Here is a 144,179-nt window from a genome sequence, read left to right as displayed (position 1 = left end):
GTACCTACCTCTTAGATTTGATCTGAGATGTATATGGAGTTTGTAAACAGTGCCTGGCTCATGAGTGTTCAACAGCAGCTGTTGCTATAATTAATGATGATTATGATGGTATAAATGCTCCAGCCTTCACTCTTCCTGATGATAATCTGACTTGATGCTTCGAGTACATTTTGGAGAGCAAGTAAGTGGCTTTCGACCCTGGAGATAAAAGTGGAAGACCGAAAAGAATAGAAAAATTTATTGACAAGCTTGTGTGGATATGCATGGAAAAATGAGCTCTTGTATTTGCATTTGATTTAGTTTCTCCAGTGAAAAAAAATGCTAATGAATATGATTAAATGGCTGTGCTTAATCCTGCAATTTAAGAGGGAAAAGAAGTCATTAGCAAGTTGATTCTTATTACTAATACTCAAGGTAATCAGCCTCAATTGCAGAGACTGATTAAAAGTAAATGTCCAAATGAAAACACGGGGCTTAAATTAATGAAAGTTGGAACCCCAAATATTTAAGATAGTAATCTGTGGTTCCACAGTAAGATTAAAGCGATTAAATCATTGGCCATATTTGAACAGGAACATGTGTATATTTTGTCTTTGTCTCTCTAAATAAGGATGGGAGTGGAGATTTCCAAGCCTCATACTTCAATAAAAACTTTTCATTTTTCTCACTCAGATATTAGCTGTTTCATTCAACTTTTATTCTCTCTCTGATAGTCACATGACTTAAAAATTCTGATAAGACTTGATAGAAATGCCTCAGTGAAGACTCCTCTGAATCAGGTCACCATCAGTCATTACTTACTGGTCTGCACTTTTACATGAGATAAAATACTCAGAACTAACTCACACATTAAATAGCAGATCCTAGCAGGACAGCAAGATTCTTGACAGAAGAATATTTCTGAATTTTTGGCCATGCTTCTCTTCTGTCACCAGCTAAGATATCAAACTGTTCAGTGCTGGAATACTTTAGTTTTAGAAATATGTGTTTTGTAGAAAATGAAATGATTGCAAGTTAAATTCTATTTTAAGTGTTGTAAGGTAGCTTTCCCCTTAAATTATCTGGTAGATCTTTTAGGAAGAGCTGCCAAGTGTCCTCTGTTTCTTACCTTCAATTGTTCCCTTTCTACTGCCCTCTTTTTTAATTCCTGGGAAGGTGCTCTGGTGACTCCAGCATCCATTCCTCAGTCCCTGACCACTACCATTCAACTCTCTGTTTCTGTGAATTCAGTTTTTCTTGGATTCCATGTGTAAGTGAGGTCAGATAGTATTTGTCTTTCTCTGTATGACTTACTTCACTTAGCACAATACCTTCAATGTCCATTCATGCTGTTACAAATGGCAGGATTTCCTTATTCTTTATGGCTGAATAATATTCTTATGTGTGTGTGTGTATATATATATATGTGTGTGTGTGTGTGTGTGTGTGTGTATATGTATATATATGTGTGTGTGTGTATATATATGTATATATATACATATATAGATATTACAGTTTCTTTATCCATTCATTTATTGATGGACACTTAGATTGTTTCCATGTCTTAGTTATTATAAAGCTGCTATTAACAAGGGAATGTAGCTATCTTTTTGAATTAGTGTTTTTGTTTCTCGTATCTTTTTAAAAATAGCCATTTTAGGGGTGTCTTGGTGGCTCAGTCAGCTAAGCAGCCAACTCTGATTTCAGCTCAGGTCATGATCTCACAATTCGTGAGTTCAAGCCCTGATATGGGCTGTGTGCTGACAGCACAGAGCCTGCTTGGAATTCTCTCTCTCCCTCTCTCTCTGCCACCCCCTCAAAATAAATAAATAAACTTAAAAAAAAAAACAAACAAAAGAACTTGTCTATCCCCTTCATTTAAAAAAAATAAATAAAAATAGCCTTTTTATCAGGTGTGAGGTGATAACTCCCAGCTTTAATTTTCATTTCCTAATGATTAGTGACATTGAGCACCCTTTTATGTACATGTTGACCATTTGTATGTCTTCTTTGGAAAAATGTCTATTCAGTTCCTTGCCCAGTTTTAAATCAAATTGTTATTATTTGTTATGAGTTATATGAGTTCCTTATATATTATGAATATTAACCCCTTCTGAGAGACATCATTTGCAATTTTTTCCTCTCATCCAGTAGATTGCCTTTTCATTTTGTGGATTGTTTCTCTTGCCTTACAGAAGCTTTCAGTTTGGTGTGGTCCCATTTATTTATTTTTTGCTTTTGTTTCTTGTGTTTTTGGTGTCATATCCAAAAAATCATTGCTGAGAATGAATTAAGGAGCTTTTTAATTTTTTTTCCAGTAGTTTTACAGTTTCAGGCTTTATATTTAAGTCTTTAATTTATTTTTGTAAGTGGTATAAGATAGGGCTCCAGCTCATCGCCCTTTTCAGTGTTTCCTGGCTACCCTTTACTCAACTTTTCCCATTTCTTCCAACTTTGTAGACAAGTCATGTGAACTCTCTCAGTCTCATTTCAAATGTAAAATAGGCATTGTATTGATGATCTTCTGGGTAATTGTGAGGATTAAACATATTAATCCTACACAAATATATGTGTAACAAGCCTAGCACAGCACTAAACATATAGTACACACTCCATAATTGTTGTTTATTTCCTTTCCATTTTTCCCCCATTAAAAATTGCTTTCACAATAAGGCATTAAAGACCAGTAAGAATGTTTAATGAGTTACTATTCTTTGTGGTATTTGCATGTTATTCTATGTAATTAGTTCAATCAATCATACCTTCATTCCATATCAGTGGATATTTTTTGTGGGCCCCTGTATTCCAGAAACTGTATTAACTTTAGCACTTAAAAATTGAGCAACAAAATATTAGGGGTCCAGTGTTCCTGAAATTTTACCTAGTGGGTTTGAACCTAAACACACAGAGCTGGTAAGATACTTGAATTATCTTGGTAGTATGTTACAACTCACATTATCAGGCTATCTTTCCTGTCTGAAAATTGCACTATTTGGTGGAATGCCTAAAAACGGTCACCAGAGTTGAGAACTTTACCATCTCTGAAGGCAACGATGGAAAGAAACAGACTCAGGAAAGGCAGCTCACCAAGCAGAGCAGTCTCCCCAAATGTTGCTGTTTTGTCTTAATAGGTCTGTGTTTTTGTAGCAAACCTGTCTGACAGAGGTGTGTTCGACATCATTCTCTAAGGATCCTGAACTTCATGATAAAACGATTCAGAATATCTTCTGATGAGAAGCACAAGGAGGAGTCAGAGATTTCCTTGGGGCTACTTAGCCATAACAGAGATAGGACCATATGCAGAACTAAGAGAATTCAGGAGATAACATACTGAAGGACTGGGTTTGCAGGAAGGGTATGGATGATTAGAGCAGGGGCACAATCCTGGATTTCTTAGCACTTTTTAATCCAAAGAGCTAAAGAGCCTCTCAGCCTGCTTATGAAGAGAACTGGCATAATTGCTACCCACTTTATAGGCGAGGAATTGGGAAGCACAGATTCAAGGCCTCTCTTACCTGGCTCCAGCTTACCTGTTCCTCTTTATCTTCAATATTTTAGTATTACCTGGGCAGCAACCATACCCCCCTTTATTTTATCATTCCGCAATTATACTAGGATCCCTTCCCAGCTCTGTGTGGAGGAGGGAGGTAGACTAATCCCAATACACAGATGAGAAAACCATGGCTCAGGACTCCAATGATTTGCTGAAGCTCACCTGCTTAGTCATGGCATGGCTGGGACAAATTTAGGCTTCGAGACTGCCAGTCCATTTCCTGATGTCCCTAACCTCCAAACCTTAGGGAAATGTGAATTCTAGGAAGCCCCCTCAGTGCATGCTGAATCTCTACATCCAGACCGGCAGATGGAGCAGGTGGAAGAGGAAAGGGAGCACTACCTATCCATCAGGCTCCATTTACTCCTTACCCAAAGATTCTTCTTGTAGCAACTTAACCACTTTCCAGAGTCAGCATTTAGTGATGGTTGTAAAAACACAAACAATTTAGCACAGGACACTCTGAACTATAAACTCTGGTAAATAGGATTGGGGGAAGATTTAAGTGGAAGGGACAGCTGCTATAAACACTTAGCAGGAATTCATTAGGCTCCACAGATAAAGCAGATAAAAGATCCATAACCACATACAGGAAGTGAAAGGAAAATCCTAAATCATTAAGATGCAATGAGGTCCTGCCACACTCATTAATCAGATCATCCTCAGGGGTCATGGCTCAAGTATTCAAAGGGACCGACAGAAGGAAGGCTCCTACACCCACCATCTTCCGTGAGAGCAGGGTCTTATTGGCATGTGTGGGTGTGTCAGAAATTTGATGTTATCTACCAATTTCATCTATCATTTTTCCTCTGATTATTTCTGTTTCCATGTACTAATACTTGCTTTCTTGCTTTCACCCTTTGTTCCTTCCCTTTCTCCTCTCTCCTGTCCCCCTTCCCTCCCTTTCAAAAACTCCATTCTTTTTCTTTCTTCACTCACCTCTGTCTTTACCAGCTCTTTCCCACCTTCTCTCCCTCTCTTCTGATTTCTGCCCTCCTCAGACTCTGGGAGGACTTGCCTTCCTCCTCTTTCTCGTGCTTATCTCCCACTGCCCTACATGCTCTCCCTGTGGGATTCACTGCTTTCTAATTTCCCTGGTGGGCTGTGTGCCGGCTGGGGGTGGGGGCAGATGCACACGGGACTGGCTCTCTCGTTCTCTTTTACATTTCTTTCAACACTTTTTTTTGAGAGGTGTGGAGGTAGAGCATAACCTGACCAGTTAATTTGGTCCAAAATTGTTTGCTTTTATCATTAAATCAGATGTCTTCAGATTTCGATGTTAAAACCAAACATAAGATAGCTGAGAAATATCTCACTGTTTCTTTGGAAATTGCAAGGGACACAAGTGAAATGAATATTAACTGTTACAACATGTAAGGTGCCTATTTCTCACCTCATGCTGTTTAGCACAGATTTTTCTGAAGAGAATGCCAGTATGGTTTTCTACTCCCCTATTCTCTGACCTTCCCTCAGAAGAGATGTAACAGATTCTCAAGAATTGAGAATATTTGATCGCAATTTTTATACAGTTTTTGAAGTAATTGCTTGTAAGTGGAAACAAAGAACTAAAGAACTTTGGAGCAAAGATGTGTCACTTTCAATAAATCAAAAAAGAGGGAGAGTGAGTGTTATTAAGAGACAGAGGGAAAACTGCTTGGAGGACAAATTCCGCGTGTGCGCGCGTGTGTGTGGGCATGCGCGTGCGTGCACAGTGTGTGTATGTGTGTGTATTTGTGGTGTTTGTGGTGTGTGTGTGTGTGTGTGTGTACGTGTATAGTATTTCTGCAAAATTTTGAAGATCCATTCCAGTTTTCTAAAATTGCTGGTGAGATTGTGTGGTATGAATATCTGTACTTCCTTTTCATAGGAACGCTCTGGATGCACCCTTCCCACGTTCAGCCACAGCAAAAAGTAATTTTCCATACACCAGGGGGCTGCAATTTGAACACTGTAATGATTAGTGATTTCATCCAGTTGTGGTTGACCCCCTGCTCATTTTATATATTAAATGTTAAAAGTGTTGAGAGTGCTGGTTGATTGACATTCCAAGGGAAACTTTTGTGTAGATAAAACATACCGAGAAAAGCCAGGGTGCTGGGAAATTCAGGGTGAAAAAGAGAGAGAAATAAAGAAAGAAAAAGAAAATAATCATAACAGAAAGGTCCCTCAGAGTCTTTCTGAATGTGAAAAACGTTTACATACTTAGGCTGTTTGATGCGTTAGTTCCTATTTAATGGGTTTTCACCTCCTCCCCAGTGCCATTCTGGTGCTATAGCCCTCCTCTCTTCTCCCCTGTCATCCCTCTCCTGCTTCTCTTTCTCCTCTCCTTTCCTTTCTTTCTTTCCTATTCCTCCAGAAAGGAGCTATAAAATGCTTTCCAAAGAGGCAGGCTCTCTAATGGTGGCTGGTTGCCATGGAAACACACAGTTTCCAAGACCTCAGAGTGATCTGGGGTCAAAGCCTGCTTGGGTCAGAGGCCAAGGCTGCCCCTGAGACTTCTGGGTAAGGGGAACCAGGAGATATAAGGTCATTTGAGGGGTAGGTCAGTGTCCACAGAGAAAGGCTAGAAAAATGGCATCTAAATAGTTATTTCTTCTGTCTCACACTATCCACAATTACATTTGCTTGCTGTTAGTAATATAGACGAATGCAGCTGTGAGTGTAAGGGGTTGAAAAATAAGAATAATTACTGTGTTTTTCTGCTGTTTTCTTACTCTTCTCTATTTATAAAATGATATGGTTCATGTCTCTGAGGAAGGGTCACAGTTAGAAGAAATTTTTTTTTGCCAGCTATCAACAAAGAATGGCTATTTTGGTAGAATAAAAAAGTTCAGTTTTATAGATGCCAAAGTTGCCTTTGTTTTCCCAAATCAATAGCATCACATTTTACAAAACACATCAAATTTTGCTGAGATTATTTTATTATGGCCCAGTATTTCAACCTAGGTAACAGAGGTGTCATCTGTGTCCCAGAACAGGTTTCCAGAAAGCTCAGTTTTCCTCTCTTGAATCTGAACACAAGGATGCGGGCTTTCTCTCCACTTCCCCATACAGCATTGAGGGCCACACCTGTCTTGGAGGTTATGTACCATCGTGGATGGGGGCAGAGGTAATGGGCTAATTAGATGAGGAGGGAGCAAAATTCACTAACTCCTCACCTTTATTTAGTTTGGGGAAAATCACCTCTCTTTTGATTTTTTCTCAGAGATACTCCTCTCTCCTTTTCTTGTTATACCTCCTTGACCCCAAAACCAGTTATCCTGCTGTTCATTCACAATAGACCCCAGAAGCCCAAAGCCCAAATCATTCGAAACTGGTATTTTTTTCCTGGTAGCAAGAGAGTTTGCCCTTCAAACCATCCTAGAAGATGAGGGAAGTTTGTACTCCACCCTTTAGAAAAACAGCAAAAAAAAAAATGCAGTCAGGTTTGCAGTTAAAACAGATCACCAGTATTTTGACCATACAGTCTGTAGAAGAATACACCCCTTAACACTGTGTCTTTGTAGCTCCTTCTATCAAGAGGTAGGGTCTGTTTCCCTACCATTTGAATCTGGGCTGGCCATATGATTTATTTTGACCAACAGTCATGCTGGCAGTGATGCTGTGGGATTTATAGGCCTAGACTTCAAGAAGCTTTGCACCTTTGCTCTCACCCTCTTAAAAAACTGCCCTGAAGTTCTCAGGCAAACTAGCAGGATCTAACCTCCTGGAGGGTGATAGGCCACCTGAAGCACAGATGAGGTGTCCCAGTGGAGGTCCCTAGGCCTTTTGGCAGCAGGCAGCCAGCACCAGTCCTCAAACAGGAGTGTGAGGCAATCCTGGATATTCTATGCTAGTTGAGTTCCCAGATAACAGCAGTTATATGAGTGAAGAACTGCTTATTTGTGCCAGGTCCAAATTGTTAATCTACAGACTCATAATCAAATAAAATCCTAAGTGTTGGGGTTGTTTGCTACACAGGAGAGGATGTCTGATATAATCATCCATCACTCATACCTATTTCATCTCCCTGTATGTTTCCAATATAATTTTACCATAGTTTGATACCATTCATATTCATTATTTTCATAATTGATAACTATGTGACATTGTTCAGTTTTTCAGCCAAGCATTATGTTATGAATGCCTTTCCTTTCTTGTTCAACCTTTGGCTTTCCTATAGTTTTTTTTTTTTTAATTTTCCTTAGCTTTCTGGTATCTTTTGCTAAGTCTTCTCATATCCTTCAATAGCTCTGTAAAGTGACTCTCAACCCAGTTTTTCACACCATAAACCTGACAGAAGATCTAGAAGTTTTATTTTCTTTTGGAAACCTCCCTCTCAGAGCCTTTTATGCTTCTGCTTTAACTGGACTTGTTGCCATCTAAAATGGCTGCTCAACTCCTGTCTTGGGACTTACTCTCCTATCATATTGTGGATTCTATCTACCTCTCTTGCCCTGAGTCCCCAGTCTATGGCTTCCACATATTCTCCTTTTTTTTATAGTAACTTTTCTGTTTTTCAGGAACTTACCCTCTAGTGGTTTTTTGAGAGGTGTGCTTAGGAGGTCTATTTTTTGAGACCTTGAATGTAAGGAAACATTTCTACCTTTACTCTTGATCAAAGTTTGGCTGTCCAATTATAAATTGGACATTATTTTCTTTGATTATTTTGAAGACTTACCTCACTATCTTCTTGTTGATAGTATTGCTGTTGAGAAGTCTGATGCCATTCTTATTCTCAATTATTCACACGTCATTTGTTCTTTCTTCCTGGGATCTTTTCTTTATCCTCTGGATTCTGAAGTTTCACAGTAATGTCCTTGGTGTGAATATTTTTTGTCATTATATTGGGCCTTTATACTTTTTAATGTGGAGACTCCTTTCCTTCTATAATACATATTATAAATTCTTGTATTTTTTTCTTTGATAATTTCCCTCCCAGTATTTTCTCTATTGCTTTATTCACAATTCCTAGTTTGGGATGCTGGACGTCTTAAATCTCTTAGTTTTTATTGATTTGTCTTTTTGTTTATTTTTTTAAAAAAAATTTTTTTTCAACGTTTTTTATTTATTTTTGGGACAGAGAGAGACAGAGCATGAACGGGGGAGGGGCAGAGAGAGAGGGAGACACAGAATCGGAAACAGGCTCCAGGCTCTGAGCCATCAGCCCAGAGCCTGACGCAGGGCTCGAACTCACGGACCGCGAGATCGTGACCTAGCTGAAGTCGGACGCTTAACCGACTGCGCCACCCAGGCGCCCCTTTTTGTTTATGTTTTATGAGCTATGGTATGGCCTGAATATTTATGTCTCTCCCAAATCATAGGTTGAAATCCTAATCCCTAACATGATGACATTTGGAGGTGGGGCCTTTAGGAGCTAACTAGGGTTAGATTAGTTCGAAGAGTAGTCCCTCATAATGGGCCTAATGCCCTTATAAAAAGAGGAAGATACAAGAGAGAGCTCTCTTTCTCCACATGCACATACCAAGGAAAAGCCATGTGAGGACATAAAAAAGAATATGGCTGTCCACAAACCAATAAGCAGGCTTCTGTCAGACACTGAATCTGAAGGCACTTCGGTCTTGGAGATCCAGAACTGTGAGAAATAAGTATTTGTTGTTTAAACCACCCGCCAGAACTAAGACAAGATATTCTTAACTTTCCTTTGTAGCTCCTTTCTTTTTTTTCAGTGTTCACTAACTTTATTTATCAATGTCATGTACCTCAAGAAGATTCTCAGATTAATCACTAAGTCAATTTCTAAGCATATAATAAACTATTAGTTAAAATTTTCATTCAGGAAGGAGATTAATCAGTCACATATATGGATTTAATCCACCAATGAGTCATGAGTAAATAAGACTCATTTCAAAAATTCATTTTGCCAATCATTTGACATGTTTTGCACCAAGGCACAATGTAACCATTATAAATGATAATATTTTCCCACTTTTTTGAAATAAAAGGAAACATTTAATAAAGGAAACACAGTATACATTTCCAGACCTCAGATTTAGTCAGAGGCACAAAGCGTTTTGTTGAAAGGCTATGTATTTATGTCTCTTTATGGAAATGTCAATATCGTCCAGCCTAGACCACTAGGAACACCCCTGTAGTTGAATAAGTTGCAGTAAAGGTGAACACATACCTTGGGGAAACCACTGACTGCCCCTGTAAGGGAGCGTTAGAATGTATCTTTTATAAGATATGCACTTCAGCTGGGTAATTTGAGGGAGGGTCTAAGGAAGTGGAGTTTGCTCTAGATAGGATACTATCAGAAAGGGATGGTAATTGTATGATAGACCATTTCTTTCTTTTTAATTTTTTTAACAGTTAAGAAGTACTTTTTAAATATCAAAGATGTGCCAGCAATAGTTTGCCAGTATGGAAGGCACAAAGTAGCCTACAGCATGATCTTTGTAAAAAAAAAAACAAAACCCAGAAAACTTGCAGTAATGTATGTATGAAGTGTTAAGACAATCTTTTAAAAATTTTTTTTAAATGTTTATTTATTATTGAGAGACAGAGAGACACAGAGTGTGAGCAGGGGAGGGGTAGAGAGAGGGGGAGACATAGAATCTGAAGTAGGCTCCAGGCTCTGAGCTGTCAGCACAGAGCCCGATGCAGGGCTCGAACTCACAAACTGTGAGATCATGACCTGAGCCGAAGTCGGTCACCCAACAAACTGAGCCACCCAGGCGCCCCAAGACAATCTTTATCCACTTATTTAATTGCATTACATAGATCAGCACTGTCCAATAGAAATATAATTGTGAACCACACATGTAATTCAAAATTTTCTATTAGCCACATTAAAAAATGTGAAATTATTTTAATAATATGTTCTAACCAAGTATATCCAAAATACTGTCATTACCACCTATAAAAATTATTAATGAGATATTATACATACGTTGTTTTGTACTAAGTCTTTGAAGTCTATGGTATATTTTACACTTATATCACATTACAGGTGCTTGATAGACATATACCTAGTGGCTACTGTATTAGTCAGTGTAGCTATACACAATTCTGGAATTAAGCATGACAAGTTTGCTAGTAATTTTACTTAAGAAATTACATGTTCCTGGAATGAGTAAAATTGTGAGATTATATTTAAAGTTTTATGACAAATTGAAGTATTCATTTTATTTATTTATTATTTATTGATTGATTGACTGATTCATTTCTTTTTTAATTTTACATCCAAGTTAGTTAGCATGTAATGCAATAATGATTTCAGGTGTAGAATCCAGTGATTCATCCCCTATGAATAACACCCAGTGCTCATCCCAACGAGTGTCTTTCTTAATGCCCCCTGCCCATTTAGCCCATGTCCCTATCCACAACTCCTACAGCACCCTCAGTTTGTTTTTTATATTTAAGTATCTAATGTTTTGTCCCCCTCCCTGTTTTATATTATTCTTGCTTCCCTTCCCTTATGGTTCATCTGTTTTGTATCTTAAATTTCATATATGAGTGAAGTCATATGATATTTGTCTTTCTCTGACTGACTAATTTTGCTTAGCATAATACCCTCTAGTTCCATCCATGTTGTTGCAAATGACAAGATTTCATTCTTTTTGATTGGCGAGTAATACTCCATTGTATATATATACCACATCTTTGTCCATTCATCTGTCAATGGACATTTGGGCTCTTTCCATACTTTGGCTATTGTGGATAGTGCTTCTATAAACATTGGGGTGCATGTGCCACTTTGAAACAGCACACCTGTATCCCTTGGATAAATACCTAGTAGTGCAATTGCTGGGCCATAGGGTAGTTCTATTTTTAATTTTTTGAGGAGCCTTCGCACTGTTTTCCAGAGTGGCTGCACCAGTTTGCATTCCCACCAGCAGTGCAAAAGGGTTCCTCTTTCTCCACATCCTCACCAACATCTGTTGTTACCTGAGTTGTTAATGTTAGCCATTCTGCCTGGTGTGAGGTGGTATCTTATTGTGGTTTTGATTTGTATTTCCCTGATGATGAGGGATGTCGAGCATTTTTTTCATGTGTCTGTTAGCCACCTGGATGTCTTTGGAGAAGTGTTTAGTCATGTCTTTTGCCCATTTCTTCATTGGATTATTTGTTTTTTGGGTGTTCAGTTTGAGAAGTTCTGTATAGATTTTGGATACTAAACTTTTATCTGATATGTCATTTGCAAATGTCTTCTCCCATTCCGTTTGTTGCTGTTTAGTTTTTCTGATTGTTTCCTTCTCTGTGCAGAACTTTTTATCTTGATGAGGTCACAATAGTTCATTTTTGCTTTTGTTTTTCTTGCTTCCAGAGACATGTTCAGTAAGAAGTTGCTGCGGCCGAGGTCAAGGAGGTTTTTACCTGCTCCTCTAGGATTTTGATGGCTTCCTGTCTTACATTTAGGTCTTTCATCCATTTTGAGTTTATTTTTGTGTATGGTGTAAAAAAGTGGTCCAGGTTCATTTTTCTGCATGTCACTGGCCAGTTTTCCTAGCACTATTTGCTGAAGAGACTGTCTTTATTCCATTGGATATTCTTTCCTGCTTTGTCAAAGATTAGTTGGCCATACGTTTGTGGGTCAATTTCTGAGTTCTCTATTTTGTTCCATTGAGTGTCTGTTTTTGTGCCCGTACCATACTGTCTTGATGATTACAACTTTTAATACATCTTGAAGTCCTGGATTGTGATGCCTCCAGCTTCGGTTTTCTTTTTCAAGATTGCTTTGGCTATTCGGGGTCTTTTCTGGTTCCATACAAATTTTAGGATTGTTTGTTCCAGCTCTGTGAAGAATGTGGAGTTATTCTGATAGGGAGTGCATTGCATATGTAGAGTGCTTTGGGTAGTATTGACATATTAACAATATTTGTTCTTCCAATCCAGGAGCATAGAATGTTTTTCAATTTTTTTTTTGTCTTCTCCAATTTCTTTCATAAACTTTCTATAGTGTTCAGTGTATAGATTTTTCACCTCTTTGGTTGGGTTTATTCCTAGGTATTTTATGGTTTTTGGTCCAATTATAAATGGGATCGATTCCTTGATTCTCTTTCTGTTGCTTCATAATTGGTGTATAGAAATGAAACTGATTTTTGTGCATTGATTTTATATCTTGTGACTTTGCTGAATTCATGGATCAGTTCTAGCAGATTTTTGGTGGAATATTTTGGGGTTTCCGTATAGAGTATCATGTCATCTGTGAAGAGTGAAAGTTTGATTTCCTCCTTGCCAATTAAAGTTCCTTATATGGCTTTGTGTTGTCTGATTGCTGAGGCTAGGTCTTCCAATACTGTGTTGAATAACAGTGGTGAGAGTGGACATCCCTGTTGTGTTTCTGACCTTAGGGCAAAAGTTCTCAGTTTTTCCCCATTGAGAATGATATTAGCAGTGGGTCTTTCTATATGGTTTTTTGGTCTCGAGGTATGATCCTTCTATCCCTACTTTCTTGAGGGTTTTTAATAAGAAAAGATGCTATATTTTGTCAAATGCTTTCTCTGCATCTGTTGAGAGGATCCTGTGGTTCTTGTGCTTTTTTTTTTTTATTAATTTGATATATCACATTGATTTGTGGATATTGAACCAGCCCTGCATCCCATGTATAAATCCCACTTGGTTGTAGTGAATAATTCTTTTAATGTAGTATTGGATCCGGTTGGCTAGTATCTTGTTGAGAATTTTTGCATCCATATTCATTAGGGAAATTGGTCTGTAGTTCTCTTTTTTAGTGGGGTCTTTGTCTGGTTTTGGAATCAAGGTATGCTGGCCTCATAGAATGAGTTTGGAAGTTTTCCTTCCTTTCCTTCCATTTCTATATTTTGGAACAGCTTCAACATAATAGGTGTTGACTCTTCTTTAAATGTTTGGTGTGATACACCTGAGTGGCTCAGTTGGTTAAGCGTCTGACTTTTCATTTTGGCTCAGGTCATGATCTCATGGTTCATGAATTCGAGCTCCACATCAAGCTCTGCACTGACAGTGTGAAGCCTGCTTGGGATTCTTGCTGTCCCTTTTTACCTCCCCCACTCCCACTCTCTCTCCCTCTCTCTCTCAAAAAATAAACTAAAAAAAAAAAAAGTTTTCCCCTGGAAATCTATCTGGCCCTGGACTCTTGTTTTTTGGGAGATTTTTGATTACTAATTCAATTTCTTTGCTGGTTATGAGTCTGTTCAAATTTTCTATTTCTTCCGGTTTCAGTTTTGGTAGTTTATATGTTTCTAAGAATTGTCCCATTTCTTCCAGATTGCCCAATTATTTGGCATATAATTGTTCATAACATTCTCTTATTATTGTTTGTATTTCTGTAGTGTTGGTTGTGATCTCTCCTCTTTCATTCTTGATTTTATTTATTTGGGTCCTTTTCCTTTCCTTTTTCTTTTTGATCAAACTGGCTAGGGTTTATAAGTTTTGTTAATTCTTTCAAAGAATCAGCTCCTGGTTTCATTGATCTGTTCTACTGTTGTTTTTTTTTATTTCAATAGCATTGATTTCTGCTCTGATCTTTATTATTTCCCATCTTCTGCTAGTTTTGGGCTTTATTTGCTGTTCTTTTTCCAGCTCTTTAAGATGTATTGTTCGGTTGTTTATCTGAGACCTTTCTTCCTTCTTTAGGAAGGCCTGGATTGCTATACACTTCCCTATACACACCACACCTTTGGTGTGTCCTAGAGTTTTTGGGCTGTGGTGTTATAATTTTCATTGGTTTCCATATACTCTTTAATTTCCTCCTTGACTTCTTGGTTAACACATTCATTCTGTAGTGAGATGTTCTTTAGTCTCCAAGTATTTGTTGTCTTTCCAAATTTTTTCTTGTGGTTGATTTCAAGTTTCATACCGTTGTGATCTGTAAATATGCACAGTGTGATCTCGATCTTCTTGTACTTGTTAAGAGCTGATTTGTGTCCCAGTATGTGATCTATTCTGGAGAATGTTTCATACTCACTGGGGAAGAATGTGTATTCTGCTGCTTTAGGATGAAATGTTCTAATATATCTGTTAAGTCCATTCAGTCCAGTGTATCATTCAAAGCCATTATTTCCTTGTTAATTCTCTATTTAGATGATCTGTCCATTGCTGTGAGTGGGATGTTGATGTCCTCTACTATTATGGTACTATTGTCAGTGAGTTTCTTTCTGTTTGTGGTTAATTGATTTATACATTTTGCGCTTTCACATTGGGGGCATAAATGTTTACATTTGTTAGGACTTCTTCGTGGATAGATGCCTTAATTATGATATAATGCCCTTCTTCATCTCTTGTTACAGTCTTTATTTTAAAATGTAGATTATCTGATACAAGTATGGCTACTTCAGCTTTCTTTTGGTGACCATTAGCATGATAGATGGTCTCCATCCCCTTACTTTCTTTAAAAATTTTTTTTAATGTTTATCTATTTTTGAGAAAGAGACAGAACATAAGCAGGGAAAGATCAGAGAGAGAGGGAGACACAGAATCTAATGAAGACTCCAGGCTCTGAGGTGTCAGCACAGAGCCTGATGTGGGGCTTGACCCCACAAACCATGAGATCATGACCTGAGCTGAACTCAGACACTTAACTGGCCCAGGAGCCCCAACAATCACCTTATTTTCAATCTGAAGGTGTCTTTAGGTCTAAAATGGGTCTCTTGTAAACAGCATATAGACGGATCTTGTTTTCTTATTCATTCTGTTACCCATGTCTTTTGATTGGAGTGTTTAGTCCATTGACATTTAGAGTGAGTATTGAAAGATATGAATTTATTGCCCTTGTGTTGTATTGCCCTTGTGTTGTAGAGGTGGTTTCTGGTAGTGTTCTCTGGTCCTTTCTAGTCTTTTTTGCTTTTGGTCCTTTTTGCTTTATTTTATCTTTTCTCCCCTCAGAGAGTCCCCCTTAAAATTTCTTACAGGGCTGGTTTAGTGGTCATTAACTCCTTTAGTTTTTCTTTGTCTGGGAAACTCTGTATCTCTCCTTCTATTCTGAGTGAGAACCTTGATGGGTAAAGAATTCTTGACTGCATATTTTTCTGATTCAGCACATTGAATATATCCTGCCACTCCTTTCTGGCCTGCCAAGTTTCTGTGGATAGGTCTGCCACAAACCTGATCTGTCTTCCCTTGTAGGTTAAGGACTCTTTTTCCGTTGCTGCTTTATTATTCTTTCCTTATCTGTGTATTTTGTGAATTTGACTGTGATATCCTTTGTTGGTGGTCAGTTTTTTGTTGAATCTAATGGGAGTTCTCTGTGCTTCCTAGATTTTGATGTCTGTGTCTTTCCCTAGGCTAGGAAAGTTTTCCACTATGATTTTCTCACATAAACCTTCTACCCCTTTTTTCTCTCTCCATCTTCTGGGACTCCTATGATTTAGATGTTATTCCTTTTTTTTTTAATTTTTATTTTTAATGTTTATTTATTAGAGAGAGAGAGAAAGAGAGAGAGAGAGAGAGAGAGAGCATGTGAGGGGGAAGGAGCAGAAAGAGCTGGAGACACAGAATCCAAAGCAGACTCCAGGCTCTTAAGCTGTCAGCAAAGAGCCGTATGTGGGGCTTGAACCCACAAACTGTGAGATCATGACCTGAGCTGAAGTCATATGCTTAACTGACTGAGCTCCCCAGGTGCCCCTTGAATGTTATACTTTTTAACGAGTCGTTGAGTTCTCCAATTCTTATATCATGCTCGTTTGCCTTAGTTTCCCTCTTTTTCTTTTGCTTCAGTATTCTCTTCAAGTTTGTCTTCTATATCACTGATTTGCTGCTCTGCCTCATCCATCCTTGCCACCATGTTAACCATTTGAGATTGCATCTCAGTTATAGCATTTTTAATTTCGTCCTAACTAGATTTTACTTCTTTTATCTCGTAGAAATGGATTCTATGCTTATTTTCAACCCCAGCTAGTATTTTTATTATTGTGATTCTAAATTCTGATTCAGACATCTTGCTTATATCTGTGTTGATAATTCTCTGGCTATCATTTCTTCCTGTTCTTTCTTTGGGGGTGAGTTCCTTCATTTCATCATTTTGGAAGAAGAAAATGAATTAATAAAATAAAAAATAAAAATTAAAAATTAAAATGACACAAAAAAATCAAATAAAGGAAGCTATATCCTATGTGTGTTTTGGTCTGGTTGTTGAAGGAAGCTTGATAGAATAGAGAAGAAAGGAAAGAAATAAAAGACAAAAAAAAAAAAGGGAAAAAGGTAGGAAAATGTTTAAGAATTTAAAAATGAATATAATAGAATAAAATTAAATGAAGAAAGTAAAATAGAATAAAAATAATGAAAATAAAAAATATAGTAGAAAAAAATAATCAAAAATATTTTTTACAAAAACAAAATAAAAAAATTTTTTTCTCTTTCTGTATTCAAAGAATAAGAAAAGAAAAAGAAAAAAAATTGAATAGGTGGACCAACGAACAGAATGAAATATGAATGAAATTACATCCAGTTTCCCCTAGAAGTTAAATTATGAAGCACTTTATTGTCCAAAAACTAAGCAGGTGGAGAGCCTTGTGGTAGTCCTCTAGAGCTTGGTGGGTGCAGTTGGATGGGGCTTGGTGTAATGGCTCCGTTCTCCACTAGATGGTGCTGCTTAGCTTACTGGAGTGGATCATTGTGGCATGTGTAGGTGTGTATGCTCATGCATGGGTGAGGTGAAAATGGTGTCATTCACCTTCCCAGTCTCTAGCATCAGAACTCTGTGCTCTCACCTACTGGCAATCAAGCACCCCTCCTTTGTCTCCCGCTTCCCTCCACTCCCTGTCTGCGTCCAAGCTGTTAGCCTGCCAGGTGTCATTTTCCTCCTGAATTTTATCTCAGGTGGGGCTGTGTTTCCAAACTCCTCACCTCTGAGGGTCCTGCGACTTGGATCCGCTCTGAACCTCTGGGAGAGGTTCTCACTGAACAATGGCTAGGTGCTGGCCTGCCCCAGAAAAAGTTCACGTGATCATGTAGCAGTGGTGTTTCGGGGATTATGGTAAATCACAACACACGTCTGGCGCCAGTCTTCACTGTCACCTAACGTCCTTGTTTCAACATCAGCAAATGTGGCTGTTCTCCAGGGTCTGCTGGGACCTTTGCCTGTGGAGAGGCCGAATGGCCTATACCAAATGTCCTCTCAGCAGGTGAACTGCCTCTCCCCGTGTGGCCCAAGGATCCCTTGGACCTCACTGCTCTGGGGATTCACCCTCCCACCACAGCTCCACTAGGTATCAAACTGTGGAGTTTCAGACTCTGCACTCCCCCATTTATAGAGTCCTAATGGTATTTAAACCCTCTCCTTTCTCCTTTCTCTCTTTCTTGTTTGGTCCCTTATGGGTGTTTCCACTCTTTCTGTTTCATTCCAGCTTCTTTTCGGGGAGTGCTTTTCCTGTACTCTTCCCGCTGTCTCCATTGTGTCTCCAGAAGCAAAAACAACTCTCTACCCTCTGTAACTTCTGTTTCCCCCAGTTCACTTCTCTGCGCAGTGTACCTGCCAAGTTCTGTGACTCAAGTTATTCAGATTATTGTGTTAATCAGATTAATTTTCTAGGTGTGCAAAATGGTTTGGTGCTGATCTAGCTGCATTTCAGGGAGAAGAGAAGCAGAAAACTTCTGTGCTGCTCTGCCATCTTGGCCTCCCCTGAAGTATTCTGGTAGAGTATTTCAATAAATCTCATTTATCGGGATGACTGATTAGAGAGATAATGAGTCTGTCGTTGATAAAAAAGTAATAGTCACTCATTTTAGCCAAGATGGGAGGGAAGTGCAGTATTCTAGTTCCTTTCTTGAAGTCTAGACCACATATTCAGCTGCCTGCTTGACATCTGCATATGGTTGTTTTTTATATCTATTCTCAAATTCAACCATTTCAGGACTGAATTTATCTTCAGTAAAACTTATTATTGTTTTTCTCTGTCTTAGGGATTGGTACTACCATCTTGCAAGGAAACCCAGCTATCAATGACACCCTTCCTGATTATTTAGCAACCTAAGGCCTATTTATTCTACTTCCTTAATGATTCTTAAATCTATCCACTATTACTTATTCCCACTACTTCTTCCCTAGTTCTGGTCATTGCTTTCTTTCTTGCATTGTGCTCCACGTGTAGCTCTGATTTCTGGGTGATCACAATCTAATTGATTCTTCATTCTGCAACTAACACTTGAGATTAAACTCAGATGTGGCTCCCTCTACCTTCCATTCCCCAGACTTCTGTCCTACATATTTCTTATCTCTATTAAACAATTTTTCACCCTGAGTATATAGTTGCCTATTCTCTTGCTTGGCTTCCACCCTAGACCTTGAATGTCTTAAAGGCAGGGTAGTGGTTGTTACACAAAAAGTTCACCACAAATATTTATTGCAAAAATCTCTGCCTCCTGAGGTAGAATATTTAGTCTTTGGTTAACTCATTCTGTTAAATTTTTTTCCTTCGTACTGAGCTGGAATTTATCATCCTAGAATTTATACTCATTCATTGTAATTATATTCTGCAACTATAAGCCTGAGATTTTCTAGAACATAATATCTGATTTCAAACATGTATTGCTTTTATAAAACATCACAAAGTCTTGGAAGTTTTCAATTTCTAGTATTCAAACCACGTGCCCTAGAATGTCTCTCATATTTGGAAGTGGCACGGGTATTCTTCATCTTGTCATATGTCCTGATTTTTGGTTTGGAAAGTTTGGGAACTGCACAGCATGAAACCAATCTAATGCCTCTGCTTGGAATAGCCCTTCAGTTATTTGAAGTCAACCATTATGTCTCTCTTTTCCCTAGGCTGATACTTTTCAGGTTAACTCTCATGGATTGTTCTTGTACTCACCTTTGGATCTCCATACCCCTATTTAAAGTATGTGGTGACACTAGGTAGTGCTACCTGTGCAGAATGGATCAGACCATCCCATACCTGCTCTAGGCACTGACTTGCTGTTACTACAGCCTAAGTTTGTTTTGCTTTCTTTAGAGGTAGCCACATTATATTTGTGACTCCTAATTTATGCTGTTAGTTATCAAGCCATATCCTTTACATCTTACGCTTGAAAGTTGGGTTTATTTATGTTGAAATATATATGGTTATGTTGAGGCCATCCTACAATCTTATGATCTTATCATACAATCTTATATTTTACTTTGAATTCCAATTCTGCCACCCAGTGTATTCTCTGGCCATCTCTGACTTGTTACATCAGAACAATGTTAGTTTGAGTTGTTGGCCTATACTCAATGTAACAGGAACTTTGAAGGACATTTGTTGCATTAAAATTCTCCTTGTGAGTTGTTTTTCCTGTAATGTCATTTGCCTTGTGAATACCTGGTTTTGTGTTTGAATTTCACCCAGTATTGTATTTCACAGCAGGAACTTGGGGTCAGAAAAGTATATTCTGAGCTAACACGTAATTAAGGAATATACTTACTCTAAGAAATAATTTTCCTCCATAATAGAATGGCCAGATATAGTCCTATTCAAATACCTATTCAAATATTTGCTCATTGTTTTTCTATCACATAAGCATTTGGAGGTGCATTTTAGTAATAAGAAAACTAGTTAAAAATCCTTTTTCTCTATATCAATCTGAATATTATTATATTAGTATTATTTCTTAATTAATTAATTAATTATAATTATATTTAATTATATATATTTAATTATATATATAATATATAAATATATTATATATTTAATTATATATATTAATTATATATAATTATAATTATAATTAATTAATTAATTAATATATATATTAGTATTATTTCTTGAGCTGGATTAGGAAATTCCTGTGGGTGGTGACCATATCTTCTTTCCTATATGATTCCCTACTATTTTTTAAAGAATGCTAGGAGCATAATATAAACTTAGTTGAATTGGAATTTTGGGAAACTCAAGGAATATGTCTAGGAAATTAGGGTTGGGGGAATCATTACTTTTCTTTAAAAACAAACCAGAAAGACTATGCTTTCAAAATCATTGAAACAGCATTCCTCAGTGCTGCTGAATTTCTCACAAGAGTCTAATTTGGGTATCTGTCATGGCAAGAACTTTCACATACTTCTGTGGGATCATCATACAGGGAAAGAACTGGGGAGATGAGGCTGTGATGGGTGGCTCAGGCACAGGACAGAGCTATAAACCAGTAGTTTCCAAGACCTAGCAGCACACATCTGGAATCTCTCTTTATTGCCATCGCAAGGGGCACATAATTTGATTTTTCATATTTACTACTTTTTTTGCCAGAGAAAAAGGAGAAAATCCTTGAATATTTTAGGAGACATTTATCAGTTTTTAGTTAAGACCATTTGGTTTCAAGGTAACAACACGTGTTTCTTTCCTTTACTACCCTCATCCTTCCCAACTAATCTGGGAGGTCAGTGCTGAAGCTCTCTTTTTGAAAAGCCAAATATATAGTTAATCAAAGCAGGTCACTTTCCTCTCCTGGAATCCTTCTTAAGCACTGGAGCCATATACTTTTTCAATGGATGTTTGACATTTATCACAATCCTAAACTGTGTTATGCAGTTGTGCTTTGCATCTACTCTTGGTGACTTGTACCTTTTTAATGCGTTTCAGACCCATTTTGGGGGAAAAGGTAATTTTGCAGTGAAGAATTAAATTTACCCAAAGAGAGATATGGCCTTTGTCCTTACTCCTGCGAGGTGACCTCTAAATCCTTGGAATTTACAGAATGATAGGGGAGTCTGCTATTCATGTTGGGCCCCTAATAGTTTGTGCTAACGATGACTCAGGATAGGGGCTTTTGGCCACACCGGAAAGACCAAACATGTGATTAGGGTTGGGGTTTTGAGGTAGGTAATGTCAGCCTGACCTCCAGGGAGGGGAGTGAGGCTAGAAATTGAGTTCAGTCAAGAGGATAATGATTTAATCAATCATGCCTACATAATGAAAGCTTAAAAACAACAACCCCCCCAAACAAACAAACAAACAAACAAACAAACACCTCTGGATGCCAAAGCTTGGGTGAACTTCCCTGGTTAGCAATACTCTATGTGAAGTGCCACATATTAGTGCCAGCTCTGAGGATAACAGGAACTTTCCCAGAGCTTATTCCCTGCTTTCCTTCCTTTAGTGGGTTCTAATTTGTATCTTTTTGCTGTAATAAAACTGCAGTCATAGGTACAGCACTTTCCTGAATTCTATGAGTCATTCTAGCAAATTATCAAACCTGAGAGTGGTTGTGGGAATCCCTTGAATCTGTAGTCAGCTGGTGTGAAGTGAAGGTGGCCTTGGGGACCTCCAAACTGGTGACTAGAGTCTGAAGTAAGAGTAGTCTTGTGAGGACTATATCCTCAGAGTGTGTAGTTTGTTTCACTCATTACAGTAGTCTATCAAGAAACAGAAAATAATAGGGTAACAGGAAGGAGAAAAGAAAACAAAAATATTTGTGTCAAACTATGAAACCCTGGTGACTGAAAAGAAGGTTTTTTTGCACCCTGTTTCTTCTAAAACAAAGTTGGGGGAAGAGAGGAAGGTATTTTTCTTGTGGTTTCTCTGTTGTTTCTTAACTAGAATTTTTGAAAGAGTGTCCTTATTTTTCTAGTGGAGAGAAGTAGCCCACACCCTGTAGGTATTTAGGGTCGGAGACATGGGAGTCCTTCAGTGGGTGAAAGTGGGGTGATGGTGAAATAACTCCACATTTCTTCTCACAGTGGTGCTAATTGGTCTCCTCTTTTTTGCAAGTGGAGATGCCGTGGGCATCATAGGATCGACCTCTTTAAGGGAACTGTGAATACCCAAGGAGAGAGTGCAAACTGATCATTAAAAGAGAAGTGGAGGTGGCGAGGGATGAGTAGCGCAAACCTCTTTCTTGGGGTTGCCTGCTTTGTCTCTGTCCTGTCAGCTTTTGGAGGAATTCTTCCCTCCTTCTATTCTTCTTGTCCTTGCCCTCCTTGAGACAGGCTTCTTAGCTCTTTGTTCTTCCTTCCTGTCTCACCATCCGAGCACTCGTGATTCTTCATTTGTTGATGCTTTGTCATGGTAGAACTGTTGACAGGGATATTTGCATTTTCACAGGGACAAGTCTTAAACCTAGAGATCAATCAAGCTGGAGGGTGGAATTTCATTCCTTAGTTGAGGTCAAGTTATATATTCAAGGGTCTTCCTCCATAAGAAGTCTACCCAAGGTGACATCTGGTCCAGTCATTCTGATGCTGTGTTTCAGTGATAACCTCAGGCTGAGGGAGGAGCTGAACTTTCAAAGGAAAGCTACATTTGCTATTTGTATAAGAGGATGAGAACTCAGGAGCCTTAAATTTAGGAAGTTAGTAAGTGGTTGACAAATCACCTTGGTTCTCAGTAGCAGAATTTTGTGGTGGTCCTAGAGAGTATGACCTTGAGTAGGTTCTTCAGAAAAGGTGTCTGGGGGCCACAGCTAACTAAATTAAGACTGAGTGAAATCAGAATAGGACAGATAGAAACCAGGTTTTGAGGCAGCAGCTCCTTTTGTGTGAATACACTGAAAAGTCTGTGTTTTGCTGCATACAACTGTGGAATCTTAAGAAAATTACTCCTTTTCTCTAGACCAGACTTTATGGATAAAAAGAGGATAGTGAGTTAGATGTTCTTTAAAGACCCTTTACACTGTAACCATATTATAAATTTTAGCCTAGGGATGAGGTTAAGAATAGGAGAGATGGCCACCAAAGAATGAAAAATTTGCATGGGCTCAGGTTACTTCAGAAGCCCAAATATGCTATCATGTCCTGGGTATTTTATTTGGAGACTGTCTGCTTTGGGGACAGAAGGAGAGGGGCAATTCAGGAATCTCAGATCTGGTGCCCTTTGATGATGAGGCCCATGGAGGAAGCATAATGTAATTGTTGAGGCAAAAATACACCTTGAGCCAGTCCTCCATTTCCCTCCTCATTCTATTGCCACTACGTAGATAACCTCACCTGTTAAGAGGTGAGAAGACTAGCTGGAATATTTGTCCTTTATTCTTAATTTTTAAATTTTATTTATTTATTTTGAGAGAGAGCTCGTGTGCACGTGAGCGTAAGTGGGGGTGGGGGAGACAGAGAAAGGGAGCATTGTTGGCATGGAGCCCCATGCAGGCTTAATCTCACAAACTGTGACATCATTACCTGAGCCAAAATCAAGAGTTGGATGTTTAGCTGACTGAGACAGCCAGGCACACCTGTCCTTTACTATTTTTAAGAGTGCTCGTTATGACAGCACTTCCTAACCAGTAAGTCCATGTCCAGGTGGGTCCTCTGAAAATCTGGGAAAAAGATGATCTTTGTCTATATTCGGAGTTCTCTTATCTCCTCTTGTGGCCTCTCTCATCATGGATGACCAGTGCTCCCCTGGAAGTAAATAATACCTTCCAATTAATAGCAAACACACAAACTCCAGCTCTTCTGAGGTTGGCCCTGAGTAGAGGAGAGTCTTCTGGGGGAGGGAGGAACAAAGGGGCAGGAAGGGTTGGCTTGTTCTTAGATTCATTTTCGTTTGAGATTCCTTGAATGAGACCAACATTACTGGCCTCAGGAATACTGCTTCCACTTAGCACTCTGACTCAAATGAGATACAAATGTCCATTCCCTGACATTTCAGTAGTATAGGCAAGACAAGACTAGACATTCAGGTAGATCTTATCGTGAACAGAACTGAATACACCTAGCCCTACAGGCACAATAGTAGCACAGCACTCCTTCAAACTGATACCCTTTTCAAGTGTGTGTTTGGGAAGCAGAAAGACTTCTGATAGTAAAGCTTAGCCTTTCTTTGATGATCCCTGAGTAATTTAACCACGAACCCACATTTTCATTCAACAGATCAAAAGTTTGATAATTAACTGGTTTCACCATCCTTGGAAGATCTGACCCTCAGCAATCTCTCCCTATCCTTCCTACCCAAGCAATTTATCAATCAATATGCTTTCTTTTTGAGAGGAACTTCAGAAAATACAGTCTCTTCTTTGCTGCATTTCCAATGGTGTTTTAGCTCCTTCTAGAGGGGCACTCTAGGCAGTTGCTCAACTGACTTGATCTCTACCACACACCAAGGGTCCAAGAACTACCACTTGAGTGTGAAACTAGATAATGTACCTCTCTTGAGCTCAGGCTGTTCCTATCCCATTCCCCCATCTTGGGGACCCTTGGGAAAAGACCCTGCCTGGCATCTTTCATTCCCAGCTCTTGGTGTCCCTTCACAGGGAGGAAACTATCATTATAAGTATTACCCAGTGATGCCCATCCAGGCATCAAGACCCTGATGTCTAACCTTTTTAGCTCTTATTTTTTCTTCTTTGAAGATTAACCCGTACCTCTAGTACTGGACACCAACAATGACCCTTTATGAGACCATGTCCAGTTCCGGGGTGGCCTTCATCCTTGCTGGTCTTCACAGAATAACCATAAGAGAACATATTGTTAGAACCCCAGTAGTCATATCACATTTGTAGTAGAAAGAAGCTTTTTTTTTCCTCATTCATCTTTATCCTTTGCCTGCCTTGAGTTTTACATTCAAGATGCCTGCACTGCTGCTGTTAAAAATCTCTTGCTTCCTCTTCTCCACTCATATATGAACCAAAAACATTTTTTTCAATAAGCTGCCTATTAGAAAAGCACTGATAAGCTAAATTGTCAGAAGGTGTTCCTGGCTAAAAACAGCTCAGTGGGTGATTCAACTTTGGAGTAACAGTGCTTTCAACCCAAATGAGCTGAGCTCTCGAGGTGGACTTCAGTCATTGTTACAGAGCCCTGAGAAGATATTTTGGGTCAAGGAAGACCTCCCTGTTTGACTTTAATCACATACAGAAGTAGCAGCTTATTTCAGTTATGCCATCATGATACCTGTCTCATGGCTGGTTGCTTGGGCTGTTCTGTAATAGAGTGAGAGGAGAGTTAGAAGAATCAGGTTCCTACTTTGAAGCCTCATGTTTCTCCATTATTGAGCTTCTTATAGTGTATGGTGAGGCAGGAGGTATTCAGAATCCTGGGAGGGTAAGCATGACAGTTCTTCTTGGGGCATAAATATGTTCTTGAATATTTGGGGGAAAATAATGGTAGTGGAGTTATTTATTGAGATAGTAATTTGTATTTTGTTTTTGAGGCAGTTGAAGCATCAGAAGGAATGAGAAGTCTTTGTATATTTTTCTGAATTCAGAGATGGCCATTGTGTTCCCCTATTACAGTAGCAGCTTGAAGATAATCTATTTTCCAGGCTTTAAAAAAATCCCTAAACTCTGGAATTATTCTAAGAGTATATGTGTGTATATGTGGGAGTGGAGGGCTATGGAGAAGAGAGTGGAAGTGGCAAGAGAAGCGAGATTCCCAGAAGCCTGGGAAGGGATGGAGGTCTGGGAGGGACCTGTTTGGGAGCTGACAGGACTGCAGAAGGCAGACTGGATTTTGGGTGCTGGGTGTTGGGCTCTAGCCTCAGCAAAAATCCCACAAGCCAAGCTGAGGCTTGGCGGTAAAGGTATGGATATTTCTCACCCCCTTACTCCAAGGGCCATGCACAGTTGGGCAGTGAGCCCCTTGGGGCTGACTGGTGCAAACTGTGAACCAGAGCCCCTTCCCCAAATATTCTGTCTTGAGTACCCTGTGACTTTGACAACACCCTAGAGGAATAGATGTGAATCTACAGTTATAGGACTGAAAATGATAATTTTCTGTTCATTTGGCAGGGGGAGGAGGAGGTCTGCATTAGATTTAATTTATTTCACAGAGAAAAATTCTGATTTTTATTGAAAAATTGTTGTATTAGTTATCTATTGCTGTGTAACAAAGTACCTCCCAAATTTAACATCTTAAAACACAAAACTTGGTGCATAGCTGGGTGCTTCTGGCTCAGTGTCCTTCTCAAGGCTGCAGTCAAGGTGTCAGCTGGCGTCAGAATCCTTTCAGGGCTCAACAGGGACAAGGTCTGCTTCCAAGTGCATTCACATGGCTGTTGGAAGGAGTCAGGTCTTCTCTGGGTTTTGGCTGGAGACATCATTTCCTTGCCCTGTGGACCCTTCCATAGGGTTGCTACTCATAACATAACAACTGATTCCTTCAGAGCAAAGGAAGAGAGAGAAAAATGAGTGAATGAAAGAGAGAGAGGGAAAAATAAAAGATGAGACAGGTGGGGGGATAGAAAGAAAGAGAGCCTCTGACAGAAGCATAGTTTTTCATAACCTAATCTCAGAAGTGACATTCCATGGCTTTGTCAAATTCTGTTAGAAGGGAGTTCCTATACAAGGAGAGAGAATTAGAGAGGCATGAATAGTGAAGTGGGATCACTGAGAGCCATCTTTGAGGCTGCCTACCACACCTGCATTTGAGAATGCCATTTTATTTTGTATACACATAACGAAACATAATTATGCTATGGCATAGAACATGCAATTCTGAGATTGTTCATTCAGGGACTTTTAGTGGAAACCATTTAGGAAGCTTTGTATTCATTTGGCTCCTATGTTTAAGGAGTTGTCCTAAGTTGGATTTCTGCTTGCTGGTCCCTGGGTACCATCTGAGGGACCATGAAAACACTGTAGGTAGATGAGAAGGAAAAGAAAACATTTTGCTGAACACTGTGGAAGGGATAAGGGAAGAATAGAGTGTGGTCTTGCTCATGGATGTGACATGGTTAAGTTGGAGCAACACTAGGAGACAGAACAGAAAACAGACTGCATTTAAGCCAGTGTTCACAACACATGCTCTTTATACCAAATACTGTTGGTGGTAGATGTAGGGATGGGGCAAGGCAGAATGTCAGTGGGTCTATCTTAGTGTTGGGGAAGATACTAAAGAAGAGGAGAGAACTGAGATTCTCCCCAAACCATGGAGGTGGAGGTGGTGTAGACAAAATGGGTAGGGGCTTTGAAGGGTGGAGGAGAAAGCTATATTTAGGAACAGACTTGGTGGGAGAGCAGGTGTATATGGAATTTGAGTCCTGGCTTTTTTGTCATTGTCTTGCCCCTCATTCTTGGTGTGTCTCTTTGGGGTATCTTCCACCTGCATAGCTCTGTCATGGGTGGAAGAGCCTCTGGTGACCTTGGAAAGCACAGCTGTCCTTCAGGAAGTTTCCTGTGGAGCCTGGGATGCCTGGGATACCCACTCTGAGCAAGTAAGCCCTTTTCTTTTCCTGGAAGGGATGGTCTTTGAGGGGAAAGGGCTAATTGGTTAGGAAAAAGCCCAATAGCTTCATCTTAAAGAAACCAAGTTTAATCAAGGATTTCAAGGAAATAACTAACCAGCTGTTTTGAACTAATTAAATGTAATTGGTTATCTGTTATAAAGAGTGAATGTACCACAAGGAACACCATTATTTTTAGGATCCCAAGGAAGCAGAGATTTATTTGAAACTCATAATGAAGGTAGATCCAGGTTCTGTGAGGTGATGAGTAAAGAGAACCATCAAATTAATAGTTTTCTGAACTCTGTCTGAATTTGTGTAATTTATAAGGGAAGTGGGGGAGATTGTCTAATTTTATTCATTTTTGTCCCAAGAATAGCTTGTCAGAGCTTACATGTCACAATTTGGGGATTTAATGAGTTGGCATTTTCAGGCTCACTTTTTAATTAATCTTTGCTCTTACCAGGGTAGGGGTGGGCTCATCCTTCCTTCCTGACCCAGAGTTAGGAGTGTGAGGTCTGAGTCCTGACTGTCTTACCTTCCTGTGGACTGGGGCTTTGAAGTAGATGCCCATAGGCTGGACAAACAAGGCAGTGGTTGGGTGAGGGGTGGGCTTAGCAGAGCTGAGTTGGCCTCATTATATTTAGGAAGTTGTAATCTTGTGTCTTTGCCCAAACAAACCTTGAAGTTACTTTGTTCTTTCCTTCCCTGACAGTAGAAAGCTAGTTAAATTAGGGAATATAAAAAAGTAGATGCAAATATACGTTAATATTTATCTACCTACTTACTCACTCACTCATTTACTTGAAGTAATTATTTTTATTTTAACCTTAACTTAGAGCTGAACACCAGATTGTTGGTGTAGGGTCAAAACTCCTCTTTGAGGACATATTGCTGATCAGAATTCTATGTTGTCTTTCTTGTACATACCATTTTCTACAATGCATCATCTCTGATATCTAATTTTAGTTTTTTTTTTTTAAAGTGGAGTGAAAGTTGTGTTCACTTACAAAGTAGAATCTTAAAGTTTTACATTTCCTTCCCAATCTTTTGCGATTGTATCACTCATATCTAATTCAGTAAGTTTTTAGCATTTTTCAAAGCATTCCAATTTAGCTCTTATAGAAGTAACTCTTCTTTTTCACACTCATATTTTATCAGTATATACAATATTTTGTTGAATTAGATATTTACATTAACATATAAATGTGGGGGCGCCTGTGTGACTCAGTCCGTTGAGCATCCAGCTTCGGTTCAGGTCATGATCTCGCAGTTCTTGAGTTTGAGCCCCACATTGGGCTCTGTGCTGAAAGCTTGGAGCCTGGAGCCTGCTTTAGATTCTGTGTCTCCCTCTCTCTCCAACCCTCCCCTGCTTGCTCTCTCTCTTTCTCTCTCTCGAAAATAAATAAACATTAAGAAAAACATATAAATGTCACATTCAAATGTTACATGTTAAATACGTTAACACAATAAATGGCAAACCACATTTGGGAACAATTTACTCTTGGAAAGTATGGAACTCAATTGGTGGAAGGAAAGAGTGTATTACTGTTTACTAGCTTTGAGCTCAGAATGCTGTATGTTTTAAAGGGAATAGAGAGTGTCAGTTAATCTAGAACAGGGATCAACATACTTTTTTTTCTGCAAAGGGCCACAGAATAAATGTTTTTGACTTTGCAGACCATATAGTTTCTATATCCAACTACTCAACTCTGCCGTTGTAGCACAAAAGCAGCCATAGACAATGTGTAAATGAATGGGTTTGGTAATGTTCCAATAAAACTTTATTTACCAAAAAAGGGCAGTGGGTGGGATTTAGCCTGAAGGTGGTTGTTTGCCAACCCCAGATCTAGAACATGGGTAAATTCAGGTAGATTAAGAGAGTTCCTGCTCATCATGATTTGATCCATCAAATGTTTATTGAGTGCCAACCTTTTATATCTGTGATAGACAAGATAACAATGTGGCTTATTTTTCCAAGCTGTAATATGATCCATGCCTTTGTACTGACTCTTCTGTGGTCTAGATTATTTTCCATGCCTCTTTCATAACCGGGCAAATTTCTGCCTGTCTTTCAAACCACATCTTATAAATCACCTCCTTAGGGAAGACTTCCTGTCTGCCAGCTAACTGAAACAGCCCTGCTCTGGGTTGCTGAGGGATCCCCTAGTGCATTCTCCCATCACAGTGTTTATTATGTTGTATTGTAAAAAATGGCCTTCGTCCCTCTCTCTCCTTCTAAGCTGTGACCTTTTGAAGGCATGGACTGGGACTCAGTCACGTCCATGGTCCTTTGTTCATAGCAGGTGTTCATCAATTGTTTGTTGAATGAATGACAAAATCAATCTGGAAAAGCATGAACTACAGAGACCATTTGAGTAGGCTTTGCTATTATTTATGTGTATGTATTTTGACCTTATAACTTTTTTTCTTTGTATTTCTTCACTAAGAAGATGGAGGGAAGTGTAGCAGCTGTTCCTGACAAGTTTTACTATAATTTTCTCATAGAAACATGAACTTATTATTCATATACATTAGAAAAAAGTTATACATGTATATAGCTTTTAAGGTCAAATTCTACTACAAAATTTTTGAGTCAGACTCTGTTGATTGGCTATTCACAGTCATTCTCAACCCTTTTCTCCTTTGTTCACTTCCTATGATTGAGGATAAAAATCCAGACCTTCCCTTTACCAGGACTCTCTTGGCTTAGGGTGGCCATGTGACCCAGTTCTGGCCAATGACATGTAAGGAGGACTTTGCTGCAGATCTCCCAGGAAAGATTTTCCATTTCATTCTTACTTTTTTTTTTTTTTAAACCTTTTATTTGTTATTTTTGAGAGACAGAGACAGAGTGTGAGCAGGGGAGGGGCAGACAGAGAGGGAGACACAGACGCAGGCTCCAGGCTTTGAGCTGTCAGCACAGAGGCTGACGTGGGGCTCAAACCCACAAGATCATGACCTGAGCCATAGTTGAGCTCAAACAACTGAGCCACCCAGGTGCCCCAAGATTTTCCATTTCTAATTGTGGTGGAGACAGCCAGGTATTGTCCATTTGTTCTTCCCTTTTTAGAACCTCTAATTTTTTTTTTTTTTTTTTTTTTTTTTGCCATGCATGTGACTGTCAGGAATAAACACTACATTCTCCAGCCTCTCTTATGGCTTTGTGACTAAATTCTGGCCAAAAGGCTATAGCAGAAGTGTTTTGTGGCAGCTTTCAGGAAATCTCCCTAAAGGAAAAGTCTCCTGTGACAAACTTTTATTCATACTTACTCCTTCCTGCTGGTTGGAATGTTGATGTGATGGATGGAACTGGAGTAACAGCTGGAACCATGAGGTGATCTTGGGAATGGAGGCTGTATCTAGAGTAGCAACAAGAGAGAAGGAGCTTTGTACTCTGAGGAGATACTGAACAGAACCTCCAAAGCAGCCCTGGACCACCTACCTTTAGACTCTTAGGTGAAACAATGTTCTGCCTTGTTCTAGCCACTCTTGTTTTGAGTTTCTGTTTTTCATTACCAAGTTAATCCCAACTGATACACTAATGAGAGGAGAGAGTTGCATGAGGACAACTCACTCACTCTCTCTCTCTCTCTCTCTTTCTGTCATTGGCTGTTCCATTCTCCATGTCCTGTCTGTGAAAACTAGATGTTTAGAGCTTGTGGCAGCCATCTTGTAACCCTGAGTAAACAAAGATGAAAAACAACACACTGAGGATGGTGGAGGTATAGGTTGGAAAGAAATGAGCACTCAGTGATATCCCTGAGCTTCCAGATGGTTCCTGGGACCATTTTCTTATGCAAGTTACTTTTAGGTAAACAACAAATGTCCTAATGTGATAAGCCATTTCAGTTTTAGTGGCTTCCCTGAAGTTTTACTTCAGTTTTAGTTTTTATTAATTTAGCTTAAGCTAAAGCAGTAGTCCCCTTGCTTCATGCCTGTTCAACCTTATTCTGCCTCTTATAGGGAACCACTTTCAACTTTTGGCTCTTTTCCTTGTTGACATTTAACTAAATACCTGCAATTTAAAAGAGAGGATTTTACTGTCCTAAATTACTCTTTTTACCCACCTCCCTAATGTCTCTTCTTCTGTTCTCAATATAGCTATCCCACTACTTTTGTTCATCATGACTTTTGTCAATATCGCTCACAGCTGAGTCATGTAGTGTTCTCAAATTTCATGTCTTCTCTTTGCTTCTTTTTTCTTGGCATTGTTAATTGACTTGCTTTTTATTTGCTTGGTTTGCTATGTATCAGTAACTCACTTCCATATATTCCACTGAGCTGTAAAACTCTTTTTGTTCCATTTAAACACACAAAATCATCGGATGCTCCTTTTTCCTCTGGGAGCTGTCTCCCCTGGAGCCTTCCATCTAACTGCCCTGAGTGGACTGGCTGCTCTCTCTCTTTGCTGGCCAGTTTGCCATCTCAGGTGCTATCCTGGGATTCTTTTTGCCTCCTTTCTCTGCTGGAATCCCTGCTCCTAGATCCCATGTCTTTTTATTTCCTGGTTTTCTCAGTTGTTTGGCGGCAACACATCTTCCTGAATTTTTCTAAGAAAGAATACATTGTTTTTTAAAGATAACATATTGTCTGGAAATGCCTTTATCTGACCTCCCCACTTGATGCATAGTTTGGCTGGCATAGAGTTCTTGGCTAGTGATTGTTTTCCCTTAGAATTTTGTAGACATTGCTATATTATGTCCTAACTTCTGCTGCTTTTGAGAAATCAGATACTATTTTTACCTGTTTTGTTTTTGTTTTTGTTTTCCTTCTTGAAAGCTTTAGAATCTTCCCTAAACCCCAGTGTTCGGAAATTTCATGAGAACGGTTTGTGTCTTTTTTGTTTGTTTGTTTGTTTATTGCTTGGGATATTTATTAAATTCTTTTAATCTGGAGACTTAAGTATGTCTTTGATCATTTTCTTTCTCTAAACTTCCTGGGGTTGAATTTTGGAACTTGTGTAAATCTGATGTTAGATACTCTGGATTGGTTCACTATTTTCTCTTTTCTCTCCTATTTTCCATCTCTTCGTCTTTTTGTTCTAATTTCAGAAATATTTCCTCACCTTTGTCTTCTAATCTATTGAGTTTGTAAAATTCTGTCTTTACGTTCTATGGCATTTCATTCTTTATTCATGGATACCTTATTTGGATTTTATTAGCTTTAATTTTTTTTATTAAGTTGACCATCATTTAAGTACAGGGTAAAGAATAATCATACAAGAAAACAATACACTACACAAAATCTTAACACATGCAGGCATAAACACACATACACACAAACATGAAGGAAATGAAAGATAAATATCCCTACTTTTTTTTTTTTAATGTTTATTTATTTTTGAGAGCGAGAGAGACAAAGCACGAGCTGGGGAGGGGCAGGGAGAGAGGGAGACACAGAATGTGAAGCAGGCTCCAGGCTCTGAGCTGTCAGCACAGAGCTGACATGGGGCTCGAACCCACGAACTGCGAGATCATGACCTGAGCTGAAGTTGGAGCTTAGCCAACTGACCCACCCAGGTGCCCCAGATATCTCTATTTTTGATTCCACTTTTCCACAGCTGTCCATGCTGTGGACACTGTAAGAACACTATGTCAATGTTTTTGTGATAGTGTTTTTTGAATGTTTGAAATTTTCTTCTGCTCCCTGCATTGTTTCTTTTCTTTAAGTCCCGTTTCTTTTGTTTGTTTTGATGTTTCCTTTATGTTGGAGGTGTATGTACAATGGCATTCCATTTTATGTAAGGTGAAAGTGCTAAAAAGATGACTGGAAGGTATGCATGAGGTGAGGGGGTTTGTACCAGTGATAGGTGATCAGATGGGAACTTAGGTATTTCACTGAAGGGCCCCTAAGTCTCTCATCATCTGCAGTTCTTTGTTCTTGGGCTGGTCCATTTCTGCAGAGTAATCCTCTGTGTTTTCTGCCTGGAGGTAGACACTTGGCTGTCAGAGTTCTGGGAACTGGGGGTAGGGTGGTATCTTAACCACTTAAACCCCTGTTTTTTTGGTAGGGTTTTTTTTTTCTTTTCTCAATTAACAGATTTACTGAGGTGTAGTGGACAGAGCCTCTTGCATTTAGTGCAAGCACTGACCCCTCTTCTGCTGTGCAAGTTTCTCTTTACTTCTTTCTTGGAGGAGGAGTCTTAGGAGGTGCCTGGTGACTCCAACTGTTTTTCTGGGGTCTGCAGCACGATCCAGCTTGCCTTTTAGTTTAGTTTTCAGCTTCTCTGGTCTGCTAAGTCATTTACCATTGCCCATCTACTTTCCAGCATCCACAGTTTAGATACTGTCATCATCTTAATGGGATTGAAAAGTGAAGAAAAAAAGCACATGTACAATCTGTCATGTTTAACCATAAGCCCTATCAGGTTTGTTTGTTTGTTTGTTTGTTCGTTCATTTTTTTTTTTTTTTACCAGCTTAATATCATCAATTCTTACTACTCAGATGTGGGCTCCTTGAACTGTTTGGGGGCTAAGGGTCAGAAGTAAAGGATGTATACATATGTGCGCATGTTTGTGTCTTTTGTGTATGTGCAAGGCTATGTATGAGATTATGTGTATGTCTGTGTGTGTTGGTTAAAATGAGAGTAAGTGTGTTAGCTAAGGAAATAAATGGGTCTGGCATGGTGAGTGTGAGGAGTTGGGAGGGTGGGGAGAAGGGCAGGGAATAGGAGGAAGGCAGACCTGCAAGTTTTACAGTATATTTTACCTCAATGGAATATTTCCTTCCTATTCTTAACCTGGCCCTTCAGCTCATCTCTTTAAACCAGAAACCCTGGGAGCAGGGTCAAACACAGGCCAAGTGTGAGATTTAACTTTGCTCCCTTCCACAGCACCTTTTAAACTCTCGCTCAGCCACTTTGGACTCAGCCACTTTGGACTTTCTTAGAGCTCTCTGGTTGCCCAAATTTCCACTTTGTTTTTATCTTCCAAGTAGTGCTCTCTGCTTCTGCCCCCTCCTTGCGCAGAATCTGAAAATACAAAATGTCTTCTTCTTTACATGCATTTGGTATCTTATTTAATTTCTGTGCTACTTTGGTCTTCTGATGGTCAGCCCACATCTTTCCCCTTTCTCACTGATACTCTTTACAGTCCTGTGTGTTTTTCCAAGATGTCACAGCGCTCTTGTTAGGGAGGTAGGGTAGCTAATATTTCTGTTTTATGGATGGAAAAACTGATGTGAAGAGGTACATCCAAGGATACATTTAATAAATGCTATTTTAGGATGGATGTGAATGGAAACCGTAATTTCTGAGCAGTCTGGGCCTATCGGTTGGGAGGAAGGGAACCCATGGGGAGGAAAACCCATCCTTAATTGTGCTTCTACTCTGTGGTCAGACAGCCAGGGACTGTACTTGGGGTTACATATGTTGTACTTGGGGTTACAACAAGATGTTGTCTCATTCTTCAGTCAGTATTGTGAGCTTGTTATTTTTATCTTCATTGTCCAGATGAAGCTCAGAGAAGCTATAAAACTTTCCAGTTGTCACACAGACCATCCAGCTGTGATTAAATGGGGCTATGTCCTATAACACCTGACAAAGTTGATATTCGACCCCCGGACTGCACAGTTTTAGAGCCCACATGAGTATGTGTTGTTAACCTTTTCCTCAGTGTCTGCAACTGATCATTGAAATTTCTGTCACTTAGAGTGGAAACCAAATGTAAGTGTCTCTGCAGTCAGTTCACAGAGATTTCTCTAATTTAAAGAGCAGACTCATGTATTTTTCTGTTTTGGGAGAAAGATAAATTATGTGTTTGAGGACATATTTCTTTAGTGGCTCCTTTATAAAAAAAAAAACCAACCTTGTTTCTGAGTCCATAGACAATATTTAAAAAAATTTTTTTGGGCGCCTGGGTGGCGCAGTCGGTTGAGCGTCCGACTTCAGCCAGGTCACGATCTCGCGGTCCGTGAGTTCGAGCCCCGCGTCGGGCTCTGGGCTGAATGCTCAGAGCCTGGAGCCTGTTTCCGATTCTGTGTCTCCCTCTCTCTCTGCCCCTCCCCCGTTCATGCTCTGTCTCTCTCTGTCCGAAAAATAAATAAATGTTGAAAAAAAAAAAAATTAAAAAAAAAAATTTTTTTTTGATGTTTATTTATTTTTGAGAGATACCGAGAGACAGAGCATGAGAAGGGTAGAGAGAGAGGGAGACACAGAATCCAAAGCAGGCTCCAGGGTCTGAGCTGTCAGCACAGAGCCCGACGCAGGGCTTGAACTCATAAACTGCGAGATCGTGACCTGAGCCAAAGTCAGATGCTTAACCGACTGAGCCACCCAGGCTCCCCCATAGACAATATTTTTAATTGCCCTGCTTTTTTTTCCTGAGTTATAAAAGCCATGCTGTTAAAGTTACAAATGTTAAAAATTTTATTATTTGCTAAAATCTCTGCCTCAGAGTGTATTCTGTTGGCTTGGATTTACACAAAAGTGTTATAAATAAAAGATTTAAATAGAAAATGTGCTTGATGTGGAAATTCAATAGTTAAGAGGCCCACAAAACTTGCCAGATGTTTGTGTGAGAAGCTGGCACTTCAGGTGGGTAAGTATTTATTGCTTCCTGTAGGGTAATATGAGCTGCTGGGGAGCCATGAAGTAAAAAAGGAGACCCTTGTCTGTACTGGGGAAAGAGCATAGTGGCACTGACTTCATAATTAGAGAAAAAACTAAATGTGAGGATACACCAACCCGCAGCTCTGCTGTTTCGAAATATCTTTTTATTCTAAGGATAATGACTTTTTTTTTTCTTTTGCTTATGTTGCTATTTTTTTTCCTAGGGAGTTCAAACTTTGTGTTTATAGGGTGACCTCAGGGGACATTTACTGGACATTTACTGGAGCTTTGGAGCATGTGAATTCCAGGCCCATTTCTGGAAGCACATATTGGCTGTTATAGATGAGGTGAACAAGTTGCTGCCCACATCCAAGTTCGGCCTGAGCCACACAGCTGCCTCAAGTCTAGTAACTTTCTGTGAGATCCAAAAGGAAATTAGTTTTGCTCCCTTCTCATTTTTCACAAAGCCATCCCAACACATTCCTCAGTTTATCATATTCAAAACATTTTCTGATGGCTCTTTTCCTTGTTTGGGCTCTTTTTTTTCTCTCTTTCTCTTCCTTCCTTCCTTCCTTCCTTCCTTCCTTCCTTCCTTCCTTCCGCTTAAAAAAACATATAGGGACATCTGGGTGACTCAGTCAGTTAAGTGTCTGTCTCACGGTTCGAGAGTTCGAGCCCTGTGCTGGGCTCTGTGCTGACAGCTCAGAGCGACTCAGTCAGTTAAGTGTCTGTCTCACGGTTCGTGAGTTCGAGCCCTGTGTTGGGCTCTGTGCTGACAGCTCAGAGCCTGGAACCTGCTTCTGATTCTGTCTATCTCTCTCTGCACCTCCCCTGCTCACACTCTCTTTTGCAAAAACAAAGCAAAAACAAAGCATATATTATTTTCATCATTCTAAGTTTTCTTTCTAATTGTGCTAAAACGACAGCTACTTTTGGATTTTCCTAAGTGGTTTTGTTTCTTATTTTTTAAGAACATGCTGGGCATGTTTTAACATATGGGCACTAATTGCTACTGTGCCTAGAAACTGGTTTGGCACTGTGAGAAATAGTAAAGAAGTGAAGTGATCACCTGTATTAGAGTGACGAGGTGGGTATAGTCCAACAGTCAGAGGGGAAAACAAGGAACATATACAATGGACACTCGTGCTTGCAATAAGCAGGTGCTCAGAAGTGTTTGTTGGTTGACTAAGTGAGTGAAGACGATGTTCCAGGGGCCTGAAATAGAAAAAGTTTCAGGGAGGCGGTAAGATTTAAGTTGCCAAATATTCACATATCCAAATGCATTTAGATAGATAAGAGGGAAGTCCTGCCTACCACGGTAGGGGGCTGGGGGGGGGCTTGCATTTTACAAAATGAAGAGGTGAGCAGAGGCTTGATTCCTAAGGCAACAAGTGAGAAAATCTGAGTCAACTAGAGTGTCATCTTGGGGAGAAATGAAGAATGATTCCATGAGATCCATACATTCCCCTTCTGTCCCTATAAATCCCCTTGTCTCTTGTTAGTCATTGTTGTCCCCTGTCTCTTGGCTCCTCTGGGCTGTGGGAAACTCCCTGCTGGGCTTCAACTATCCTGTGTGTGGCCAGGTGAGAGACACACTTGTTTAGAAAAGTAACACTATAAAAGTAGAAGAGGTGTCTTGGGTCCTATAGCTCGTGTGTGTGTGTGTGTGTGTGTGTGTGTGTGTGTGTGTGAAGTGTTGAATTCCTAAACTCTCTGCCCCGCCCGCCACCCCCCCCCCATATTGGACAGCTTGTGTCAGCATTTCCTTGGCATGAATTTCGTCCTTGCAGAGTCTTGCATTGTATTTCAAAATTATGCAAAGAGGTTTTTAGCAGCATAACAGGAATGCTTAGTTATCCCTTTATTGGGGAGTAAATTAGATGGTTATAAAGTTAAATAAAACCCAGAAAGTTCCTACTGCGTTTTCTTAAAATCCTTTGTCAAAACAAATAGCCTTGAAATGAACATAAAAATTTAAATGGCATTGAGTCTAATGAAACAACATGAGCCTAATGAAGTTGGAGTGCTGTGTGAGTACTGGGAAAGCAGGCCTGCTTTTATCTTATTGGAATGTTTACGTCCTTGCCTGTCTCCTAATCACACAGTGGTAACGTCATCCTGAGAAAATGCTTTCAGAAAGATTGCAAGTAAAAAACAAGAATGATACAGCCTCGGGTTAACAATGCAGAATCCCCCAAGAAGTCAGACTAAATCAATTGTTTAGGATAGAGGGCACTGGGCTAGAAGATTGCCTCGATCTTACTTTTGGGTATGTGAATATGTGTGCCATTGATAAAGGGTCTCACGACTGTAACTGGGACAACACCTCCAACTCCATCTGTTGGAAATCAAAGTCTTTATCATGTTCTCCATAATCAGCGTTCTCTCCACTGTTACCTTTGGTTCCTTCCTCTCTCTTTCCATATCCCTAAGTTGCTAAATTTTATCAGTTCCTCTCTCAGTGCCTCCAAAATCTCTGTCATCCATTCCATGGCTACAGCCACCAGTTCTGTTCATTTTCTTGACCTTCATCCCTCATCTCTGTGACTGTAGGCTCACCAACCTCCACCTCATCCTGCCCCAAGTGGTCAATTAATCATCCTAAATCCAATGTCACTGTGTCATTCACCTGACCACCACCCACAGAATAATCCTGATAGTCAAAGGCCACTTACCACCCAGTTCTAATCTGCTTTCCTAGCTCCATTTCTTGATATTGCCTTAGATGGACATAGGACCAGTGCAACCACTTGACTGGCCTTGCTCATATTCCACTTGAATGTGGCTTGTTCGTTCCCTCACCATGCCTTTGTTTACTTGTTCCCACATTTAGGATGATGCTTTTCTTCCTCACTACTTATGCAATTTCTTGCAAGGTAACAGCTTGTAACTTTTTTAGTCACCTCTTGGAGAATCTGTTGAAGGCCATCCTTCATCCTGGAAAAGTGCATATCCAAAGAGTTCATTGGCCCCTGAAGCTCCATTCATGTACCCCTTAAAAGAACATTGATCTTAAATGAAGAATCACTGCTTAAGGTCAAGTTGAAATCCCTAGTCCTCCATATAGCCTTTACTAAATAAATTACTCTGGCTAATGATGAGAACTCCTCTACCCCTTCTTTTCTCACCTGAATGCCTCTGAAGTTGGTGTGTTTTCCACTGATTAAAGACTATTGTGTACTGTTTGTTTTCTTTCTATGCATATGCTTTGTTTCCCCACATAAACTAAAGCTCCTTGAAGGTATGGCCCTGCCAAATACCTCTTAGGATTGTATAGAACTCAGTGTATATTGTTTTGATTGGTCAGGAATACAATCAGGCACATATAGGAGTCAAAAAGACAGTTTTGGGGTGCCTGGGTGACTCAGTCCATTAAGTGTCTGACTCTTGATTTTATCAAGGTCATGATCCCATGGTTTGTGAGTTTGAGCCCTGCATTGGGCTGTCATTGCAGAACTTGCTGGGGATTCTCTCTCTCCCTCATTCTCTCTCTTTCGTTCTCAAAAATAAATAAACACTCTTGGAGTACCTGGGTGGCTCAGTCGGTTGAATGTCCTACTCTTGGTTTCAGCTCAGGTCATGATCTCACAGTTTGTGAATTCAGGCCCCCTGTGGGACTCTGTGCCAACACTGTGGAGCCTGCATGGGATTCTCTGCCTCCCTCTCTCTCTGCCTCTTCCCTGCTTGTGTGCGCCCTGTCTCTCAAACTCTCAAAAACAAACAAACAAACAAACAAACAAACAAACATTAAAATAAATAAAGGAGCATAAAAAAAAGGGCAGTTTTTTTCTTCTTCTACTCTTGTTGTTGTGGAACATGTTCTGGAGAGACTTCTGAGGTCCAGTGAGTCAACCTGATCACTCTGGTTGGCCTCCTGATCTGTGAGTAAGTTACTGGAATGATTTTCAGAATGGCCACTGCCTCTGAAATTCCTGATCTAGAAGGAGGGAAAAAAAGTAGCCATGTTTCATGTTTAAGTGCATTTTGGGATGAATAAGGAATTGGCATTTAGTGCAAGATCTTGACAAATTGTAAAGATGATGTGTGCATCCTGGGTGTACTCTGGTTTACTTTCTAGGTTCCTTCCTCCTTGACATTATGTACCTCAGGTGTCCCTCTCCTAACCTGAATCTGTACACAGGAAATGCTGTACTATGAATTATTTAGACCTGTGTCTGAATGGCAGCCTCTTTATTCTTTATTCCAGAATTATTTATAGTTAAAGTCTTATTTTTAATTATGGCATGAAAGGGGCTCCTGAGTGGCTCGGTCAGTTAAGCGTGCTACTTCTGCTCAGGTCATGATCTCATGGTTCGTGGGTGCAAGCCCTGCATCGGGCTCTGTGCTGACAGCTCAGAGCCTGGAGCCTGCTTCAGATTCTGTGTCTCCCTCGCTCTCTGCCCCTCCCCAAATCACACTCTGTCTCTCAAAAATAAATAAACATTGAAAAAAATTTTAATTATGGCATGAAAAACTTGTTTTTTTTAGTAAAGGTAGTCCATACATCTGATAATATGAAAGGAATTTTAGGGGGCAATGGCTCAAACCTAAAATAACATCATGTAATTTAACATCTATACCATCCTTTTCACTCCCCTAACACACACACACACACACACACACACACACACACACACCCATGGCTGGAAGTGGCTTTTGTATAATGGATATATACAGTCTTAATAACACTAATCATTAATTGAGGAAGCCTTCATTTTCCAAGTTCCCAAAATAATCTGAGCCACAAAGGCTTTACCACTCAGTATGTTCTCCAGTAGAGAAGGAATATGGGATGGTAGGGAAGAGGTAACAAGAAGTCGAATGAGCAATATGTTATAGGTTCAAGATTAAGAGTTGGTCTAGGACTAACAGGTGTAGAAGTGTTTGAGTTACAAACCCCAATAGCAGTAAAAGCTATCTGTCTATTACGGGCAGCTAAGAGCAGTGCCTCTCAAACTAGTCTAGGTGACAGAGCCCCTGGACAAACTGGTGCTCTTTACTTATATCATACTCTTTATGGAACACCATAAAATGTTGACATATTTTACCCCAGCAGGCAAACAAGGAGCAGGTTGCTGGCAGAAACCAGGCCTATATTATATGTATGCAATAAAATCGTACTATCATAAACACACTTCCACCAATACAAAATGAAGCACAGACCTCAGTGGGGAGGAGAAAGGGAAGATGACTTTTCTGGCTTACTGACACTCAGAGAGAGTGTCTGTAGACAGCAGGCATGCCTACAACCCTCCCAGAGTGGTGACCCTGGGTAGAAAGGCTGATGGTAAAGTCAGTGACCATGCCAACTGAGGAATAAGGACCCTTTCTTGATTTTTGTAAAACTCCATAAGCCTCTCAGTTTTGATTCAACCAAGGAAAGGAGGGGGTGCTTCTAAAGAACTGCAGTTAGATTTTCTGCTCAGCAGGAGAATCTGATCAAGATTTAATTTGGTATAGAACCATTAAAAATTGATGTTTCTTGTACTCAATTGCCATGGAGTAATTCATATCATTATATATAGGTTTTGGTTCTTATTTCACTGTTGGGACTACTCATTCTCAACAATGCCTTCATCAAGCCTTGAGTTTAAGAATTCCTTCCATCACTGTGTTGGAATCTGGCTTAAGTGTATACCCTATTGTTAAGCTTCTGGTGACCACATAAACCGCCCTCTGTCTGGGTGTGCTAACTAGCTCATAGGAATAGGCCCCAGAGGCTAGAAAATAATGGGGCTAGAATCTAGCCCCAGAGGCTAGAAAATGATGAAGAAACACTTATGTCAGTTTTTTCTATGAATTGAAGGAAGGCCATCACAGATCAAATTCAGGTGAGGAATACCTGGACTTGACTCCTGACACCAAGGTCGAGACCTACAAAGGTAGAGCAGTACTTCTCAAACTTTAGTGTGCATGTGAATCACCACCCCTGCCCCCGCCGAGAACTTGTTAAAATGCTAATTCTGACTCAGTAGGTCTGGGATGGTGCCTGAGAACCTGCATTTCCCAGGTGATGAGGTACTGTGGGTTCATAGACCATACTGTGAGTAGAATTCGTCTTAATTTCTGTTCCATCTCTTCCTCAAACTTGCTCTTTGGAAGTTATTTAGGCTTTAAAAGTTATTTAGCTTGTCTAGATCTTAGCTTCCTTAACTGTAAAAGAAGGGAATTGGTTTTAACATTTTTGAGATGGACATTTTTTATGGTTTCTGCCCATCATGCATTGCCCCTATCAGCAGTTTGATTTCCTTCTGGCGAATTTACTTTTTGTCTTTGTATGCGGTTGTGTAGGTAAGTCCCAAGACTTGCTGTCCCATTATGACATCCAGTAGAGACCCTCCAGGCTCAGTTCCCTGACCTTCCTCTTATAGTCCAGGCATAGCAAAAGTCATGATGGGACTCAAGACCAGTAGACTTGACCTACTGGTTTCTCTCTCTCCTAGGACTTTGAGTCTTGTAGCATGAAGCTAGGGGAGAAGAACCATTGAAATTCATCATTCCAGCTGTGGGGGAAGCACTCAACTGGCAGCAAAACCTTTTGGGGCCTCCTTATACCTGTCTGTTCCAAGCTTTGTTCTCTAGTCTTCCCTTCAATCTTGTGAGCAGTCCCATAGTGTTCTAGAATATTCTCTTTTTATTTAAGTTACCCCAAATCAATGTCTCTTGCTTGCAAGCAGAGACTAATCTAGTTCTCCAAGTTCCTTCTGACTAGAGACTTGTAGGATTCAAGTCCTCAACGGCTTGTTGACTTATTGATAACTATTCACTATAAGTAAAGGGAAATGCACAAGAATACTTTTCCGAAGGAAGGCTTGGGCATGGGGTTGGGTGTAGGTTCCTGGTGCTGGTGAGGGACTTACATTATTTTCCAGCTAACTGAGCTGTGGCTTGTACTTCAAAGAAAGCAGCAAGGCTCTTAATGAGACAGGCCTCTTGAACCTATTTATAGTTAGAAATGCCAGGAAGCTTTTGTACTTTGCTTCCTTTGACCCTACCCATCAGTGCATGGAGTTTTCTGAGGGGCTCTAGAATTGCCTGTCCAAAATTGAGAATAGAAGCTAAAAGCAGTCAGAAAAGATTCTGGTGAGTAAGAACATTGCTAAGCAGTAACAGAGCTTATAGCTCAGTTGCCTTGAATTGCAGTTTGAGGAATGAAGACACCAGACACCTTGCCCTCATTACCAAGATTGTAATAAGGATTGGAAATGCCATACACATATGTCCCTGCTTCCTAACTTGTGCCAGAATGGCCAGCGGCTCATTAGTCAACTTAAGTCACTCTCTTCCTGGTCTAGGGCTTCGGCTACTATGACCATTTCTTGTTGTCTGTCAGAGCATACTAGGAATGAACTTGCAGTCCAGCATTTCACTCCTTACCTTTCTTATCCTCATCCTACACTCGGCTTTTTAGGGGCCAGTAAATAATACTCTTCTATTCTCACCCAGTTCTGAGGAGTCAGAAAGTTGAAGATCACATGCCACCTTTATTGCTAAAGCCCTATCGAAGGTATACAGCTTAGACTACTGCCCAGTAGGCTTTCCAAAGCTTCATTTCTGGTCCCCATCTGGCTTCAGGCCCCTGCTAACAAGGGGCAGCACCTGCTGTGCTTAAGCTTCCTCTTGGAGGAGATCAGAATGTGTGTGTAGGCTGCAGAGACAAAGGGGAACATAGTCAATGTATACTGAGCTGAATTATGTTATGGTTTTCTGTTCTATACTTTTCATTGGCAAATAAATAATTCCTTTTCCTCCCTTTCAATCATATTTTCAATATTAAATTGACCTGTTTACTTCCTAGACAGTTTCTTCCTACTTCTGTTTAGCCTCAATCTTCCTTGCTGTTCCTCCATATTTAGGGTCCCAAGGGCACAAAAACAAGTATCTACCCTGAATGTAATGTTAACTAGAATTATTGACTACAGTGAAACATGGCCCACCTGAAAACTGAGATTGTATCAGCCATTTACTTTGTGTAATAGGACATTCTGCACTTGCTGTGGAAGGACCCTGGTTGTGCCCCACTGACGCTCCTTTGGCATGGAGGCAGCAGGGAAAGGGTATAGTCCTTCTCAGGCTTTTTAGTTTTCATAAGAGAATGTCTCTTATGAAAAAGACATAAGAAGAGAATTCTTCCCCTTGGTAGACTGTTAAAGGGTATAGGGGATGTAGTATATGACACAGTAGTCCAGGTTCCTGCCAGAGACAATACCTCGGACTCTGTTATTCAGTTCTTAGTGAAAGCTCAATTCCAAGACATAAAACTCTAAGAGGATTGTTGGAAGCCTGTCAATTCCTCCAGCAGGCCAAAGTTTATCCCCCAAATCAAGCCAGATCATCAAAGAACCATGTACTTGGAACACATTGTTTTGATCTCTTGTAAACTACTTTTACTGAACTGGACTTTGGGGAGAATCAATGATGCATAAGAGGAAGCCTGAAAGCTGCCTGTTGTACTTCTTGAAGGAGCATCAGTGAAGCTGTTGTTAACTATATTATATCACTGCCCTTTGTGAGGACCCATAGGAGAAATTTTTTTTTCAGATATAAATACTAAGTAAATCTATCTTTCTCTTAAACAAAATGACTTTGAAGAATTTTATGTTCATTGTAGTTTTTGTAATTGATAATGTTTCCCTTTTAGGTTTGGCTGCTATGACACTTAGAAGTGAAGTTGGGACGTGTAATCTTTGTATATGACGTTCTGACATACCTTTTTTGGGTATATTTAATTTGCTTATAGTTTCAAATACTATTCTACCCTTGTTTTCTTCTTTGCTCTGATCTTTATCTACTTTCTTTTCTTTTTAAAAAATTTTTAATTTAATTTTTTTAAATTTACATCCAAATTAGTTAGCATATAGTGCAACAATGATTTCAGGAGTAGATTCCTTAGTGCCTCTTACCCATTTAGCCCATCCCCCCTCCCACACCCCTTCCAGTAACCCTCAGTTTGTTCCCCATATTTATGAATCTCTTCTGTTTTGTCCTCCTCCCTGTTTTTATATTATTTTTGTTTCCCTTCTCTTATGTTCATCTGTTTTGTCTCTTAAAGTCCTCATATGAGTGAAGTCATATGGTATTTGTCTTTCTCTGACTGACTAATTTCACTTAGCATAATACCCTCTAGTTCCATCCACGCAGTTGCAAATGGCAAGATTTCATTCTTTTTGATTGCCGAGCAATACTCCATTGTGTATATATACCACATCTTCTTTATCCATTCATCCATTGATGGACATTTGGGCTCTCTCCATACTTCGGCTATTGTCAATAATGCTGCTATAAACATTGGGATGCATGTGTCCCTTCGAAACAGCACACCTGTATCCCTTGGATAAATACCTAGTAGTGCAATTGCTGGGTCATAGGGTAGTTCTGTTTTTAGTTTTTTGAGGAACCTCCATACTGTTTTCCAGAGTGGCTGCACCAGCTTGCATTCCCATTTATCTACTTTCTTTACCAAGTTGTCTTATATTTTGTATGCTACTTCAAACTCAGTAAGGATGAGTTAGAGTATCAGTAAATTCATGAATTAAAAACGAATATACAGAGTTATATTTCCTTTACAGAGGAGAATATTCTTACCACTTGTCCACACAGTAATTTCTTGCCTTGTTATCTGGGGTCCATTTCTGCCCACAACTCTCATTCTTCTGACTTGGCCTGCTTTGAAGCTTATTTGGCTCACTCAAGGATTAGAACTACTTCTGATGCTTTTACTACATTTGAGAAGAATATTAGTTATTTGGTCAGGTGATTCTCTTTTGTTTGTGAACTGTGAGGAATAGTTGGTATGAAGCTGGGGTGGGGATGCATGTAATGAAGGAAGCTCAGGCTAGTCACCAGCCTTACATCAGAGGTAATAGGATGATGGGAAGCTACATGTCCATGCAAAATATCTTTCAATTCAACATGGATCAAAGCATTTGTTTGATAAAAATTTTACTATGCCTTGAATGGGCATTTATTGTCAAGGTAGTAGAAAGTCATTGCTAAGAAAAGTAGGGTATGTCAGCATAATGTGTTAAGTTACAAAAATCATTTTGAACTCATGACCCCCCTCACAAAGAAATATTTTTTCCAGTTCTGTTATTTCCCAAAGTGGCCCAGCAGCAGAAGCAGCCCTTTTGTATACTCTTGGCTTTCTAAGTATTGGCCCTTAGCAGGAGCCCAAGCTTCCTATAGGGGAAGTGATTACATTTCTCAGTATAGGAAAACTTGAGAATATTCTATGGTTGCTGGGAAAAAAAAAGTACTTTCAAAGATGTCAGGTGGCAGGGAAAAGACAAAGAAACCAGGTTATAGAACCACATTGTAACAATTTGAACATTAAGAAATCAGGGGCATGTTACTATATGCTGTTTTTGTTTGTTTGTCTGTTTCTTATATTAAGTATATATCTGTTCTTATAGCATCTTAGAAGTGTTTTTAAAAATGCATTTTCAGGGGCACCTGGATGGCTCAGTTGGTTAAATGTCCGACTTCAGCTCATATCATGATCTCATAGTTAATGAGTTCGAGCCCTGTGTTGGGCTCTGTGCTGATAGCTGGGAGCCTGGAGCAGGCTTCAGATTCTGTGTCTCCCTCTCTCTCTCTGTCTTTCCTCTGCTCACACTCTGTCTCTCTCAGAAAATAAATAAACATTAAAAATAAAAAAAATTCATTTTCAAAGTCCGGAGAAAAATAGTAGAAACTACTAAAAACAGGAATAATTGGACAGTATTCACTGTCTCATACAAAAATGGCATACAGGTCCAAGATTTAATTGGCACAATGGTAACACACAGTAACTAAGTTGAGAGAGGAGTTAACAGTGTGTAGGCAAGATTTTCAATGTCCAGATGTCCTAAGGAGGAGAGGTAATTGCACAGACCCAATCTTTCATCTCCTAAGAAACAGAACCCTTAGATGGCCTTACTAATCATAATAAAATAGTAATTAGGAATATAAGCTTTTCTAATAATGCTAACCAGCCAGGTCACCATAGTGTAATGAGAGGACAAAGGTTCATGCTGACCAAGTGAAACTCAAATATCTCAATACATTATTTCAAGGGGAGATACCAAAACCTGTGTGAAAAGTGTGATCTTAGAGTTTTAGTGACATAATAAAGGAAGGTGAATTCCTAAAATAGCTTAACCAGATTCCATGTCAGACAGGAAACAGAAAGCAAACAAAGCACAAGCACATCAACCACCCCCCCATCCTAACACACAAGTACCCAAAATATCAATAATGCAGGACTTGCAAATGTAACTGACTAGTCTGAGATTTTTTTTTTGAGAGAGAGAGAATAGATTTGGTATCATTACTTACTGCAAGGCTAAGAAGATATAGAATTTAAATTAATGTATTAGCACTAAAAGTAGTTTAAGTTTAATAACAAGTTCTGTAACACTGGTGCTATTTTGTCAGGGTTTTGTCTACTTCTCAAATGTTTAAAACATTTATGAGAATATGACATTTTAGATTTGTGATTGTAATTCAATGTCGAGGAGAGCTTGAGCAAAAAAAGTGTGTATTCAATATTTGAATGTTTAGGAAAATCTGATTTGTTAAGTTATAGGCATTTATTATTTGTGTAACTAAATTGTATATATTTTTTTTAATTTTTTTTCAACGTTTATTTATTTTTGGGACAGAGAGAGACAGAGCATGAACGGGGGAGGGGCAGAGAGAGAGGGAGACACAGAATCGGAAACAGGCTCCAGGCTCTGAGCCATCAGCCCAGAGCCCGACGCGGGGCTCGAACTCACGGAGTGCGAGATCGTGACCTGGCTGAAGTCGGACGCTTAACCGACTGCGCCACCCAGGCGCCCCCTAAATTGTATATTTTGAGAACCATTGATTCCTTCATATTTGAAAGAATGTTAATTATTTTATAGATTTATAAAAGGTATATATATTGTACCTGAAACAATAGTTGAAGTGGAGTTTCATGTCCATGAACAAAAACCATGAAAAAAAAAAATCTCTTCTTATGATGATGCTATATGGTTTGAAAGTTACTGCTCTCAAGTTTCTCTTAAATTTATTAGGGGTCATAAGAGTAATTTGCAAGTAATTATGTAGAGTTTAGCTGTGGTGATAAAACACAGAATTTGAGGCTCAAGGCAGGTATGATCGACACTGATAGGAGGCAAATTTGTGCAGGGTGCTCTTTTAGGCAATTGGACCTATGGTTCTAGAAACTTGAATTTGTATAGATACCTCAAAATCCAACTCTGGGAGTTGGTTGAGAGCATTAAGTGAGGACACTGACATTAGAGAGATTTTGAGGCTTGACCAAATCTCCAGATTCTTGATGGGCAGAAATGAAGCTTGAGTTCAGGTTTTCCTGTCTGAGAGTCCAGAGCTCTGTTCACTCTGTGAGCCCTGCTTGAATCTGTGCCAGGGGACATGGGCCCATATATGATATATGCATAGTAGGTGGCCAATAAACAATATTAGCAATAATAAAAATAGAAATAACAGCAGCAACAATATATTCACTCATGAGAAGCTTATCGTTATGTTTGGCAGATGAAACGGGCTTATCGAGAAGAATCAAATCATTGTGAAAACAAATTTCTAATGTATACAAGGAAGAAGGTAGAAGAGAGCATTCCTGCTCTTTCAAATTACTCAAAACAGACAATCTAACCAAAAAAGGGGCAAAAATAGAAGCAGACAATTCACAGAAAAGATATCCAGATGGACAGTAAACATATGAAAAGATATGCAGTCTCACTAGTAATTGTGGGAACAAAAATGAAACACAATGTTGTTTCTCATTTATCAGATAAAAATTAAAAAAAATTGTGATATTCATTGTGGGTGAAGATGAGAGGAACTAAACCTTGTAATTTGGGTTGGAATGGGCTATGGTAAAGACTTTTAGAGAGTTGATTTCTTAATATTATTCAAAATTTAAATTGTGTTCATGGTTGACCCAGAATTGGAATTCTAGTAATTTGAAAGAAATCCTGTTCATGACTATAAAGATGTAGATAGCAGGGTGTTTAATGACATATTATTTTATGCTACTGACAAATTGACATTACACAAAGATTTCTTAAAAATGAGATTAAATGCAATATGGTGCATCTACACTGTGGGATACCATGTGGCAATTAAAAATTAAAAGTTAAAAATATCTTCAAGGATAAGATGTCTTATCCAAATGGGCAGATCACTGAGGCATTTTGTTAAGTGACAAAATGCATGAAAAATCTGTCTAATCATCCCATCAGTGCAAAAAACCAAATGTGTATATGTTTATATATGATTATAAATGCATAAATAAATAACCTGAAGGAAACCCTTAATTGTCATCAGTCATTACCTTTGGAAAGAAGAATGTGTTTGGAAATAGGGAGGTGGATAAGGGACTATGTTCCACGTTGCACTATATATCTATATCTATACTTATAACTGTATCTGTATCTGTGTACTCATTGATGTCTATGTTGATGTGATATAAGAGTCTGTATTGAGTTCATATAGTATTAATCCCATAAAAATTATCTGTTATTTTTAATAAAGAATTTTTAAGGCCCTGGCATTCCAGCCTAGTCCTGGTTCCACTCTAAGAAAATAATCACTCATTGTATAATGAAAGGAATGGCATGAAAAGACTTGAAAGGAACAAATGGCCACTTCTTGGCCCTGGTCCCTTTCCTCCTTGCCCATCTTTCCAATAGAACATGTGGAGGTAGAGAGCATCCTGCTGCACTTATGTGTGCTTATCGAACCTTTTCCTGACTTCTAGGGTGAAAATACACCTGAGATTGTAACTCTTTAAAGTAGATGATGCCAATTTGAAATGTTTTCTCCAACGTCTAGCGTTCTCTGCTTGGCTGACAACCCCAGCACTGCCCAGTGTGCTTGCTTGCTCTTTCCAGGTGGAATAGCAGTTTGTCTTAGGCTCTGCTTTGTACTTGCTTAGTGGAACCACACAGGAGACCTGGCCTCATGCTGGGGACAGAACTGCAGAACATGAACTCAAAGCCTGCACTTTGTTTATCAAATGGAACAGTTCTGCCAACAGAATCTGTTGGGGATGTTGGCCTTACTTCCCAGGAAAAAAAGATGAATAGTTTGCTTTGAGCACTCGTGGCAGTCTCTGTTGGCTCATGGTAATAGGAGGTGGCGCTGCCATAGCACCTGTATCTCTTGGGATGCAAATCACAACTCCTACACGGGAAGGCTGTTCAATGGAGGATCCAGAAAGGCACCAGCCATGAGGTACTTGGGACTGTCACCTAGTTTTTCCATTGATTATTCATTTGTCCAGCAAACATTAGCTTTCTCACTCTGTTCTACCTATACAATTCATCACCAGACACATATCAAAGCCTACCATTTCTGTGATTTTCTCACACTGCCCTCTCCCTGGCCTGCTTTGACTTGTTGTCTTGGCTTTCTTTCATTTTCCCTGGCTCTCTGTTCCCTTGGGCCTGCACCTTTGTTCCAGATAGTGATTGTTCTAGGACTTACTTGCTTTGAGAGACTGCCTAGACATAATTAGCCTGCCCTGACCCACAGTTCTTCCTGGATTGTGATTTGCTTTTGGTTTTCTGGCTTTGTCTTGGCCCTAGAAATGAAATGGGCTTGGCTAACCTTTTAGAATTTTCTAGGCAGTGGAGGGGACCAGATAACATTATGGCCAAGCACATTGTGCTAGGAACCGGGTTGTAGGTGGGAAGAGCTAGGGCTATGAAGATCCACTCATTCCTTCATGAGAAAGAAAATTAAAAAAACATATGGGCTATCAGATGTTGAGAACCTCTTTAAAGAAAGCATACTGAAGGAGAATAAAAAGTATTGGGGTAAGAGTAGGGATAGCAATTTAATAGGGAGTTCAGAGAAGGCCTTGCTCACCAGTGAATTGCTTGGGAGGGAGACTCTAGACAAAGAAAAGAGCCAGCACAAAGGCTATGAGGCAAGAGCTTGCCTGGAATGTTGGAGAAAAGCAAGAAGGACTGGGGGGGGGGGGATGAGAGGGGAAGAGAGAGTAGAGGTCCATAAACTCAGCTCTGTAACACATCCAGAGTATGTAGCACTGTGTAGTCCTTTGTGAGGGCTTCGGCTCTCACTGCCTGTCAGCTGAGGAGATAGTCACTACTATCACTAGTGGGGAAGTCTCATGAATAGAGGTGGACACCCACTCAGCATGCTGCATGTGGACCGTCTCATTTGGAGGTGATGGCAAGACTGACAGGTAATAGCCAACTCTGCCTGAGGGAGTTGGGGAACAGCTGAGTCTGCAAGTGTGAGAGATTTTCCAGAAAGAGGGACTAGCATGGGTCAGGGCTACTGTGTGTGTGACATCATGACATCTTCAGAGAAAGGAGAACAATTTGCTTTGGCTGCAGATGATAGTGTAAGAGCAGAGAGGCAGGAAGGAGCTGAGAGGAAACTGATGATGGGGGGGATACCAGCCCAGAAGGGCCTTATGTGATGCAGTAATGTGGTTGGATAGTCATGGAAAGTCATGGCAGGTTTTCAAATAGGGACATGTGACTTTCACTGTGAAGATGAAAATAATTTTCACTCTAATGCCTCAGTTTCCGTGTGACCTAATAATGAGAATTCTCAGGATTTAGAGAAAGTGAAGTGAAGTGGGCTTTGTTTACCTCACCAGTCTCTGAGGAGGAATAAATGAGATAACATATATGAAAAAGCACAGTCTTCAGAGTGTCCATTATTGCCTTTGACCCAAGAATGGGATGGATGGATTTGGCAAAAGGAGTGGGCAGCATACTCAAGTGGAAGGATGCATGGCTTCAGAGTTGGACCTCGGTTGGGATCTTAGCTTCACCATACACTGGCCATGTAACCTTGTACTAGGTGCTGGACCTCTCAGAGTCTCAGTTTTCCCAACAGCAAAATTGGTTAATTTTTACTTCTCAGGATTGATGTGTAGACAAGGTATATGAAATGTGTAGTCCTGTGAATTATTCAGAGGAGAAGCCCAATAACTGACAGCTGTTATTTTTTGAGAGTTATCATGGTGGACACATGATCAGATGGATACTTATGACAGTCCTACTGTGAGCAAGTTAGTATGCCTAGTGCTGTTAAGGCATTGCTGCCGATGCTGGTAGGATGCACCATTTGAATCTGAGCTGCTTTTCAATAGTGGGGATGGGTTTGTGCCAATCTTTTACCTTTCTTGGATCAGTTTGTGCTCATGGCATGCTGTACATCTGTGGTTAGGGGCATGATCAGGACACGTGAATAAGTGTGGCTAATGGGCCCCCAGGAGCATCAGGCTCATGGCCAACATGATATATACTCTAGGCTCTGTCCAACTAAGCTAACTGGCTGCAGCCTGGCTTGCAGTCATTGATTCAGATAGGCCAAAGAGAAAAGGAGGCTGAAACATGGATTCATATAACTAGCTCATAATTTTATGCTACTAAGGGAGAAAAGGCTTATTTTATATGAATTTAGCAGAACAATTGTCCACATTGATTGAATTCTTCAAATAACTTCTCATCTCCATGCTCTGTTTTGTTTCAGAGCACACAGCTTCCCATTTAAAAGAGAGAAAAGAGAAAAAAAATTACTGTCCAGCTGCAATTTCTCATTTGGCAGGAGTCCAGCCATTTTCTCAGGATTTGACAGAATGTGATCTCTCATTTAACTCACTTCCTAATACTGCCCCTGAGCAAGACTGAATTGAATCATACCCCGGTGCAATCATTATCTTGGCTGAAGATTCACACCTACAGTTCTTCCTACAGATTGTTCAGTGCAACCCACAGTGGACTCTGAGAAAAACAATCAGAAAACAATGCACTTGCCAAGCTGAAGCCAGGCTCACTGCTGTGTCCAATTGGGCTGCCTTGCTCCTGCCTTTTAACGATTTTAACAATTCTCCACAGTCATTAGTCATTCATTCATTCAATAAATAATTAAGCACCTAGCATGGAGCAAATGCAAATAGTATAATCTATGATCTCTTCCCTCAGGGAACTTACAATTTAGTGGAGAATGACGATGTACACAAATAACTAGCCTCTAACATAGGAGCATATAAGTGGATGATGAATAGTAGGGTTTGAGAGCAGGGGAAGATAACTTTTGCCAGGAATGATTTCATGGAGTGAGTAGAAAAGTTTGGGTGGTGAGTTGAAGGAATGGGGTACACAGAGATAGAAATGGGGGGGGGGTAGGTAAGTACCTCAAGTTGAATGGTGGGAGAAATAAGAATGGTGTGCTCTGTAATTACTTTTTGGATTGAATTGAAATAAATAGCCTTTGGAGTAATGCAATAGTAATCCAACAGCTTGAAATTTTTAAAGAGGCTGCATAGAGGGAGGCCAGTTAGGAAGCTGGTGCAATAATCCAGATGAGAGTGAAGGGGATAAGGTGATAGCGACAAAGATAGTGAGAAAGGGTGGGATTCTAGATATATTTTAGACTTTCTGATCTCAGTCTCCATATGTGCTTCCTCCTAGAGGACTCCTGTTCTTCAGTTTTGAAAAAAGATGCTTCTGAAGAAGTAGTTCTCAGTGTGTGATCAGAATGTTCCCCCTCACCTCAGCCATGGCACAATGCCTTTTGAAGTATGGCTCTGCTCCATTTGCGGGTGTGATACATAGGGTCATAGACACAGAACAAGAGAAGTGGGGCCTGACGATCCTCTAGTCCAATCCCTCACCTTACAGATGTGAAAACCAAGGCTCAGGGAGAGGTGAACTGATTTGCCCACGTCCTGAGAGGTAGTCAGGAGTGGGACGAAAGTTGGGTGTCCTGACTCTGAGTCCATTGGTCTTCCTAGATCACTACTTGATCAGCCTAGATCAGCCAATGTGTGCTTTTCCCTTGGGGCAGAAACTGGCCTCCTTTCTTCTTGTTCAAGTTGGTCTATGTTTCCCAGTTTTTCTTGCAGTTAGGTGTGGCCATGGATTGAGTTCTGACTAGTGGAATGTGGGTAGAAGTATGAATGCTTACTCTCAGGCCTGGCTCATTAAAAACCTCCCTGCACAAGCCTTGACTTTTTCCCTCACTTGCTAACAAGATATTGATACCCAGGGCAACTTCAAAAGCAATGTGTTGAAGATGGCATACTCCACATTACCCTGGAACCTTTAATGACATCATGGAACAGTTATTCCTCCCACCTTGATTATAAATTGTATTGTGGTAAGCCACTGAGATTTGTGGATTTTTTTTGTTAAGGTTACTAATATTGTCTTAACTAATTATATCTTATCACCTCAAATCTAGAGAGAGGGACTTCAGTAAGATTACCTGAAGTGATTCATATATGCTCCCTGCAGTTGGTTGGCACATGGACTTGGGTTTTTGATCCCCATCCTAAAAATCTAGAGGATAAGAATTTTTGGCAGCAGAACAGGGAAGGATGGGTTGAGATTGAACTGCACTCCCAGAATTTGTCACATCAAAAGGAATGTGGACTAGGTATTAGTCATGCAGTAGAGAAAAACTACCTGGAGTTATTTAAACTCTTGTTCAGGTATACTACCAGGCAAGAAGACATTGATGATGGAGAGAGTGTCTGGGTGTGTTGGAGGCGGGGGGGGGGGGGGGGGGGCGGGTGGGAGGGGGACAACCAGAAAGCCCGAGGTAGAGGGAGAAGAAGTGGCAGAAGAACTGGTGACACTGTCCCCATCTTTGAAGTTGCAAGTCAGGAAATCCTAGCTGGGGAACCTCCAAAGAACCCCGAAGTCACATAGAATCAGATTTAAACATTATCTCAGCAAGAGCAAAACATCAATAAGACTGTACTAGTCAAGTAAGAACCTTCTGAATCCATTCCCATTCTCTCTCCGTGATGTTCCTATGCAGAGAAGGAAAGGGTGATGCAGCCAACCATATGCCCTTTCTCTAAGGCAGGAGGCCTGCCTACCATAGGTTTCTAACAGGTGAAGAAATGGAAGGGAGTCTTAACTATGGATGAAGATAGTCATGGATTAATATATTAGAGTGTAAATTCCACTTTATCAATTAAGATTTTATTTTACCACTTCAAGTGATCAAGTTACATCTTGTTTTCTAAGAGTGATGAAAAAAATCAGAGGGCCCATCATTATGGGTTTTCAGTGTGGAAGGGGAAAAACTTCCTATGATAAACTTCTCAGGAGCAGTGGGAAATAAAGAATAAAGGTGATTCATTTATCAGATGGTACTTATTCAAGGTGATATCAGTGGTTCCAAGCACCATGATATGCTTGGATGGGAACAAGGACTGGATGCTAAGGAAGCCCATTGGAGGGGTGGCAGAACCAGACCTACTGGAAAAGACATCAAAGGTGGGACCTAAGGGAGGGAGCAGTCTATGAGGTGGAGAAGGAGTATTTCAGGTAGATAGAGCAGTGAACAAGCTGGGAAAGAAAACGAAATACTTAAAACCGAAAAGTGACTGGAACACAAGAAATGTGGTGGTACAGAAGCCAGGTCAGGAATCCAGATGGTGGTAAATGTGTTGAGAAATTTGGATCAACCTGAAGGACTCTGGGAACCCCTGGGAGACTTTTAATTTTTTCATCATTTTATTAAAATTTTTTTTAATGTTTACTTATTTTTGATAGAGAGAGAGAGACAGAGTGTGAGGGAGAGGAGGGGCAGAGAGACAGGGAAACACACAATCTGAAGCAGGCTCCAGGCTCTGAGCTGTCAGCACAGAGCCCAATGCAGGACTTGAACTCATAAGCTGTGAGATCATGACCTGAGCTGAAGTCAGACACTTAACTGACTGAGCCACCTGGGTGTCCCAGGAGATTTTTTAGACAGAGGAGTGACATGATCTGATATGTATTTTAGAAAAATCACTCTGCCCTATATGATCCAGCTTTAGGATCTTTCCCTGATTTTCTAAGACTTAGTGTATGGAACTTTCCCCCTCAGTCTTTGAACTTTAGCAACATAGTTCTACTTTTGGGTTGGCAAACACACTAAGCTCTTTCCAACTTCAAGGCTTTTTCACATATCCTTCCCTCTTCCTGGTACACTTTTTCTCCATCTCATGGCATTTACACATTTTTTGGTTCTACTTTAAATGCCATTTCCTTAGAAAGACTTTTTCTGTCCACTCCATCTATATTAATTTTCTATTGGTGCCATAACAAATCACCACAAAATTAGAAGTTTAAACAATGCAGATTTATTATCTTACAGTCCTCAAGGTCAGGGTTTGGCAGGGCTGAGTTTCTTCTGGAGAATGCATTTGTTTTCCTTCTTCAACTTCTATAGGCCACCTAAGTTTCCTTGGCTCATGACCCCTTCCTCCATCTTTAAGACCAGAAGCAGTGGGTCAAGTCCTTCTCATGCTGTCATTCTTTGGTTATCCTAATTCTCTCTTCCACCTTTAAAAACTCTTGTAATTATGTTAGGATAATCTCCACATTTTAAGGTCAGCTGATTAGCAATATTAATTCCATCTGTAATCTTAATTCCCTTTAGAGATGTAACTTAACACATTCATAGGGTCCAGAGATTAAGATGTAGACATTTTGGGGGAACGATAATTTTGTCTACCACACTATTTAAAGTAGGTTCTCCTGATTTTCTTTTGCTTAGCTCTTGTTTGCTTTCATTCCACTAATCAAAAATTTGGAGTTACTTATTTCTTTATTTCTTTGCTTTTTTTTCTTTTCCTTTCTCTCATCAGAAAGTATTCTCTATTAGGGCAGGAACTATCTGTGTTATTTACCTTTGTGTGCCCAACAAATAGTACTTGCTCAGTAAACACTGATTGAAAGAATTGACAAATGAATGAAAAGTTGTTGAAAGAATGGATCATGGAATTTAAGGTGAAAGGGATTAAAGTGAAACTTTAAAGAGGTGATAGACTCAACCATCAGAGGAGTAACTAAGGAAAGTAGATGGAAAGATGGGAGGCTGTGAACTGAGAGTAAGACCCTGGAGTATGATTCCACATGTGACAAATACTAGGGGCAATTTTAATATCTGAAAAAAGTTATTCTTAACTATCTTTGGGGGAGGTTATGGGGTCCCTTGAAAATAACATAAAAAAGTATAGACCCTCTCTTAAGGAAAAAATATAATTAACACACACACACACACACACACACAATTTTGCATCCATTTCAGGAGGCCTGCAGTTGTCTAAATCTTCAGTGAATGAGGAGATGATTTGGAGGTCAGAAAATGGTGGTATAAAGAGGATAGAGAGATATGAAGGTTGATGGCATGAGCCTTAAAGGATATTATCTCCCAACCAACACTCCTTTATAACACTTAAACTGATGTCAAAATTACTACCAGCAAGAGGGTTGCAAGCAAAAGACATATGGGCCACTTGGACTTGGTTATTGGGTCAAGGTGGAGCAAAAGGGAATTCGACTTCTTCCTCCTCTTTACTTTAGGATGGTAACTATAACTCATGCTATTAAATGATAAAAGAACTACTCAGATTACCAACACTGTTCTCTTGGGACTGCATGCTCTTTGAGGATGAAGCTCTGGGGGAATGGGTAAGATAGCTGCTGTCATGGACTCATCCAAGGGAATGGTGAATGTCAGTCTGCATCCAAGGTGGTTTCTTCTGATAACTCTTCTGACAAGCTCCTATCTCACAATTCTTACCACGAAACAGGAAATTAAATCTGTAGCTTTTAGGCGATTATGATGAAAGAATCTTTTGTTGTTTGTTAACTCAACAGGGATGGGAATGTTGAAAATGAAACACAGAGATAGATTTTATGGTTGTTGGATTACCGTATTGGTGGATTTATGTCTTTTCCAGGGCTCTGGCAAGTTAGAACATTGTTTGGGAAGGCATAGTATCTAGATAGCTAAGATGAGGATCCCCAAGAGGATATTGGGCATTTGGAGAACGAGGATCTCCACACTGCTCTAGAACATACACTGCCACCCTTTTCCTAGGGGAGAAAATTGGTAATTCCCATTCATTTTCTATGGCAGAGACCATTGGTTATCCTCTAATATCTTTTCTTCCTTTCTTCTAGAGAAATAGCACTCCTGATTTTTTGCAAAGCCCATGGCTCTTCAGAATAAAAATTTCATTTTCTAGCTCCCTTGTAGCTCAGTGGGATCATGTGAGTAAAATGTAGCAAATGTGACATGAGTAATTAGTGTAACTTTCAGGAGGGGATTTTCTCTTCTTCTTTCTCTTGTTTACTGGTTAGAATTGAGATATATTGACTTGGCTTGGACCAGATCAATCTACTAGACCATCAGGAGCCTATTAGACATGATAGAGGATGATGATATCCATCAGAGTAGCTATGGAATGCCTTAATAACCTTGGGCCACCCACCTGGGCCTTTACCTGAGGAAAATGTACTCCTGTCTTGCTTAAGCCATTGTTATTCGAGGTTTTGTTACTCTTATCTGCCTAATTCTCATCCTTCATTATTGTTAACCCAGTGAGGGAGAAGGATTTAATGATTTTATATAGTGCTTTCTGAATTTTGGTCTCTATTTCTGTGAATCTGGCTTCTGCTGGTTTACAGGTCTTGGTAACCAAATACAAGATTCTTTCACCAGGGGCAGGAATGGGTTCACAGAATTGGAAGTTGAGACTGCCACCAGAGCATGTTAGGCTCCTCACACTATTTGGGGACAGGAAAAGGTGGGGATAGAATTGACTGGAGTGACTCACCTTGATTATCAAAGAGAAGTCAGGTGGCTACTGCATAAAGAAAATGATTTTACTCTAAGGAAGCCTTACTATGGCATGACAAGTGGTCTATGTTAATGTGTAATTGTTGTATTCCTCTACAGGAAAGACCATTGAAGGCTCAGATCCCATAGAAGACTCACTCCTCCTGTGATAGCAGAACCTCAGCTGGTTCTGTCAGAGCTTCTTGTCAAAGGTCAGAGGAACATGATGTGGGTATTACAGGTGGTGGTGAGCCATAAACACCAGCTGTAGTTTTATGGCCAGCTGGGGGATGCCTTTCCGTGCATCTTCTTACTTACTGTAAAATCTATTTAAAAAGTTTTTCTTTAATGTTCTATCTTCCTCTCAGGTTATTTGGGATTGTTTATCACTTAATCTCTTAGTGCAGACCACAGAGATATGGTCATGATGGATTTTTCCGGGAGTTCTGGACCTAGAGAATAGTGTGTGTGCATATGTATGTGTTTGTGTCCTGGGGAACTACCAAGCAGTGGACCAAGGTAGCAGTTTATTTTTACCTGCATATTATGCTTTCCTGACCTCCTTCTCATCCCTCTTATGGTGATAACTGTTGTGTCCCTGACACTGTTCCAGGCTGGTCTTCCAAACAGTATCCCACACCCCACTCCAGGAATAAATTGGGCCGATTGAATTCTGTCTCCTGGAGCTTCTAAATTTGAGCCAAGGTACAGGAGGATGGAAGGCTGTCAGAGTGCAATCACCTCATGCATGGTAATGCCCTTGAGTGAAGATCTGCAAATTCTGTCGTTGAGATTTCCAGCACTTCTTTGGTTTGTGTCTTCCCTAGGCCTGACAGTTCACTACTTTCTGCAATTTTGTAAGTGATCTCAGGCTCCATTCAATTTTTTATATACATTAGCCAGAGCAATTTTGCTTGCAACCAAAGAGCGTTAACACAGGATCCATAAATTCCAAAGTGAGCATGGGCTTCATACTTACCTGTGAAGTTACACTCATTTTACAGAAAAAAGAAGACATGTGAATATCTAACCCAATCTGGAAAATTGGGGGAGACTATGCTGGAACCAAATCATTTGACTCTTTGTTTAGTACTCTTTGAACTCAACTATATTATGCTTAATCTGCTTCCTCTAATAAAAACACTAACACTTTATCTTTTTCTTCAAAGCAAAGTGATTGTAAACATGATAGTACAGGTTATGAAACAAGGGAAAATGTGAAACATTTTTGCCATATTGGGCTTGAAAACAAACAAACAAACAAAAAATTTTTTAGAAAGAAAAAAAAAAAGAAAACAAACCTTCAAGTGTTGATTAAAGACAGGACAAATTGTCCCCAAGGTTTACAATGTAAAACAAGACAAATCCTGAAAATTAAGTTGACAAGCCTATACAGCAGTGTAATTTTTTCTTAATTAAACTGACAAAGATCCCAGTTCCACATAAATCAAGGAAAAGCAACACACCCACAGTGCTCAAAGGAGGAACATTAAAGAGTTGTGGAAAGGAGAATGAAAGAAAAAATGTAATGAAATAATCCATGCTTTGCTGATTTGCTTTCCTTGGGGTAGGTGATTGGTTGGAGATGAGGAGGGGAAGTAAGAAGGAAGAGAGATAACAGGCTCTACAAGTTAATTTCTAGGGTTATCCTAGTGGAAATTATATCAGGCAGGAGTAATGGCAGCCTTCTTCTACCTTTTAAATAAAAGAAGGATGCAATTAAATATTAAAAGAAGTATTGATTCTTGATTTTTAGGAGATCCTCCTGATGGGCTCTCTTCCTGGCCCTGGTGATACATTGCACAGGATAGATGTGCCCCTTTAATTTTGTATAAAGTGATTTTTTTTAAAAAAAATTCAAAGCAATTTTAAATTTCATTTTATTGTATATAAGAAATGGCTTGATTTCTAGTAAATGGATACAAAATACATATACCTGCTGTACTCACAGATTGTCTTTGGCAATCAATAATGGCACTATTTCCCAATGAGCTAGTTATGGAATCCCAATCCTTCTCAACACAGCTTCTAGGTTGTCATATCAGCCAAGAGGAGTGGGTCTAGAAGTAAAATCTGTTTGCCATCTCTGGACTGGTTAGGAGGTAGGCTTTGGAGGTGGATGAGGATTTAGTGCATCCTTGTCTGCTGTGTAGCCTTGGGCAAATAATTGCTCTGAGCCTCATTAGTAAAAACGGGGCATATGTTGTCTTCAAGTTTGGAGAAATCTATGTGTAGCTGGATCACATTGTGAGGTATTAATTTATGTCTTTTCCTGTATAGATTTCTACCTTCTGTCTCTAACCCATTGAAGCACAGTGCAGTGTCCTAGAGGAGCTAGGTGGTGAGAAGGGAAGGAGAAGAGCCTGCAGGGACTCTCCAAATTTTGTTTTTAAAAACCGAAGCCCATCAGAGAACATAGAGGTTAGAGAGAAGGTAGAAGAGAGAAGAGGAATGGTGGAAAAAACAAAGAGGTTGGAGAAAGCAAGAGGAAGGGAGGCTTTCCTCTGACTAAAAGGAGATTTTCCAAATTTATTGAGAGGTTTTGTAGAGACCCACATTCTACTTCCTGACAAAGCCCTTGAGAATAATGGCTACAGGTATGGGAGGCTGTAGTTGGGTTCCCCTGTTTTGGCAGAGGGGTCCAGGCCTATCCATGGTGCCTCTGAAGATGGAGTGAATCACTGATGGTTCTGTAAGGCTACATTAACTAGGACAGTGGATGTTCCTGAGGGGTACAGGTACCTAGGCCAGAAGGCCCTAATACCTTGGCACCTAGTACTGTGGTCTCTTGGGTTGGCAAAGCCCAAAAGACAACTGAGGTGAAGTTTCCTGCCATCCTGCCATCCAAAATAAAAGTTTAAATTAGTTTATAGAAAATAAAAAGGTATAGTATTTCTTGCACCCTTGACCTGAACTGAGACTCATACTAATACCTCTGTAAAGAACCTAGCAGTGAAAACTTAAGCCACAGTTACTGTTCTTAGGAAAGACGTTTTAAATAAATCCCTTTTTTTTTTCCTTAGGTAGGTTCCATGTGTGGCATGGAGCCCAACTCAGGGCTTGAATTCACTCCCCTGAGATCAAGACCTGAGCTGAGATCAAGAGTCAGAGGCTTAACTGACTGAGCCACCCAGGTGCTCCAAGAAGTCCTTTTTGAAAAATGAGGAATTCTTTTACAGTGTGTATAATTATCCCAGTAAACCTACATATTTATCTTCACTTGGATTATTCTCCCCTTGTCCCCACCCCTAGTTCAGACCATGCACTCCCTTCCCTGCTATATTCTCTGCCCCAGGAACCTGACCTTTTTGGGCTGCCTGATCCAGGATTTCTTCCTGGTTGGCTTTGGTTGGGTTTGACCAGAGGGAGGCACCAGCTGGGAGTATGAGAGAGGGAAAAGTTGGGCTTTCTTACCAGCTCTCTCTCTGCTGGGTACCAAAGGTCTGGGCATGGCTGTGTCCCTGGTGACCACAGCTGTTGCTGGTGGCTATCCTTCATCAGGCTACAGTAAGTCTTACCTCTCCCTTTGTCCCTTCAGGATTCGGGGTAGGAATGGCTTCCTCCTGTTATTCATTCCTGGGAGCTTGACATCCCTTTGGTTCTCTAACTCTGCTCATTCCTCTGAGGGCAGTCCTTTCATTAAGTTCTCCTCATTTTAAACTGGGTAGAATTGTTTCATGCTAGGACCTTGACTAACAGCAGAAGCAAGATTATTTTTTTGGATTGTTTTCCCAACAGTAGGAATGGTTACAGTGATCTGGTCACTTTACCCAGCTTGGATTCTGTTAGGACCTAGGACCCTCCCCTCTAATCAGTCAGCATGAAGGCTGATTGGGACTATGGGTCAGTCAGTGGCTGGCGCTGTGGGGTAGCGTTCAGTTAAAGATTAGGTGTTGGTATCTCTGTGACCTAGGTTCAAGTTTCATTTCTACCTATGATTTACTTCCATTTGGGTAATATAAATTATCTCTCTGGGTATTCATTTCTTTATTTTTAATGTATGCTTGATGTGAGTATTCACCCGATAGGGTTGTGTTGAGAATAAATGAGATGATGAAAAGCGCTTAGCACACGCATATTATTGAAGTATGGGAATGTGGTAAAAAAAGTGTTGCTCTTTGCCATGAGCAGTTAGTTTCTATAAGATCAAGCCATTGTTTTAGCTGCCTTAGCATTCTGCTTTAAGCTAAAAAGGTTGCAGGCTTTCCCTCCCTGGGAACCCCTACTATTGGGTGAAACTGACAGTTCAAAGCCTTTGTCTTATCTACCCAGGATAGAAACTTCCAGAAACAAAGAATGGCTTCTAGGTGCTTACTTCCTGGGTGTGATTTCTGAGGTAAAATAGAGAGAACTTCAGTTATGATGACTTCATCAACCTTGACATGTCAAAAACCCTTTTATAGATTGCATTGTGAGACCTCAGGACTAAAATGACCAATGGTTTGGGAAATAACCCAGCTGCTAATTCCCACTATTGTGCAAATGATCTGCAACCTAGCTTTTCCTGAGCTGAAGGGAGGGGCTTTGATGGGAGCCTTGAGGAGAGGGTTGAGTGTTCAGAGGGATGGGGGATCACAGAGGTGATGGGCAGCTTCTCTACGCATTTCTATGGAAGTAAAATCTTTGAGGAAAGCTTATTTTAGGCTTATTTAGGAAGACAGTGTAACTTTCTGGCAAAGTCTTTACTGTACAGGAATAGGAATCCAGGGGATGGTGGTTAACCTTGGCTGCGCATTGGAATCATCTTGGGAACTATTAAAAAAATTCTTATGCCTGGGTCTCCCCTCTGAAGATTTTGTTTTAATTCATTTGGAGTAGGGTCTGGGCAACTGGATTTTTCAGAACTTTCCAAGTCATTCCAATTGCAGTCAGAATGAAGAAACACTGGTTGGGACAAACTTTCTGAGTTTGGGAGTGAAGATGTTAGGTGTAGGCATTTCAGGACTCCTCAATGGGGAGAGACCAACATTAGATACCTGCAGTGTATCACATATTATACATAGTTTTGTCCTTTAATTCCCTTAACAATCTCATGGCATTGCCATTCCCACAATCAAGATGAGGAAACAGGCTCAGAGGTCAATACCCCCAGGGTCACACTCCAAAATAAATGGTATCTGGTATCTGGTAAATGGCAGAACTGGGATCAGAACCTATATTTTTCTGACTCCGTGGCTACATACTTCCTCCTCTGGATAGCTAAAGTTCATTTAGTTAATTCATTCTTTGTAGGCAAGTTAGGTGTCTCAGCATTTGCTTTTTCCTATTTTTAAAAAAAATTTTTGGTAAACCAGAAGGCCAGAAAAAAATTAATTGTATACTCAAGATTCTCCTGTGATAGGCTCATAATTTTAACATAATCCAACTTCATTTAAAATAAGCCATGATGTTTTTTTCTTCCAGTTGAGATTTGATCAAAGGCCTTTCCTTTGATCACATGGCACGTACACACCATGTAGTATGTATGCTTGAAAACGAAGCACTGAAAAACATGTTGTGAGATGCCCTCCTTCATTCTGACGTAGGCAGGAAGTCCCAAAGGGACTCAGGAAGGTTTTGATTTCATAAACTGTTCCCTTCTCACATGCTTGTGTGTGTGTGTGTGTGTGTGTGTGTGTGTGTGTGTGTGTATGCTCGTGTGCACACATGCCTGTGTATGAACTGGTGTTCTTTGTGAAGGGGAGTGGGGGAAGTCTTTGTGGTGCTTCAGATGATGAGTAGCAGAGGGCAGAAATGAGGCAACCTCCAAACCCATACATCCCATCATACTACCAAGAACAACTCAGTTCACTTGAAATATTCTATAAATAGATGTCTGGCTAATAGCTTTTTTTTTTTTTTTTTTTTTCAGGAAACAGAGAATTAAAGATTGGAACACATGGGTTAGAATTCTTGCTCTGATACAATGGCATGACCATAAACCCACCTTTCATTGTCCAAGCCTCAGCTATCTAATATGTATAATAGTGATTTAAAAACAAAGAACAGGGGTGCCTCGGTGGCTCAGTCAGTTAAGCGTCCAACTCTTGATTTCAGCTCAGGTCACAGTCTCATGGTTTGTGGGTTTGAGTCCTGCACTGGGCTCTGCACTGACAACACGGAACCTACTTGGGTTCTCTTTCTCCTCTCTCTCTCTCTGCCCCTTCCCTGCTCATGCTCTCTCTCTCCCTCTCAAAATAAATAAACTTAAAAAAAAAAAAAAAAGAACAGCAGCAAAACCTGGTCTCACAGAATTGCAGAAAAATATAGCTAGCATTGTACCTGGCATATAATATATACTCAATATATGTTAAGCAATCTTAAAAATCTTGATTACTGGAAATCTTAAAGCCTCAGTTTTGTTGACTGAGAATATGGCAAGGTGTGGGGGCCCATAATTCTGAGTGACACTGCTCTGTGGACTGTTTGGGGGAAATGCTTTCAGGGGAGGAAGAGTAGGATTCTGGGCAACTGAACATTGCCCTCTGAACATTACTTCTACCCTTCACTAGCCAGCACACCACTGGTGTATCCTTGGTCTTCCTGTGCCTCCATTTCTTGAGATGAAATGGGTTAGAGTGAGCTCTCTAGCCAACATACCAGGCTTTTGTGAGGATTGGATGAGATGCTGCTTGTGCAGTACTTGCCAAACTATAAAGTGACATCGAAATGTGGACAGTCCTGCATATAAGTGGAAAGTGTTCTGAGGGCTGGGAAGAGTTGAATTGGGTAGGAACTGAAGCAGCACAAGGGGCTATCTCCTTCCCTGAATTCCTTTAGCCCCTGCCTCCCCTGCTCCCTGGCTGGCCAGTGCCCTCTCCTTCCCTGCTGGCTTTGTTCAGGTCCCCGTCTTATAGTCTCCCCATCTACCTGCCCAATGGACTTTAATCTTCTAGAGGGCAGTGACTACCTTATATTGTTAAGTAATATTTCTTCTGATTGGGGCTCTGAAATATGTTTGCACTTCAAGTTTTCTGTTTCTGTCCCATTCCTGGGAGGAAGTAAGTCTTGTTTTAGGAACTTATTAATTCTAGTCAAGGTCGGATGCTTCGCAAGTACTAAGGGAAAAACTGATACTTTGAGGGGTCTTTCCTGTCACCCTCCAGTGTCTTCTTGGGCCTCTGGGACAAGCAAAACTAGTCAGGGATGATGGGGAGGAGGATCCTCGTCTGCTTGGTGGGTCTTTCCAAGCACAGAGGCTGCCTTGGCTGGTGGTCTTTGCATTGGCACTCTCACCTCTAGGTTACATCTTGATTTGAACTGATTTTTGGCTTTGTAGCTGGAGTAACACCTCCTTTCCCCACTCCCCCACCCCAGCTCCCTCTTTGGATTTATCAACCCCAAGATGATCTCTGGTGCTTAACGTGAATGAGTGAGCAAATGAAAGAATGAATGAATGGATGATTGAATGAATGAATGAATAAATGAATGAAATCCTAGCCCTCCTTGCTGGGGGCTTTCAGGGAACTGGGCTCCTGTGAGTCACTGCCCTGTTGTGCAGGGCTCTTCATCACAAGCATACAGGTTCTCAGCAGGAGCTCAGCACCCCCCTCCCCACCCCACCTGCCCAGGAGCTTTCTCCATTGTAACTCCTTGTTACCTGCTCCTGTCTGCTCCTGTTAACAGCCTGTGTCACTGCTGCCACAGTCGGTCACTGTGACCAGCTTGTCAAGCCCTGCCAGGTTGAGGCCCTCAGTCTCATTGAGAGATGTTAAACTGACTGTCCAGTGGGCCTTCACTAGGGCAGGGGAGTGCTTTGATTTAAAATGACAATTTGGGACCAAAATAGGAAGTGAAAGCAAGCCTGGCAATCAAGCTGGGATTTTTGAGCAGTATGGGTGGGAAATCTTCTCAGCTCTAGGCAAAACTCTGTTCCTAGCCTTAATTAGCTTGTGTGACCTTGGGCAAATTGCTGATCATCTCTGGGTCTCCTCAGTTTCCCATCTGCAAATTTAGGGGAGTGAAATGCATGATTTCTAAGGTGTCTCCTAGTATTTACTCTCTACACTGCTCTGCTGCTGTACCTCTCAGGCAGATGTTGCCTTGCTGGTGGCTCTCCACCAGCTGCTGTGTCTGGGGCCCAGGAGGCTGTGGTGGGGAAAACGCTTGCAGTGCCTGTGGGAAGCCATTCCCAGCCTGAGTACAGTCTCTGTCCACCGATGGCCGTGGAATCTATTTGCTGTGTGGTCCTCACCTCTCAGCATTAGCTCCCTTCTCCAAGGGCTGAATGGGCTCGGAAGGGGATCATTTCAGGGGCAGGGGCTGAACTGAGCTGGAGGGTGACTGGGTTTATAGAACAGAGATGCGATTGGAGGAGAGCTAGGGCTTCCCTCGCCTGTGCAGGACCTCACTTCCTTCGTTCTTCCATGTGTTTCTTACAACACAGGCTGGGCCAGTGGAGACCCAATTCCAGGCCTCATAGATTTTTCTTCTCCCCAGATACTCTGGCAAAAGACCAGGCTACAACCCCAGCATATTTTGAATTGAGATAGCATTTGGCAACAAATCTTTTATAAATGATGGCATTGACATTATATCTCTGTTAGAGTAATTTACTCCCCACAGTAATTTGACTTAGTTTGTTCTACACAGAGAGTTATTTTCATCATCCTTTCAGTTGTTATTGATGAGAGCTCTTGGAAACAGATTAGAAGATTAGCTTAAAATTATCCCCAGCAAATTTAAAACAATAACAGGGACATGAATACAGACTAAAACAAATTAAGGGCTGTCATAGCTGTATTAAAAGACTATTGTTTGATGAATTGGGGACATAATGGTAGCGATAATGGCAAGGCTTGAATACACCCTCTTTCACTCCACTTGCCCCAGAAGTTGACTCTCCCTCTTCCCTTGCTTCTGCCCCTTAGTGGTGCTTGTCTTTGTGTTTGCACCTCTGCTCATGTGCTTTCCTTTTTCTGCCATGCTTGGCCCATCCATAGCTCTCCAGTCCAAAGAGTTCTTTTCATTCCCACCTTTCTCTAGAAGATTTCTTTAGAACTGATGTCTCCCTTCAACTGACAGGCTGGTATTATCTGTAAAAGTGCCAATTATTTTAGGAAGGATTTCTATCAGTTTCCCAAGATACTGATAGTTATTGTGAGAAAGAAAAGGGGATGGGGAGTATGAACAATTTTTTTTTGGTTGGGGGGAATGTTAGTTAAAGGTAAAAGGCATTTTTGTTTTGTTTTATTTCGTTTTTTGGTTTTTTTGGAAGGATTTAATATACTGTTGAACTTTGTGAATCTGTCAATAGGAAGACATAGTGTACAGCTTTTTCCAAAGTTCTTTTACAAATTACCTCTCGTAATGGGGTATTTAATGTAAGGTTATAGAGAAGGACAATAAGAATATAAAAACTAGGGCAGTCACCTTGCTAGGTCTTATGAAGATTGAGATGTGTTCAAGAGCTGGAAGTCTCTAGTGAGGCTCCAAGTTGCTCATATCCAGAGTCATATACTCTGGTGTCATCTTGTAAACAGGACCCACATACTTGCTGGAGTATATGTGTGTGCTACCACCATGACCAGTTTTCTGTGTATTTCCAAGTTGAATTGATGAGAAATTTCATCTGTGTGAATCAGCTAATCACTACTGTCTCTGAATGGGCAGAGTCTTGTGTCAGCCCATGCTAAAGGCCACTAAAAAGAATGTGAATGTGCTGCCCTTTGGTCTCTAACACAATCAGTGGTTGCCTTTGTGCAAAGTCAGCCTTAGCACCACTTGTCTAGAGCAGGGGCTCAGGCAGCTTTAGCTGGAAGAGAAGCTAGGAGAGGTGGTCTCATGAGTGACATATCCAGGATAGTTCACCTCTTGAGGCCATGCATACTCCTCTGCTTTCCTTTGTATTCATTTCCAAGGCTACTACACCTAATGCGATCTAACTATGAGCTTATGACTGCAAATCACACTCACCTGAACATGGGAAACAGAGTGAGTCATGGTAAGTAGCACACAGAGGGACTCTGCTATGGAGCCCCATGTGATCATCAGGTCCACAGTCTTTTGGTGGTTTGCTGAAGGTAAAGGATCTCAATATGGGATGAGTGTGCAGTATGGTCTCAGTGTAGAAATACATCTCTTGTCTCCTACATAGTGAGTGCATTGATACCTGGCATATGGATTAGTGGCTATTTAGGTGGTTCCTGCAAATGTGCAGCAAATTGTTTTGGTCAAACACAACCTTTTTCGGCCAAAGCAAGAAATCACTTGCTTTGAGGCAAGTAGTTTTGAGGCAAAGAAAGGTGAATTTTAATGCAGATTCTCTGGTAGAATAGCGCTTCACTTTGGAACATGCGGTTAGGAATTCAGATGGGTCAATGCATGTTTGCTTCTTCACTTCCACGTAGTCTTGGCTGACTTTCTAGAAAGACATGCTGCCATAGACAGCCCAGCTGCACACCATTGGCTCTCTTTTTAAACAAAATCAACCAACCCAGCACTCAAGCTTTGCAATAGCAAATTTTCTGTTAGTTGTGATTTTAGAGAAGTTGGAGAATGTGATCATATATGTAGGTTTGAATTCATGGAAGAATTTCAAGCTTTGTTTTAGGCAAAACCATCTTATGTGTCATAAACAGCCCATCCTGCCTCTTAGCATGATAGGATGTTCTGTGGGGTTGACGGGTAGATTGGTATCAAGTGCCAGCAAACACGGGGTGGTGCCAGGAATATTGACCGAGTCAGCAAGAGTCAGCAGTGCAGGCTAGGAGGTCCAAGGCCTTTAGACCATCACCTATCCAGCCTGGCTGCTGTCAGTGTCCAAACAGGCCTGATTTACAGGCCCAAGGGTGGCATCAGTACTGCTGGGAAGCAGTGATTCTGGTTGGTTCTCTCAGTTAAGTATGTGCCTGGTAGAGCTGTATAACATTGTTGAAGGTGAACACATTTGAGAATCAGACCTTGGATTGAATTTTGATTTTGCCACTTACTACATGTTTGATGTTAGGCTTATTTTCCTTAAATCTCTGTGAGGCTCAATATTCTTATCTGTGAATCAATATAATAACACCTACTTCCCAGAGTTTTTTGCATGTATTACAAGAGATGATATATGAAAAGGTTTAGAAAAATACGACACCTTATTAGCTCTCAATAAACTGGCTCTTTTTAAAAATCAGAGTAGAAGTGAATTTGCCTCTTTTATTGAACAAAACCAGGGACACCTGGGTGGCTCAGTCAGTTAAGTGTCCAACTCTTGATTTCAGCTCAGGTCATAATTACACAGTTCATGAGATCAAGCCCCGCATGAGGTTCTGCACTGACAGTGTGAAGCCTGCCTGGGATTCTTCCTTTCCCCCTCTCTCTGCCCCTCCCCCCACTCTCTCTTTCTCTTTCAAATAAATAAATACATTATTTATATATAAACAAAAAAATAAACAAAAACTAGTAGACTTACCATGACACACACTTCTCCTCCAACCTGCTGCTTCATTCCTTGTTCCTTTTTATTAAGCAGAAAAAAAAAATTTTTTTTTGGAAGCCTGAATCCTGCCTGGTGTATTTCACCTTTCCTTTTGGGTTCTTATAATTCAGTTATTGCTGGCAGCACCTTGCTAGCCTCAGGAGTGTATCTTCCTCTCCTCCATCCCTGACTTAAATTACCTACCCAAGAATGGATACACTCCTAATTCAGTTTTGAAGTTTGACTTATACATGGCCTGAAAGGATGTATTTCCCAAGAGAATAACAATCCTGTATCTTGATTCTCTTAGAACAGCTGAAGCAGATGGCATTTTTAAGCACTACTAAATATTAGGAGACAACAAATAGGAATAGTTGAGGTACTTCAGATTTATGATCCTGCCCTAAATAGTGTGTACTCAAGATTTTCAGGCCCATCTTGTGATCCTTCCTGATAATTTTAATGTACATTTGAACTGTGTGTGTGTGTGTGTGTGTGTGTGTGTGTGTGTGTGTAGGGGGCACAGGTACAGCGTCTAGGGAATAATAAGGAGGGAGAGGATTGGCACAATCTTGCAGGCATGAGTTCCCCATGCCCAGATCCTTGTTTCTCTTCACTTGGAAATAACAATTCATTACCTTCCTCCACAGCCACCTTATCACCTTTTTGCCGTTTTCCTGAGGGTTCAGTCTTCCAGTTTAAGAGCCAGTTCATCACATCCCCAACTAATTAAAGCCAACAGTGACTTAGCCTATAGGTGAACTCCCACCTCTTTCACACAGGAAGAAGCCTTTATAAGATCTGTCCAGATACTGGTCCTGGCATCCTCATAATGACAATACCCACACACAGCAACTGATGTCTCTCCCATGATCTCCCATCAGCTGACAAAGGGTAATACGGGGGAAACCAAATGTGGAGTCCAGTCAGAGGACAGGCTGGCAGAGGTTACGGTAGAAGGTCAAGAGCTTTCCTGTGGGAAAGTTGAGGTCTAAGGACAGCCTGGACTGGTGGCTTGACAGACACCCTAACAGAGCAGGTTGGGACATTTGTAGTCTGATGTGCATGGAGGTATGTAGGGGCTAAAAATTGTCACCCCCAAGTTAGAGGCCAGGTGCAGGGGAGCCAGACCATGCCTGGGCTCCACTTGATGATGGGGAAAGGGCTTCTATAGGATTAACAAGACTGGCTCTTAGAGACACAGGCCTTGGCAGGGCTGACCTTGAACCTTGACCTTTTCTGTCTTTTCCCAGCTCTTCCTTAGATCCAGGAGAATCCCCCAGATGCCTGTTAAATTTTCAGTTTTCTGGGACTCAACCCCAGTTATTCTGATTCAGTAGACTGGGCTGGAGCCCAATTACCTGCAATTTTAATAGCCACACTGGCTGATTATGAAGCAGGGGTCTATGGACCCCACTTGACAAATGTTACCTTCGATTCCTATGTAAAACCCAGAACTTGATATTATTTATCCTTTATCTGGAGTGGTATTAAAACAGTATGTTCTGAAGAAAGTCCTCATGTAATTAAGAACTGTTGGTTAAGCTTGAACTTGTTGCTGATTTTCTGATTATATCATGGGCATTAGCCAGGAGACAAAACTAATGTAAGGAAAAACTGTGATTTAACTTCACCAGATGCATGTATGTAGAGGTGTATAGTCCACAGCTCTATGTTTATCTGTGTGCACACACAGAGTCCGTTTATCTTTATTCTAAGTAACAGGCTTGCCATTTAGGAATTAAAACCCATTCCTGTAATTTGATACTGGCTACAGCTGTTCCGGACTTTGGACAACCAGAAACGCTAATGTTCCTTTGTGATGAGACTGTTGCACTATGATGTTTCCTCCCACCAAACTCTAAAAGTGTTTGCAATGTTTCTATCTAATGAGGATGTGAATGGCAAATGGTTCCAAGGTATTCAGATAATGTCTCCACGGGGCCTCAAAGTTTAACCATTTCTTCTCTATGCATGAAACAGAAAAGTTTAAAGGAGGCTCAGCTACTCTCTCCAAGTACATGGTGGGCAGCATCTGGTTTCCTTCCTTGTTGACACCTGCTGAAGATAGTTCAGGAAGGTCAGGGCTGTTCTGACGGAGGGTTACATTGTTGCAGCAGCTAGAGATGGTGGTGCTGCTGGCTGGTGGTGCTGATCCTGTGTTAGCCTCAGGCTTTAATTCAGTACTAATAGTTTTAAGGTCTCTCTGTCATTAGGTTTAGAGATAATTTGTTGTGTAATTGGAGAAGGCCAACACCACTTACTTATTCAATGGGTCCTGATGTCTGGGATCTTATTCCCATCTGTAACTAGCCTGCTGAGTGACTCTGGACAAACACTGAATATCTTGGTCCTTGGTTTTCTCATCTGTGAACTTGTCTTACCTTCAAAGCCTTCGAGAGGGTCAAATCAAAATGGGTGGGGGACTTGGGTGGGAAACATACACTTGATCCAAATCCAAACAGTACTATTATTTTAAGCCGTGATTTTAATACAATGCTATAATTGAAAAGGGTGTCACATTCTTTATTTTTTAAATTTTTTAAATTTTTTTTATGTTTTTAATATAATTTATTGTCAGATTGGCTTACATACAACCCACAGTGCTCCTCCCAGCAAGTGCCTTCCTCAATGCCCATCACCCGTTTTCCCTCTGTCCCTGTCCACCCTCAGTTTGTTCTTTGCATTTAAAAGTCTCTTGTGGTTTGCCTCCCTTCCTCTCTGTTTGTAACTACTTTTCCCCCTCCCTTCCCCCATGGTCTTCTGTTAAGTTTCTCAAGATCCACGTATGAGTGAAAACAGATGATATCTGTCTTTCTGAGACTGACTTATTTCACTCAGCATAATACCGTCCAGTTCCATCCATGTTGCTGCAAATGGCATGATTTCATTCTTTCTCATTGCCAAATAGTATTACATTGTGCCTATAAACCATTCATCAGTTGATGGACATTTAGGTTCTTTCCATAATTTGGCTATTGTTGAAAGTGCTGTCATAAACACTGGGGTACAAGTGCCCCTATGCATCAGCACTCCTGTATCCCTTGGGTAAATTCCTAGTAGTGCTATTGCTGGGTTGTAGGGTAGTTCTATATTTAAATTTTTGAGGAACCCCCACACTGTTTTCCAGAGCAGCTACACCAGTTTGTATCCCACCAACAGTGCAAGAGGATTCCCGTTTCTCCACATCCTCATGAGTGTCTGTAGTTTCCTGATTTGTTCATTTTAGCCACTCTGGCAGACATGAGGTGGTATCTCAGTGGTATTTTGATTTGTATTTCCCTGATGAGGATTGACATCGAGCATCTTTTCATGTATCTGTTGGGCATCTGGATGTCTTCTTTGGATAAGTGTCTATTCATGTCTTCTGCCCATTTCTTCACTGGATTATTTGTTTTTTGGGTGTTGAGTTTCGTAAGTTCTTTATAGATTTTGGATACTAACCCTTTATCCGATATGTCATTTGCAAATATCTTTTCCCATTCCACTGGTTGTCTTTTAGTTCTGTTGATGGTTTCCTTTGTAGTGCAGAAGCTTTTAATCTTGATGAGGTCCCATAGTTCATTTTTGCTTTTAGTTCCCTTGCCTTTGTAGATGTGTCGAGTAAGAAATTGCTGTGGCTGAGGTCAAAGAAGTTGTTTCCTGCTTTCTTCTCAGGATTTTGATGGTTTCCTGTCTCACATTTAGGTCTTTCATCCATTTTGAGTTTATTTTTGTGAATGGTGTAAGAGAGTGGTCCAGGTTCATTCTTCTGCATGTTGCTGTCCAGTTCTCCCGGCACCATTTGTTAAAGAGACTGTCTTTTTTCCATTGGATGTTCTTTCCTGCTTTGTCAAAGATTAGTTGGCTGTGCATTTGTGGGTCCAGTTCTGGGTTCTCTATTCTGTTCCATTGGTCTATGTGTCTGTTTTTGTGCCAGTACCATACTGTCTTGATGATTACAGCTTTGTACTATAGCTTGAAGTCTGGGATTGTGATGCCTCCTGCTTTGGTTTTCTTCTTCAATATTATTTTGGCTATTGGGGGCCTTTTGTGGTTTCAAACAAATTTTAGGATTGTTTGTTCTAGTTTTGAGAAGAATGCTGGTGCAATTTTAATTGGGATTGCATTGAATGTGTAGATTGCTTTGGGTAGTATTGACATTTTAACAATATTTATTCTTCCAATCCATGAGCATGGAATGTTTTTCCATTTCTTTGTGTCTTCTTCAATATCCTTCATAAACTTCCTATAATTTTCGGCATACAGATCTTTTGAATCTTTGGTTAGGTTTATTCCTAGGTATTTTATGGTTCTTGGTGCAATTGTAAATGGGATAAGTTACTTTAATTCTCTTTCTGTTGCATAAAAATGCATTTGATTTGGGGCGCCTGGGTGGCGCAGTCGGTTAAGCGTCCGACTTCAGCCAGGTCACGATCTTGCGGTCCGTGAGTTCGAGCCCCACGTCAGGCTCTGGGCTGATGGCTCAGAGCCTGGAGCCTGTTTCCGATTCTGTGTCTCCCTCTCTCTCTGCCCCTCCCCCGTTCATGCTCTGTCTCTCTCTGTCCCAAAAATAAATAAATGTTGAAAAAAAAAAAATTTTAAAAAATGCATTTGATTTCTGTAAATTGATATTGTACCCTGAACTTTGCTGAATTCATGTATCAGTTCTAGAAGTCTTTTGGGTTTTTCCATGTGTAATATCATGTCATCTGCAAAAAGTGAAAATTTGACTTCTTCTTTGCCAATTTTGATGCCTTTGATTTCATTTTGTTGTCTGGCTGCTGATGCTAGGATTTCCAACACTATGTTAGACAACAATGATAAGAGTGGACATCCCTGTTGTGTTCCTGATCTCAGGGGCAAATCTCTGTTTTTCCCCATTGAGGATGATGTTAGCTGTGGGCTTTTCATTTATGGCTTTTATGAACTTTAAGTATGTTCCTTCTATCCCTACTTTCTTGAGGGTTTTTATGAAGAAAGGATGGTGTATTTTGTCAAATGCTTTTTCTGCATCTATTGACAGGATCATATGGTTCTTATCCTTTCTTTTATTAATGTGATGTATCATATTGATTGATTTGCGAATATTGAACCAGCCCTGCAGTGCAGGGCTGATCATGGTGAATAATTCTTTTTATATGCTGTTGAATTCGATTTGCTAGTGTCTTGTTGAGAATTTTTGCATCCATGTTAATCAGGGCTATTAGCCTGTAATTCTCCTTTTTTTTTTTTTTTTTTTTTTTTTTTGTGGAGTCTCTGTCTAGTTTGGGAATCAAGGTAATGCTGGCTTCATAGAATGAGTCCAGAAGTTTTCCTTCCCTTTCTATTTTTTGGAATAGCTTGAGAAGGATGGGTATTAACCCTGCTTTAAATGTCTGGTAGAATTCTCCACGGGAGCCATCTGGTCCAGGACTCTTATTTCTTGGGAGATTTTTTGATAACTAATTCAATTTCTTCACTAGTTATGGGTCTGTTCAAATATTCTATTTCTTCCCATTTGAGTTTTGGTAGTATGTGGGTGTCTAGGAATTTGTCCATTTCTTCCAGGTTGTCCAGTTTGTTGGCATATAATTTTTCATAGTATTCTCTGATAATTGCTTGTATATCTGAGGCATTGTTTGTGATTAATCCATTTTCATTTGTAATTTTACCTATTTGGGTCCTCTCTCTTTTCTTCTTGAATAGTCTGGCTAGGGGTTTATAAATTTTGTTTATATTTTCAAAAATTCAACTCTTCATTTCACTGATCTGTTATACTGTATTTTTGGATTCTATATTGTTTATTTCTGTTCTGATCTTTATTATTTCTCTTCTTCTGCTGGGTTTGGGGTTTCTCTGTTTGTTCTGCTTCTAGTTCCTTTAGATGTGCTGTTAGATTTTGTACTTGGGATTTTTCTTGTTTCTTGAGATAGGCCTGGATTGCAATGTATTTTCCTCTCAGGACTGCCTTTGCTGCCTCCCAAAGGGTTTGGATTATTGTTTTTTCCTTTTCATTTGTTTCAATGTACTTTTAAATTTCTTCTTTAATTGCCTGGTTGACCCATTCATTCTTTAGTAGGATTTTCTTTAACCTCCATGCATTTAGAGGTTTTCCAAACTTTTTCCTGTGATTGATTTCAAGTTTCATGTCATTGTGATCTGAAAGTGTGCATGGTATGATCTCAGTTGGTTCGTTTTTATTGAGGGCTGTTTTGTGACCCACTATGTGATCTATCTTGGAGAATGTCCCATGTGCACTCGAGAAGAATGTGTATTCTGCTGCTTTAGGATGAAAAGTTCTAAATATATCTGTCTAGTCCATCTGGTCCAGTGTATCATTCAGGGCCATTGTTTCTTTATTGATTTTCTGTCTAGATAATCTGTCCTTTGCTGTAAGTGGAGTATTAAAGTGCCCTGTAATTATCACATTCTTGCCAATAAGATTGCTTATGCTTGTGATTGTTTAATATATTTGGGTGTTCCAAATTCAATGCATAGACATTTATAGTTGTTAGCTCTTCCTGATGGATAGACCCTGTAATTACAATATAATGCCCTTCTTCATCTCTTGTTACAGCCTTTAGTTTAAAATCTAATTGGTCTGATATAAGTATGTCTACTCCAGCTTTCTTTTGACTCCCAGTAGCATGATAGATGGTTCTCCATTCCCTCACTTCCAATCCAAAGGTCTAAAATGGGTCTCTTGTAGATAGAAAATAGATGGGTCTTGTTTTTTTTTAATCCATTCTGATACCTTATGTCTTTTGATTGGAGCATTTAGTCCATTTACATTCAGTGTTATTATTGAAAGATATGGGTTTAGAGTCATTGTGTTATCTGTAGATTTCATGCTTGTGATGTCTCTGGTCCTTTGTGGTCCTTGCAACATTTCACTCACAGAGTCCCCCTTAGGATCTCTTGTAGGGCTGGTTTAGTGGTGATGAATTCCTTCAGTTTTTGTTCTTTGGGAAAACCTTTATCTCTCCTTCTATTCTGAATGACAAGCTTGCTGGATAAAGGATTCTTGCATATTTTTCCTGTTCATCACATTGAAAATTTCCTGCCACTCCTTTCTGGCCTGCCAAGTTTCAGTAGATAGGTCTGCTACTACTCTTATGTGTCTACCCTTGTAGGTTAAGGCCCATTTATCCCTAGCTGCTTTCAGAATTCTCTCTTTATCTTTGTATTTTGCCAGTTTCACTATGATATGTTGTGCAGAAGATCAATTCAATTATATCTGAAGGGACTTCTCTGTGCCTCCTGAATTTCAATGTCTGTTTCCTTCCCCAGATTGGAGAAGTTCCCAGCTATGATTTGTTCAAGCACACCTTCAGCCTCTTTCTCTCTTTCTTCTTCTTCTGTAACTCCTATGATATGGATATTGTTCCATTTCATTGAATCACTTAGTTCTCTAATTCTCCCCTTGTGATCCAGAATTTTTTATCTCTGTTTCTCAACTTCATCTTTTCCCATAATTTTATATTCTATTTCACCTATTCTACCCTCTGCCTCTGCAATTCTCATTGTCACTGCCTCTAGTTTATTTTTCATCTCATTTACAGCATTTTTTAATTATCATGACTATTTTTTAGTTCCTTGATCTCTGCACCAATAGATTCTCTGCTGTCTTCTATGCTTTTTTCAAGCCCAGTGATTAATCTTATGACTATTATTCTAAATTCCTGTTCAGTTGTATTGTTTATATCTGTTTTGAGCAATTCTTTGGCTGTCATTTCTTTATGGAATTTCTTTTGAGATTTCTTCTGTTTCATCATTTTGGCTAGTTTTCTGTCCCTTATGTGTTTAAAAGCTTGTTATGTGCCCTGCACCTGCGAGCTCTACTATATTAAAGAGGGGTCATATACTGTCCAGGGCCTGGCCCTTCAAGATGTTTTTTTTTTTTTTTTTGGAGAGTGTTACTTGCTCTCTGTTGTTGTGACTTTGGTTACTTTATCTCCCTACTCTAGTGATGTTTTGGACTCTCCACCAGGTGTGCTTTGATTTGTTCATTGAAGTAGCCCTGGAAAGGAAAACAAACAGACAAGGAAACAAACAAAAAACAAACAAACAGAAAACAAAAACAGGCAGACACATAAACAAAAAAACAAAAAACCAGAAACACCAGCTGCAAGTAAACAACAGGGTGGAGCCCGTGCTGATAGAAGAGGCCTTATTCCATACAAAGAGAGAATTTCCAGGGGGTGGGGAAAAAGAAGAAATAAAAATTGACCAGGCAGAAAAACTACACGGCTAATCCAGAGAGAGAGAAAGGAAAATAAAGAAGGAGGTGGGGAAAAAGAAAAGAAAAGAAAATTGACCAAAGAAACTATACAGCTTACTCCAGAGAGACAGTAAGGAAAATAAAGAAGGAGGTATAGAACACGTATCAAGAATGGATTAAATATGTATGCTTAAACAAACTAACAACCAGAGTAACCAGACTAGAGGAGGGAAGAGCTAAGAAGGAGAAAAGGAAGGAGGAATATATCTATATAATAAGAATTGTCTGAAAATTAAACAGGCAATGCAACAGCACAGGTCTGGAGGAGGGGCTGTCTGGTTGTTGGTGTCAATCCTGCTCCAGTAGATACACAAGTACTAGGCGCAGAGGAGTGTAGTTTGGTGTAGGCGGGTTCCACCTCCACTGTGAGCGGCTGTCTATTCTCTGAAACTGCCCTACTTATGGCCATTAGATTGTCCTGGTGGATCCCTGGAAGCAACTCTGCTTCTTTTTCTCCCGGACTCTTAGGGTTCAAAGTCCTTTGGCCTCAACATGGCTTTGTTTGAGAGATGAGGGAACTTTGGATCCCCCTACCTCTCTGCCATGTTGGCCACTCCCTCCAACCCCTCCCTTCTGAGGAACTGCGGCTTTGACCCACTCAGATCCTCTGGGGGAGGGTCTCACTGAGCAATGGCCAAGTGTCAGCCTGCCCCCAGGAATGTTTGTGAGACCCTGCTGCTGCTAGTGTCCAGAGACTGCAGCTGGGTGCCAGCCCACCCCAGAAAAAGTTCACCTGATCATGTAGCAGCAGTATTTCAGGGTTTATGGAAAATCATAACATACATCTAGTGCCAGGCTTCCCCCATTACATCCTTGTTCCATCACCAGTGAATGTAGTCGTTCTCTGGGGTCTGCTGGGACTTTTGCCTGTGGGGTAGCCACACAGCCTCTACCAAATGTCCTCCCTGCAGGGGAATCGCCTTTCCCCATGTGGCCCACGGACCCTTTGGACCTCACTCTCCACTGCTGGGGATTTGCCCTTCCCACCAGAGCACCGCCAGGTATCGAGCTGCAGAGTTTCAGATTCTGTGCTCCCCCTGTTTGTAGAGTCTTAATGGAATTTAAACCCTCTCTTTTCTCCTTTATCCCTTATATATATATTTTTTTCAGTCCCTGTGGCTGTTTCCACTTTTCTACTTTCTTACCAGGTGCTTTTGGTGGAGTGCTTTTTCCATACTAACTCCCCTCCATCTCTGTCCTCTCTCCACAAGCAAATACAACTCCCTGCCTTCGCAGCTTCTCTGTCACCCCTGGTACACACCTCACGCTGTGTATTTGCTGAATTCTGTGGTTCAGGTTTTGCAGATTGTTGTGTTAATCCTCAGGTCAGTTTTCTAGGTGTGCAGGATGGTTCAGTGTTGATCTGGCTGCATTTCAGGGATGATAGACGCCACAAAAACTTCCATGCTGTTCCATCATCTTGGTCCCTCCCCCCGTGTCACATTCTTTATATTGATGCCCAACTTCCAAAAAATCAGTTAAAAATCCATACTATTTTTATAAAGTTAAAAAAAATAAAACCCAGCAGCATTTGGAGTTTTCTCTATTTTTCTTGACAGTGATTTCTTTCTTAGTTTTCAAAATTATGTGATGACCAGGATCTTCCATGTATGGAAGTTAATGTATGCATGACCCCTTTATCCATACTGCCGATACTCAATCAGTATCATGTTGCAGAATCATAGATCTGGCAAGAATAGTGGTTCCAATGGTGACAGCAGAATTTAGGAACTGGCTGTGGAGCTGCCAGAGTTGTCATTGGTCATCTGAGGTGTCCAATACCACGGGATATTTACAGCAGGAGCCATAAAGCCATGAATCAGCTAGGTGAGAGGTGGTTCTGCATATACCCCCTAGACAGCTGAGAAAGCATGCAATTCAACATATACTAAGCATAAATCAGTGAGCTGGATGTCAGGACATCTGTCCCATCACTAGGAAGCGACTGTCTCAAGAATAGGTGATTTAATGTATTTGTTGCTATCTGCATTGTTGAATTGTGTTAATATTAGGATCATCTAGGGAAGAATAATTAAAATGCTTCTGGTAGATTAGGATTGATGGAGGCAAAGGGAATTTGCCACCAGCATACCAAGCGAGTTGATATTTTTTTGTTCTAAAAACAAGGCTTACTCATGTTGGTGACTTGACCCATCTCAAGAATTGCTAGCATACTGAATATGAAGTGGCCTAAGAAAGTTTAAAATGTGAGATGAATACAAGGTATTATTTTGATATTTCTTTTTTTTACATATTTAAAAAAATGTTTGTTTTTGAAAGAGAGAGCATAAGTGGGGAAGGTGGGCAGAGAGAGAGGGATACACAGAATCATAAGCAGTCTCCAGGCTCTGAGCTGTCAGCACACCTTGACAACTGAACTGTGAGATCATGACCTGAGCCAAAATCAGAAGGTTAACTGACTGAGCCACCCAGGCACCCCTATTTTGATATTTCTAAGAGTTGTAGACCTCTTTGAGTTCATTCTTTTTAAAAAAGTTGTTTATTGAGATATAACATGCATCTCATAAGCAGCATACATCTTGTGTGTGAGTTCATTAATTTGTTCTTAAAGCTTATTTATTTATTTTGAGAGAGAGAGCATAAGCAGGGGAGGGGCAGAGAGAGAGGGAGAGAGAGAGAATCTCAAGTAGGCACTGCACTGTCAGCATGGAGCCCAATGTGGGGCTTGAACTCATGAACCGTGAGATCATGACCTGAGCTGAAACCAAGAATATGACACTTAACTGACTGAGATACCCAGGCCCCCCTGAGCTCATTAATTTCAAAAATATTACTAAAAATTTAAAATTCTTTAAGAAGTCTCCTGTGCCTTATGTGCTTGATGGGGAAGGTGTTGTTGCAATGGGTTATGTGTTAAGATTGGATTCAAATAAGAACTAGAGCTTATATGAAGTATTATTGGGACAGGGACCAGCTCCATGCATACATCTGTCCAATCAGGAGTATGTATGTGTATTTCAATGTATTTACATGTGTGAGCATATGGATATTAGAAGACCAAAATATAGGAGTTATATATTAGTGATGTATATGTGTGTGTGTATGTGTGTGTGTGTGTGTGTGTGTGTGTGTGTGTGTGTGTGTCTGTGTAATAAGGCTCTTCTGGCTACAAGGAGCAGAGCCCCAATGAAGAAGAAAAAGGATAAGACTACATTTGGAATGGAAATCCCCCCAGGGTGATCAAAAGGTCAGTTTCCTTCCCACTGTAGGACATCTTTGCCTTTCTCTACATGACTGCTTTGTCCCACCCTTGGTCACTAGGTCCTCTATTTCTTACTCATAGTTTTTTCTGCCTCATAACTATGTGGCTTGTACTTGGCCTCAGTGTGCCTTGGCCCCACCTCTACATTAAGGCATCCTTTTAGCTTTTGCTTCTCCTAATGATCAAGCAGACTTTTCTATGTTTCCTAGTTCAAATTTCAGAGATAAGAAATGTTTTGTATAGGCTACTGGCAAGCCTTCTATTTGGTTGTCTGGTTCAGGATTTCGTCTCTGGCCCCATAAACTTTGGCCAGGGGGTGGGTGGGAAGGCACTAGTGGGGTAAGCATGGCTACCTATGTCTTTGCCTTGAGCAGAGACTACAGAATGCCTAGGAATTGACAGCTTTATTATGGTGCAGTAGGAGACTGTGGAGAAGTACCTTAGTGGTTCTTGTGAATAATGGGACTCTGACTGAAGAAGAAAAGGATAGAGAAAAGGGAAAGCACTCCTGTGAAGGGGATTAAATTTCTCCCACTCATTCTGTAGAAAGAGGACTTGTTCAATGATGAAAAATCATGAACCAAGATAAACAGCTAAACAGATCACTTATGGAGGCATGGCTCATAGAGTTATCAGAAGGTGCTAGGTACAACAGAGAGGAACCTGTTATGAGAGGTGAGTTAGCCTTGGTAGATGTCACTTCTAAAAGAAAGCCCTGACTCATGGAACAGTATGCTCCTGCCTGTTTCAGATATGAGTGAGGGGAATGGCTTTTCCAGGCTGATGTATCCTAGGAATTCCCATATGTCTTTGCAGCATAATCTTCCATGTTAGAAATATGTGTAATGTCACATTTTCTACTAATTGTTTTAGTATACCTTTGTGAAATGAAGCCTTGTATTTTAGCAGTACCCAGGGGAAAAGGAAAAGAGGGTAAGCTGGAGAGAGGGTGTTCCTCCTGGCATCATTCCAGGAGACTGACCACCTGGAAGAATTCACAAAGTTAATGTGGAGGGATGTGCTTCTTTATTATTTTTCTAAGGAAGAAATCCAGCTTTGACATTGAAGAAATGCAAAAGACTAGAGACAATTAACTAGAAGCTGTGGAGAGTGAGAGATACCTTGAATATCTGCTTTGCCTTAGGCAGGGAAGTACCTCAGGAGCCTTTGGTCCATGAAATACCATTTGTGTGTCATAAAGAGGAAGCCCCTCCTGTCCTGTTACAGAGCTTTGGATGACAGGGGACTGAACTGAGCAGTCTTAGCTCCAGCTCACAAACCCTCCAGCTCCTTGTTTCCAGGCATGGGGCCCTAGTGCCCTCTTTTTCCATCTTTGCTTCCCTCCATTCTTGCTCTGAAGAAATAGCCAGATTAACACCTTGGTTTCCAAATTTATCTATGCTAGAAGCAGCTCTGGATACCACATGACTATCTCCTTGGAGGCATGTATCAGGAAGATTACCCACCTCAGTGTCCTTCAGTTGCCCAGAGCTCTGGAAGATTCTATTCTCAGTAGCATGAAGGATGTCAGGAGACAGGGAGGAAAGAAATGGTCAGTCTTTACCACCTGCATTAGCAAGTGATTTTAAATATATGAAGCCATGTGGGGGTGCTGTTGTTATAAGAGATGAATGTTCCTTTACTGAGCCTGTCTGCTGAAAGTCTGCAGTGGGACTGGGTGCTCACGAGCAATCAGACAACCGTATAAATGATGGCTCCTGCAAGCCAGTGGATGTGGATAGCAGAGTCGGCCTGTCATTTTGAAGCCAGTGGGCAAGCCTGTGTTCTCCTGTGCAAACCTCAGGAAATTCAGTGGGAAAGCCTTCTTATGCTAGCTCTACAGCTGGACCTTTGTTAAGGGAGAGTAAGGATGGGCTACTTGGCAAGCATTTTCCTTAGTAATCGTGAGGATGGTTGTTAGATTTCATTAAATATGAGCTGAGGAAGCTGGCTTATTGAGGAAGCCCTGTGATTTTAAATGTGGGCCAAGGAGAATCTAGTAACAGGGCAAAGAGAATTTGAAATCTAGACTCTGAAGGGAGCAAGGACTCTTCCAACAGTGAGCAATAACCTATGACTAGCAATATTCTTCAATTTTCAAAAAAATCTGTGTAATCTACACCAAAGTTTTATCTACATCTCTTCTTTTTCCTACTTCATACCATACTTGTTCAAACCCTCTTTCATAGACCAGCCATGCCCACATAACTTTTGCCTGGTCCAGTGACCAAATTCAGCATAAAGTATCTTGCGAAGGGGTCTCTTTGCAAGGGCCAACATGTGTAATGGTCTATTTGTTCACAATCACTTTTTAAAAAATATTTTTTTAACATTTATTTATTTTTGAGACAGAGAGAGACAGAGCATGAACGGGGTAGGGGCAGAGAGAGAGGGAGACACAGAATCGGAAGCAGGCTCCAAGCTCTGAGCCATCAGCCCAGAGCCTGACGTGGGGCTTGAACTCACGGACCGCGAGATCATGACCTGAGCTGAAGTCGGATGCTTAACCGACTGAGCCACCCAGGCACCCCCACAATCACTTTTGAAAGACTTGAGTGGTTGACTCATTCAGGCCACTCCAGAGAGTCACCTAATTAACGTTTCTAAGATCGTGGTATCCTTATGTCCCTCCTTGCTCCAGAACCTACCATGGTCCACTCAGGACTATGCATAAACTCCACAATCTTCTGCCAGTTTCTTAGTGCCTCCTATGATCTACCCATCCCATGCTTCTCCAATCCCTTTCCCCACTTCTCCCCCAAATGGCAGTGTCCATTTTAGTCGTGTCCTCTCCACAGCTGTTCTTTGCATGGGATTATTTGTCTGCCCGCATCAGCCTATCTAGTAAAGTCTCATCCAGTCTGCAAAGTTTGCCTCTAATCTCAACTTTTTGGTGAACTTCCCGCCCCACCTTCTTTTTTCTAATATAGTTTCTCCTTATCTTGAGTTTTTATAGAGTCAGGTGCTTGAGGAGAAAGTTACTATTGTTTCTAAATTCCAAAAGTGTTGAATATTAAGGAAAATACATGAGTGATACAGAGTTTTATTTGTGTGTGTGTGTGTGTGTGTATGTGTGTGTGTGTGTGTGTGTGATCATAAAACACAGAACAGGAGAGAATGCGTGATGATGACTGAGTAGCTTTGGAGGCAAGAATCCTTTCCGGACTATTGGTGAGGTGTTTGGGGAGAGGAATTGGAGAAGAGAACACATGAGTTTAGAGCTAATACTGAACTCTGCTCAAACCTTGGGTTTGGAGGGTGGGTGTAGAGGCTCTTGGATAGGTTTGGGGTCTGAGGCCAGAGGGGCCACACACACCTCACTTCTTGAGGGGACTTTGGGAAGAAGAAGTTCAGCAGAGTGCCCTGCCCCAACATGTTGGCTTTGGAAGCATAGAAATGGCAGCACAGTAATATTAGGCAGAAAGGAGGCCTTGCCAAATATCCCCCCTCCCTTTCCATACAAGTTCTCCTTTGGCTCCTGTAAGGCATGGAGAAGACCTGAAGTTTCTTAGGTAATGAATACTTTAGAGCCTGATGGGGTTGACAGGGATTCATATTGGGATGGTTTAGGGAGCCCAAAGAGGATGCTGTTGGATGGACATTTCAAGTTTGAGCATAAATCAAGGGAGGAGTTAAGGGAGAGTAAGGATGGGCTACTTGGCAAGCATTTCCAGGTTTGAGAGGGTCAGCAGAACCAGGGAAAGCCAAAGTGTTGGCTCAGATGGGAGAAGGATTCTTTTCTAGAGCCCTTCTGGGTGCTGCTTGTCCTGAGGGGAAAGAAAGAAGGAAGTTATTCTTGAGAAAAGTGAACATGGACCATTCAGTGATGGGTCAGTTGTGATGGGTGCCATGAAGGAAGTGAATCAAGCATAGTGATGGAAGATTGCAGGTGTGATGGGATGCATTGGCACAATTAAGTTGGAGGCAAGAGGAAAAGGAGACAGTAATGCAGGAGGAAAGGTTCTAGGCAGAGATGGTAGTGTTGGAAGGCTCTGGGAATAGAGAGAGCAGGTTGGATTTGAGGACCTGAAAGGAAGTTAGAGCACTCGACAGTGGCACTTGAGGAAGGCAGTGGCATGAGACAAGGTCAGGAAGGTGACCAGAGGCAAATCATTTAGGCCTTGTGACCCCAAAACTGAGTTTGGAGTTTTATTCTCAGTGCAGTGTGAAGTCTTCAAAGCAGTTTGAACAAAAGAGTGATACCATCTGAGTTTTGAAAGGATTATTGCGAAAAATTATTTTGAAAGGTTATTATGGCTATTCTGTGGAGCCCAGATCAGAGATGGGGGAGTAGGTTCTGGAATGGCAGCCTGGGGATAAGATCCTCCCATCCGTAGAAGAAAGCCCAACATATTCATTCTCTTTCCCTTCTGGCTCCTTAGCTCTGAGCATCCTTTCTTACCTGGGGTTTTAACATGACCAAGGTGTCCCAATTGCTTTTTAGTTCAGTTGCATACAATACACACTTATTGAACATCTGAGCAAGGCACAGTAGGGGATTAAGAAACACAAATCTCATCTCTGCCCTCAAGGAGCTTTAAAATTACATTAAGAGAAATGGCATTTGTTCATTAATCACAATCATCCTCTGCCATGTAGGTGTGGATTTAGAGGAAGACTAAGATGTGTTTTTTGCCCTGGAGTGGTCATGTTCTGGGGAGACAAATGTTTAAAGAAAAATTTGTGTAGTGTTACATAATAGAGGTACATGCTGAGTGTTAAGGAAGGAAGGAAGTCATGTGTCAGGACAGCCCTTAGAGGAAGTGAAATTTGTGTTGGATCTTAACCAAGAGTTGGAATGGGCTGGGGGCTAAGCATTTTAGTCCTATTCAAAAGGAGGCTGCTGGATGCTATACTTAATATGAGTCAACAGTGTGAGGTAGGTGCTAAGGAAGTGAGTAGGTTGTATTAATGAAAGCTTAGTTCTGAAAATAAAGGAGGAGATGACTGGGTGGTGTTCTTCTGACTACAGAGTTGTTAGGTATAGGTGAGGGTAACCCTCTTGAAGAGGGATGTAAATGTTGAATTGGATGGATGTATTAGTCTGGGACTTCTGAAAAGCAGATTCCAATATGGGATTAAATGTGTAATGATTTTATTAAGGGAAATGCCTTGAGAGAATAATAGGGAGAGAGCCAGGAAAGGCTGAGAAAGCCATCAGAGTGCAATATAAGTCTTACCCAATTGCAGGAAAGAGGGAAGACAGGTTGAGTGGAAGCATTCTAGATTGTCATGCTGACTAAGGAACGATTGGCAAGGCATTTGGGGAGTCCTCTAGCCAAAGTTAGCTGTCTGAGCATACTGAGTTTTCCAGAATTTAATATCCATAAGGGCCCCAAGTCATTGGCTGGGAGCAGCCTGGGGGCAGTGTGGCCTTAGTGCAAACATGACAGTGAATTTCTGCGGCAGCAGTTGGGGCCCTTGACTGATAAAAGTCCCTGTACCTGGGGGTCTGGGAGGCTCACATGGCAGCCTGTAGAGAATTTCTGGGGCAGTGAGAAAATTCAACCAAATATGGGAAAGGAGACTACAATATGCTGAGTCTGAAGAAGTCTCAGAGGTGACATTTATCATTCTTTTTTTTTTTAATTACTTATTTGACATTTATTTATTTATATGGCTGTATGCTGGGAATACTGATAGGAAAGAAAGAGACCTTGCCTTCAAGGAGCTCATAGCCTAGAGGGGACTGCAGCCTGATGCACCATGATGACTGGATGAACTCAGAGCACAGGGAACACATCTAGGTGCTGATGTTGGTGGTGATAGGATCATTGGATTCCTAGAAGGCTGTGAGCTGGGTTTTAAGCACAAACTGCAAGTCTTCAGGTGGAAGAAGGAAGGGATTACACTAATATTCAAAGAGGCGTGGTATGTGGAATGACATTTGATTTTCATGTGAATAATGTAATTGAATTATTTTAGCCCCAATGTGTGGGAACTGTGAGAATACAGATTTGGGATTAATATAAGCAAGAACATTCTGATAAACCGAGCTTTGCAAAGGTGAGATAGGGTTGCCTTGGTGCATTTCCAGTGCTGCTAATATCCAGCTGGGAAAGCTGTTAGCAGAGATGGAGTCAGGTCAGGGAAGGATGGTTGTGATTCTCAAGGTGATTGTTAAAGTCCTTCCCATCCTTGAGATTCTATTGATAGGGAAAAATCTGTTATAAGATGGCCGACAGGACTGATAGGGACATTTCAGTCCCTGACTGAAGACTCCCCTTCTGGGTTCTTCTTCCTACCCCACATTAGCCTGTGCTAATGTGGAATGTGGAAGTAACAGACTATAAATTGTTCTCTCTGCTAGGGCTCGGGGCTCAGATCCCTGGAGAGTGATCTCTGAGCCCGCAGGTGTGAGATAAACCTCCCGCTTTCCAAGATCTCTGAGTGCCACTTGGTTCTTCCACCAGGTGATCCAGACCAGGTTCCATAACACTGATTCAAAGTAGCACTTTTTGGAAGGCAGCCGTTAGAAGAACCATCTGTACCCTCCCAGCCTCAGGTTGCACACTGTCCTGCAATTTCTTCCTGGCCAGGGATGAGGACAGGGGGGCCTATTTCTTAGAAGGACCAATTTCAGCATCCAACTCATTACATACAACAAAGGTTAGGAGTCTCAGGAAGTGACTTTCTCTGGCTGATCAGAGGTGAGATTTCCACCAGTACTCTTGATTGTCCTCTCCAAAGAAGGAAGCAGGCCATAAATATATATGTACAATGCAATGTAAGTTCATCAAAGGCCTCCCAAAGACACTACTTCTTGGAGAAACCCTCCCTGGAGACTTGGTAAGTATCTAAGAGGAAATGGACTGCTAATTAGTGAAGAAGTTAGATTATATATATTCCTGCCAATATCCATTTTTAATAGAGTAGGATAGCAGTTGTTTAAATCTGACAATAGAACCTACAATCAAAATGATGTTTGTTCCACTTGTTTTTTTCTTGCAGGTATATCCTGATATTTCTTGCTCCTCCATTTCTTTGCTCTCATTCATCTTCCCCACGATGTGTTTCCCAGACGAAGCAACTCAACTTCCAGTTGTCCCTGAACTCCCTGTACTTCCACACTTCAGTCCTCCCTGGTTTGATTCCCAGCACTGTTGCATTTAAACTTTGGAAGGAACCGGGGCGCCTGGGTGGCGCAGTCGGTTAAGCGTCCGACTTCAGCCAGGTCACGATCTCGCGGTCCGTGAGTTCGAGCCCCGCGTCGGGCTCTGGGCTGATGGCTCGGGGCCTGGAGCCTGTTTCCGATTCTGTGTCTCCCTGTCTCTCTGCCCCTCCCCCGTTCATGCTCTGTCTCTCTCTGTCCCAAAAATAAATAAACGTTGAAAAAAAAATTAAAAAAAAAAAAAAAAAACTTTGGAAGGAATCAACTAAATGGTTTTCACAGTGGGATCTCATTATAGCAAGGTGAGTTTCCCTGGAAGCCAATATAGCGATAGAGTGTAAAAGGAAGGATGTTTATTAAGGAGCACCCTTGGATCAGTACCTGTGGGAGGGTGTGGGAAATTCCTTCCCCCAGAAGGAATTTAATCTTGCTCGAGAGGACTCTTTCCAACTGAGGCAGTGCCCAAAAGTCTGAGAGCTAAATGCAGTCTGTTGCCCTCATACCCAGCAGCTGTGGCAACAAGTCCTTCCTTAAAGGGGAATCTGGGTAACAAATGGCGGTGTCCACCACAGCCTCCCTCCCTGTTTCCCCACCTACTGTCACCAAGAGAGAAGCAGCTCTCCTGTGATCTGTTTCATAATTAGGGTTCTGCACGAGAGTCCCTTTGCAAGATGGGTTCTGTGCTAAAAAAAAAGTTTGGATATCACTGATTAGAGACTATAAGGCAAACTGAGGGCCAAGCACAAGCTAGCACAAACCCTCCTCTCCAGGTGGGGCATGTGTGGTATTCTTCAGGCACTCCTGGCTGCCCAAGAACAAAGGAAAGGCAGAAAACAAGTGGTTCAACTGATAGTCTCCATCAGTTTACAAATATCTCATCAATAGCCTAATCTCCAGGAACTCCCTACTATCTTCATGATAATGCTTTGCTAGAGGGAAAAACAATCTTAGCTTGACAGTTGGTAGGCATCCAGTAATCTGTAAATCATCTTTAGCGTATGGAAATCCCTTTAAGGAACTTCCTCTTGACTTTACCTCCCCCAATTCCACACTATATAAGCAGTCACTTTGCACAAGCCCAGTGCAACTCTTCCTGCCCATGGGTCCTGTCCCTGTGCTTTAATAAAATCATCTTTTTGCACCAAGACATCTTCAAAGATTCTTTCTTGGCTGTTGGCTCTGAACCCCCACAAATACCCCCAAACCCCATCAATCACTGCCCTTGTCCAACCCTCTCATTTTTCAGGTGAGGAAATTGAAGCCCAGCCCAGCTTCTCTGAGTCCTAACATAGTATCTTTTAAAATTTTTTACCAAATTTAGCATCTCTATATCTTTGTTTCCTTTCTGTATATCTAACACTCCCAAGGACAGACTGATCAAATGTGGCAGACACTGCTGGTCTCCTAGCAATATTCATACTCTCTTTTCTACTAACAGAACCTTGGTTTGTGCTTAGGGGCATGTGCTCAGCTAAAGAACCTCATTTCCCAACCTAGCTTGCAGCTAGTACCATCGATGTGACAAAGTTCTGGCTCATGAGAAGTAAACTGAAGGTTTCTGGGTAAGCTCTACTTCCTTAATATAAGCACCACTCCTTCTTTCTTCCTCTTTTACTTCCTCCTGTTGCTTAGAATGCAGAAATCGTGAATGGAGATAATGCGGCCATTGGGAGAGAATGAGAACAAGGTTCTCAGCCTAAGAATGGCAGAGCAGAAAGCTAGAAGTGCCTGGGTCCAGATAATCTATGTGGAGCTCTCCTCTATCTTCTCTGAGTTTTATGTTATATAAGGGAAATAAAAATTCCTGCCTAATTAAGGCACAACTCCTTGGAATTTGGGTTGCCAAACCCAATCCCAGGTGGATAATGCTGAGTTGAGAGAAAAGAAGATCTTGGACCTCATGTGTTCAGATTAGTATCTTCAATTGCCCTGGCCTCAGAGAATCCCAAATTCCATACCTGAGGCATCCCATGGCTTCCTGTATGAAGGCCTGGTGAAGGGAAAGGACGCTGAACTGGGAATTTGGAGAAGTGGGTTTCAAGTCTATTTCTGCCATTCACTATTTGTGTAATTTCAGACAAGTTGGATAATCTATTTGGGGCTCAGTTTCCCTTATTGTAAAGACAAAGAGTTTGAGTACATCTCAAAGTTTTCTTTCATAGCTTAAGTCACAGTTTCTCTCCCTTGACTGAGTGTACACTGGGAGTGCATCTGTGTAGAGGCCCACTTTAGGGCAGTAGTTACAGGTCCGGAGGTTGTGGTGGGACAAGTGTGAGAAACAGCTTTGCTTTTAAGGTTATTTCTTGTTAAGTATAATCCAGTTGGCTAAGGATTTTCTTCATAAAAAATTCTTTGTATTTTTGTGGGTTGATTACTGGCTTAATTAATGTAATTAAACACAATTACAAAATTAGTACAAATCTATGTAATCAGGTACTAACAATATGTAATTAAGTAACTACATCTTCTAATTAGAGACTTGAGTATGCAGTGCCACTTTAGAGTCCTTATTCTACTTTGTACAAAAGTTATGCCAAATCTACACACAGATCGTTTCAGACGTTTGTCTTACCCCATAGTTGAATGGGTGTTTTTTATTCCTGTAAATTATTAACAACACATCCCCCCCCCCCCCCCCGTTTAGGTAGTAATAACCTTGTATTTTATTTTCAAATCAAATATTTTTTTAAAGTAACTATGACCCCAAAATCAATCTCAGATTACACAAAATAGAAGTTGTCTTAGAAAGAATGATTTGAATTCTGGAAAGGGAACTCCAGAATAGCAATACATGAATAACATTATAGTCACATTATCAGTCTTTCGAATTAGAGTTTGATGAATTTTCCAGGTTTTTTGTATGCATTTCATTTGCATCCAAATATTTGATACATTATATTTTTATCTTTTGACAAAGTAAAATGAGAGTTCCATGATGATGGAAATGCTCCAGATTTGTGAGATCCCTAGGTTTTTTCAAATGGGTTTGCAACAACTGTCCTCCAGAGAGCACCAAGAAAACTTCAACAGTAATCTCTTGCCCCTTTTCCATTCTAAAGAACAGCATGTTCTATGATTTGGGTGTAGCTGCCATCTTGGTGGAAGAGAAAACCATTTGAGATTTATTGAAGCCATATGGCTTCTAATGACCCCCTTCCTTACAACCTGAGGGCATCCCCTAAAAGGTAGATGAAATGTCCTAGGCTGGGAGTTAGCATACTTAATTTTGGTGCCAATTCTATCATTGGCCAGTGATTTTTCTGTTTCCTCACCTAGGATATGTATTTAAAAAGTGGTACCGTTTGTATATTTAGTAAGGTCAAATGGACAGAGTGTATGGAAAAGGGCAAAGAAAAATATAAAGCATATCTTTGTGTTAGGTTTTATTCTCTATTATTATTTGGGTGTTTGGGAGATTTTTTTCCTTTAATTTTCTCTATCTAGGTCACTACTCCTTTTACTCATGCAGGTGTAGCTTTTGAAAACTGGTATTTGATGAAACACCTCATTTTACAGATGAAACTGAAGCCCAGAAAGGTCAAGCAGTTTGCCTATGGTTCAAGGTTAGCTAGCAACAGGGCTATTTTTAGAATGCAATTTTCTTGACTTCCAATTGAGTGCCCTTTCTTTTTTTTTTTTTTTTTTTTAATAATTTTTTTTTTCAACGTTTATTTATTTTTGGGACAGAGAGAGACAGAGCATGAATGGGGGAGGGGCAGAGAGAGGGAGACACAGAATCGGAAACAGGCTCCAGGCTCTGAGCCATCATCCCAGAGCCTGACGCGGGGCTCGAACTCACGGACCGCGAGATTGTGACCTGGCTGAAGTCGGACGCTTAACCGACTGTGCCACCCAGGCGCCCCATGAGTGCCCTTTCTAATCACACTAGCGTGGTCCTTGAGGACCTAATGGAGTTGGGGACACCATCTACCCTTATTGATATAGGTCCCAGAGGAGAGCAGCCCCTTTTTCACAATGACACTTTTTCCTGGAGGAGATCGGGATGTTGATGCTTCTCAGTAGCTCCTTGTCCTTGAGGAAAGATAGGAGGAGGCAAGCACTGCACTTGGTGAACTAAAACAAAGCTTTCTTGGATGAATTATGAAAATTTGGGATGGAGATTAAAAACATAGGGTGAATTGTCTTTGCCTTATGCAGTGTGTGGGGTGGTGGTCTTGGACTTGAGATGAAATAAAGTGGGGAGGTTATTAGGGTGGAATCACTGGTGGTTGTTGGTGAGAGAGAGACATTAGTGTCAAGTAATTTTTTTACCCTATGAAGGGAGATGGTTTGGTGGCTTTGGTTAGAGCAGGCTGGGTGGTAAAGCCAGAACCATGGTCTATAAGTACTTAGGTATCATGTGCTTGCAAATATGCTTTTTTTATGTCTTCAGCTTTTAGTGGTTACCATTCGGTAACTCTTAACTGAAATGGTTGGGTTTGTCAATCTGCTTCAGGAACTTTGTCTTACAATTGGTTGAAAGAGTGCTTTTCCTTGGGATTTGATAAGGATGATAAAAGGATTTATTTTGGATGACTGAATCCACTCTGTGGGATGGATTTATAATTTCCAGAGGAATTAACTTAAGTATAACTTATAGGTCAACTATAATCATGATACAGTGTGATTTCTTTTTATTACCTTATCTCTCCTTGTTAAGAAATGGAAAAAAAATTCTAGACATTTTTAGTTTCTATTCAGCTTCTCTTCTTTTAATACTCTGTTTTTTTGTTTCTTGTCTATGTTCATTGCAATTTGCATCCCATACTAAACTGCCTTAGGATTTTTAAAAATTGAATAATACATTCTAATATCAATTAAGGAGACTTTTCAGGGTCTTCACATGCAGTTATTTAAGGTTAGATGTCATTTCTAAATGGACTGCATCTCTGAAGCCCCAGCTATCTTAATTCCCATTCCTACTGTTCCATGTCATGCTAAAACTTCTCATTTATAATTAAAAAAAATCCTCTTACTTTCCTGGTATTGGGAAAGCCTGTTGAGTTTTGCATCTCTGCACAGTGCTGAATTGCTCAGACTCGTGCTGTGGCAACAAGAGGTTTCCTAACCCTGAATTTTGTTGACCATATGAGAACCATGGTCAGAAAGTTTAGCCATTGCCTGTAGAAGAACATCAAATTAATTCTGTTATCATCTGGTTTTGGTGAACAGGGACATCATATACTTTGTCTACCCTGGATCAACAGTTTTGTGTTTTTCATTTGATTATTTTAAGCCCACTATATTGTTAAATCAGAAATTGTGAAGGGTCTGAGATTTTATTCTACATGCCAGCTAACAAGTTATCCTGCCATGGTGTGGTGTGGTATGTGTGTGTATGTGTGAGTGAGTGTGTGTGTGTGTGTATCTATACTAACAGAAAACAGGAGGCCTCAGAGTCAGAGATGAACATAGTTCATTATATACAGCAAAGGCTACAGCTACTTAGCACCAATTCTTCAAGTCCCAGTCTTTGCATGGTGATATGGTGAGGGTCAGATGGTAACTGCACATGTGGTAGGGTGCATCATAGGAGAGGGACCCCACAATAGGGAGGTTCTAATCTTATATAGGGTCTTGGCAACCTGCCAGTGCCTCACTGCCAAAAAGAGAGACCTTACTTTTTCTCTGGAAAGTAAGCCAATCTTCTCTAGGCTGAGAAGAAGACATCTTAATCTTTACTACCCTGGAATGTCTCTGGGGAAGGATCTTTAAGCTTTACTATATTGGCCAGGAAACAAATCTTTCCTCTAATATGAAGGGATACACTATTTCTAGTTTCTAAGGATGTTTGCTATTCAAACAATTTCGTGAAGAGATAGTTTAAGGTATATATAAACTCCAGATTCATGGAGAATTATCTTTCAGCATATATGTAGGCAACATCTTTCCCATAAACAAATAAATAATCAAAAACCAAAAACACATAAACATCTGTGGCCCCTCATGAACTACAGTGTAAAATCTAAACTTCTTGGCTTGGCATTTAAGGTTCTTCACTACCTGCCCCCTTTTACAATTCTCCATCTTTAATCCTCTGCTTGGACATAACTGGTCTTCTCGTCATTGGCTTTTTCCCTCCACATTGTCTCTCTCTTTATGGCCTTTATTCATATATTCTCCTGTTCTTGGCATGACCTCCCTCCTTTCCTTTCTTTTTTTTTAATGTTTATTTTTTATGTTTGAGAGAGAGAGAGAGAGGGAGAGAGAGAGAGAGAGAGGCAGTGCGCTAGTGAGGAAGGGGCAGAGAGAGATGGAGACAGAATCAGAAGCAAGCACCAGGCTGAGTTCTCAGCACAGAGCCCAACATGGGGCTCAAACAGATGAACTGTGAGATCATGACCTGAGCTGAAGTCAGATGTTCAAATGACTGAGCCACCCAGGCACCCCCTCCTCCTTTCCTTTCTACCTTTATGAATTCCTTCCCACACTTTAAGAGCTAGTTCATCAACCAGGCTCCCATTCTTTCTAGTTGTAGAGTAAGCACCTCTTCTTATCTGAGCTAATTCTGAAACCTGACATCCATTCTATGCAGAATGAAGAGTATGACCTTATTTACTGGCCAGGAGACTATCACCCCTTGAGGCCCAGGGTTCACCTATTTTAAGGTCAGATTGCAGTTTGACACAGTGGATCACCCTGGTCTGTGGCTTGGTTAGCCTAGTGCCTTAGTTCTTAAGGGCCTCTTAGATTTAAGCAGGTTGCCAAGAAAGCCATGGTTGTGGGTTTTATTCTGATACCATAAATTCAGGATTAACACATGCCCCCAAGCCTCTTCACTATGTCCCCCTTCCAATTCCAGTCTGCTTTCTCAAGAAGGGCCTCACAAAGTTTAATACATACAAGACATACCTGATGAACCCAATTCAGTGGGTCTGGGGAAGGGCCCGAGAAATTGTATTTCTGACAGAGAAACTCCCAAGTTATACCGATACTGCTGGCTCATGGCTCACACTTTAAGAAGCAAGGGTTGAGATAACTTTTGGACATCAGGTATGTGTGTGCATACCTGTAAGTCTCTACAAATGCTCTTTACCTAGAAAAAGAATCCAGAAATCCAGAAAAGGAACTGATTTTCTGAGCATATTACTCAGATGCAGGATTTTTTTTTTCTTTTCCGTTTTATAGCTGAGAAAACTGAGATTAGAGAGGAACAAATCTTTCTGATAATAAGCAGAAGAGCTGGAATTCACACACCTATCCCCTCATTCTGTCCACCACACTAAGATCAAGGTATCTGAGGTCTACTGGCTAGGAAGTGAACATCACACCTAAGGCAGGCCACAGACCCTGAATGACCACACAGTGCTTTCAACCAAGGTGTGCAGTAGAAAAGACAGCCAGGGGCATGTGGTCAGCTTGGTTCTAGTTGATGAGAGCCCTTTGGAAGACAAGACACTTGTATATGGAAGCATGTTGGCAAGTTCACAATGTTCCTGGCCTGCTCTGTCATTTTCTCTGAATTATTCAGACTGTGTAATTCTCTGTTTCAGAATCCAATAGCTGTGAAAGCCTTTTTCTAATATTTATTCATTGCTCTTCTGATTGGGGTGTTTAGCTTTCAGCCAAATGGCATATACAGGTAGATGGCAAATCCCAGGAAATAGCCTCATGTGCTGGGTAGAGGTGTGCATAATGGTCTGTAGAAGAGAGAAAGCAGTTGTCCTGTTAGTCAGGGAGACAATCTGTGGCTGTGACCACTATCCTGGGAGCCCAATTCTGGGTCTGCCTTTGGTTCCTTGGCTTGATGAAAACCCTTCACCTTGGGTTGGGTTCCTCTGCTGCTACAATATGACCTGAGCCAATTTAGTCCCTTTTTCTCGTTTTTTTTTTTTTTGTTTGTTTGTTTGCAGCATTCAGTTAGGCTCTGTATGAAGATAATCAGGGCAGGAACCCTCATATCAAGAAGATTGTAATCTAGTAAGTAGCTGTGTTCCTGACTACTAGATCCATGAGGTTTAAGAACTGTCTGTTCTCCATCTTTTCACTTATGTATTCTTTGAGCACCCTACTGTGCACTAAGAACTATCAACTATCAAGGGAATTCAAGTCACTCAAAAGTACTCTTCCTATGCTCATGAGCCTCAGGGTCTATCTGGAGAAACCTGGAGTTGGGATTGCAAAATTAGCAATCACCTGCTAAATGATGGCATCTCCACTTTAAGTGAAGTAGAAGCCAAAGGAGGAAGAGAATATTGTGAAGAGGGAGGGCAGAGAAGCCTCCCTGGAAATGGTGAGACTTCAGTCTAGCAAGGAGAGAGGATGTGCCAAGAACAGCACAGTCTGATAGTAATATGGTACAAGCCACAAATGTCATTTAAGTTTTCTAGTAGCCACATTAAGAAAGTCAAAGGAAATAGGTAAAATTAATTTTAATATTTGTTATTAACCTAATACATCCAAAGTAGTAGTATTTCAACAGATTATGAATACAAAAATTATTAATGAATACTTTATTTTATTTTTTGTATGTGTGCTAAATCTTTGGTGTATTTAGACGTGTATTTTACACATACATTTTGGTTTGGACTAGCCACATTGCAAGTACTCGGTAGCCACATGTAATGGACAGCACAGGGGGATGGGTGGATGAGCTTGTAGTTGTGTTATCCCTAATATATGAACTGGAGGACAGGACTCCGGGTAGGTGGGCTAGGTGGGTAGAAGGAGGTCTCGGCCAGCCCTGGGCCTGAGGAAAGCAGACACGCTGTGGGAAAATGAAGAATAAAAATACACATAGGTTCCAGGGACTTAAAAAACCTGGTGCAGGGAGGTACCCACTTTTTCTGCCACAACACACAAATTTGAAATGGCTTTGGAAAAGAGGCCCTGAATAGGAACTGCATTTCCAGAGAAATGAGCGTCCTTAAAGCTGTCTGAATAGAAAATAAGGTTATCATTATGCCTTATCATTAAGAGAGAGAAGAATATTAAAAGGACTCAGTTCAGCTTGAATAAAAAAGATAAATTTCAAGTAAACTGGCATACAGTTTATCCATGACTGGATTTGCTGTAATAAAGTCAGCGAGGGAATAAGCTGGATGATTTACAGGGAGACTGCTTCTGTAAAATTTACAAACTGCTGTGATAAAATGTCACCTTTTATGATGCATTCTACCCGGGCTGCATATATAAAGGGCACTGCAATGGAAAGAGTTGCAAAAACAAAGCTGTAGTCTGGCTCCCCAGCTGCCTTTGTCTGCTTTTCCAGCAGAATTGGGGATTTATGGAAAGATGACCTAGTCACTCGCTTTTTACGGTTGTGGATTGCAAACTGCCAGTGAAATGGCATCATTTCCTTTAGTTTTTATTTTGCCACCTCGGGGACTGCTTTCAGTAATTTAGACCAGGAAAGCTTGAGGTGAGGTGAGGAAGGGTAGGATGAGGAAGGAAAAGACCTCAATTCCAGGGGTTCTCAGTGCAGTTGGGAAGGCAAGCATGCCCATGAGTGATTTAACACAAATGTAGCAGGTATGAATTTTTAATCTAATCCACGCCATAATCATTTACTTTTCCAGATTAAGTTTTATCTGCTATGAGTCTCCATCTGCCTATTTGGTGGGAAATTAAGTCTCAATCATTATTGGGGTATACTTTATATGCAGATGAATCCTGGTACTACACGCTGAGGAGGGGCCAGGTCTTCAGGCCATGGTGTTTCCATCTTCTCACTATCCATTTGCCTTCACAGTGGCCCTGTAGGGAGTGATCCTGTCCCTCTGTCTCCCAGTCCTCATGCTCTGGGGGAAGTCACCGAGATGCTCCTCTTATACTGCAGCCTGCCATCCAACAGCCTCCAACCTCCTATCCCCACCCATCCAAGGCTCTGCCTGTCTGTGAGGCCACTGGCGTCTCTCCTTAGCCCCTGTCTCAAAGGAAACTTGTCTCCTCAAGCCAGTGGCTTCTCCTCCTCCCCTCTCAGCACTCACAGCCATGCCTCCTCTTCAGCAACCCCAGCTCAGTCTTCTTCAGTGGGCCTGAAATACAAATTCTGTGTGTGTGCACATGCATGTGTGTGCAAAGACTAACCTGGATCTTGGAAAAAAAAGCAGTGTTGGCTCCTTTTATCCTTAGGTGGATATGGGGAAAACCATGTTTACACCAGTTACTTTCTTCCTCAGTAATTCACCCAGTTATACTAGGTAGACAAGGATAAATACTACAATGGGACTAGAAGCAAAGTTGGAGAGATTACTTTCAACGTGGAGGAACCAAGAAAGGCTACAAGGAAGAGGTGAGATTTAATTAGAGCTGTGAAGGATGGGAGAAGTTTTCTCTGCAGGCAAAGTCAATTCAGAAGGGAAAGATAGAGCCAAGCCTACAGTGGAGGGGGCAGGGGAGGTGGAGGTGGAGGAAAGGGGGATGGGGCCAGAGTGAGAACATTTGGCTTATGTGTGGGTGAAGTGGGAAGCTGGGGAGGAGGAAGTGAGTCTAGGGCTGGGGTTTGGATATGTGGAAGAGGGGTTGGTGGTGGTTGTATGGGATGCTAAGTGGTGTGGAAAATAACATGGCAATATCAAGTACTTAAGCTCATCCTTGGCCGTTCTCAAGTAGTGGAAACAATTTAACTTATAAAACTGGATATGTGGGTAGCAGTGAAAACAAGAATGTTTCTAGTACAAAAATGCTTGTCCACCAGGTATCAGTAAAAGTCCAGGCTGTCATAGCCAAACAGGATTTAGATAACTTTATCCAAAGTGTGCTCCTTTATATTAACTTTCTGAATACACAATTCTCCATTGTACTAAGGGCCTCGGGCAACATGCATCACTGCGATCCCTCACAATACTCTAATCTCTGCCAACTCCCCCCTTTTACCACCTCCTCTGTTGTGTAGGCACTAAAGTACCCCCTCCCCCCATAAGACCTAGATAATCCTGGGAGCAGGAGGACCCATTTGTCAGGGAGCAGAGTCCAACAGAGGCTCCTGGAGTTGCACTGGCCACGGAGGTGGAATTGCTGGAAGGAAAACCCCAAAATATGATAATGGAAAAACATTAATTATAGTCAGTATCAAGTTGGGAACAAACAACAAAACAAGTAAGCAGTCCACTTAGAGACAAGAAGATTTGAGAGCATGTCAGTCTAGGAATGGGGTGAGGTAAGTGGTTCAGAACCTAGGTTTAAACAGCAGGGGCATACTAAAATCCTTCAGTTATGTGCTGCTAATATATATAGTGCTGGGTGGGCATGGGGACTTGTGGAGACTATAGACCTAAATTGCTGATAAGGGAATAGAGTTGGCTCATTTGAACTTAAACTTCCCCTGAGATATGAACCCTCTTAGCTGGAGCAGGGAAATATCAGTTTCCTTGTTCCATTATTCCTTGGTCAGAAGGTGCATGGGGACAGTCCCCTCTGTGTGGTCACAAGTGGCCACATCTGGATTGGGTTCCAAATCCAAACTCTTGAGCTCAGCCCATCTATGCCTTGGTTCCCTGAATTCCCAACTTGTCAGGCTTTGGGGAGTGTCCATTAAGGATCTGTCCCTTGCAAAACATGTATCTCCCAAATTAAGAGTTTAACTAGATTTCATTTTGGGAATTGAACAAGAATCGGCAATAATTTAGCTTATAAAACTGTAGTTTAATGAAAGTATAAGACAATAGGCCTGGAAGAGGCTTTTTACTATCATAAGATGAGAGTTTGTATGGCCTGTGCTGAGAGATTTACTGTTGTTTTAACTTAATAAGCTATTTCTGTTTTAGCGTTGTTATTGTTTCCGTGGTTATAGGACATTCTGTATTGTTTTATTATATTATCCCTCCCCCTCAGTTTTAGGGTGGTATTTTTCTCTTTGCTTAGCTTGTAAATATACATATTTCCTCTTATCCTCCTGATTCTTCCAGGCACAGGGAGAAACAGAGCAGTTTCTCAGGACATGGGGTGGGATTTGCCCCTGGTCACCCTTTTCTTTCTTTCAGCTCATAAAGGGCAGGCTCCTCTTGAAGTCAGTAGCCTCCCCACAAATTGTCTTCATTACTTCTCTAAAGCCATCCAAATAAAAATTATACTTATCAGGTTTTATGCTTGTAAAGCATTTTTAGCTTTAAATGTATTGTCTGGTGTGATCTTTGTGACCACTCTGTGTGGTGGGCTCCATGGAGGATGGGGATGTATTACTGTCTTCATTTTACACATTGGGAAGAGGAGTTCTAAGAGGATAAATAAGTAGCTGAGGACTGTCTAGCAAGTCAGTGGCAGAGCCTGGAGGTCAAAGAACTTCCTAGGAGAGAAGGCTGGGTTGAGGCAGAAGGCATCTTCCAGCAACAAGGACCGATCATGAAAGTAGTAGCCTATTGGCTGTGGAATACTCCATCACTGTTCCATTACCAACTTAACAGATGATATAGATCTTTAGCCTCCTCTTTTTCTTTCTTCATATTTCCCAAGAGAGAAATTACAGCTAGGAAGGAAAAACAAATTTAAATCTATCTCCTTCACTGTCATTGGGTAGTCTAGTCAATATTTGATGGACAACAAGATGGTCAAAAATCCTCTGGGACTGGCTTGAGGGAAACTCTCAAACCAAGTAGAGAAAAGAATGGAAGAGAAGTAGTAAGGTACATTGTGTTAATTAAATTTTTTAACAATCTGGCAAGGTAGGTGAGTCCTAACTTATAAAGGGAAATCTGGAGTTCAGAGAGAGTCAGAGACATCTTTGGGATCTAGCAGCAATCTTTCTCTCAAGCTCATGATCTTTGGGCCCCTTTATTTCTGTCCTTTCTCTTCCTCAGGTACTCAGGAGACTAAATCTATAGTGAGAATCCTCAATCTCTCCCAGAACCAGGGAATAACAATTTAACAGCATCTGATTGGAGTAAAAATATCTTAAAGAGATAAAGGGCCAACAAACCCAAGCCTGTTGGTAATATTTAGATTTTAAAGAAGATTAAGTAAATTACTCTCTTAGATTAATCTCTTTATGGAAGACAATCCAGAATGGAGGAAAAAAATGAAATGACTATTTCGAAAGCCTCAGGCAATCAGGCTGGGGTTCCATTCCTCACCCGTCAGAACTCATCAGCTTCTGGTTCCTCAGATACAATGCAAAGATCTTTTCTAGTTCTACATTCTACGTTCCTATGACTGAAATCACATAAGTTGGTCTCTACCTGGGCCTGGCCCTTGTGCTCCATTCAGGAAGGGCATGCACCAAGCCTGTGCTGCCCATCTCTAAATTTTCTACGTGTTGAAGTTGTTCCCTCCTCCTTCCTGTGGATTGCCTCAGTCATAGCCCTTGGAGAATCTCCTGCCCCAAAGTCCTTTGAAAATCCAGAGTGTGGAGGAGAATAGGGCTTCAGCCTGTCATGGTTCATATTTTCTACTATGTCTCTTTTTTGTTTTTCCCTCCCTCTGTATCCCTCAGTCTTAAGATTTGTAGGGTTTGAGTTTCAGACTGGTAGAGAGAGAGAGTGCTTTTTGTAGAGACAGGAAATTCTCCATCTGAAAAGATCCAGTTTACCTCTCTACTTAACTAAGGCTTCATATGGTGTCAGCTTTTCCCCCTTTCTTCCTTCTTTTCCTTTTCTTCCCTTTCTTTTCCTTCCTGCTATCCTTTCTTCTCCTCCTCCCCTTCATCTTCCTCTTCTTCCTCTTCTTCCTCCTCCTCCTCCTCTTCCTCCTCCTCCTCCTCCTCCTCCTTCTTCTTCTTCTTTCCATTCATGCATGTTTTTTTTTTTTTAATTGAGAATTTTCCTTTGTGGCTCCTATCAGTGGGAATGTTAGGCAGAATGGATCATGGAGGTCATCATAGGAGCCATTTAGCATTTTTAGGGTCTGTGCCCAGGGTGGTTCAACAGTGCCAGAACTGCTAACTTGGGGTTGAACTTCTTGATTTCTTATATTCCAGGAGAGTATTTTTACTATTGTTATCAGTCTTCTTTTTTTTCTGCTCTCTCAGCATCAGCATTCCTGGCTCCAGGTAACTGTCTGATTTATCACCAATATTTTAATTTTAGCCAGTTCTGCTATTTCCTTGAGCCCCAAGTCAGCATCCTAGGTCTCAGCGTCATAATTCTGAGAAGAGAAGGGATAGGGCAGGAGCCCAGGCTCCAATATGGCTGGTTACAACTCACAGTAATTATTCTGTAAGCACTGAATTGAATTTGCACTAAAAACTAGCCTCCAAGGCTAAGGACAAGACAGATTTTGGGCAATGATTATGGATCCCAGACAATAAGGAGCTGCCAAAATTTTTGAGGAAGGGATATAGTCAATGTATTACTTTATGAAGTATTTACTGAAAGTTTGAGATACTTCAGGTCAGTGACTGTGTTTTATTCATCTTTGAATCCCCAATGCAGAGCTCAGCACTGGCAAAATAGAGGCATGAATACTTTGAGTAGCATTAATGAATAAATGAATGAAAAAATATGTGCACAGCACTGATTGTAGAGAGGAGAAATCAGGCTGGAAGCATTTTCAAAAGGCCTTTATAATAGTGAGATAAAATGACAGAGTGATTGATCAGATATGGAGGGAAGGAAATAATAAAAACTGATTTTAAGTTTATTATTAAAAGTTTGGAGAATGGAGACACTAAGTCTTTAGAAATAGAGGAGTTAGATAAGGGAGTTGGATTGAGGTGGGGAGCAGAGGTATCAACATTCACGTGGGCATGTTAAGATTCAAGCATCCAGATGAACATACAGAGCAGGCGGCTGGAGAAAGAAATGGGAGATCAGGACAGAGGTTAGATCTGGGGGTGGGGGTGTTGGACTTCTCTTCTAGCAGGTGATATTTTCTGTGGGAGAAAATTAGATATCCAATGGAGGGGATATAGAGAGGGTAAAAGAATATCTGAAAAATGTGTCTCAATGAGAAACTATTGAGTCCTTACATGCAGCTGCTGGGTTAGTCTAAATATGCTCCAGTGACATAAAAGCTACATTAGTTATTGTATCATTTCCAATGTTATACACTAATTCCTAACAACCACTATTTAAAAGTACCTCTGTCTGAAAGCAAAGGATGAATCTTTATATGTGGTATAGCGATCCACTTATTCTTCTACCTACTCATCCATCCACTGATCCATTCATACACATCTGCCTCTCCATGCATCCATGCATCCATGCATCCATCCATCATCATCTGTCTGCCCACCCACCCATAACCTCTTCAATATTTATTGAATGGCTTTTTTAGGATGGGATAAAGAACAGAGACTTTTTAGCACTGCTGATAAATCGTAACACCCAGTTAATATTAAAGAAGATTTTATTTGGAACAAAATTGGCAAGCATCATTACACCCTGAAACTGATCTTTAGATCTTTTCCCCTTACGTCTGCAGCCCCTGGGGAAATGATGCTGAAGAGCCTTCAGAAATCAGATGTCAGCACTCAAAATGTTTTATAAGCCTTAGCAGTGAGCTTTAGGCATTCCCACCTTTTTTCTCTCCCTCAGCAATTCCATCCTTACTTTTTTGTCCCCTGAGTCTACAACTTGATCATTTCCTCATCCATGGAAAATACAGTGATTGATACCCTTAACATGGGTGGATGATCTATGAACAGTGGGAGTCTAGTTTGGGGAATGTAGGGAATGAGCTGCTTTGTGGATAGTTTTCATTCCAGATCCTGAAAGGGATAATAGGGAAAATGTGCAGGAGTGAAGTCATCCAAAGGAACAGAAGCATAAAATTCTGCTTGGCCTGTTACTTAGGTCTGGGAGGGCAGGAGGTCCTTCTCTATCCCTTTCTTCTTTCCTCTTTTCTCCTCTATCTTTTCACCTTTTCTCTTCTCCTTCTCTCTGTGGAGTTAAATCAGTGGTCCACTGTAGCTCAGACTTCTTGGGATTTGGGGGCCTACATTGTCCTCTCTTTGGTGGGGATGAGGGTTGGGCCAGCTTATTCTCCATCTCACTTGTGCCATTGGTTCCTGTCCTGCTACACCAGAAATGGAAGATCAGGATGCTTTGTGAATACAGCAGGGTAGAAGACTCACCTCTTCTCTCTTTATGAGGAGGGAGCTGAGGGGCAATTTTGTAAGGGCCACATTTGCATTGAGTCTGCCCATATGAGACCCAGTAGCGCCAACACCTCACCATATCTACCTCCTTTTCCTTCTGCTCCAGATTATATAAAAGTATGACACCCCACAACCTGTAGTACCCTTGTGGTAATTTTTCCTTCTGTAACCGTTTCTCTTGAGCCCTCCTGCTCCCAGCTCAATCTAGCTCCTGCCTAAGCCTGCTCTTCCCAGATGATGCCTTGGTTTCCAGTCCAAACCCCCCAGACAAAACAAAGCTTAGGATAAAGTCAGTAACCCCAGAATTTCATTCTCTGATGATCTTTTTATAGCTGGCTACCTGTTGATTAGTTGTAGGGTGGGGGGGTTGGGGGAGTGCTTACTTTATAGAACGGGCTTGCAGAGCTTACTTTATAGAAAGAGCCCCTCCAAAGGCTCACAGACACTGTGTTGGCTCATGGGGAAATATTTTGGGTAGAGACTCTTCCCAGAGCCCTTCCAGGTCCTTTGTGATGCCTACTCTGGCAAGGCTGGTCTTTGTACAAGTCATTATGGTTCATAGCATGGACTTTGGAATTGAATAGGCTTGATTTGAATCTGGCTTTTCCAATTTCCATCTGTGTGATATTAGGTAACTTTTATTTTTACTTGTCTAAGCCTCTATTTCTGCATTACCAAAATGCTGATGGTACTTATCTCATAGGGCTGATGGGAGAGTTAAATGGAATAACAATAATGGCTATTTACCTATGGATGCTTAGAGTGTGCCAGAAACCAGTCTAAGTGATCTCTATGGGAATTATATCATTTAATCCTTACAACAGCTGTGTTATTCTCATTTGGTAGCTGAGGAATCTGAGGCTCAGAGGGGCTAAGTAATTCCCCAAGGTCACAGAGTTAGCAAGTGGCAGAGTTGAGCATGACTCTGAAAGTATAATTCTATAGCCATGCTCTCAAACATGGTTCATCAAACTATCTTTTAGATTATGAGGAATCAGTCCTTGACATGTGGTTAGCACTCAGTAGCTGTCAACCATTTCATACAGACATCTCCTTAAGGCCTACATTTATTCAGTGCTTTTACTCCTATATTCATTCACTCAGTTTTTAGAATGTAAGCTCCATATGGGCAGGGGTAGAATTTTCCCCAGTTTTATTTACTGTTGTATCTCCTGTGCCTAGAACACTGCTTGGTATAGATTGGGCACTCAATATATTTGTTAACAAATGCATCTACTCACTCATCCATCTGTGTGTCAGCAAAGGTATTTTGAGCATCTACTAAATATGAGATTCCATGCCAGGTGCTGAGATAGGGTAGAGTCTCTGACCTTGAGGATCTTATAATCTGGCAAGGTAAACAGATTTGTGACCTAGTAACTCAATTTCAATATGGAGTATCTAAGAATGTTACCTGGGGTGAATGGAGAGGACAGCTCCCTTTTCTTCTGAGATGTTGCCTAATTTTTCATTTAGTGTTTCCACCTGATATCTCTCTGTGAGTAAATTCCTGTCTATTAGAATAAACTTACATTCTACAGAAAGGATAAGGAGGAAGGGTAAGGCTGGAAGTATTTTGCTTTGCACACTATGCACTACAAAACTCTAGGGGATACCATTCATTAATGTAGAGTCTGATGGGAATGGTGTCATCATAGTTGTGTAAAGTGGTGGCTCTGTAACAGCTGCCTTTAAGGTCACCTCTGAATTATTTTACTAGGGGCCTGGGAGACTGGGAATAATTTACATAAATCCTTTGAGGGCACCTCCCAAGGCACGTTCTTGGTCCCAGTGACCTGTGTAGAGAGCTAGAGCATAGTCCAGTAAGCAGTGTGAACAGATTATATTGCTAAAGGGAATGAATTTCACTGGGATCCTGTTGCTGTTTAAGCCTAGTGGGGCATGGACCACACTGACATCATTGATATCACCAGGGACATGACTATGACCATGAGCTTTCTCCTTATGTAAACTTAGACCCCTTTTATTTGCCACATATCCTCCACTCGGCACCATATTGTGGTCTAATAGTATGGGCTGCAATCCCAGCCCATGGAGACCTCATTTGTTTTTGTTTCTGTTTTTTTTTTTTTTTTTAAATAAGTTTTCACATGCTTTCCAAAGTCTCTTCTACTGAGGGTTGGGAGGAAGCTTCTGAAACTCATTACCCTTGGATGCCAGGGGGCCCTAGGATTTTAGCAAAAGACTTTGGATAACAGCAATGCTTGACCTGACAGGGAGGACAGTGCTTCAGTTATGGGCTTTGAGTCTTGCTGGCTTTGTACCTTATATTAGAGCTTGTAGACTTGCCCTGTTTCTGTCCATGGGGGTCTGTATAAAGTTTGTACTTAATCCCTCCTTCCAGGATCTACACAATACAGGGTTTTCAGGCAAGTGCAAACATTGGCCCTCTGCATAGCAAGTTAGTTCCTGTCTTCTGTCTTGGGCATTCCAAAGAACAGGTCAGAATTTTAGGGCACAGTGGATAAATTTCAAAACTGAGCTCTGGTTTTGGCTGTTCCACTCAATGGCCATGTAAGTTTAGAGCAAGTCAGTTTCCCTTTCTGGGTCACAGTTTCTCCATCTGTAAATGGTATCATTATGTCACTTAGGAAGAGGTCCTCCTCCTAGAGGTCTTATCAGGGTAAAACAAAATAATGCACGAGAAAGTTTTCTAAGCAATTTGTGCTGTAGGGATGTGAGTACTGCTTGTTGCATGTTTCTGTTTTAGCATAATGTAGCTTGACCACATGGGCCTCTGGATAGACACAGGTGCTTCTTAGTTTGCAGACGTTAAGGATTGAGCCCAATCCCATGGCAAAGCAGATAGTAACCGCAAAGAACGTCTTAAGTTTTTCTCTGGAATAAAAAGTAAAACCTTCCATTAAGTCTGGATTCCTAATGGGCTATACCATAGTAATACTGGCTACTGTAAGAAATGAAACTCAAAGTATGAGTAGCTTATAATATTAAAAGTTTATTCTTACTCATTAACAGTCAAATGCATGTATTTATTTTCACTGGGTGGGTTTTCTTCTTGCACTGTTTAGAGATGAAGGTTTGTTCTATCTTGTGGCCTCAACATCCTAGAGACTGGTTCTCACACTTGGCTGATCATCTGCATCACCTGTGGAGCTTTAAAAACCCATGTTTCGTTCCTACTCTAGAGAATCTGATTTAACTGGTGTAGCCTGGGATTTTTTTAAATAAGTCTCAGGTGATTCTAATTTGTAGCTAAGGTAGCAAACCACCAGCACCTGTTGGCATTCTCTCCTTTTGACCATAAAAAGGGGGAAAGGAACAGAAAAGAGGCTGCATTTACTTCTTAAGAACCTCAGCTCTTGTTTGGTGGATATCACTTCTGCTCACGTTCCATTAGCAAGAAAAGCTGTATTGCCACCCTGGATGCACGGTAGGCTATGAGATGCGCTCAGGTGCTATTTCCCAGCAATGGCTGTGTCCTGGGGAAGGGGGAGCATTTTCATTGTTTATCTGTGTCCCAGGGGCTGGCAGTTTGACTTCCCCAGTCCTTACATATGGCATCAAAGCTTGGTGCTGTTAATTCAGAGAGCCTTCCTGGGTATGAGGAGAGGAATGGGTGTCACTTGTTTTGTATTTGGGAACCATGGTCACCCACATTCTTGTCTTTTGTATTGGTATAAGGATATTTTGTTGTTGTAATAAAGAGTGATGACTTTGCAGGCAAGCAAATTTGGTTAAAATCCTCATTTATTGCTTGCTAAACTTGGGATTTTAGGCATGTTATTTAACATCGATAACCTTCACTTTTCCCCAAAGTAAAATATATGTAATTCTGTGTGTGTTGAAAGGCTTTATAATAATATAAAAAATGCCCACCTTGCCTTAAATACAATACTATCTGTTTTGGTGCTGGGTATGGTAGGAATGGGGCAGAGGTGGAATGTGGAATCTTCTCTCTTCACTGAAGTGGGGAGAGAGGGGCTCTCTGCGGTGGTTGGGAACAAGGGAGTGAGGAGAGAGGCTGGGTTTCACTGCTAGGCTGAGAAAGTGCCCCTGGATTCCCCCTCTTCTATTGGAGCAGAGTATTGGAGTAATGGGTCTGGCTTCCCTGAACAGACAGCACCCCCTGGAAAGCTGAGGATCAGACTTGTTTTCTCAGTGTAGGGGTATCAGGTGATGAGCTGCCACTACTGGGCTCTGCATCTCCCTAGCCCCAACCCTGCCTCCCCAGTAAGGAGGAGACCTTACTTCTGGAACCCTAAGCAGTTTGGGTGACCGACTCCAATCCAGACTCAGGAATGTTCCAGCAGGACCAGACTTATCCAGAGCCTGGCAGATGCCTCCCGCTGGGGTAGCTGCGGCTGCTGCCTGGGGTTGTTTGATAAAGGAAGACGCAGAGATCGCAGGAAGCCTTCCTGTTAGTGCTTGTGAATAGCTGGGTGCAGATAACATGCCTGTCAGTTCCTAGCCTGGAGTGTGACAAGGCTGGCTTTGTGTGACTCAAATTGATTCTGTGTGTGTCCGGTTGATGGGGGTAGGGGGCAGTGGCAATGGGAGGGGAGAGGCTGGGCAGGACTGTGAAACCTACAAAGATCATTTTTGGGGGATTTCTGGTTTCCTCTCTCTCTGACTCTTTGCTCCTCTGTTACCCAGTACATTTGGCTTCCCTCCCAATCCCTTGTTGTGAGGGTTAACCTGGATGAGGTGGGGCTTGGGTTACGCCAGGTTCTTTGGAGTAATTGTGTCCTAAAATCTCAAGACAGTAAAGGTGAAGCAGCTCTGTTCAGGGGCCACTGCCCTCTGGCAGATGCTGTCAGGTCTGCCACTCCAGGCAGATGGCAGCAGTTCTACATGATCATGAATGCTCCTGGGGAAAATCCGAGCTCACCTCATGGTATATCTTTTGATGTCCTTAATGCCTCTTTTATTTCTCCTGGGATGCAAGAGTCTACAGGTGAAGCTTATGTGGTCCCTCATACAAATTGCTGAAAATGATATGAAACACCTCATACGTGCAATGTGCTGTTGTGATTGACACATTTTCTGGTGATGGTTCAAGCTTCACAGCAGACATTCAGGGTGTTTTATTTTTTATCCCATTTTTACAGATGAGAAAATAGGTGCAGGGAAGGTAAGGGATCTGCTCAGTTTTATGCAGCTTGTTAAGAGGTACTAGACTGCTTGGTTTCAAAGATCCCTTCTCCCTGCTCTGATCTCCAGCTGGCATTCTGCAACACCTTTATAGATGAACAATGAAATGTTACTTGTAGGGAATGGGAGGAGATGAAAGAATCGGAATTTGTGAGGAGTGTGTTTTTTTTTTTTCAAAAGCGTATTTAATTTTATAATTACTTTGATTGGTTTCAGTCATGATACTTAAGTTGTGATAATGTTAAATAGTCATGCATAAAATGTCTGCTTATCAAAAAGGAGTGTAAGTTCAAATTGAGAAATCTAAAACTTCACAGTAAGGTATGAGTGATGAACATAAAATGCCTGACCCTTCTCAGAATATTTTAATCTTAACATGTGGTGATGACAAAGGAATGATGAAATTTCTACAACGAAGGAGAGATTTTAGGAGCCAGAGCGTTCCTGGAAACCATTTCAGCAGATCCCAACAAGGAGTTTGAAAGCATAATGGGGAGATGAGTCTTCAGTGTCCCTCTTGACCTCTCAGGTGGGAACTGTCTCCATGAATGATCTTCAGGAGGTGGCTCTCAGGTGGTGTGCTGATGGTCAGGATACCAGGGGATGGGGGGTGGAGGGTAATGAAGGATAAAAGACCTTGTTTGAAATGTAGAAAGAACCCACTGGATCATTTTGTTCTAATTGTCCAAGAGGACCTGATTGCGGGTGTATTCATTTTGATTGAGAACCAGTATGTGGAAGAAACAAGACTTATGTTGGAAAGAGAACATGACATTATCTGCATTTAGACTTAATTCAGTGGGAAGATGTTTCTCTGTCCTTGGAGGAATATTATGGCAGGCTGTGTGGCTTTTATGTTCATCCTTAGGAAATACTGTCTAATGGACTCTATCAGTTACATAACTGAATTCAGGGAATCAAATACCTAGTTCAAAATAAGACTTAAAATTCCAAACTAGACCAACATGAAATATTTCCCTGCTCCCAGCCCCATGATTGGACCTGCCATACCCTGGAAGTCTTCAAGTGGGAATGGGGACCTTTCCTTATGTTTCTTCTCTCTCCCTCAACCTTTCTTAGCTATTTTGATCCCCTGGGGATTGGTTTGAGAAGGGAGGTAATAGCTGGTTTTCATTGGCTGAATTCTTTCTGGGCCTGGAAAGTGGTCAGAGAAATTTCTTTGAGGACTCAGTGCACTCTTGGAGTTTTCCTTGCTGGGCCCCTCTCCTTGTCCTATTATGTAGGGTATTCGCTTGGATTCTTTCCTGGCTCCCAGACATTGGGTACACCTTCAGCATCTTTCAGCTGAGGTCTCTCCATCCTTACAAGCATACTTCTCAAGGCCCACAAGGACCTTATGTCACTTTTTGTTGAGTGGGACACATGTAGCTCATGGGAGAGCTGCATTTCTTGGAAGTACAAGCTTATCCCAAAGTACCAGCATCTCTCAGCCCTCAAAAAGTAGTTGCTCTTATCTTGACCTCAAAATTTCCTGGGCAGGCATCATGCCTCAGTCTGCAGTCGTCATAATCTTTCCCGAATTAGTCAGGAGCCTGTCTTTAGCATCCCCCAGTTGGAGAAATCACACTTTGGAGTATCCTCAGTGGCTGCCTTAGAGCTCTTCTCTAGTGAGTTGTTAGAAGTAGCACATCCCTATCCCTGAACAGAAAGTGGGTGGGGAATTGCAGCCCACAACCCCTCTCTAAAGAAATCTCTCAACCAGCTTCTCTTTAAAAATTATTGTCTTACCCAAAATGATATGACTTGACTCATATGAGGACTTTAAGAGACAAAACAGATGAACATAAGGGAAGGGAAACAAAAATAATATAAAAACAGGGAGGGGGACAAAACAGAAGAGACTCATAAATAAGGAGAACAAACTGAGGGTTGCTGGAGGGGTTATGGGAGGGGGGATGGGCTAAATGGGTAAGGGGCATTAAGGAATCTACTCCTGAAATCATTGTTTCACTATAGGCTAATTTGGATGTAAATTTTAAAAAATAAAAAAATAAAAAAAATTAAAGAAATCTAAAGCAGGGGGAAAAAATTCTTGTCTAACCCAATTTTGTATCCATGATTTTTTTTTTTTTTTGAGGGGTCCATGCATCATGGGCCAGGTTCTTCCTCATTCCCTTTGTAAATTCTTAAACTATGTATGTTTGCTTGGGAGGTCTGCCATCCACTTCCTTTGATATCCTAATATCTATGATCTCTATGGCACTTTCATCAAAACTGTAGCAGAAAACACTGTTCTAATAGCTTATGCATGATCCATCTGAATCTGGCTGTCATTCTTCAAGTGTGCTGCTTTGGCTGAGTGGAGACACTGGAGACTTGACAGCAATTGGTATGATGGTACCTACCACACTAATCACAGGGCAGTAGGGTTTGGGGGTGGCACAGTCAAAAAGGGCAAAGGTGAGAAGGGCAGGATGGGATAAGTGGTTGGAGGAAAGGGTACCCACTGTCCCCTGTGGTAATAGAATCCTTTGGCTGAGGCTTTGATGATCCTTAGTGATGGGATATAATCCTTACATCAGCTTCAGCCCAAATCCACAACCCACAGGCACTTGGCAAGAGCAGAGGGCGAACCCAAGAGCAGGATGAGGTTTCCTGGGATGCTGTCACTTCTACTCAAACTTTGGAACCTCCAGAGCACATCCGCCTTCATGGCCCTGACTTGTTCTTATCACAGCCCCTTGTGAATTATGTCACTGTGTCCTGTTGAAGTTGAGTATAAAAATGTGCTGAGTGGGGCACCTGGCTGCTCACCTGTGGAATGTGCAACCCTTGATCTTGGGGTTGTGAGTTCGAGCCCCAGGTTGGGTGTAGAAATTATTTAAAATTAAATCTTCAGGGAGCCTTGATCTCTCAGGGTCATGAGTTCAAGCCCCATGTTGGGTTCCATGCTGGGTGTGGAATCTACCTTAAAAATCTTATGGGTGGGCTGAGCTTTTGCAACTCTTGGAGGGCAAGGCCCAAGGACAAGTGCAGGTTGCTTGACTCCTGGGAAAGGCAAATCCCAGGGGATGTTTTCGTTGCCAAAAATCTCCCCCTGCATTGCAGACACTGCCTAGAAGAGTGCTCTACTCTGAGTGAGGGCCTCAGTATAGAACTCTGAAGAGGCTTAGAAACTGCTTCAGAACCTCTGTGGTTAGGTGTGTTGATTCCTGGCAGTGGAAAATAACACTACACAGGAGTTAACCCCATCCCTGGAATGAGGTAACCTAGCTTTCAATCTCCACAGTTAAATTGCAAGTTGTAGAACTTGGAGTAAGATAGTTTGTCTTCTGGACCTTAGTTGTCACATCTATAATGTGGGAGTAATATCAACATAATTGAGATAATTCATGTAAACCATGAGGCACATAACCATCTTTCTATAGCCATTACTTTTGTGAAATTATTTTGTGGAAACCTCCAGAAAAATAGTACTTGGTACTCAAACACTCAGCTCTTGATTCTAAACTTGCTATGTTACTGGCCTCAGGTCTTTCTTCCTTTTTCCTCTTTACCTCTCTTTTCACTTGGACATATAAAACCATTGCCAAATGAGTTATTTGAAATGTGAACATTAAATTATTTGAACTATTTAAAAGTTCAAATGCCCTGTGTTTATACACTAAAACAAACCAACAGAAACCAATAAAAACACAAATTGGCAACACACACACACACACACACACACACACACACACACACACACACACATACACACACACACACATACACACACACACACACACACACACACACACACACACACACACACACACACACACACACCACTCCACGGGCAGCCCATGTAGTGGGAGAATCTCTCTTAGGGACAGATTCAACAACAGAATTGCCAATCAACCATGGAATTAATAATATTTATGCTCCAATGGTTTTAGCACAATGAGATGGTGTCCTGTTCCATCAGAGTGCAGGGTCTTTGTTGAAACTACATTTCCCTAAAAACAACCAGGATTAGTGAACAAGGGGCAGTGAGAAGGAACCCCAGTAAACTGGGCCATTCTGTTTAGGAGCCATCTTGGATTCCCAATTTTTCTGCCCCTATATCTCCAGCCCTGCCTACCATCTTGTTAATATTTATAGTTGCAGTTTGCTGCTCCAGTAGAAAAAGCCAGAAGTGCTCATGGATTGCCTCATAAAAAGAAACTCAATTTAGAAAGTCTTATTCACTAAGGATTTATTAGCTCTTCACACTCTGGAAGCCTGGAGTTTTATTTTGATTCAGAGTTAGTTGTGCACCCAAACCAGCTGAATAATTGTACCCTGGAGACAGGAGGCCAGTTGGAGGCAAGAGCTTTTCAGCTGCCAGCAAGTTCCCCTTTGGTTATGGTCACCAGGTGGGGGTGTATGTGTGTGATAGAAGTTGGGGGAATCCTCTTTGCCCAGGGTGTAACCACCCAGGTGTGCCCTTCTGTACACCCTGAGCCAGAAATCCCTGAGTTTTAATTACTTAAAAATAGATTGTGGGGATGGGGGTGGTTAGAGAAATCCTACAAAGTTATGACTGAAAATTAACAGTAAAATTTGCAGGCAGCATAAGTTCTATATGTGGTTCAAGGGAGTGGGGAACAATGAGGAAAGGTTCCACTTGAAGAATTAAATACCATTTGGGGGTAACCTTGCCAAGGTAATCTCATGGAGCTAGATGAGTGACTGAGCTGAATGGCATGAAGAGTAAGAGTTGTGTGTCCAAAGGAGGACCAGTCAGCATGCACTGGGCTGGTCTGGGAAGGCTCCATGGCAAGGCATGATTTCAACTGTACCTACAAGCATGGGTTTTATTTGCATAGGGAAAGAGGAAAAATGAGGAATTAAATAAAACAAACAAAAAAACCCCCAAACCTCTCCTTGCTTTGGATTTCAGCCAGGACTTGAATGCCATTGAAAGGGAGAACGGTTACTTTAGAGCTATACTGAGTTTCAGCTGCAAGGGTCCATGCCATGTATTTGGGAGCATAAGAAAAAAGGGGAATTATCAGAAAACTCTTTATTCTTGTACTCGATCTCCACCTCCCCATCCCCCAAAGGCTTAAGAATTGAGTAATTAATGCAGGCCCAAGGGACAATAAAAATTGTAAGTTGCATGATCTTGAAAGTCCTAGTAACAGCAATTAGGCAAGTAAAAGAAATAAAAGGTATCCAAATTGGAAAGGAAGATGTAAAATGGTCACTATTTGCAGATGACATGATATTATATATAGATAACTCTAGAGAGTCCCCCAAAAAACTGTTAGAAGAGACCAATAGAGTAAGTTTGCAGGATACAAAATGAGTACACAAAAATCTGTTATTGACCGTCTGAGAGGTTCCTGAAAAGATGGCAGAATCAACATTTGGAGACTACTCGGTGTGGAAGCAGATAGTCTTACGTCTTGATTATGATACCATAGAAAAATCGATATCAAGATTAGGTGAAGATGGGGGAGCTGGGGTGGCTCAGTCAGTTAAGCATCTGACTTGGGCTCAGGTCTTTATCTCCTGGTTTGTGGGTTTGAGCCCCGCATCAGGCTCTGTGCTGACAGCTCAGAGCCTAGAGTCTGCTTTGGATTCTGTGTTTCCCTCTCTCTGGCCCTCCCCAACTCTAGCTCTGTCTCTGTCTCTCAAAAATAAATAAACATTAAAAAAAATAGGCTAAGATGAATAAAATCAAATTCAAGATAAGGGTTATCAAGAAATGTTTAAAATATGTACTTTTTTTTTTTTTACTGTTGAAGAAGTCAGGGAAGAACTTTAGATTTTGCTAAGAATTGGTCAACAATGTATTGGCATGTAAAGAGGTAAATGCTGGATACCTACATGGGGAAGAGGATCAGGCCTCTCCTGGGAGCTGAGCATGTGAGGTGCTTTCAGATGTTGTTCATATTGATCATCACAGCTCTGGTGAGCTGCCTATTTTATTTTTGGGGAAACTGAGGCTCAGAGAGATTAGGTAACTCACTTGTAGTCACACTTGTACTCACACAGTGAGTAGTTGAGAACCAATTTGAATCTACTCCCTAGGCCATTATAAATCACTATCATTTATGTAGAAACCTTGTTTTCAATGTTATGTATAATAGAAGTTTTGTTCGACTTTCTGTGGGTCCTTTGCTGGTCTGCCTGAAATAAAACTACCTGAGGACAGGTGCTGGCTTGGTTTGATATTTCAAAAAAAAATTCATTGTTTTGTGCCACCCAATATTTAATAAAGCTTTTCTAGTATAGGAGGATGAGATAATTCATATACAGTGCCTTGCACATAAGAATTCAGTAAATGCAATCTATCATGATAATAATGATGATGGTAATGAAGATGATTAAACAGCTTTTGCCCAAAAGGATTTCCCCTGACAGACTATTGATTTCTGCAGAAGAATCAGCCTAACAAGATAGAGATTTGTCATCTCCACATCATCAATTACGAAGCATTTATCAAATGTAGATGAGGACATAGGCTCTGGAGTCCAAAGCTTAACCTTGTTCTACTGCCTCCTAATGGTGTTTCAGGACTCTTGTCCTAGTAATGGAGGGCAAGTTATCTTCTGTTTTGCTTTCGTGTTTCTCACTCTCTTTCTTGCTCTCTTGCTCGCTCGCTCTGGTTTCATCACTAAAAACCATGAGTGGTCTCTTTCTTCTCAGAGCTGAGCTAACTTGCTGATGATTTTGTAGAGATTTTCCTTAGGAAATATAGCAAGCCTCTTCTGCTGAGTGGCAAGTGTTCTCTTAGCCCGTAATGATCCAGCTCTCCTATTGAGTATCTGGCCCATCTTCCCTTGAACTTGTCCCTACTACATTCCCTCTGTGAAGATCAAATACCGTGCATGGTGAAGACCCCATTTGGGACTGAGGGCAGGAGAGGTGACAGCATCTTTTGGCCTTGACTTCCATACAAGAACACTAGAAGGGGAATTAATTACCAAATGAACTGTGTTAATAATAATTGCTAGGGGACTTAAGAGAAGGATAAAGGATTTGTACCTGGGATGAGGAGGAAAGTATTTGTACCTGGGATGGGGTGGTCCCATAGGCTTCTTGGGTGGCATGGCCCTAAACTGGTGGGGCTTGTATTGATCCTTAAAGCCAGAGTTCTCAGCCCTACTTTTTTTCTTTAATATAATTTCTCGTCAAATTGACTAACCTACAGTGTGTTAAGTGTGCCCTTGGTTTTGGGGGTAGATTCCTGTGGTTCATCATTTACATATGACACCCAGTGCTCATCCCAGTAAGCATCCCTCAATCTCCATCACCCTCATTCCTCATGCTCATTCCTCAGTCTCCATCACCCATTTTCCCTCTCTCCCCCCACCATCCACTTATTTTGTTCTCTGTATTTAATAGTCTCTTGTGGTTTGCCTCCCTCCCTCTCTGTTTGTAACTATTTTTTCCCCTTCCCTTCTGCCGTATTCTTCTGTTAAGTTTCTCAGGATACACATGTCAGTGAAAACATTAGGATATCTGTCCTTCTCTGATATATTTCACTCAGCATAATACCTTCCAGTTCCATCCATGTTGCTGCAAATGTCCCCCCTACTTCTTTTTTTTTTTTTAATTTTTTTTCAACGTTTTTTATTTATTTTTGGGACAGAGATAGACAGAGCATGAATGGGGGAGGGGCAGAGAGAGAGGGAGACACAGAATCGGAAACAGGCTGCAGGCTCCGAGCCATCAGCCCAGAGCCTGACGCGGGGCTGGAACTCACGGACCGCGAGATCGTGACCTGGCTGAAGTCGGACGCTTAACCGACTGCGCCACCCAGGCGCCCCCCTACTTCTTAATAGATGTGTGACCTGAGTAGGTTTTTAGCCTTTCTTTGCCTCCATTTCCACATCTGTAAAAGCGGGATGATAATAGTGCCTACCTCATAAGATTGTTGCAAGGATTAAATGATTTGGTATACCTCAAGTGCTGAGGACCCAGGACAGATCTAGCACCTAGGAAGAATTCAATAAAAGCCATATTTCCTGAAGACTTGGAATGATTTGGGTAGTCAGAAGCCAGATATCAGAGGCAGGAGAGAGAATTTAGGTCAAATTTATGGTCCTTCCCAGCCAAGGCAGGAGGGATGATGCATCCCATTTCACTAGTGACACAGCCAAGGGCAAAATGTTGATCCTCTGACTTCCCTGAAGGCTTAAGTGGCTCCTTAGGTGGCTGCAATCTGGAAAAACTGTTTTCTGAAGAGTTTAATTTGCTCTTTGGGATATATTTGAACCTGGGGAAATGCTGGTCCTGAGATGGAGATTTTGTGGCTTCTTAGAGAAAACATGGCTTGTTGGGAATTTAGAAGATTTGCTGGCTCAATTTCACTAAAAAGCCATGTTCAAGCCCAGCTGTTGACTTACAAATGAGTTTCTAAGGAGAATACCTGGGTGTAACCTGAGGTTAAACCTGTTCTGAGGCAACATCTGGGATCTCTCAACATTCAGTAGGCATGGGTTGATCATCTTACACGTGCCATGTTTCTGCCTTTACAGAACTTAAAACTTATTACTATGACAAATCCTCTCATGGGGGAAGTGTAGGGCACTATGGGAGCAAGTGAAAGGACTTAACTAGTCCAGGGTAGTGAAAGACAGGACCTGTAAGCCTTAAAGGAGGTTGGGGAATTCACCTAGAGCAGTAGGATTAAGGATTAAGGGTGGGAGTGTGGGAGGTAGAAGGAACCACTGAGAGGCTATGTGTTCTGACCTGTTGAGACAGGCCCAGTTTAATACTATGTATGGGTGATCACGTGTGTGTGAATGGGAAGAAAGATGGGATGGAAGAGGGGTGGTTTGGGGTAGTGAAGAGAGACTTCATCTGAATTAAGAGAATGCTGTTTTTGCAGTATCTTACTGGCTGATTTTGGGCAAGGCACTTTACCTGTATGAACATCAATTTCTTCTTAATACAAATTTGGCCTATTTCCCAAGGCTGTTTAATAATAATAGAAATGAAAGGGCTTAAAATGTACAGTGTTAAATACTTCTCAGGAATTGTCACTGTAATCATGATTTCATTATGGAAGGCTGACAGTACTTTTATAAATCTGTGGTACTGGGGCTATGTCAAAGTCAGTGATTATGAATCACCATCATGAACAATGTCTTTAATAGTTCCAATGCCATTATTAGAAGCAAAGTCTCAGTTTATGGTCGTGGCCAGTGTTAATCTATTAGAGTAAATGGTCACATCTGCTGTCCATTCCCCCTGGTCCACAGCCACCCCCACCTACATATGTCCAAAAGGTGGTGGTTGACAGGTTACACAGAAAAGATGGAGATTATTTTCCCAAACCTAGTCACAGAGCATCAGTTCTTGGTATTACATCTCCACTACTGGTTTACAGTGATAATTTGATCAGATAGTTGAAACAATGGTGGGAATGTTGTGAGCGGTAGAACAATATGGTATAGCAGAGGGACTTCTCCCTCAGCAGAGAGATGAAAGGGAAGTCTTGAGAGATCAGCTGCAGGGGTCATATGTGAAGGTGACAATCTGGTGGTCTGAAAAGGCAAGTAGTCTTCCATCCTAATCCTAGTTTTCTGGCTGCTTGGTGGCCTTGGCAGGTCACCTTCCTTCTTGAAGCTTTGCTTTTTTTATCCATTAGCTGGGAGATAATAATAGTGCCAATTTCACAGAATTCTGAGAGTTATTAGGAGGTAAAATTAGGACATAGGAATATAAAATGAATATATGTCAAAGATTTTATATAACTAGTTAATTAGCAAGGGAGACTCTAAGATGATTCAACTGGCTTAAAGGAGAATTCAAAGAATCACACATATAGGTAATAAGGAATGCCCAAATGAATTTAATCATAGGTGCAAACCAAGTTGATCCACAATGCAATAGTCAGTTGCATTTGACTGGCTGCGTTTCATTTGCATTTCAATTGACAAATTTATTTGCTTTGTTATTGGTTTTACATGTTTTACAGAGTAATAGAATAGCTAAAAAAAAAAAAAAAAAAAAAAAAAAAAACTTATAACCCAGAGTATGCTTAGTTTTCTATTGAAAAAAAAATCAGCAATCTTTTTGGTCCATTTCAATGTCTTTCTCACATTTTCTCATACTTAATTAAATAGAGATAATGCATATAGAGTGCTTGGCAAAGAATAAGTGCTCAATAAATGCTAGCTATTATAAAAGTCACTAAAATTAATAGTAATAATAACTCTGCCAGCAGTGGAAAGGATTTTCATCTCCCTGAAGTAAAGCTTTAGTCATGATACCTCCTTCTCAAACTTTCAGTGACTCATCATTGTCTGAAATAAATTCTACACTTCTTAGCTGGACACTTGAGGACCTATCCCCATCCCAAATTACCAGTCCATTTCCTACATAGGATTCCTTGCAGGGTCTGTCATGGTGCCTGGAATTTCACCATTAGGGATCAAACTTCTTGGTTCCTGAAGAACTGTGGGTCTCTTAGTGCTCCCTCTGAAAATGCAAATGCAACCAAAAGAGGATTTTGCCTGGACATGATCTAGCAACAATATACTTGTTGAGATGGGCAAGTGTGTTAGTCTGCTTAAGCTGCTAAAACAAAATACCATTTGCCTGGAGATAGTCTGGAAACCACATGCTTGTCGAGATTGGCAAGAGTGTTAGTCTGCTCAGGCTGCTAAAACAAAATACTGTAGACTGGGTAATTTAACAGACATTTACTTTCTCACAGTTCTGGAGATGAGAACTTTGATCATGATCCATGATGAAGTACTGGCTGGTCTGATTTCTAGTGAGAACTCCCTTCTTGACTTGCAGACAGCTACTTTCTTCCTGTGTGTTCACATGGCCTTTCCTCTGTACAAGGAAGGAGAAAGAAATCTCTGGTGTCTCTTCCTCTTCTTATTAGGACATTAGTGCTATCAGATTAGGAATCGCTCTTATAATTATTTTTGAACCTTTAAGGACCTCTAAAAAGCCTTATTCTCCAAATACATTACATTGGGGATTCGGGCTTCAACATACAAATTTTAGAGGGACACAGTTCAGTTTTATAACAGGAAGGTACAAGGAAACAGGGTGGAAAAATGGAGTGTGGGATGTCTTACTTCATCATTGTGCTACAGACCCAGTCTGCAGAGTTTTCCTTGTTTGAGACCAGTTCTTACCTGGAGTACTTGGCACTTGACTCGCATATTCCAAAACACTGGCCCTAGCTGGGGAAGATGGCAGGGGGTTGGGATTCTCTCACTCTCTGATTCCAGTGGGTGTCTCACTTATGTTGAAAACCCAAGACAGCTGCCGAGGTGTGGCTGAGATTTTTATTGGGAGAGAAACACCCAGAAATGCTACTAAATTCTCTTCAAGGATTAAGATTATGTGGTTTGTTTTTGATGGGTGATTAAAACAAGTGATTTTCTTTGTTCATATATTTGACATTTTTTTTGTCTAGACATCTTTATTTTATTTTTTTTATTTATTTTTTTTAAAATTTTTTTTTTCAACGTTTTTATTTATTTATGGGACAGACAGAGACAGAGCATGAACGGGGGAGGGGCAGAGAGAGAGGGAGACACAGAATCGGAAACAGGCTCCAGGCTCCGAGCCATCAGCCCAGAGCCTGACGCGGGGCTCGAACTCGTGGACCGCGAGATCGTGACCTGGCTGAAGTCGGACGCTTAACCGACTGCGCCACCCAGGCGCCCCAAGACATCTTTATTTTAAAGTAGACTTCCTTTCATATTACTTTATAGAGACCTAGGGCATAATTTGACTTAATCACAGTCCAGTCCATTTTGATGCTAATAGTTAAATAAAGTTGCACAATATACACAGGGTTTTGGGGGTAGCCAAAGACCTGGGATTAGCTAATGAAGTTTTCATCTTGGGGTATTTTTCAAAATGTGTTATATGCTAAACTCAGTGACCAAGGTTTTCAGGAAGACATGTGGGTAATTTCAGGATCAATTTTAGGGTAGCTTCTATCATGTGAAATTGTTTGCTTAGTAAGTGGGTATCACTTCCTATTAGAGTTTATTTATTGGAAGCCAAATAGGAAGAAAGTGTTAAGTGGCATACATAAATTGTGGCAGTGAGACATAATGAAAAAGAAAACTAAAGTCCTGCTGGGTTTGCAGCCTAACAAGAGCTTGTCACTTCCTAGTCCTCGGACATTAGGTAAGTCCCTTAGTTTTCCAGGCTACAGTTCATATAACTATAAAATTAATGTCAATGACCTTTAAGGTTCTGTATTAGGATAGTTTGAGCTGCTGTAACAAACGCCATAATTCAGCCTAACACAATAGAAATAAACATTATTAAGCAGAAAATAAAAAATTTTTTTGACAAGTTTTCTTTTAAATTTTTTTTAATGTTTATTTTTTGGAAAGAGAGACAGAGACAGAGTGCAAGTTGGGGAGGGGGAGAGAGAGAGGGAGACACAGAATCTGAAGCAGGCTCCAGGCTCTGAGCTGTCAGCACAGAGCCGGATGCGGGGCTCAAATTCATGAACCATGGGATCATGACCAGAGCCGAAGTCAGACACTCAACCGACAGCCATCCAGGTGCCACTGAAGTTTTGTCTTTAAAACAAACGTAAAATTGTAGTATAACAAGCTGTTGACAAATGCATATATCAAAAGCTTAGACCTCAACTAAGTTATAGTAAAGTGAACTCCTATGTAACTAGTAGCCCAGGAACACATTTCATAGCCCCTAATCCTCTCTCCACCCCAAGTTACTTAAAGCAACCACTGTTCTGACTTACAGTACCATATATTAGTTTTGCTTGTTTATATTCTTCATATAAATCAAATCCTATAGTATGTGTATTTTTGTCTCTGGCATCTGTTTGGGATTCAAATAGGAGATTCAGATATTGTTGCATGTAGCAGTAATTCACTAATTTTGATTGCTTTATGATATTCTATTGTGTGAATACACCAAAAATTATCCATCCTTTGTTGATGTATATGTGGGTTATTATGAATAATGCTGATAGGAACATTCTTATACATTCCTTTTTGGAGAGAGAGAGAGAGAGAGAGTGTGTGTGTGTGTGTGTGTGTGTGTGTGTGTTTCATTTCTCTTTTTTTTTCCTATTGATTGTATTATTGAAAAATACTTGCAGTTTTTCAAAGTGGCTGTAAACTCTCATATTTATCAGTTATTTGGATTCTTTCTGTTAAGTAACTGAATTCTTTACATTTCTTTTTTGTATCAGGTTGTTACTTATTTATTGATTGGTAGATGTCATTTTTTTTCTGGATGCGAATGAACTCTCTGCTCTGTGCTACTCTATTGCCTTCTATCTTCTAATTCCTGTTCTTTTTTTTTTTTATCTTTATTTGCTCTCTCATTATCTTTAGTTGAGTTTGTTTTATTAATTTCTCAAAATGGATTTCATTTATTTTTACTTTTTTTTTGTCCTTTTCTTAAAAGTATTTAAGGCAATGATTATTCCTCTGAACACTATGTTAGCTTTTCTTGTTGGTTCTGATATGTAGTATTTTAATAATTTTCTGTATAGTCAGCAATTTTAGTTTGGATTTTCACCTTGATGCAAGAATTATGAAAGTTTTTTTGTTTTTCTTTTTCTCTTTTGTTGCATTGGAATCAGAATATATTGTTTTATACAACTTGTACTTTTGGAAATTCATTAGCATTATCTTTGCAACCTAACAGATAATCAGCTTTATGAAACTTAACGTGAAAGAAAGGTTATTTATATTGAGTGAATAGAAATTGTATATATGGGTATTTATATAAAATATGCCATCAGTCAGATTTACTTTATTATGTTAGGTAAGATTTTATAAACTTTTTCATTCCTTTGTTGGTTACGGAATGGGATTAGTCTCCTAAAACTTATGTGCTTTTTTTGATTTCTCTTTGAATCTCCTGAGATTTTGTTTTCTATGTACTCTAGAGCTCATAGATGTTCACACTTATCTTTTTTGAGATCGCACCCTTTGGCATTAGGAAAATATTCTTTCTTCCCTCTTGGAATCTTTTTGGTCTGAATCCAATTTTGTATGTTAGATGGTGATTTTTTTTTTTTTTTTTGGTATGCATTTGCCTAATTTGTCAATTGTATTTTAACCTTTTCTGAGAATCTACATTCATCATAGTCTGCAACTACATGTTGTGATTCAATCTGAATGTTTATTTTTTACTGTTGGCCTTTGTACTGTTAAGTATGATTTGGTCTTTGTGACTTGATTTTTTTTTTTTTTTTTAAGCTTAAATGATATCCTTTATCTTCAGAATCATTTCATCTACCCTACTGCTCATCTTCTCTCATCTTTCCTCTGTTGATATTTGTTATGATTCCACATAGTCACAACATCTAACATTGTGTTCTGTTACCTTATATCTACATTTGTTTTAGTCTTACAATCCATTTAAGGAGAGGAAGCTGTGCTTCACTAGTCTTGTTGATATGATTTTTACAGTAATTTCTTGGTTGGATGAAGTTAAGCTTCTACTAAATTCCTTAAGGGCTTATGCAAATGATCCTGTTTTATTTAAATTTTTTTAATTTTTTTTTGTTTTATTTAAATTTAATAACAGTTTGGCTGGATATAAAAGTTGTGAGTTCCCCTTTGTTTTTTGATCATTTCAGGGGTGTTGTACCCCTCTCCTCTTTTGTTTTCCTACTAGTGAACACTGCTGTGAAGAAGTTTGAGGCCAGGCTGTTTCTCATTTTGAATTTGTGACTGCCTTTTAGGGTAGCTGCCCAGAAGGTTACTTCATCTTTGAAGTCTGGTATTTTTATTAGGATGTATCTTGGTATTGACGGTTAAGAGTCCCTTAACTCTGGGACACAGTGTACCCTTTCAATAAATACACTCGTTTTTTCAAGTATATCTTCCAATATTGTGGAAATAAACTCAGAACAAACAAAAGCTATTTGAGAGCTTGCTCTACAAGGAAGTTCACAACAATCACTTGAGTTGTATAGAGACTCAATGTTGGACAGAGGAGTGGGATAGCTTCATGATCAGAGGAAGATTTAGGCAGGGGGAAACTAGGTGGACTAACTAGAAGCTGACATCCTATGTGATTGACTTGGGGAGCATATTTTGCTTTCTCCCATGGTTTCTAAATGGGGCAAAGGTTGAAGCTAGAAGTTACTGATCAAATCCTGGTTATTTGGGAATAAATGCTTAGAGGGGTTGTTACTTGGTTTTCTGGGATGCAGAGAGTGAATCAGGTGTATTTTCCTGTATGGTCTGGATAATTGTTCATATGTATAGTCAGCCTTTCAATTATTATTTTTCCAATTACATTTTTTTCCTTGGCATTCTAATTACATTTACTCTGGCTATCTTTTAATTAACTTCACTATCAATCATCTCTCAAGTTCTTTTAAACTTCCACTTTGTTCCTGCGTGTCTCATCTTCACATCTCCTTGTGTTCACTGGTGTCTTTTTTTTGTTTGTTTGTTTTTTCTCTTTTGCTTCTTCTGATTTTGCCTTTATTTCTGTGATAGTTTTATTTTTATTTCTTCTATTTCATTCCTGAATGCTGCCAGCCCATGTTAATTTTGTTCTTGTGCCATTTATTCACTGATCTCTTGAATTTGTGCTTTGAGCTCATGTTTAATAGAAATTCCTTTCTTAGGTGTTTTAAATTTCCATCAGTTTCTTTTCTCCATGGAAATACTGTTGTGTATTCATTGCCATTTCCTTTTATTGACAATTTTCTCATTAAAAACAAAATAAAACTCTTATGTTCATGTAGGTCCTATGCTTTTTAAAATACTCAGCTTTAAAAGTGACATTATTGTGGACCAACTAAATGTGTAAAAAATAAGCCAAAGCTATTTAGTTGAATTTTTTTTTTTTATGATCCAGGATTTTGTGTGTGAGCTCATTTAGACTTCTCTTGATCTGATGAAGACCGACAATGAAAAATTTATAGCTTTTGATTATTATTTTTAGTGCATGACTGTACCCTTGTGATGCCGTGGATATAGACTAAAAACGTGATATATTTTCTTTTTTTTATCACAGCATCCTGTTTCTGGAGTCTCACAGATGCACCCCCAGTAATGTATCCCTATCCTTCCTATTACTAATATTTCCTATTACTGTAGTTAATTACTACTAGTAGTTACATTACAGTGTGTATCCCTCACTATGTACTCCTCACCTAGAAGTGTATGTTGTCTCACAGTTTTTGAAATTGTAGCTGAGTCTTCCTGTTCAGAACTTTTTCTTCTCTGCTCTTGCCTACATGGCCCCTTCTCAGTCACAACTGTTTGAAGCTCTGGAATATTTTTGAGGGGATGTGGTGAGAGTAGGGATCTGAGGTTTTTAACTGTCTTTCAGTTTTCCTGAAAATGGAATTTGTCTTTTTGCTTAGTTCTTGGCAGTTTTAGATAATTTTGTATCCTTTCCAGGGAAATAAGAGGGAAATGTTGATTATTTGTCATAATGTTCAGATAATTATTTCAAGGTTCCTTCTAGGAGACGCAGGGAAAGATGGCATCTGGCAGTGACAGGGAATGTCCCTCAAGCATGGCTGACTCAAAAGAAGGGAGCCCTTCATTCCTGTGGCCAGATCAGTCTCTCTTACTCTTACTTCTGCTTCCTACTTGAGCTGGTGTTTAAATTCTTGCATTAGTAGTCTTCATTAACAAAACAAACAAAACATCTTAAATATATAACAAGCCACTAGGAAAAAAGTCTTATTTATTTATTTATTTATTTATTTATTTATTTATTTATTTATTTATTTATTTTACTGTGAATGGCAGAGGACAGACTATGAATCCGTGTTTTAGTTAGTATTTGGTGAGAAATTGGAAAATAAAGTTTAGACTTTGGTCATGATTACTAGGTAACACATGATAGAAAACTTACTAGATTTTTTTTCTCCTTAAATTACCTTTTTAAAAATCATTCTATATCTGGCTTTAGAGGAAGGATGAACAGATTGCAGTCATTGAGGTGTGATTTTTGATAGGCCTTCAGAAGCCCTCTTGGCCCAAAACATGTGTCACCTAGGGACTTTTCTTCCTGCTTGACTTTGAATCCCTTCAGGACTGCTCCTTTAGTTATCTTCAAGATTTCCATGGGCAAGGCAATGCACTAAGGATGAGTTTGAACCAGTTTTGAGGTGCTTTGATTCTCACAGCAGTCTTTTAAACAAAAATTCCCCGAGAATTTTCTGGCTAACTAACCATGTCCTCGTATCATCCATGGCAGCGTAGTCCACCACCTGCCTTCTGCTTACCTGAGATATTTCATAGTCTTGTGATATCTACAGCCTTGCTGACTTTGTCTTTCACACCTAACACCTGTGAGACCAGTAAATATGTAAACTGGCTCTTTATTTACCCTTATTTTGAAGAATTGTCATGGAATAATCTGATACACTGATTCTTTCAAGGTTTTGCTATTGATACTTAAGTCTGGGCTTTGACAAATTATGGAAAGAGCCTAAATGTCCATCAGCTGATGAATGGATAAAGAAATTGTGGTTTATATACACAATGGAGTACTACATGGCAATGAGAAAGAATGAAATATGGCCCTTTGTAGCAACGTGGATGGAACTGGAGAGTGTGATGCTAAGTGAAATAAGCCATACAGAGAAAGACAGATACCATATGGTTTCACTCTTAGGTGGACCCTGAGAAACTTAACAGAAACCCATGGGGGAGGGGAAGGAAAAGAAAAAGAGGTTAGAGTGGAAGAGAGCCAAAGCATAAGAGACTCTTAAGAACTGAGAACAAACTGAGGGTTGATGGGGGGTGGGAGGGAGGGGAGGGTGGGTGATGGGTATTGAGGAGGGCACCTGTTGGGATGAGCACTGGGTGTTGTATGGAAACCAATTTGACAATAAATTTCATTTATTGAAAAAAGATAAACAACAATAAAAAAAAAAGTCTGGGCTTGGAGAACTCAAAGACTTTTTTTCTGAGGAAGCTCAATCACTTGTCAATGAAAGTTTTATTTTTTAAGTCAGTTTGCTCTGTCAGTAGATTTAAAAGTCTATTTTGAAGTTTAAAAACTCAGAATGGATTACGTCTTTGTCTTGGTATTCTTGCTAACAAAGGAATAGAATTTTTATAAAGGACTGAATGTCTGTGTACAGGGAAGAGTCAAAAGCGAGATGGTGGAATACAGAGGGAAGTACTTTGTATAGGAAATGTACAGAGGGAAGTACCTTGAAACCTTCCTCAGTGTCAGGACCAGATCAAACCCCGCTGTTACAGGCTGAAATTAAATGCTGAATTGATAGGTATCTCTATTACAGCAATGTCCATGTGTCCCACCAAACTGAGTTTCTCTTTTTTTTTCTTTTTATATACAAACTTACAGTTAAATCTACTAAAAGTAATAGTTATTAAAAACTCATCACTGGGGTGCCTGGGTGGTTCAGTTGGTTAACTGCCTCTTGATTTCAGCTCCGGGCATGATCTCATGGTTCATGAGTTTAAACCCCATTTTGGTCTCCACATGGATAAATCAGAGCCTGCTCGGAATTCCTTATCTCCCCATCTCTCTACCTCTCCTGCACTCAAGCTTGTGTTCTCTTTCTCAAAATAAGTAAACTTAATATTACTATTATCTATATTCTTGAGATTATTTGTATTTTTTAAGTTTATTTTTACTTTTAAAATTTAAATCTAAGTTACTTAGGATTTTAGGAGTAGAATTTAGTGATTTTAGGAGTAGAATTTAGTGATTTTAGGAGTAGAATTTAGTGATTTTAGGAGTAGAATTTAGTGATTTTAGGAGTAGAATTTAGTGATTTTAGGAGTAGAATTTAGTGATTTTAGGAGTAGAATTTAGTGATTTTAGGAGTAGAATTTAGTGATTTTAGGAGTAGAATTTAGTGATTCATCACTTACATCTAGAACCCAGTGCTCATCCCAACAAGTGCCCTCCTTAATGCCCATCATCCATTTAGCCCATCTTCCCACCCAACTCCCTTCTAGCAACCCTTAGTTTTTTCTCTATCCTTAAGAGTCTCTCATGGTTTGCCTCTTTGTGTTTTTATCTTGTTTTCCCTTCCCTTCTCCTATGTTTATCTGTTTTGTTTTGTTAACTTAGCATAATACCTTCTAGTTCCATCCACACTGTTGCAAATGGCAAGATTTCATTCTTTTGATTCCTGAGAAGTATTTCATTGTGTGTGTGTGTGTGTGTGTGTGTGTGTGTGTGTGTGTGTGTGTGTGTAAATTTGGTTGTTGTCAGTAGTACTGCTATAAACATTGGGGGGCATGTGCCCCTTCAAATCAGCATTTTTGTATCTTTTGTATAAATACCCGGTAGTGCAATGGCTAGGTCATAGGGTAGTTCTATTTTTTTTTTTTAATTTTTTTTTTCAACGTTTATTTATTTTTGGGACAGAGAGAGACAGAGCATGAACGGGGGAGGGGCAGAGAGAGAGGGAGACACAGAATCGGAAACAGGCTCCAGGCTCTGAGCCATCAGCCCAGAGCCCGACACGGGGCTCGAACTCATGGACCGCGAGATCGTGACCTGGCTGAAGTCGGACGCTTAACCGACTGCGCCACCCAGGCGCCCCAGGGTAGTTCTATTTTTAATTTTTTGAGGAATTTCCATACTGTTTTCCAGAGCAGCTGAACCAGTTTGCATTCCCACCAGCAGTGCAAAAGGATTCCCCTTTCTCCGTATCCTTGCGAACATCTGTTGTTTCTGGAGTTGTTAATGTTAGCCATTCTGACAGGTGTGAGGTGGTATCTTGCTAGGGTTTTGATTTGTATTTGCCTGAAGATGAGTGATGTTGAACATGTTTTCATGTTTTTTTGACCATCTGGATGTCTTTGGAGAAGTGTCTAATCCTGTCTTTTGCCCAGTTCTTCACTGGATTATTATTATTATTAGTATTTTTTTTTTTCAACGTTTATTTATTTTTGGGACAGAGAGAGACAGAGCATGAACGGGGGAGGGGCAGAGAGAGAGGGAGACACAGAATCAGAAACAGGCTCCAGGCTCTGAGCCATCAGTCCAGAGCCTGACGCGGGGCTCGAACTCACAGACCGCGAGATCGTGACCTGGCTGAAGTCGGACGCTCAACCGACTGCGCCACCCAGACGCCCCTGGATTATTATTTTTTTAGTGTTGAGTTTGATTAGTTCTTTATAGATATTGGATACTAACCCTTTGTCCAATTGGTTATTGGCAAATATCTCCTCCCATTCTGTAGGCTGCCTTTTAGTTTGGTTGATTTTTACTGTGCAGAAGCTTTTTCTTGATGAGGTTACAATAATTCATTTTTGCTTTTGTTTCCTTTGACTCCAGAGACCTGTCTAGTAAGAGGTTGCTGTGGAAAAGTCCTAGAGGAGAAAACAAGGCAGCAACACAACAAACTGAGTTTCATGAGAGATCTAGGACTTTCTGTCTTGCTCACTATTTAAAGCCTGAGCTTTAAGCACAAGACTTGGCAGAGAATAAGTGTTACACAAATTTTCATGACACTAGTGAATAACACAGTGAAAGAGGAGATCAACCTAGCAACAGGATGGTCTGGTATCAAGGTGCTGAAGGGGTACTGAATGGACACATGTGGGAAATGGCGGCAAGTAGTACCTCAAATAATTGATTGGAGCAGTGATGTGTTTGAGTATTGTTGTGGAACCCATTGGAACCAGGATCTTTGTGCTCTGTATAAACGTCAAGTAGACATTGAGTTGGGAACTTATTTTGGGAGAGTAGTGATACAAACATAATGAAGAACAAAGCGGGGAGAAAAACCCTTCTGCTTGTGGGTAGCACTGTTGGCATCTGCCTGGATGCTCTTTACATAATTCCTGCTTATCACCCTTCCATATTCCCCAAACATGGACTGAATGTAGTTCTGACTGACTACAGAGAAGGCTTTATTTATATTGCCATGGTGAAGACAGGGGTTTGTAAAATTCTCTGCCTGAATGTGCTGCACTGGGGTTAGAGTTTCCCTATAGAACCAGTAGGCCTGCTTGAAGAAAACAAATAAGTTAAAAATAACAAGCGGATAATTCACTTTCTCATTTTATCAGGTTGTCAGGAAATTTGTGTGTATTGTATGTGCTTTTATAATTTGAAAAACATATCTGAATCTTGTCAGAATTGATTATTTTGGGACTTTAAAAGCAATACACTCAGAGAACAAAACTGAAAAATCCTGACTTGAAAGCAGATGGTGAAATTTCTTACTCATTTGATTCTCAGGGAATCCTGGCACATTTTTGGCACTCGAGAAAGAGAAATAATGTTATTAGGGTCACTGTCTCAATTTATCTTAAGGGAAGGACATGAGGAAAATGTAAGCAAGGCTTACCTAAATTTCTGTATAACCCAAACTGCAGAAGCTGGTGGAAGGCAAGTAGCTTTGCAAATTGACATCAGAGGAAAAACGAAACAAAACAAAATTTGGCAAGATAGATTCAGACACCAAGAGGGGGTGTCTAAGACCTGTGACCCAGCTTCCTTATTTTACAGATAAGGAAACTGAGGCCTGGAGTGAATTGGCTTGTTCAAGGTAACAGTTAACTACTAGGAGAGCTGTGATCGGATTACTTAAACCACTACTCAAACTTGTATTATCATACAGACCATGGAAGGATTCTGTTAAAAATGCATATTCTGATTGAGGAGGTCAGAGACCTAGCCTAAGAATCTGCATTTTCACATGCTCTTTGGTGATATATTGACAGTCCTGTTTCCTGGACAACACTGACTTGTTAGTTAGCAGGGTCTAATCCTAAACCATCCCAGACTACCTCCTTCAGAGAGGATGCTAGGTTAAGGCAAGGAAGGAATCTCAAGAGCCGTCCTACCTGGTGAGCTCTCATTGGGCCATGCTAAGCCTGACTCTCTAAATTGGGGATGTCCTGTGAGGTCAGGTTTTGGGGGTTCTGACCAGATCACTTTTGTTGCCTTCACCATTGATCCTGTCACTGTCTTCTTACATGGGACAGGGTGTTGGAAAGATGTGCTACCTGTTAGTTATGTAAAGAAAAATTGTGGAAGACTAGCAATAGACTATTTGATTCCTTGGGCTTTCCTACCATTGTCTTTGAGCATTGTTAAAAAAAAATAGTTACTTAGCATAATTGGGAGTGGAGGAGGGGGAGGGAGGGAGAGAATCCCAAGCAGGATCCATGCTCAGCATGCAAGCATGTGGGGCTTGAACCCACAAACCATGAGCTCATGACCTGAGCCAAAGGTGTACATTCAACATATTGAGCCATCCTGGTGCCTCTGGTTTTTTTGTTTGTTTTCTTTTTTTTAAAAAATCTAAACTGTAGAACTCTAAGTGTAACACAGATGATTCTTGTCTGTAGAAATGCAAACAAAATATGTCCCATGGAATGTGATTATTGCTGTATAATATTGACCATAGCTATCTGTAAATTCATTTCAGCATTCCTGATGGTCTATGTGTTTCTTTGAATTCTCCTTTGAATTGATTGCAATATTGTACTAGTTGTGTCATTACTTCATGAGTTAAAGTATTTGACACACGTCCACTTGATATGTGAACAAGAGCCATGATTTTATCTTTTAACAATGTATTTTTCTTAACAAACAAAAACAAAAACAAAAACAAACCACTGATTATTGGGTTGCATATCTTCTCCAAAAGAGGTGAAATTGGATCTTCCCTTTAATGTGAGAATTTGGGATTTTTATTTTCAACTTTTATATAGCTTTTAATGTCATGCCATCTTCCGGAGTCTCAAAGGATTATAAGTTACTGATGAAGCAACTAAAGCTCAGGGAAGTAGATTTATCCAGGGACACATACCTAGATATGGCAGAGCAAGGACTCTTCCATTTCCTTATACTACCTTTTATTTGTCTGTTCAGATGACCCAGGTCGTGACTATTACCCCAATCCATGAAATGGGGTTAAGGAAAATGAGAAAGGTTTATGTCTTGTCATGGATATGTTTGTATCTATGATGTACCTCAGGCCTGTCACCTGCAAAGATGTATTATCAACCAAATGTGTCTCTGAAGCTAAATGTCTCCGTGCCACTATGGATGAGAATGACCATGGTGACAGATAGTGATGATAGTTTCTTGGAATGAATACATGCTTTGAAGCCAGATTGACCTGAGTGTGAATTCTTTTGTTATTTACAAATTGTCCTACCCTTGGCAGAGTTGTTTATCCTCCCTGGAATTTTTTTTACTTGTAAAATGGAGATCAATTTCATAGAATTATTGCAAGAAATTCGAGATGAGAAGCACAATGTAGTTTTTAGTCATTGTTTATCAAATGTTCTTTTCCCTTCACTTTCTCCCTCAAATATATTCCTTTACTTCAATTGTTTACTCACAAGAGTGTTAACTGCTTGATGACATTTAATGAACACTTGTTATGAATCCAGCCTTGTGGTAGGGAGTATGGGGCATACAGAAATGTAAACATTCCCATTCCTGCTTCTGATAAATGCACAGCCTAATTAAGGAGAGTGTAGTCCCAGATCTCAGACAAAGACCTCAGTGCCGTAAAGGTTTGGAGAAGTAAGGCATCAGTGAGTGTTATAAAAGGTGTTATGGCCACATCATGAACAAAAGTGAGGTGGTAGGAAGGGATATTAACGAGCAGAGAGGATGGTGTTGTGGAATGTTGGAGCACAAATGGGGAAAGCAGGCCTATGGTGGTCTGGAGAGCTTGTGTGCCAAGCTAAGCAGTTAGGTCTTGATAAACAGGTGACATCCAGATTCTCAAGGGTCTCAGCAGAGGAAGGAGTGTGCTGTGCAAGTCTGGACATTGCCTTTTGTGGCTTCTTCCATGGGCTCTATTTGCTGCTGTTAAGCTCCCCACCCAACTTCTGGAAGACAGAGATATTACATGCTACTCTGACACTGATTCAGAGGCTGCCTTTGAGGAGTAGTGAGGAGGAGGCTGCTGCGGGAAGAAATGGCAATTTAAATGCCCCATGGAGGCAGCTCCCCCAGATTTTTGCACATTACATTTCCTTCTGAGTGTCTGCTCTTCTGATTACTTTGAACAGGAAGATGTTATCTGTAATTTTTCATCATAAGTCTGTTTAATTATCTTTTTTTCCTCTCTAGGGACTCAATTTAATGAAAAGGTATAATTTTGACTGCTGGAAAATTGAGCTTTGCTGCTCTAGTCAATATTTTTCATTACCATTGTCATTTCTAGACAAGCCTCTTGATAATGGAATTGTATGTGAGCCCTTTATAAGGATTTTGACAAACTTCCATTTGGAACCGAGGCAATTTCTATGGCTCGGACTGAATGCCATGGGCTTTGGGTAAGAGGGGATGAGGGCAAACTTCCCTTTTATGGGCACATCAGTGCTGATGTGCTGAGGGCTAGTGTCAGTGCAGGATACTGTATAGTGGGCAGATCATCAGCCCTATGTACATGTATTTATCAGCAAGTAAAATGGGAGACGTTGAGCCTGGAGCAAGGAGCGATAGGAAACCTACACATGGGAAGGGAGTCTGAAGTCCTTTTATATATATGGGATACAGAATGCAATCGATACATGATATTTAGGCAAACAAAGCTAGGGCAGCTACTAACCCCTAGAGTGACTAAAGTAATGATGAAAAATAAAAATAACATACCTTTGAGTAGCTTGCATATACTGTTCAATTTTTATTTTTAAAACAACCCTGCAAGGTCAGTGTTAATAATCTGATTTTTGTAGATAATGACAGATCTGGGATTAAATTCCTGGTCTTTCTAAGGCCAAAGGCTGAGCTCTCTATAGCATGGCACTGCCTCTCTAGGAAGATCCTTTTAGGTAAAAGACTTCTTAGCTTGAGGTGAAAGTATTCTTACCTTGGGATTCAGATGAGTCCCAAGTAATGGTAGATTGTACTTTCTAATAATCTTTGTGTGGGGGACCAGGGAGATTTCTTAGGAGGAGGATGGGGAGGAACGGAGGCTGAAAAAGGTAATGAATTATGTCTTGTAAGCCAAGGTTGGTCTTCCAGCTGACATGGAGTGCTGGGTTTTGAATCTAGTTAGCATGGATACTCAGCCCATCCTCTGGTCCAGTCCTTGAAGATGTCATAAAGACAGGGTTAAAAATAAAGACTAGCTGAGTTGTCACTAAGGCCACCATATATCATTAGAGGCAAAAGATCTCTTCTTTTGGGGACTTAGTTAGCAAAGTACACTTAAAATTCAGGGGTGGGATTCTTCCATGCCATATTGGAAAGAAAAGTGGGACCACAGAATATTTGGGGTGCTAGTGAATTCTGCCAAGTTGAGCAATAGTTCTTTTCATATCTGGATTGGCCATGTTGGCACAGAAATCAAGCAAATGCCAGTAGAAAGAAGCCTTTAGTAGGTACCAGCAGGGACAATGGGACCCTTGTCAAGGTAGAAGTGCTGGACATTGGCAGAAAAAAACAACTTCGAAATGGACAAAACATGATTATGGGGTCCATTCAATGGATTTCTAGGTGGTATATAGTGCCCCCTTCTGGATTATTGATATTTGGGGGTGTGTATCTTTCATTCTCTGAACTTGCAAGGTTTGCGCACTCCTGATGACCCATATGGGTCTATCTTTGATTCTCCTTTGTGCTTGTAACATCTTACTGGTTGCCTCATTAGCAAGTTAAGTAAATTTTTTTTTATGTGAGTCATGTTTTTACCTAAAAAAATAATCCTTAAATAGCTTCAGATGTTTAGTAAAGATACCCATATCTTACTCATGATGGGTCAAACTTCTTTATAAATGAGAGTCTAGAGTAGACTGGACTGCTAAAGGTAGGGGAAGGAGAGGTTGGTTGGGTTTTGCTTCTTCAAATTTCTTCTCAGTGTTTTTATAGTGTTCTGGCCCTGCTGGGTGGATTTGATACACTTTTGATTTTGTACACTTTTGTGATTTTTGTGATGGTTGGGTGGAGGCTACAGTGATGAGGGAAACAAGAGCTTTGGGATGGAGCTGAGAGAAGAGTGATTTTGAAAGGTTTGGATTAGAGAGACACTCTGAACTGCAGGTATGAAGAAAGTGGATGGGAAAGAATAGGAACTTGATGAGATCTGTCCCCATTCACAGTACTTGATAAACACAAGCAAAGTTATTTTGAAAACACATCATGAATTACTAGACTATGTCACTTTAACTGAGCAGTTCTCTGAATCAGTCATGATTTTGTAGGTTTTATACCAACAAGCTTGCTATTGACCATCTTAGCACTTGGGATGACATTTCTACAACGTGCTTTAGTATAAATAGGTATTTCTAACCAGGAAAATGAACTTGGTTCCTACTTCAAAGAGTGATAGGTTAGGGATCTTAGTAAAACCTAAAAAAACCTATTGTTTACCTTTTAGCATTCCATTAATAATTATCAAATTTCCTTGCATTTTAACAGTGACCCTAGATGATAATGCCACGCAGCAGCAAATTTCTGAATATTTGCTGTTGTTTAAAGTTCACCAAATTACTGATGTTACTGACTACATCTCACTAGGAAGATATCCAATTTCACATTGGTCCTTTTCTTGGACTAACCAAGAATAAGTGACCAGGACCAATATTTTTTCTTGGCAAATCTTCCGGGCTCCAAAAAATACAACCTTGACCCAAGAAGAAAATTTTCTAAGAGATACAGGAGTGAATGACCCCATATCCTTAGGTCACTTCTCAATCCGAGTACTTCCCTTCTTGACTGGTTGGTGTGGGGATTAGCTTTCTTACTTTTGACAAAAAACTGTGAATCCAAGTCAAGAAGAGACTGTGCTGGGTCATCAGAAACAGCTCAAGTTGGGACCATCTCTGCCTATCACATGTGGCATTCCTACTGCAATAAATACCCTCTGGCTATAACAAAGTATGTGAATTGGGGTAATAATCTCCCCAGATCTCATTTTATTAATCTGTGAAATGAATGGAAGACTTCCAAGCTATTTTTGAGCTCTTAGTGGATTTCAGGCATAAACAATAGGTGATAGGTCTCCCTCACATCTCCCCATTATAGCCACTTCAATTCTGGCATGGTCTTAAATCTTCTGTTGACTAGAATCAGATTAACTGAAAGAACAGTCCTCCCTCGATGAATATTTTGGCTAATTATGGCTTTTCTGTAAAGGACCCCCAACTGCTCAAATGTATCCTGGCCCTTAATGGAAATGTGGGTGCATATGAAGGCCAAGACCAGTAGAAGTCAGTGGAATGATGCCAACTGGTGCGTCCAGCCACTGGTGCAGGATGACACTGGTCACTTTCCTGGTGATTGTGGGGGTAACTTGGGAATTCCAAAGAACCAAAATAACAAGTAGGCCTTCGATGGGAAAGAAGATGCAACAGAAGGTTCAGTAAGAATGCTAACAAAGGTGCTATAGGCAAGATTCCTTAACTCCCTCTCTGGCTGAGGGACACGATTAGCTGGAATCAATGGCCCAGGACAATCCTGGGTACCTCACGTGTCCTATTGCAGTCTCTTGAGGTCAGCTCTACACACTGGAAACCTGGGGGGCAATTTCCGATCTCTGTCACCTTGAATAGGATCACAATTTGTTTTTCTAAGACCTGTGGTGGTCACTGAAAAGTAGCACCCAGACATCGAGATTTGAAATGTTGTTTGAAAACTAACACTTCTTGGTGACAAAAGAATTGTCTTCCTTTCATTTATTGTTCCATAATCTCCGACTCCCAAAAGGGCTTAGGTTTCCAAGTGCACTACATAATTGCCTGCCCCAGTAATAAAGAGGTTATATTCTCTTCCGTTGTGATAGCAACAGAACTTCTTTACTGTGGTGTGTGTTTGGGAAGGAAGTCAGGATCTGACTCTGCCCATTTTCTAAAATTAAATTCCCCTGCAAGTTTGCTCCAGATAAAGGGTCAAAATCTCCTGCTAACTTGTCAGGTTTTTTTTCTGGTTCTGTCTGGAAGCACTTGTAAAGCACTTTCTGGGAGAATTAGGGGTTTAGCTGCTCCAGTTGGTTCAGGCTTTCAGAAACACGAGCCTCTCCCTTCAGTCTTACTTTCCTTGTTTGTTTCTTGTACTGGTAGCATCTGCCCTTAATTCAGATTGCCACTATTCTTTCTGCTGATCTAACCTTGCAGAACATACTTGGACCATGTCCATGCCCTGGGGATTCAGCATAAATTCCTTTTGCAGGAGAAAGTGGGTGGGTGGTAAGTGGGGGGGAGGTGGCCACTGTTGTCTCTTCAGGTTCCTTTTTCTTTCAAGTCCCACCACAGGATAGAGATATCCTATAACAGCATCCCAAAATGGGGACACTTAAATTATATGATAATTATTGATAATTACACTTGGATAGCAAGAACAAACCAGGATCATCCCAGCTGAACAGAGATATGTGGCCCCGCACCAGTGGACTGGGCATACTTTGGCCGTTGGGCTCTTTATATGCCATTCTGGCTATGTAGAATGTTCTTCCCCTACATTTCTGTGGTTAGTTCCTGTTCACTCTTTCTTTACACTTGATGTTAGACAAAAGGCCAAGAAGTGATCACTCTTTCTTTAGACTATGGTCTTCAGTAATGACATTTTTTTAGGAAGACTTCTCTGACAGTCCAGGACTGGGTAAGATGCCCTGCTTCCAAAGCTTCCTCTTCCCCATCAAAACCATCATACCATATTGTGATGTTCTATTTACAGTGAGCTCGTGTTTTCTCTCTCTCTTTCTCTCTCTCTCTCTCTCTCTCTCTCTCTCTCTGTCTCGTGAGTATGCACCCAGGGCTCAGGGTTTAGGCACTTTTTACTTTGTTTCTGCAGCATAATACCTAGCTTGGTGATTGGAGCTAAGTAATTTGTATTTGAATGCTATGCTGATTTTTTTTTTTTTTTTTTCCTCCCCTCTCACCCTTTTCTGGTGCCTTGGGTCTCTTATATCTAGTACAGTATTTGCCTGTATTTAGTTTTGGTTTCTTTCTTTGGTATTCCAAGTCCTGTTTTCTCTCCTTGCCCTTTGCATTTTGATCAAGTTCATCCTACTCTTTTCTCCTCCCTGCTCTTCAGGTCTCACTGTATCCTATGACAGATGGCTCAATTTCTTCTCCCACACTTTCTTCCTTTTAAAACAGTGCCTATAGTGAATGGTTGGCTCCTTCTCTGAAAATGCACCCCAAGAATAAGAGTCCCCATTCTCCATGATTTTGAAATAAAAGGCATGAAAGTCCAGGCCTGACATGTCAGCCTAGAAGATCTCTGCTTCTGTTTTGAGTTGGTGACAAATTACATGGAGTTGGCATGCCTGCAAATATGTCTTTACTTCTGCTACTGTCCCTCTGCAGTCTGGTCCTTTTTTTTTTTTTTTTTTTTTTTTTAATGTTTTTCTTTAACGTTTATTTATTTTTGAGACAGAGAGAGAGCATGAATGGGGGAGGGGCAGAGAGAGAGGGAGACACAGAATTGGAAGTAGGCTCCAGGCTCTGAGCCATCAGCCCAGAGCCCGATGCGGGGCTCGAACTCAGACTGTGAGATCGCGACCTGAGCTGAAGTCGGATGCTTAACCGCTTAACTGACTGAGCCACCCAGGCACCCCTGTAGTCTGGTCCTTTTAATGTTAGTAAGTTTGAAGCAGGACTGCTGCTGGGAAGATTTTCATTGTTAACACTAAATTTTTTTTTTTTTCTTTTCCCTCTTTTTTTTTTTTTCTTTTTTCCCTTCTCCCTTTTTTCCCTCCTCCCCCTCCCCCCCTTCCCCCTTCCCCCCTCCCCCCTTCCCCCTCCATTTTAATTTTAAGTGGGCTCCACAACCAATGTGGGGTCTGAACTCATGACCCTGAGATTGAGTCACATGCTCTACTGAGCCAACCAGGAGCCCCAACACGAAATTCCCCCCTTCCCCCCTTCCCCCCTTCCCCCCTTCCCCCCTTCCCCCCTTCCCCCCTTCCCCCCTTCCCCCCTTCCCCCCCATTTTAATTTTAAGTAGGCTCCACAACCAATGTGGGGTCTGAGCTCATGACCCTGAGATTGAGTCACATGCTCTACTGAGCCAACCAGGAGCCCCAACACTAAGTTTCTTTTGAATCTTTAAGCATTCTAGATTTGAGAAGTTGGTAACATTGTTTGTTCTTGGTCATCTTGAGCATCAGTGGTCCCAGACATAGGGAAAGGGAACTTGCTTTGACACAGGTGTTCCTCAAAAAAGATGAGGCTGGGTTGCAAGGAGGCTATTTTGTAGTAATTTTTTACCCTGTACTGCCTTTTCAGGTCCCACTTTGTTTTTTAGTATTGTCCCTGTGTTTTGGGCAATTTTGCTCTTGGCACCTATATTCTTCCTGCCTTAATTCAGAGCCACAAATTCTGTGTCTCTGTTAACCTCTGACTTACCTGAGCTTCTTTGCTCCCTCATATGCTTTAGCTCCAAATGCTAGGGGCTCATCACTGGTGTGCTGGAGCTGGCAAAGCCTGGCATCAAAATTCTGGCTCTGTTGTCCAATATGGTAGTCACTAACTATCTGTGGTTATGTATATTTAAATTAATTAAAAGTAAGGAATTCTGTTCCCTATTCCTCCTAGCCATATTTTAATGCTCAATAATAATACAATGTTAGTGGCTGCTGTATTGGTTAATGCAGGTATAGGACATCTTCATCACAGAACATTCTGTCAGATAGCCCTGACTAGCTGCTGTGTACCTGTCATACATTTGGGGTCATGGTTCAGTCTGAGGGATTAGGATTCATTCTATTTTTAAAACTTTAATATGCAAAATTTCAAACAGACATGAAACTGAATAGTGAATCCCCATGTACCTATCACTCAGTTTCAATAATTACTAATAGAAAGCAAATCCTATATTGACCCCCCTCGTAAACTTTTCCTCAATGTATGGGAAGATGATGTGTCAAAATGAGAACCTATTTCAAAAAATCACTTACTAAAATCTTTTGATTTACAAAAGCCAAACTTTGGATATTTTCAAAAGCAATCTTAAACTATCTGATTAGATGCCTGGTTCCCAGGAATCACTGATGATCTATCCTTCCTCTGAAAGCATCTCTGCTTCTGCAGTGGGTGGTCCTCCCCACTTTGGGAGTGTGAGGTAGAATTGCCCAGTGTGAACTTGCTTGGGAATTAAACATGAAGCAAGCTGCATGGATGCTTCTGCTTCTGGATATTCTCATTGCGCCTGGGCCATTCTTTAATGAGCCCCCCAGTCCTTGTCACCAGGCAGTGACATAGGCAGGTTATAAGGCTCATGTGAACTCAGTGACTGTTAAAACGCAGAATACCCTCTCCACCCCTCCCTTTGCCTCCTTCCCCCTTCCCTCTCCACCTCTCACTTGTACTGTGAGAGTTCTCAAGGAAGAACTTTTTTTGGTAAAGAGAATCATAGTGTCAAAGTTAGAGTGGAAAAAATACCTTCATGAGCATATGGTTAAACCCTCAGTAGTTAAAGGTGGTAAAGAAAAGGGCTCAGAGAAGTGAAGGGATTTACTTAAAGTCACACAGTTAGACTGTGACAGCAATGTGTAGACTGAGTCTCCTGATTGCTACTTGAGCATTGGCAAAAAAAAAAAAAAAAAAAAAGAGTGGGGGTCTGTCCCACATTGCCCCCTATGTCTTTGCCCTTTCTGCCTTTCACTTGAGACCTATCTTGCTTTTTCACTATTACCTATTTCCCAGCTAAGGCATTAGTTACTACTGATGGTATTAGCTTTCAAAGAAAGTTTAGAATAGCAGAGGTATAGGAATAAAAACAGTGCTCTGATGCTAAGAAACAAGTGTGGCTTCCAGTTTGTCCTTCCTTTTCACTGTACGTTCCTCCCTGTTGGCTCAAACCAAGGTTTGTGAATGGAAAACCTTACAGATGGTGCCAGACTGATAGAAGATTTTTGCAGCTGTAATATGGACTTCCTTATAAATGTGCCCCTGCCCCCATCCCCACATCTCAGCTGTGACCTTTGGCTGAAATAACACTTAAACTTGAACCCAAGTGGCTCCCTCTTAAACCCAAGTGGCAAACTTGATGAGTGAGTGATTCCTAGCACCCTGTACAGTAAAAACATAAGCAGATTGTGATCTGTTCCTAAAACCCTTCAAAGACCTCCCATTTCCATTGAAATAAGGGTAAGTTCTTTGACCTGTCCTAAGGGCCCTACACACGGGGCCCTGACTGCTTCTCTTTTCTTCCTTCATATACTCTTCTTTGAAGTGGTGGCTTTTAGTTCCAGGAACTGTAAGCTATTCCCCGCCTTGGGGATTTTACATTTCCTGTTCCTCTGCCTAGAATACTGTTCCCTTCAGTTTTCAACTGACTACTACATCTTCTATTCCAGCTCTATGTCACCTCCTCAGAAAAGCTTCCTATAGTAGATTTAAAATTAAGCTGTTTTTATTCAGCTATGTAACAGGTCTTGGGTGTCTTTTGCTAATGGCATATTTTTCCCTCTACCTAGACTGTCAGATCTACGAGGAGAAGAACCCAATAAATATTAGCTAAGTATGTTTTTCTAAGTGTTTTATATCTATCCATGTCTAATTTCCCCCCTTCCCAATCATATTACATACTCTTGGGGACCAAGATTTCTGCTTCTTCTGTTTCTACCACAGTGCCTGGTACAGGGCTCAGTCCACAATTGCTCACCTGGAACAGTGTTTTTAATTTCAATTTTTTTTAATACTTCTATTTGAGAGAGAGAAGAATAGAGCATGAGTGGGGGAGGGGCAGAGAGACAGACACAGAATCCGAAGCAGGCTCCAGGCTCTGAGCTGTCAGCACAGAGACTGACGTGGGACTCGAACTCACAAGCTGTGAGATCATGACCTGAGCCGAAGTCAGATGCTCAAGCGACTGAGCCACCCAGGCACTCCTGTCCCCGCATCTGTTTGGTCATCCTCTCAGCATCTATATCTCCCTTTAGCTGCCTTACCCCAAACAGCTGGAGCCACGAGGCACCTCAGTGCCATCTCCCCAGCCCTGCCCAATTCAGGTCACCTACCATTGCTATCACCTCCCACACCTCCTTCCCAGGAAGGCCCCCAGCTGCTCCAGTGCACAGAATCCCTGTCCAGTTTCAGGAGGACACCAGTCTGTACTTGGAGCCTTCCAACCTTCGTAAGAGTCTGCTATGTGCTATTGTGGTGCTTGTCACTAGAGACAGAGCAGCTAACATGACCATATCCACCCTGCAGGAGCTTAGGGCTGACCAGACCATGGGTGCATTCCATCTGGCAGAAGTGCTTGGATTTCCAGTGAACTTCCATCTGGCCCTGGAACACTGTTTTTAAATAGGAAGAAAGGAATTTGGGGATCACAGCTCAGGGAGAGGCTATTCCTTTAATTTTGTAGTTTTCCTACATAGAATATAATACTTACAAAAAAAAAAAAACCCTGCTTTATTTAGAAAAGTTTGTTTTGCTGTGATGTAGCTGTTCTTAAAAAAAAAAAAAAAAAAAAAAAGTGGGGGGGGGGTGCCTGGGTGGCTCAGTCGGTTGAGCGTCTGACTTCAGCTCAGGTCATGATCTCGCGGTCTGTGAGTTCGAGCCTCGTGTTTGGTTCTGTGCTGACAGCTTGGAGCCTGGAGCCTGCTTCGGATTCTGTGTGTGTGTATGTGTATGTGTGTGTCTGCCCCTCCCCTGCTCATGCTCTGTCTTTTTCTGTCAAAAATAAATAAACATTAATTTTTTTTCTTTTAAAAAGAAGTTCAGAGTTTTCCCATATACCCATTAATCTGACACCTGCACAGCCTCCCATCAACATCCACCAGAGTGGTACACTAGTTGTGACTCATGAACCTAAACAGACCCATCATCATCACCTGAGTTCACATTAAGGTTCATTCTTGGCGTTGTATATTGTATGGGTTTGGACAAATATATAATGACTGCTATGGTATCATTCGCAGTATTCCTACTGCCCTAAAATCCCGTGTTCCACCTATTCATCATTCTCTCCCCCAAAAACCCTTGCAACCACTGATCTTTTAAACTCTGGTTTTGCCTTTTCCACTATGTTATATAGTTGGAATCAAATAGAATGTAGGCTTTTCGAGTTGGCTTCTTTGACTTAGTAATATGTGTAAGGTTCTTTTTTTTTTTTTTTTAATTTTTTTTTTTCAACGTTTATTTATTTTTGGGACAGAGAGAGACAGAGCATGAACGGGGGAGGGGCAGAGAGAGAGGGAGATACAGAATCAGAAACAGGCTCCAGGCTCTGAGCCATCAGCCCAGAGCCCGACGCGGGGCTCGAACTCACGGACCGCGAGATCGTGACCTGGCTGAAGTCGGACGCTTAACCGACTGCGCCACCCAGGCGCCCCTGTGTAAGGTTCTTAATACAGGTTTTTTTTAAAGCTATAATATCTAACTCAGTATTTCTCAATGTATGTTTCATGGAAGGTCACTGAGCCTTTCGGTGGAAAGTGATCCATGGTCATTAGGTTGGAAAACCTGAGTACCCTTCCTGTTGTGGGAGAGTCAAGTTCACATTGGCATTATTAGCACTGTTTAACGCCCTGTATGCCTGAAGGACTTCTCCAGTAAGAGCTGCCCATTCCTTGACACAAGATGTGGTCCATAAAACCCTTTTGAAACCCAGCCCATTATCGTACTCCCTCTTCTGTTTGA

General features: G+C 40.7%; 1 long non-coding RNA gene across 1 annotated transcript; it reads left to right on the top strand.

Moving 5' to 3' along the window:
• Positions 1-27,391: 27,391 nt before the first annotated feature.
• Positions 27,392-88,874, top strand: LOC147582530 (uncharacterized). The gene is made up of 3 exons (XR_015248744.1): positions 27,392-27,510; positions 58,793-58,884; positions 88,472-88,874. It is a non-coding gene; the product is annotated as an uncharacterized LOC147582530 (long non-coding RNA).
• The last annotated feature ends 55,305 nt before the right edge of the window (positions 88,875-144,179 follow it).

Source organism: Puma concolor, chromosome A3 (genome assembly GCF_028749965.1).
Source record: "Puma concolor isolate L17-30 chromosome A3, mPumCon1.1.hap2, whole genome shotgun sequence".
Taxonomy (NCBI): domain Eukaryota; kingdom Metazoa; phylum Chordata; class Mammalia; order Carnivora; family Felidae; genus Puma; species Puma concolor.
The sequence above is the reverse complement of the archived record's forward strand: the minus strand, read 5'-3'. Positions and strand labels throughout refer to the sequence as shown.